The sequence below is a fragment of the Schistocerca nitens genome, chromosome 6, assembly GCF_023898315.1.
Source record: "Schistocerca nitens isolate TAMUIC-IGC-003100 chromosome 6, iqSchNite1.1, whole genome shotgun sequence".
Lineage (NCBI taxonomy): Eukaryota > Metazoa > Arthropoda > Insecta > Orthoptera > Acrididae > Schistocerca > Schistocerca nitens.
The window spans coordinates 288299402-288443580 of NC_064619.1; the positions used below are offsets into that span (position 1 = coordinate 288299402).

General features: G+C 43.2%; 1 protein-coding gene across 1 annotated transcript; it reads right to left on the reverse strand.

Moving 5' to 3' along the window:
* Positions 1-27594: 27594 nt before the first annotated feature.
* LOC126263325 (uncharacterized) lies at positions 27595-59566 on the reverse strand. The gene is made up of 3 exons (XM_049960414.1): positions 59401-59566; positions 33567-34043; positions 27595-27701 (listed from the first exon to the last, which is right to left on the reverse strand). The coding sequence occupies exons 1-3, from the start codon at positions 59564-59566 to the stop codon at positions 27595-27597; spliced, it is 750 nt and encodes a 249-aa protein (XP_049816371.1).
* Positions 59567-144179: the final 84613 nt, after the last annotated feature.

Here is a 144179-nt window from a genome sequence, read left to right on the forward strand (position 1 = left end):
TATTCTGGATTATTTCTGGGTTAAGCCAGTGCTCGGAAATGCGTAATACTGAGATATCATTAAGTTCATGTGTTAATAGAACGTTAATTTCGATCTTATTACGCATGGATTGCACATTATGGTGATAAATTTTTAGTTCGGGCCTATTCACGATTTGGTAATTGGGAATCATATTTACAGCATCAGCAATCTGGGGGATTGGGGAATTGGATATATGGAGAGAAGATTTTCTTTATGTTGCACATCTTTATTGAGCAAGTACACATTGAAATCTTGCATTCATTGTGTTCTGTGCATTGGTTGTTTTGAAAAAAATGATTAGTTTGAATTTTGTTTGTTTGTGGTAGTGCATTAGAAGATGATACTGTGTTAAGAAGTGGTATGGCAGAAATGAAACAAACAGGGTTAGAAACATTTTTATAGTAATCTTGAAAAGGAAGGATGAGAAAGGCAGTAATTTCAAGAGGTAAACATCAACTACAGTGAAATGTTCCTTTGTATCTTCCTCTGGGGTGCCATAGCTGTAACAGCCAATACATTGCCTTCAACGGGCCACCTGCAACTTCCACTGAGAATCACCACAAAGATAAAAAAGGGTAATAATCAACAAAAGCAAAACGAGGATAATGGAATGTAGTCGAATTAAGTCGGGTGATGCTGCGGGAATTAGATTAGGAAATGAGACACTTAAAGTAGTAAAGAAGTTTTGCTATTTGGGGAGCAAAATTACTGATGATGGTCGAAGTAGAGAAGATATAAAATGTAGACTGGCAATGGCAAGGAAAGCGTTTCTGAAAAAGAGAAATTTGTTAACATAGAGTATAGATTTAAGTGTCAGGAAGTCGTTTCTGAAAGTATTTGTATGGAGTGTAGCCTTGTATGGAAGTGAAACGTGGACGATAAATAGTTTGGACAAGAAGAGAGTAGAAGCTTTCGAAATGTGGTGCTACAGAAGAATGCTGAAGATTAGATGGGTAGATCACATAACTAATGAGGAGGTACTGAATAGAATTGGGGAGAAGAGAAGTTTGTGGCACAACTTGACAAGAAGAAGGGTAGGACATGTTCTGAGGCATCAAGGGATCACAAATTTAGCATTGGAGGGCAGTGTAGAGGGTAAAAATCGTAGAGGGAGACCATGAGATGAATACACTAAGCAGATTCAGAAGGATGTAGGTTGCAGTAGGTACTGAGAGACAAAGAACCTTGCACAGGATAGAGTAGCATGGAGAGCTGCATCAAACCAGTCTCAGGACTGAAGACCACAACAAGAACAAAAACAATAGTTAAATGTCAGTAGGTCAAAATTCACACAAAAATATTGCATTTCAAGTTTCTGCAGAAACAAATGCACTTTGTTGTCACCAATCAGACCTTAGAAACTCCTTTCCACTATCTGATACAAAACCTTTTCTCAGCAATCACATACAGACATTGTGGCAAGACTCTCTAGCACAGAATTCCTGAAATCTTTTTGTACTGGAAGAATAACTTAGACAATTATTTTGAATGATTAATTTCTGACAGTGTCCATGACAGAGAGCCCATGACATGCCTCCTGAGGATGACAAGTGGCTTGCTTCTGAGTGTTCTGCAAGTTGTTATTTTCATTGTATGCGGGTAGTTTGATGGCCAACCCAACCATCTTCTTCAGATGCTACGAGTTTTGCTGTTATGTGCAATCACTGCAAACTCAGTTATAAATAGTTGCGGGGCCAATAATAGATGACAGTTTGGCTGGTGTCCAGGCAGGGACTGAAAGTATGAAATGTGTACAAAATGGAAACAACAGCTCGGCAGAACACCTGCAAGCAAACTATTAATAACTCATGCTGAGAAAATCTGAGAGATCAGATCCATCCTGAAGATGTTAAACTGTTCAGACCCTTCAGCAAATCGGCTTAAAGAGCAGAAGGCAAGGATTGTCACTGATCATTCTATCTTCCCAATAAGAGCACTCCTGCGGAAAGTGCTGCTTCCTAAAAGCACTTTGCAAGGTTGTTTCCGATGGGAGCTATAAAACATTGATCATCACTAGAAAGTAACTCACCTTTGATGTAGCCTAGAGGCTCCGGCCATAACACACTTCATGTTGACTAGAGGAAAACCAAACCATTAGCTCCAGGCAGGACAAAGTTGAGGAAAACCAACCCATTAGATCCAGGCAGGACAAAGTCCCGTTCCACCAAATACAGGTTTTTGCATCCCTAACAGTTAATAAGATGATTTCTCTTATGTGACTGAGCATGATATCTTGTAACAGTTCACAGAAAACCTCAGAAACAATGTTGTTGACATCTTGGGTTGTCGGGTGTTCTGCCGGATATCAGCGTCATACTTGCATGATATTTCGGTCACGTAGCTCGTAACCTTCATCAGGTGCGACCTGAGACTGCTCCTCAAGTGGACCTGGTCCAGTATTTATGCCTATGGCCTTCCCCCTCCACCAACGGCTGCAGGCGCTTCCTCTGTGGTCCGCGCCCATTCCCTGCGACCTGCTGGAGCGCTGCTGCTCCGTTTTCGGTCCGCTGCGGTTCTAGGTGTTCCCTCTGCGGTCCGCGCCCACCAAACCCGCTCCTGAGGGTTTCATCTACTGTCTGGGGTACCAAGCGTTCCCCTTGCGGTCCGCGCCCGCTCACCACGACCTGTTGGAGCTTTGCCGCTCCGTTTTTCGTCCGCTGCGGCTCTGGATGTTCCCTCTGCGGTCCGCGCCCACCAGTCCCACTTCTGGGTGTTCCATCTTCGGTCTGGTGCGCCTGGCAGTCCGTCAGGGGCTCGTTTTCTATCTCCATGTCTCTGGTTCTTCTGTTTGTGTAGTGTTGCAGCTGGCCCCGTTGCTCCTTTAACAATTCCAGAGCCGGATCCCATGCTCTGCTTAGTTGGTACCCTGTGTCACGGTTCATAAGATCGTCAGCCATTTTAATTTCTATAGATTCTCTTATAACACTGTCCCAAAATCTGGGTGTTTGTGCTAGAATCTTGGTATCCTCATACTTCATGGCATGATCTAGTTCTAGACAGTGTTCAGCAATGGCTGACTTAGTCACCTGTCTTAATCTAGTGTGCCTCTGATGTTCTTTGCACCTCATCTCCACAGTTCTTGTCGTCTGGCCAATGTCGGACATGCCACATTGACAAGGTATATTGTAAATCCCTGGTTTTCATAATCCCAGGTCGTCTTTGACACTCCCCAGCAGTCCCCCGATCTTGTTGGATGGACAGAAAACACACTTGATATTGTGTTTACGGAGGATCCTACTGATTCTGGCAGAAATAGAGCCAGCATAGGGCAGATATGCCACCTTCTTGGCTTCATCTTGGTCTTCTTCAGGAACCTGTGCAATAGTGGCTGGTTGGAGTGCCCTCTCAATTTGTCTGTCCGTGTATCCATTCTTGGAGAAAACTGTTTTGAGATGTTCTATCTCTATAGGTAGATTCTCTTGGTCTGACAGGGCCCGTGCTCTGTGGACCAAAGTCTTCAGAACCCCATTCTTCTGTGGAGGGTGGTGACAGCTGCTGGCCTGCAGATATAAATCAGTGTGTGTTGGTTTTCGGTACACACTGTGGCCAATTGATCCATCTGCTTTCCTCTGGACTAGTACATCCAGAAATGGCAGCTGGCCATTCTTCTCCAGTTCCATGGTGAACTCGATATTAGGGTGGCATGAGTTAAGATGTTCGAGAAACTCATTGAGCCTGTCCATCCCATGTGGCCAGATCACGAAGGTGTCATCCACATACCTAAAGAAGCATGTGGGTTTAAATGTGGCTGTCTCCAATGCCCTCTCCTCAAAACTCTCCATAAACATGTTGGCAAGCACAGGGGACAGTGGGCTGCCCATGGCTACACCTTCAGTTTGCTCGTAATATTGGTTTCTGTACAGGAAATACGTGGATGTCAGTGTATGACTGAACAGGTCCAACAGAGCACCGTCAAATTTCTCTGCAATCAGTTCTAGTGAGTCCTTCAGTGGGACCCTGGTGAACAGCGATACCACATCAAAACTAACCATGATGTCCGAATCTGTGATGTGCAGTTGCTTGAGGCGTTGCAGGAAATCTTCTGAGTTGCGGATGTGGTGAATACATTTCCCCACATATGGAGACAGGAGACCTTTCAAGTACTTGGCTGTTGTGTACGTAGGTGCCCCAATATTACTGACAATTGGACGTAGGGGCACGCCCTCCTTGTGTATTTTAGGCAGACCATACAGTCTAGGTGGCACTGGCGCTTTTTCCCGTAGTTGTCTGATGATCTTATCCGGCATCCCTGTTTCCTTCAAGAGAGCACTAGTCTTCTTGGCCAACTTGTCCGTGGGGTCACACTCCAGAATTCTGTATGCAGGGTCCTCCAGAAGTTGGCGTACTTTCTCATCATAATCCACCTGCTGCAAGATGACAGTGGAGTTCCCTTTGTCTGCTGGCAGTACCACAATGCTGTTGTCTTCCCGGAGTTTCTTGAGTGCAAGCCTCTCCTCGGTTGTGATGTTCTTCCCCAAAACCAACCAACCAACCTACTCCGAATTTTTCTTTTGTTTCCTTTACTGCTCGCTCAATATACAAATTGAATAATATCGGGGAGAGGCAAAAACCCTGTCTCACTCCTTTCCCAACCACTGCTTCCCTTTCATGCCCCTCAACTCTTATAACTGCCATCTGGTTCCTGTACAAATTGTAAATAGCCTTTCGCTCCCTGTATTTTACCCCTGCCACATTCAGAATTTGAAAGAGAGTATTCCAGTTAACGTTGTCAAAAGCTTTCTCTAAGTCTACAAATGCTAGAAACGTAGGTTTGCCTTTTCTTAATCTTTCTTCTAAGATAAGTCGTAAGATTAGTATTGCCTCACGTGTTCCAACATTTCTACGGAATCCAAACTGATCTTCCCCGAGGTCCACTCGTCTGTAAAGAATTCGCGTTAGTATTTTGCAGCTGTGACTTATTAAACTGATAGTTCGGTAATTTTCACATCTGTCAACACCTGCTTTCTTTGGGATTGGAATTATTATATTCTTCTTGAAGTCTGAGGGTATTTCGCCTGTCTCATACATCTTTCTCACCAGATGGTAGAGTTTTGTCATGACTGGCTCTCCCAAGGCCATCAGTAGTTCTAATGGAATGTTGTCTACTCCCGGGGCCTTGTTTTGACTCAGGTCTTTCAGTGCTCTGTCAAACTCTTCACGCAGTATCTTATCTCCCATTTCATCTTCATCTACATCCTCTTCCATTTCCATAATATTGTCCTCGAGTACATCGCCCTTGTATAAACCCCCTATATACTCCTTCCACCTTTCTGCCTTCCCTTCTTTGCTTAGAACTGGGTTGCCATCTGAGTTCTTGATATTCATACAAGTGGTTCTCTTCTCTCCAAAGGTCTCTTTAATTTTCCTGTAGGCAGTATCTATCTTACCCCTAGTGAGACAAGCCTCTACATCCTTACATTTGTCCTCTAGCCATCCCTGCTTAGCCACTTTGCACTTCCTGTCGATCTAATTTCTGAGACGTTTGTATTCCTTTTTGCCTGCTTCATTTACTGCAGTTTTATATTTTCTCCTTTCATCAATTAAATTCAATATTTCTTCTGTTACCCAAGGGTTTCTACTAGCCCTCGTCTCTTTACCTGTTTGATCCTCTGCTGCCTTCACTATTACATCCCTCAAAGCTACCCATTCATCTTCAACTGTATTTCTTTCCCGCATTCCTGTCAATTGTTCCCTTATGCTCTCACTGAAACTCTGTACAACCTCTGGTTCTTTCAGTTTATCCAGGTCCCATCTCCTTAAATTCCCACCTTTTTGCAGTTTCTTCAGTTTTAATCTACAGTTAATAACCAATAAATTGTGGTCAGAGTCCACATCTGCCCCTGGAAACGTCTTACAATTTAAAACGTGGTTCCTAAATCTCTGTCTTACCATTATATAATCTATCTGAAACCTGTCAGTATCTCCAGGGTTCTTCCATGTATACAGCCTTCCTTCATGATTCTTGAACCAAGTGTTGGCTATGATTAAGTTATGCTCTGCGCAAAATTCTACCAGGCGGCTTCCTCTTTCATTTCTTCCCCCCAATCCATATTCACCTACTATGTTTCCTTATCTCCCTTTTCCTGCTGACGAATTCCAGTCACCCATGACCATTAAATTTTCGTCTCCCTTCACTACCTGAATAATTTCTTTTATCTCGTCATACATACTTGTACTACTGTAGTAGGCATGGGCTTTGTGTCTATCTTGGCCCCAATAATGCGTTCACTATGCTGTTTGTAGTAGCTTACCCGTACTCCTATTTTTTTTTTTTTTCATTATTAAACCTACTCCTGCATTACCCTTATTTGATTTTGTATTTATAACCCTGTAATCACCTGGCAAAAAGTCTTGTTCCTCCTGCCACCGAACTTCACTAATTCCCACTATATCTAACTTTAACCTATCCATTTCCCTTTTTAAATTTTCTAACCTACCTGCCCGATTAAGGGATCTGACATTTCACGCTCCGATCCGTAGAACGCCAGCTTTCTTTCTCCTGATAACGACGTCCTCTTGAGTAGTCCCCGCCCGGAGATCCGAATGGGGGACTATTTTACCTCCAGAATATTTTACCTAAGAGGACGCCATCATCATTTAATCATACAGTAAAGCTGCATGCCCTTGGGGAAAAATTACGGCTGTAGTTTCCCCTTGCTTTCAGCCGTTCGCAGTACCAGCACAGCAAGGCCGTTTTGGTTAATGTTACAAGGCCAGATCAGTCAATCATCCAGAATGTTGCCCCTGCAACTACTGAAAAGGCTGCTGCCCCCGTTCAGGAACCAAGCGTTTGTCTGGCCTCTCAGCAGATACCCCTCCGTTGAGGTTGCACCTACGGTACGGCCATCTGTATCGCTGAGGCACGCAAGCCTCCCCACCAACGGCAAGGTCCATGGTTCATGGGGGGTCAGAAACAATATGTCAATAAAATATGATAACTCCCCATGCAAACCAGCTTTAACAACAAGGTCTGGTCCAACATTTACACTAATGGCTTTACAAGCAGAGCTAGTTGTTTTCTTGTACAGAGTCTGACATCACAGTTCCAGGATGATCAAAGTCAACTTCCCTATGCTAAGTACAATTTCACGTACAGTATTTGGAAAACAAAAATGAGGGAAAATGCACTGAAATTAGCGAAGAAACCAAGAGAGGACGAATTATTATACAAGGGGCATTCAATAATTAATGCAACAGTTTTTTTTCCTTCTGAAAGCAGGCTGGTTTTGTTCAGGATTCCAATACAATATTATTCCCCTCTCTTTTGGTAGCAAAACCCCATTTTTCATTGTAATCTCTGTTCACTGCAGTCGCCTTACACCACCTTACTATGAGGGCCTGTATGCCCATATGGTACCATTCCATTGGTTGCTATTGGAGCCAATGTCTTGCTGCATCGATAACTGCCCCATTAACCACACACTGCTTCCCGTGGAGTTTATCTTTCAGTGGGACAAACAGATGAAAGTTGGAAGGTGCAGGGTCCAGGCTGTAGTCAGATGCAGAAGAACAGTCCAATGAAGTTTTGTGAGCTCCTCTCAGATGCACAGACTTGTCAGACATTCGGCTGAGCAGTTAGGTGTTTGACTGTGCTCTGTAGTTCACCTCGAATGAAAGTGTCCACATGTTCCAACAGTAGAGAAAAAACAGCTGTGTGAGATCGGTCAGCAACTGGGAGATTGGACGGGTTTTCACGACCTTGTTACAGTGATGATAGATGCCTTGCTCAATGACTCACCATGCATTTGCTCACTGGTAGTTCTCCATAGATATTCTGCAAGCACCTATGAATATCTATGATGTTCTGATTCTCTGCCAGAAGAAACTCAATGACAGCTCTTGGCTTGGAATGCACCTCCATTACAGATGTTGTTTTGAAGGCTATGTACAGCACTGCCATGTATCAGAACTTCATGAAACTGTTGGGGCTGAAGTAGGAATATTCCACAATGTCCCACAGCAAATTTTACCTTTTTTCAACTGAAATTTGCCAAGAAAATGTGTTGATGTGTTGTAATACTTACTGACTGGCCTCAGTGCAATGTGTTCTGCCTGTTTTAGACTAAATAACAGCAGATGGGCAGTATTATTTTTTATATAAAAAAAAGAAAAAGAAACTTTTGTTCAGTCATAGAGTAAAAGGAGAAAAGAACTTGTTCTCCCATGAATGATATTTGGGCAGCCAGTGGTAGCGGATAGATAAATTTATTTGCTGGTGAAACTTCTGGGCTCCATGGTCATGGTCTATGCAACTTTATTGTTCCTGATGTTTCATCCAGAGCTGTGTCAGACGTCCTCAGAGGTGCTTCAGGTACCACTGAGTAGCTGTCAAATGGTTGCATAATACTCAACTTTATAAAACATATTCTTTGTACTGAGAAACAAACTAACATTTTCTGTTGATATTGGCTGTATGAGTACCATAAAATCTTTAAAACTACAAAATGAAAACACTGGTAATTACGATAAAAATCATGATAATTAAAGAGGATTCTTGTGTTATTAGTGTACCGAATCATTCATCTGTGGAACCGTTTCTGTTTTGCTGAAATGTGTGAAATTGTAGCCATTGTATAAGGAAAAGGATAAAGAAATGCTGCTGAACTTTCAACCAGTTTAACTTTTTCCAGCATACCCAACATTTTTAGAAATATTAATACCGAGTGTCTTCTTGACCATATGACTGCAACTAATGTATGTTTAAAGTCATAATTCGAATTTCTAAATGTTTCTAATATTGAGAAGGCTATTTACTCAACAATGAGAATGTATTTAATTCGTTATACAATAAATTCCAGACTAGAGATATATTCTGCAACATCTCAAGTGCATCCTTAGCCCTCTTTTCAAACAGCTAAAAAATATTTACATGAAACATTGGAGACAGTATTGAAAGTTGGTCATAAAATGAATGTAATAATCCATCCTATCCCTGCACAATATCTAAATTCAAAAGTTGAAGCAACAAATTATAATTATGATACAGACAATCAGTGGACTAGGAAATAGTTAACACATAGGAATATGAAATACTGGCCTTTTTAGCATGAATGTATTAAAAATCCCAAGTGTTAATATTAAGTCTCAGTAAACTACTGACAGAGGGATGAGAAAGGAAAAGCAGAAGGCACAGGAAAGAAAATAATTATGACATTAAAAACTACAATTTGTTAGTGGCATTCAAAGAAAAAGGCAGAAGATATAAAAAAATAAAATAATCAAAACAGTACAAGTGTAATTGGCTAATGGTTCAAATCAACAGCAAAGAAGAAATTCGAGGAATTATCACTGATCTGGGCTGTACAAACAACTCAGGAGAAAGATGATTTCATGATGGCCATCAGTGCTGCTGTGAACCTGTTATATTTTAAAATAAAGTTGTATCAGCAACTGCAGAACCTTATACTGCTGCAGGATCTGCAACCTCAATGGCAATAACTCCAGCATCAGCACTAAGCACTCTGACAGCAGAAGAAACTTCAACAGGATCTGCAATGACCTTTCTAGAATAAGCAGTAATCTCTTCAACAATTGCAACTATTTCAGTATTAGCACCAATCACCCGAGCAGAAGAAGCAAGTTCAGCATGCCCCATTAGAAGGAACATGAAGTGGCCAAGTCATCTGAAGGATTTCAGACAAGGTATTCTGATAGCCACAAGTAAAAAAGAAAATCAAATATAACATAGAAAATAAACTGAAACTAATTTTGATTTCCAAATATTTCATAAGAATGTTCAATATGCTTCAAAAATCATACGATACAGAAGCGTTAACTGCTGCTGGAGTCACAAAGATCTTCATAACGACTGTGCATGGACTAACAGAAAATGAAACAAAGGTGTGCAATGTACAGAGTTATAATATAGTGCCATATTTTTGCAGAACTGGACATAGAAGAGGTAGGGGAGTGTTGTACATGGATAGTAGTGTAAACGAATGTGTTCAATGGGCAACCAACTAGAGAGAAAGGTGTTTAGAAGCTGCATAGTGATCAAAACAAATTTTCAGGTGGGCAGATGACTAGTGTTAGGGATAAAAGCTATGGGATAAAAAATTTCCTAACAGAATGTAAAGTACTTCCTGACAAAGTCTTTACAGAAATCCCATACCTAATAATACCTGGAAACCTAAATATAAAAACATTAAAACAGAGCAGTTGCACAAAATGTTTTCATGATGCTGTAAATACATATAATAGGCAGCTGCTTGTAAGTAGCCCAACAACAAGCACTGAATCACCAGACTCAAGAATGGTTCATATTTTTGTGAACATATCTTTAAATAAATTGAAAGTACAAAAACTTAAAACAGTCATTTCAAATCACCATGGTCATTTAATTGCCCTTCAAAGAAAGAAAACTTAAACTCGAAATGTAGTTTTATAGCAAAGGCTGACAAATGGTGAAAATCTCTTTATATTCCAAATGTTACTCAGATCAGATGATACGAAAGCCATATATAACAATGATGGGGAAGAGAGGTGGAAAACTTTCATTTCAGTTTTAAGTCACCACGTAAGCATAGCTTGTTCAGAGGTCTGCAGAAAGATAAACATAAGACATAATAAGAAATGAATCACCACAGACAGCATGAAGACTACAGAAAAGATTTAGAAGATTTGAATAAAAGATATTGGAAATGTAACAGTGAAGTGGATAGTTAAATATATATGCATAATAAGAAAGTATATATTGTAGCAGGATGATAAGGCAAGCAGTACCTAGATATATAAAATCAAACTGGAACCTCATAAAATATTTATGAGACAGTCTGGTAACATAAATGCAAACAGGAATGAATCAAATAAGTTAGAAAAACTTCTCAAGGGAAAACTTCTCAAGGGAATGAACTGACCGACATCTGTGAGGTGTGTCCCACTTTAAATCATTATTATGTAAACATACTTTAAAAACTAACAAAACAAAGTGAAGCATTGGTTAAAAAAAGTACTGTTTCATCAGAAATAATAAAATGTCCATTCCTTTTTTTTCAATAGATGAAACAGGAGTTACAAATGTACTCATGTCACTGAAAAACAAAAACATGGAGGACAGAGATGAAATACTTGAAAAGTGATGAAATACTGCTCAATGTATCTAGCAAAGCATCATCTTGTAAGCTTGATAATGGAGGTCTGTTTCCAATATGTCTGAAGAAGAGTAAGTTGTGTCAGTTTATAAAGGTGGCAAAAAGGGAGATAGCGGAAACTATAGACCTAAACTATTAAACTTACTTAATCAAAAATTGTAGAAATATTTATTACAAACATAGTTATAGAATTCACCGGTAAACAAACCAATACCCTAGATGAAACAGAGCACAAATTTAGGAAAAGAAAATCTACCAAAACAGCCATAGCAAGCTTCGTGACACACACAGCGTTAGAAGAACAGAAAATTTTTTATAGTGTATTCCTGGATCTCTGAAAAACCTTTGACTGTATATGCAACACAACACTGTTACATATACTGGGTTATCAGAAACAACCTGAAAAGCTTGTAAGGGTGTTGCAGGGGAGGTTATGCTGAGAAATAATTGCTACAAAAATTGAACATTGAACTATTTTCATGTTCTTTAGCATTGAAGTTAGCAAGTCAGGTCATTGTGTGTGCAAATTCAAGCAACCTATGAGAGGCAGTCCCACCAAATGTGTCCTTCATTTGGTTTCCTTAAACTGAATAAACTCAGCATTTGCTCATCTAGCTTAAATTTATCACTTCTGAAAAAGGCACATTTTAACTGGTAATGAGAATTTGAACTGTGGTAACTCATGGACCCACACGTCTGTTTATTGCACATTTTAGTGTGTGCAAGTGCTTGAATTTGTGAGTGTGACGACCCAATTGGTTAACTTCAATGCTAAATAACTCAGAAATGATGCAACAGATTGAATATTTTTCTTAACATTAATTTTCAGCGCAACCTCCTCTATAACACCCTTACAAGCTTTTCTGACCACTGTGAAAGTGAAGAATTAAGATACAAGGTAAACAGTTTGGAGAGTAGCAAAAAAGCAAAACGTATTATTTAGCTCCGCTAAAGCTCCTCATAAAGTAGTTAAAAGTAAATCTAAATCATGGAATTGAAGTATATCTACATACATATTTTTAATAAATACTACATCAATGCTTTTCTATAAAAGAATAAATTTCTAAATCTTATTCCAGTGCCAAATACAAGAGAAGAAACATTCATTTTCATTTGCGGTAATTTCTGGGAGCTTCGAAAGAAGCTTTTAGTGAAAGCAGAAAGAATTAGACCTACTGTACTGTTCTACCTCCAGTGAAAATATACTATCTATGAAACTGTGGAAAGAATGAATTTTTTTTGTTTGTTTTTAAGTTTAATACTTGAACTTCCTAATTCTACAATTTACAGATTATTTCCTTCTGTCATAAGAAGTGAGACATAAATACAAAAAATATAATTTAATTTTATAGTAATGTTTTAAATAAAAGACAGCATTGAAGGTAAATCAAATGCCCTATCTTTTCCTTGTTAAATTTGAACACTGGAAAATCCAGGATGGAATATAACAATACTGTGAAAAGGAAAGTTGCCACTCACCATATAGAGGAGGTGGTGAGTCACAGATAGGCACAACAAACAGGCTGTCACAAATACAGCTTTCAGCCAGTAAGGCCTTCGTCAAAATTAGACGACAAAACACATGCATACACACTCATGCAGACGCAACTCACACATATATGACTGCAGTCTCAGTCATCTGAGGCCACACTGCAAGCAGCAGCACCAGTGCATGGCGGGAGTGGCGACTGAGTGCTGGTAGGAGGAGGCTGGGGCAGGGAGGGGGAGGGATAAAATGGGTGACAGACAGTGACGTGCTGTTGGGGAGCATGCAGGGACGTTAGATGGAGAGGTGAGAAAGGGGGGGGGGGCTAGTGCAAAAGGAGATAAGTAAAAAGACTAGGTGCAATGGAGAAATGAGAGTGCCAGAATGGGAACAGAGAAGGGGCTGGATGGAAGAAGACAATGACTAACAAAAGTTGAGGCCAGGAGGTTTATAGGAACATAGGATATATTGTAGTGAATGTTCCTACCTGTACAATCCAGAAAAGCTGGTGTTGGTGGGAAGGATCCATATTGCACAGACTGTGAAGCATTCATTGAAATGAAGGATGTCCTGTTTGGCAGCATGCTCAGCACCAGGGTGGTCCACTTGTTTCAGGGTCAAAATTTGTCGGTGACCATTCATGTGGACAGACAGCTTGGTCGTTGTCATGCCCACATAGAATGCAGCACAGTGGTTGCAGCTAAGCTTGTAGATCACATGACTGGTTTCACAGGTACCCCTGCCTTTGGTGGGATAGGTGATGTCAGTGACTGAACTGGAGTAGATGGTGGTGAGAGGATGTATAGGATAGATCTTGCATCTAGGTCTGTTACAGAGGTATGAGTCATGAGGTAAGGGTTTGGGAGCTTGGGTTGTGTAGGGATGGATGAATATATTGTGTAGGTTGGGTGGATAGTGGAATACCACTGCGGGAGGTGTGGGAAGGATAGTGGGCAGGACATTTCTCTTTTAAGGACATGACAAGAGATAGTCAAAACCTTGGCGGAGAATATAATTCAGTTTCTCCAGTCCTGGGTGGTACTGAGTTACAAGGGAAATGCTCCTCTTTGACCAGACGGTGGGACTTTGTGAGGTGGTGGGAAACTGAAAAGATAAGGCTCGGGAAATTTGTTTACGTACAAGGTTGGGAGGATAATTATGGTTCGTGATGGCTTCAGTGGGACCCTTGATATATTTTGAGAGGGGCCATTCGTCACAACAGATGCAATGACCACAGGTGGCTAGGCGGTATGGAAGGGACTTCTTTGTACTGAACGGGTGGCAGCTGTCGAAGTGGAGGTATAGTTGGTGGTTAGTAGGTTTGATATGAACGGAGATACTGATGTGGCCATCTTTGAGGTGGATGTCAACATCTTGGAAGGAGGCTTGTTGGGTTTAGTATGACCAGGTGAAGCAAATGGGGGAGAAGTTGTTCAGGTTTTGGAGGAATGTGGATAGGGTGTCCTCACCTTCGATCCAAATCGATGTTAGTGTAAAGAGAGGTTGCATCAATAGTGGCAAGCAGGGCACCATGTGGTAAAAGGACAGGAACTGTGGAGAGTCAGTGGAGGAAATGGTTGTTATCTTTTATATAGGAGGGTAGGTTCTGGCTAATAGATTGAAGGTGTTGGTCTATGATAGCAGAGATTCTCTCAGTGGGGGCACAATATCCGGCCACAATAGGGTGTCCTTGGTGATTGTGTTTATGGCCTTTAGGAAGCATGTAGAAGGTAGGAGCACAGGGATGGTTGGGGTGAGCAGAGAGTTGGACTCCAGTGAGCGTTTCTGGGATGGGCCTACAAATTTGAGGAGTGACTGGAGGTGCTACTGGATTTCAGGAATGGGGTCACTGTGGCAAGGATTGTAGGTGGATGTATCTGACAGTGGTGGAGTCCTTCTGCCAGGTAATCCTTGCACTTCAAAACAATAGTGGTGGAGCCTTTATCTGCGGGTAGGATTATAAGGTTGGGATCAGTTTTTAGATGGTGGACTGTGGTTCTTTCTGTGGATGTAAGATTAGTTTGCAGGTTGAGGGATTTGGAGAATGTTGGTGAGGCAAGGTTCGAGTTTAAGAAATTCTGAAAAGTTAACAGGGGGTGATCTGATGGCAGTGGGGATGGATCATGGTTGCGTGGAGGAGTGAACTGAATTAGGCAAGGTCCAACATTGGTCTTTGGTTTAGTCTGATTGGTAAGGTTGGTTGCGAAAAAGTATTTTCCCTGTAGGGATCGGGAGAAGAGGAGGAGGTCTTTAGCAAGTCCTGCTTGATTGCATTTGGCAGTGGGGCAAAGGTGAGGCTTTTGAAAGGACTGCTATTTCTGTGGGGCTAAGGCTTCTGGAGGAAAGGTTTATGACTGTGTTTCATGTCAGTTTAGGTTCTGGATTCTGTGTGGTGGTGGGAGGCAGTTTTGGAGGATGGAGTAAATGTAGTATATCTACAAGACAGGGTTTGTCAGCTATGGACATGGAGGAGGTTCGGAGGCTGTTGCAGAGGGGGTGGACAGTGGTACTTCAAGGCAGAAGTGGGAAGCGAACATTTTGGAGAGCATTTTGAGGTGGCGTTGTGCATGTTGCTCTAATTCCTGGAGGGCAAGAGTTTCAATGTGTGTTATGGTTCCAGGAATTTGGGATTGCATGGCAGTAGAATTTTGTGGATGGAGAGAAGGCACTGCAAGGAGGTTTGGGCTTGGTTGATATGGTTTTTGCAGAACTATGTTGGTGAGGGCCAAGGATTGGCAGAATCTGAACAGGTGGAGTTCATTGTGGAAGGAGTGGTGGCAGTCGGAAATAGGTACAGATGGAAGGAGCAAGGATCCATGGTGGTGGAAAAAAGCGAAAAATTACATAAATAACGTAAAATTACATTAAAAAATCGCAAAAATACACCCAAGTATGTGTGAAAAATCACGAGAGGGATGAAACAAAGGCCAAAGTTGGAGACAATATGAAATCTGTGGGAGTTGATGAATGTGAAAGGTGAAAACTCACTAAAATTGGCAAGAAGTCACAAGATCAAATAGAAGATATAAATAATATATAAATATATATTTTATTGTGGGTAGCAGGTCTGAGGGTAGATAAGTATGAAGAAGGGGGATGGCAGATGTAACTGGACGAGGTGGAATTAGTGGCTGCAAACTGGGATTGAACAGAGAAAGAGTGGGGGGTGAGAAGGGGTTCATGGGATAAGATACAAAATCATGTGGCACCGGAATGGTGGGGGAAAATACATGTGAAAATACGTGAGAGTGATGCAGGGTGAGGGATCAATTAGAAGGTATGGATTGTGATATCAGTGGGACTGATGTGAGACATAAGATCTGCACCAACAATCAGTGTGGTCTTGTAGCCATCTGTTGTGTGTGGCCAAGATGGTTGATACAGTGTGGCTCATAAGCAGAGCATGCAATGTGGTTTGTAAGACGACAAGAGAAAGACAGGAGAGAAGAGTAAGAAGGATGGACATTGAGTATAGTGATGCATTTGAAAATAGTAACAAAGGAAAACAGCACCGGGTTAGGACCGAAGAAAAGCCGTCAGGCAAAAATCAAACAATGGAATATCAAGGATGGAATGTAACAGTATTGTGAGAAGGGAAGTTTCCACTCACCATATAGAGGAGATACCGAGTTAGGCACAAAAAACACTGTGACAAATATATCTTTTGGCCAGTAAGGCCTTCATCAGAATTAGACGACAAACACACACTCACGCTAACGCAACTCACACACATGTGACAGCAATATCAAGCATCTGAGGCCACACTGCAAGTAGCAGCACCAGTGCATGACAGGAGTGGCAACTGAGTGCGGGTAGGAGGATGCTGGAGTGGGGAGGGGTAGGGATAATAGGGGTGACAGACGGTGACGTGCTGTTGGGGAGCATGCAGGGACGAGGTGAAAAGAGGGTAGGGCAGCTGTATGCAGTCAGGAGGTTAGACAGAGATGGTGGGACTTTTTGGGGAAAGCAGAAAAGGGGAGAAGTAAAAAGACTAGGTACGATGGAGGAATGAGAGCCAAGTAGTGCTGGAATGGGAACAGAAAAGAGGTTGGAGTGGAGAGTAGAATGACTAACAAAGGTTAAGGCCAGGAGGGCTATGGGAACATAGGATATATCACAGGGAAAGTTCCCACCTGCACAATTCAGAAAAACTGGTGTTGGTGGGAAGGATCCATATTGCACAGGCTGTGAAGCAGTCACTGAAATGAAGGATGTCATGTTTGGCAGCATGCTCAGCACCAGGGTGGTCCACTTGTTTCAGGGTCACAATTTGTCGGTGGCCATTCATGTGGACAGACAGCTTGGTCGTTGTCATGCCCGCATAGAATGCAGCACAGTGGTTGCAGCTTAGCTTGTAGATCACATGACTGGTTTCACAGTTAGCCCTGCATTTGATGGGATAGGTCGTGTTTGTGACTGGACTGGACTAGGTGGTGGTGAGAGGATGTGTAGAATAGGTCTTGCATCTTGGTCTATTGCAGATGTATGAGCCATGAGGTAAGGGGTTGGGAGCATAGGTTGTGTGGGGATGGACAAGTATATTGTGTAGATTCAGTGGATGGTGGAATACCACTGTGGAAGGTGTGGGAAGGATAGTGGGCAGGACATTTCTCATTTCAGGGCACGACAAGAGATAGTTGAAACCCTGGCGGAGGATATAATTCAGTTGCTCCAGTCCTGGGTGGTGCTGAGGTATGAGGGGAATGCTCCTCTTTGGCTGGATGGTGGGACTTGTGAGGTGGTGGGAGACTGGAAAGATAAGGCACAAGAAATTTGTTTACATACAAGGTTGAGAGGATAATTATGGTTTGTGCTTCAGTGAGAACCTGGGTATATTTTGAGAGGGACCACTTGTCACTGCAGGTGCAATGAGCATGGGTGCCTAGAATCCTAAACCCCTCACCTTTTCTGCTATTGTCCCCCCCCCCTCCTTCCCCACCTCTCTGCTGCCCTCCATCTAATCCCATGACTGCTCATATTTGCCCTACCCTCTCCCCTCCTTATCCCTGTGCTCTACACAACAGCATGTCACTGTCCACCACCCCTACCCTACTATTCATCCCCCTCCCTGCCCCAGCCTCCTCCTACCCCCACCCAGTCACCACTCCCATTATGTCTGGTGCTACTGCTCGGCGTGTGGCCTCAGATGCCTGAGACTGCAGTCATGTGTGTGTGAGAGTTGCATTTGCATGAGGGTGTATGTGTGTGTTTGTCGTCTAATTTTGACAAAGGCCTTACTGGCCAAAATCTATGTTTGTCGCAAACTTTTATTTTATTTATTTGTGCCTGTCTATGAAAATTAACAGATACTTCTCATGATATCAAAACTGTCCACCAGAGTAATCAGGGTCATCTTCTGGTTCTTCTTTGCATAGAAGCTTTCTTCTCCTTGCTGCCCTTCTTTCCTTGTATTAAATTCAGATACATACTGAGCCATACTTACTCGCAGTTTGTCCAGAAGCTGAAGACCTCTGATGTTGTTAATACCAGGAACAATGCCAAGCATGACCTTTGTTCTACCCACGTGATAATCATTGAATTAAATAACATCACTGACACCCCATTTCAAAACTTTTATTTCAACAAATGCACTATTATCCAAAATTAAAGCAACATCCTGTGTTTAATTCACAATATAATCATACAAACTGTCAACAGACATTGGTACAATCGTGTTCTACACGGAAGATGGCATTTTGGTCAATGGAAAATCACGCCTATGTTGATGTCAGGGCACCTATTGAATGGAGTAGTGTTTATCAGGTAGTCCCACATCCACAATTGCTGTGTACACAGTCACAAATGGTGCTATATGATACAGAGAAGATGCCTACCATACTCTCTGCAGTGAAGCGACATAGGAAGAATGGAAAAAGAACAATTGAAAAATCATATGACCCGATAGCTTAACATAAGTCATTCTGTTGCATCTTGGATGGCGCGAGAGTTAATAAAGATTGAAACTGTACCCCAAAGACTAGGGCAGGGCTGTCCACATTTGACATCGGAAAGAGAGGACCATTATTTGGCCATAAGGGCACAATGGTACCACCTTAGTTCTTCTTAGCAACTGGCATTGGACCTTGCAGCATCCACTGAATGTGTTATATCTAGGCAAACATGAAGGGAAGGCTTCCACAGACTGGTCCTTATTGTTGGAAATCTGCTGCATGGGTGCCTCTGACATGTCTTCACAGAGGGGAACATCTAGAGAGGAGTCATCAACATCCACCTGTACATTCGAAGAGTGCGGCAATGTTCTTTTCACATATGACCCCTGATTTGGTCTGGAGAATGATTCTCGACAGATTTGCATCTGAAGGGATTGTGGAACATGAGTTTGAGACCCAGACATTGTGGAAAGAGACCAAGATCCAGGAGGATCGCTGATGGTGTGGGCAGGGATTATGTTGACCTCTCGAATACCTCTTCATGAAATTGTACGCATGAATCAGAAAGGTTTAACTGCTGTCAGGTACAGTGACGAGGGCTTGGGACTTCATGTACAGTTGTTAAAAGATACTGTGCTCCCAGACTTCATATTAATGGACAATAATGTTCGACCTCATGGAGCATGAGTGGTATTCTGTATTCTTTACATTGTTTCTACTTTGCTGTCACCTGCTTATATTATTTTCTACCAAAATAAACACAAACTTTGCTTTAATTTTGGACACCAGCGTATATTATAGGTGCACAATTCCATCTGAGGTTCTTGAATGACTCATATTGATTCTGGGTACAACCCAGAAGACATTTTCTGAGATGATCAGGATGCCCCAAATCAGTATATGTTGGCTTACTTTCATCATAATAGCCACTATGGTAGAATTTTTATGGTGTTAAGGAACTCCAGTAGCTTCAGCTTTTCTGTATTTGTACCAGGACTGCAGATCATCTGGACAAGCAAAATGAAGAGGATAATCATCAGTCGATGACCAGTGTAAATGTGTTGCCCAACAGCTTGCCTCATTTCCTGTAAATTATTTACATTACTTCTTATTGCTGTATCATAGTATTGCTGAAGTTCATTTACAGTTTTGTCTGATACGTCACCTCTAATGTTGTTACTATCTGACAAAATTTTATCCTTTAGAAAAATGAAATGGTCAGGAGATGCCACCTGGGGTTGTTCAGCTGCCTAGTGCAAGTCTTTTTACTTGATGCCACTTCGGGAACTTTGGTATCAATGATGATGAAATGATGGTGAGAGCAACACAACACCCAATCCCCAAGCAGATAAATTCTCTGACCAGGCCAGGAATCAAACCTGGAACTCCCGCATGGCAGTCAGCCTTGTTGACCACTCAGCTACAGAGGCAGATATATCCTTTAGACTCTGCTTCAGTATCCTTAGATGGGTGCTCTTTTTTTTTTTGACATGATCAATGCATTCTAGTTGTTTAGTTATTGTCCTATTGATGTATAGCATGGATTCTATCGCACTTTTCTAAGTCTTGGAGTCATCATCCTCAATGAATTTGTATAAAATATGCCATGTTCCTTTTGTGATCTGTTAAAAATTTTTGCAGCATCTGCAACTTCCATGCCTCCTCTTGTACCCTAATAATTCTTGTTGCAGACGTGAGCTTTGTCTTCCTCATTAGATGCACAATGGCAACAATGCTTAGTGAGTACTTCATAATCCAAAACTTTGCCCATTGTCCACACCAGTAACAGTAGCAACAGCATTTTTTTATGTGTGACCCCTTCTCTGACAGGTTCCATCAAAAGCAGCTAGGATATCTGGGTTTCTTTCATTTATGTATTTGGCTTCACTGGCAGCAGCTTTCATAGATAAATCTGCTACAGACTGAATGGAGCCTCCTATCACTTCAGTGTATTTGTTTATTTTAGCAGGTGGAGGTGGAAGTTTCATTAGGGCACAAAGTGTTTGACAGCAGTATGTACTTTATCAATTGCTTACAGAGTATGCAAGAGCCTGATATTACTCTCAAATATATTACTACTGCATCTTTAGAGGTCCAAAAAGAGGTCTCATTGTCACAGCTGGTACAAACAATAGCAATGTTTCAGGAGAGTTCAGTAGATTTTGTTATTTTCAAGTCAACAGCATCTCCACAAAGATTACAACACAAACAATTCTTCACACACTCACAAAAAATAGAAAATTCCACTAAAATATATTGTTTGTTAGAAGGTTGTTCATTGCGAGATTCATCTGTAGCTTTGCATTCAAGGCTTCATAACTTTTTTATGCACTAGTACTTTCCATCTGTACAAGAAGACAGATAACAAATTCTGAATGAGCCGCAAATAAAACTAAAGATCTAAAACACAAACTCGCAGATCAAATACTTAACTGTAAACACTGCTGGTACTGAACAAAGAATCAAAGTTTCTACAACAGAAGAATGAAATCCACAGCATTCCAACTCCACTTATCAGTGTATGTCATGTGTTACGCCTGAAGAAAACTCACCACACAAGAAGTTAAATTATAAGAAATTTTCCATCAGATTAGTGTGTGATATGGAAGAGAAATAATGTGGTGGACCTGGATTTGACTACTGGTGACAGCAAAAATTTGAACTGGCACACCTTTCACTGAAATGTCAGATGAAAATATTTTCGCCAAGCTCTGAGCCACATGAGATTTATCATTTATTTATCTGTAAACAGTATAATAAAAGTTTTGTTATTATTTGTATTGAGTGAATCATATTAATAGCAAATACTAACACACGGGAAAGTATATGATAAACAAAAGCAAAATCATTCCAGTAAACAGGGGCCCATGAACAACCCATTTGCAAGGAATAGTGAATATGTGGTTGTGAGTTCCCAATGACTTCAGTATAAAATATTATCCTAGTTAGTTCAGATGTATCTGAAATGTAAACTATTTTATTATGTCGTCAGCTAATTGCTCTCAAATTCCAACTAGGACAATATTTACTACTGTAGTCACTGATGGCTCACAACAACACATCCACAAAAATCTTTCAATTGGATTTTTCATGGGCCCATGGTTACTGGAATATTTTTGCTTCTATTTATCATATACTTTCACCCATGTCAGATTTCACTACAACATATGATACACCCTGTATACAAATTTTGATTTGCTGACTCAAGTACCTGTTTGTGTCATTGGAGCCTTAAACTGGTTCAAAGCACAAGGGTCAATACCCAGTTCGGCAGTGTTTATTCCACGTTTGAATGATATGGCAACATGCAGATTATACATTATTCCATGTAAGTAGTAGCTCAATAAATGATTGAGAAATAAGAACTATGATGGACATAGAAAGGACTAATGAATATTTCAGTAAAAATAAAGTTCATCCTTCATGAAAATACTTGCAAAGAGAACAAAAAATGAAGAGAAACTAGGAGCGCAGTGATAAATGAAGTTTAGAGTAATGAGTTCCTGTGATTGATAATAGGCAGATTTATGACTTGGGAAAATCATATAGAAGAGACCTGTTCAAAAATAATCAGTAGTATATTTATAATGAAGAAACTGTCCTCAAAAGTTGACATAGATACACTATTAAAGATGTACTACAGACCAGTTTATTCACATCTGTCGCACTGTATAATACTCTGAGGTAGGGCAGCAAATGCGCATGTAAATAGATTGCTGCAGTTGCAAAGAAAGCAATCAGATGTATTGAAAAGTTATCAAGTGAGTCCTGTCAAATCAAAATCAAAGAATTTACAGTTTTGACAGTCCCCTCTATGTTTGTATATGAAACTATCGTGTATTTCAAATTAAACTGTACACCAATCCTAAAAGAACTACAGATTTACAGCACAAGAGTCAAAGACAAAGTATGTGACTACAACTGGCTGGTAAAGACCCTTCAAATAAATTTTAATACTAAGGCAATATCCTGAGAAATGTGGTAAATATGATGTTTTGGTGAGAAGTACATGTGCCATTCTTTTATGTTTGATTAACGCTCAAACACTACAACAGAAAGTGAAATTGGGACTCTGTATCTAGTAAATTAAATAAACAATAAAGTTGTGTTTTGTTCTATGTTTTATTTTATTATTTATGCATATATGTGAATACCTTATAACTGATCAATATGTAAGTTGTACATGTACATTGATGTATCCAGTATCTCTGTAAACAATGTACAATTTTTTTATGGTGTGATATCAAGAATATCTTACTGATGCAACAAAATTGTACCAAAATCTGTTCAAAGCACTACATACAGTACGTGCTGCTACTCAGTATATTTATGTCCAAAAGAAATGTGTCTAAGTAACATTCCTCTCTTTCAAACTAATATCTCAGTTTGATATCAGGAATAAAAACAATGTTCATAAATACTTAAGTTCACTCGTTTTGGTCCAGAAAGATGTGAATGATTAAGGAACATGTATTTCTGACAGATTATAAGCAGACATGAAAAGTTTCTTTGCAAATAAAGTACAGTTTACCGGTAGGAAACTTTTCTGACTCCATTTACAAACTTTTTAGCAGAACAAACTCTATAACAATACCTAATAATATGAATTCTGTGTATTATAGGGTATTAGATGTACAACATCTCTGTCTGGCATTGTGTGAGAACCAATATTGGGGGCACAGTCCAATTATCACATACACTTCAGACTCTTCTTCTGACATTGACAAACAACATAAATGAGTAAAGAGAACTATTGGAAAGAAATCCCAGAAAATCATAGTGCCATTAAGCAATTAGGACTGGTATGTGTGACGACTGCGATTCTACCCTGTCACCAAGTATCGACAAAATACCCGAAAAATACCGTGTTAACTAATGCAGTCCAAATCAAGCCGTATCTAAACAGACGTTTCTCCAAATTTTACTTCCCAACACAATATCTGACCGTGCATTTATCCCAGTTTAGCATAGAATAACCATATTAAATAAGATTTAAGGACACTGACAAAAAAAAATTGTCTCTAACATCAATAAACAAAAGAATACCAAAGTTGAGTGATGAACCCACAATTTTACACGACTCTCATTCAAAGTAATCACAACCCGTGTGGTTTGACAGCTACCCACCTTTGAATTACCCACTATAGAATGTCAGCACCAATAGCAAGCGAGCTTCACTGTCATTGGTCGAGGTTTAAGAAATTAATGGCGGGCGCCCTTGTCCAAGTAGCAAAGCATTACAATACTTCTGGTAAATGCTACGGCACACGAATTTAGACACATACCCTCCAAAAGTTAAAAAAAAAAAATACACATGCAGCGGCAGCGGATTTAAAATGTAAAAAAAAAAATAAAATGGAAATAATTAAAAGGGAAATGGCTATTGCTAATGAAAGTCAACAATGTCTACATAGAACACACCAGTTCGTGGGGAACACTTTTATTCTAAAGAAGACAAATGTTACGTGTATGTCAGCCAAAAGGAAATAAAAATTGTTTGCTATAATTTTGAGTCTTTGAGAGGAGAGCGCTGCTTTTAAATCTTATCTTGCGCGTTGTGACGATGGTCGCGATATCGACGGCAGCTGCCTGGTCCTGGCGAAACGCTGAGATCTGCTACCACGGTCGTGTGGTTGCAGCTGATGATTTTTCCTCGTAATCGGGCGGGCGGTGGTATTCATTAAGCTGCAAATCTGATTACAGTGGCGTTTTGCAGGCCACAGGTTGGTCGATGTAATTGTTGTTACAGATGTCCGTATGTGCACAGTATTAATGTTTCTGGCACACTCAATTTAAGTTTACTTATGCCACACACAGTTTATAAAACTTGCCGACGGCGAATTCTATAGAAAGTCAATTCGTATTATGACTGTCGCGATCGCGAAAAACCGTCCTGGGCGGGAATGTACTCACACACAATAGACAGTGCGCATAAGTTCAGAACGACTGTTACTGATTATAGGCGTCCGACAGTTCATCGAAACGCGAATAAATATGTAAGGTCACAGTACTTGAGTGTACGAAAACACAGTCAAAATACAAGTGCAGTTCAATTCACAGACACAGAGCTACAATACCGCCCATTCTCGGTTGCATTGTCATAGTTACTTCGTCTCACGGCACAGTCTCAGTATTTACTTCGTCCAGTTTCTACACTCACTATTATAATATCACGTACTGGTATAAAACAGTCATTCAAAACGTACATCGCTTGCCACTAAACTCAATCTTCACCAGTTCGTAAAAGTCACAAGTCCCACAGTAAAACATGTGTCCGCCTCTCTCGCTATCCAACAACTGCACAAAACCCCTTTGTTGGATCGATTATCGATATTGCTCTCTCTCTTTCTCAATACTCTCGCCCACAGTTTATACAACATCAAAGTAAATTACATATATCTTCACACAACTATTTTCTACCAAACTTATTACAGTAAACGATAAACACAAAAAAATTAAAGCTTTCCACAGTCAATAAACTCTAAACATATTTATCTACTTACAAAAAAGAAATAATTTCTAGTTACATATTACATCTAGAAAACAACTTTTATCTCTATTTTACAGGACAAAAGAAAAAAAATGCGCTCCAACATCAAAGATATATGAACAGACGGGAAAAAAAACAAGATAAATATATATATCTATCGCAAAATAACGATGTCTTCACATATGTCAGCAGGAAACACTCATAGAACCATGCTGGAACTGGCACTACAGCCTTTCAAAGTAATGTATCAGATTTACCTCTGGTATTGGCTCCTGTACCAACATAAAATTGCACTGTCGAGAACCCTACTCATAACAGAAATATATTGGATCTAATGGCAATAAATAGACCTAACCTCTTCAAGGGTGTCCATCAGTGACCATGATGTGGCCATGCCAACAATGATTACCAAAGTACAAAGGACAACTAAAACAAGCAGAAAGGTGTATATGTTCAGTAAACTAGATAAAAAATCAATAGTTTCATATCTAAATCAGGCATTTGAAACTTTCAGCACAGGTCAGGAGCATGTAGAGGAACTCTGACTCTAAAAGAGTAGTTGACCATGCACTGTGTAGATATGTACCCAGTAGAACAGTTCATAACAGGAGGGAACCTCCATGGTATACAGTCACTGTCAAGAAACTTCTAAAGAAACAGAGATTACTGCATGATAGAGGAAAAACAAAGTGTAGGGCTATATATAGAGAGATGTTCAATGAAATGATTTTGCTTGTAAAGAGAGCAATGTATGATGCCTTCAGTGATTACAGTAGCTGAATATTGTCAAATGATATTTGAAAAAATCCAAAGAAATTTTGTGTAGGTGTAAAGGCTGTTAGTAGCACCAAAGCTAGTGTCCAGTCTGTTTAACTCCACTTTCAAATGTTGCTTTTCAAAGGAAAACCCAGGAGAATTGCCCAATTTAATCCTTGTACCACTGAAAAGATGAATAAAATAAGTATTAGTGTCAGTGGTATTGAGAATCAGCTGAAATCTAAAACTGAGCAAAGCTCCAGGCCATAATGGGATCCCTGTCAGGTACTACACTGAATGTGCAGCTGAGTTAGCCCCTCTTCTAACTACAATGTAAGATCCCTCAGAAATAAAAATCGTGCCCAGTTCTTGGAAAAAGGCACAGGTATGATCAGTATCATAAGTATTATCATATGGGGTATCAAGTGAAATTTGTGACTGGATTGAGGCCTTTTTGATAGGGAGGACACAGCATATTATCTTGGATGGAGAGTCGTCATCAGATCTAGAAGTAACTTTGGGTGTGCCCCCTGGGAGTGTATTTGGACCCTTGTTGTTCATGTTGTACATTATTGACCTTGCAAACAATATTAATAGCATAATCAGGCTTTTTGCAGATGATCCAGTTATCTATAATGAAATACTATCTGAAAGAAGCTGCATAAATATTCAGTCAGATCTTGATAAAATTTCCAAGTGGTGTAGAGATTGGTAACTTGCTTTAGATGTTCAGAAATGTAAAAATTTTCTCTTCGCAAAACGGAAAAACATACTATACTACGACCATAATATCAAAGAAAATCAATGTTGGAATTGACAAACTCATACAGATACCTGGCTGTAACACTTTGTGTGGATATGAAATGGAATTATCACAAAGGTTTTGTTATGGGTAAAGCTGGTGCCAGACTTCAGTTTATTAGTAGAATCCCTGGGAAGTGCAATCTGTCTATAAAAGAGATTGCTGCTTACAAATCACTCATGCTACCCATCCTAGAATGTTGCTCAAATGTGTGGGACCTGTACCAGATAGGACTAATAGGGGATATTGAAAGTATACAGAGAAAGGCAGCACGGATGGTCACAGGTTTGTTTAATCCACAGGAGAATGTCCAGAGATACTGATGGAACTGAAATGGTTGGCTCTTGAAGACAGATATAAACTATCCTGAAGAATGCCCATTAAAAATTTTCAAGAGCCGGCTTTAAATGATTACTCTAGGGATCTACTGTAACACCCTGCATATCACTCACACAGAGACTGTGAGGATAACATTAGAATAATTACTGCATGCCCAGAGACATTCAGACAGTTATTCTTCCCATGCCCAATACATGAATGGAACAGGAAGAAACTCTAATAACTGGTACAATGGGATGTACCCTCTGCCATGCACCTGATGGTGGTCTGCAAAGTATAGATGTAGACATAGATGTAGATGGAGTTCTGACAGCTGCCTCATAATGGGCTGGCTGCCAGACACCACCTCTGTAACCACATTGACTCCAGTACTGTGTTTCATGCCTGGCTGATATATGTCAGATCTTAACAGACCCAGGTCCACCTACAGACAGCTGTGTTTGTGTCTGCTTCTACCTGCATCGGTGTTACTTGTACTCTGTCCACCTCATTAAATACTATTAAGTTTCCACTATTATACCAATGTGTTAGTCACATGTTCCAGTATGTTACCCATGTTTACAGGTCGAATTTTACAATAAGTTGATTATTGTGGGTTGCCTGCTACTGTTCTACTGTGTATGTAATTGTTACTGTTAAAATAAAATCTGTTTGTGCACATTGTAATGCACAGAACAGAAACAACAAAAGAGCTGCTGAGTAAGATTGCAGCACAGTTACTAGCTTATTGGTTCACCAGCAGTTGCTAGCTGTAAATCCACCCACAGCCACTGTGCTTCCTTCATTCCAACTAGTGTTGGAGGACTAGGGATCATAAGAGAAGTGACTGCTTTATCAATTCAGGGCTTATCAAGTACATGATCCAGTTATGTATGAGTTTTGAAGAAGTTAACACCACTAACATGTCCAGCAGTATTGTCTCAAATTGAAATCTTCAAGTTTGATAGTTTATAGCATCACAAGAAAAGGTACGCACTGCTGCCAGACTATAATTCTACCAGTTAGCCAAGAAGCCAGGACAGTCATATGGGGCCTGGATAACAGACGTTTGCCCAAGTGCAAGTTTACGTGAGAGAATCTTGAGTGTTAATGGCCCTTCTGAGACTTCTTGATAGGCAACATTATTGTCTATTCCACATCCACCAGATGTTTCCACCAGGAGACTCTGTGATTAGAGAATCGTACATTAGACAAAATGTGATTTATTGCCCAGCCAAAAACTGCAAAGTCCAGATGGAATTCCAGTTCAGTTTTACTAAGTGTACTCTTCAGCATTGACCCCTTGCTTAGTTAGCTTGCATTTATTACAATTCGCCCTGCAGAAAGTCCCAAGCCACAGCAGTCAGGACAGTGATCATGTGTGTTTGGGTTGTTCTTATGTGAATGTGTGTGTTTTCTACTTCAGAAGAAGACCTTTTTGTCAAAAGCTTAAATGTGTAGCAGTTTTTTTTCATTCTGCATGTGTGTAACTCAATGTCTCCTCTATTTGGTGGGTAGCAATCTATCCTTTTCATAATATTGTTGTTATTCCACCCTGGACTTCCCATTGTTTTGTTTTTTGAAAATACACAATATCCTGTAAAGAGGGATGAAGGACAACAGGCAGATTCTATATTCCTAGATTTCTTGAAAGCATTTGACACAGTGCCGCACTGCAGATTGTTAATGAATATCGGAGCATATGGTAGATGTTCCAGACTTGTGAGTAGCTCAAAGACTACGTAAGTCCTGGGCAGTGAGTATTCATCAGGGACAAAGATATCATTATGAGTACCCCAGGGAACTGTTAAAGTGACCCCTCTTGTTCTCTATAAAAGTAACTGATCCGATGGATATGGGTAGCAGCAGTCTGCAACAGTTTGCTGATGAAATTGTAGTGCACACGTAAGTGTCATCTTTCAGTGACTGTCAGAGGTTACAAGGGACTTGCACAGAATTTCCATTTTGTGACATGAATGTCACTTTGCTTTAAATATGGGAAAATATAAGTTAATGGAGATGAATCAGAAAAACAATTCTGTAGTATTCAAATACAGTAGCAATGGTGTGCTCCTTGACACAGTCACAGCTATTAAGTATCTTGGCATAATTGTGAAAACCAATATAAACTAGAACAAGCATGTAAGGTTGGTTGTACAGAAGATGAATGGTTAAAATCAGTTTACTGGGATAATTCTTGGAAAGTGTAATCCATCTATAAAGCAGACCACCTGTGAACACTTGTGTGGTGTTTTCAAAAGTAGCTACTCTGAGTGAAACTTCCTGGCAGATTAAAACTGTGTGCTGGACCAAGACTCAAACTCAGGACCTCTGCCTTTCGCGGGCAACTGCTCTACCATCAGAGCTACCCAAGCACAACTCACGACCCGTCCTCACAGCTTCACTTCTGCCAGTACCTCGCCTCCTACCTTCCAAACATCACAGAAGCTCTCCTGCAATGGATTGTGAGTCATGCTTGGGTAGCTCAGATGGTAGAGCACTTGCCCACTAAAGGCAAAGGGCCCAAGTTCGAGTCTCTGTCTGGCACACAGTTTTAAACTGCCAGGAAGTTTCATGTCACTCCACTGTAGAGTGAAAATTTCATTTTACTCCTTTAGTGTTTTAGACTCCCGTCAGGTCATATTAAAGGAAGACATTGAAGCAATTCAGAGGCCTGCAGCTAGATTTGTTACTGGTAGGCCTATGTTCAGCTACAAGTGAGTATTATGTAAATGTACCATGAACTCAAAAATAGGATCCCATGAAGGGTAGATGTTCTTCTTGTGAAACACTGTTGAGAAAGTTTAGAGAACTGGCATTTGTGACAGAATGATCCTATCACCACCATCATACTTCTTGCATAAAAACAACAAAGACAAGATAAACGAAATCAGAACTCATACAGAAGCACATAGATGTTCATTTTACTCTCACTCCATTTCCATGTGGAGTAGGAGAGCAAACGACTAACAATGGTCCAGAGTACCCTCTGCTATGAATTTAGTATATATTTAGATGTACTGTAGATGCTCTGAGATGGGAGCTCTTTTCAAAAGTACTCCTTGAGTGAAACTTCCTGACAAATTAAAACTGTTTGCCAGACCAAGAGTCATACATCAGGTGCTTTACCACTGGAACATCTACAGTCAGATAATCCACTGCAAAAGCAGCATTTGACCATCATCAGAAAGGCAGGCATTCATACCTGAATTCCTGCAGTAATCACAGTCTTAGCCATGACCGAAGCAAATGTGAGGCATGTACATTCTGCCAAAAGTCTCTGCCTCCATACACCCTCAGCCCAGTGAACATAAACTAATAACTGCTCTCACAGAGGGATATCTGTATGCAATAATTCTTTCTCATGCATTTCAGAGAGAAATCCTAAATGTGATACTATAAACGTAGCCCCTGCTGCACACTTTAGTCATGTAAAATGCAAATTGTGGAATCTACACATTGTCTTATCTCTTGGGTTCCAGCTTAGAACTTCACACGCCAAACTTCCATCCTTTTGTCCAGCTAAATGTCTCACCAAACACCATTTCATTTTCATTATGACCATCATTATATAACTTACCTCATTTTGTTTCCTGATCCATTTGTTTGTTTTTCTGTCTCTCCTAGTTTCCTAGTTCATGACAGGATAGACCCTTCTAGGTGTAAAGTCTTTGTTAGAAAAATTATATTAATAGTAATGATAATAATAATAATAATAATAATAATAATAGCTTTATTCAACATCGAATGGTACACTGTACATGTACAAAGAAACAGTAATGATTAAAGTTATTTGTACAATACACAAGACATATTCTTCTGAATACGTCATTAATTTACAACAAAATTACAATAACATGTTTACTGATTTCTATTCACAGAATTTCACAAAGCATTTGTTGTTCTTCATGTAAGTATGGTACTCTTCTAATGTGTAGAAAGGGTGTTTTACTAAAAAATTCTTAAGCTGATGTTTCAGTTTAATTATAGGAAGAGCCATGACTGCACCAGGCAGTGCATTAGCTAATTTTATATCTGCGTACTGAGGCACCTTTTTGCAAAGTGCTGTTCTGTGGCTGCCAATGTAAAATCTTTCATTATTTCTAGTATTGTACTGGTGGAAATCTGAATAAGTGTTTGGGTGCAGTCTTTTCACAAGCAATATGGCTTTTACAATGTGTATGTTTATAACAGTTAACACCTCTATTTTTGGAAACAAGTTGCGACAAGATTCCCTATATTTTGCTCCACAGATTATCCTCACACCTCTTTTTTGAAGAATGAGTAGCTTATCTAGATTAGCTTTGGTTATTGCCCCCCCCCCCCCCCCCCCAAATTTCAACACCGTAGTTCAAGTGAGAGGAGAAAAGAGCATGGTATGCAGTCTTTAGGACTACAGTGTCTCTGCAGAACTTGCTAATAGTACTGATGGCAAATATATTTTTTGACAACTTAGTTGCTAGGGAGTCAATATGTGTGTCCCATTTCAGGTTGCTTTGGATTGTTATGCCAAGGAATTTTACACTAGACTCTTTCTTTACCAATTTGTTGCCCATGTATAATTTAATTTCATTATTCAAACTACTTTTGTTAAACTCCATCAAACATGTTTTACTGGTGCTTACATTTAAGTGGCTTTCATTAAAAAACTGAACAATTTATTTTGTCACATTATTACACTCGGCCTCTGGTTTATTACATGATTCCTTTTTACACACAATGGACATGTCATTGGCATACAGAACAATTTTGGAATTTATAGTACAGTATTTAATATCATTTACATAGGTCAAGAACAGAAGGGGGCCCAACATCAAGCCCTGGGGCACACCATATTTTGTGCCAGTGATCTCTGATTTGTAGACACCACTTTCCGTTTTAAGTAGAACAAACTGTTTTCTATTGCTCATATAACACTTTATTAGGTCATAAGCAGCGCCTCTAATGCCCATGTTCCATAGCTTGTCTAATAGGATGTCAACATTCGCACAATCAAAGGCTTTTCCCAGGTCTAGGTATACGCATGCCACATGTTCCTCTTCAATTAGTTGAGCAGCTGCAGTGCTAGTTGATTTACCCTTTAGGAATTCATTTTGATTTTTGAACATCAGGTTGTGTTTGTCAAGAAAGTTTATAATCCTGTTGTATAAAATTTTCTCAACTATTTTGGAAAAGACAGGAAGGATTAAGACTGGTGTGTAGTTTTCTACTTTGTTGTTGTCACCTTTCTTAAAAATGGGTGTTACCTGTGCTATTTTTAGTCTGTCTGGAAAGGTGCCTGATTCTATTATATTGTTGACTGCTACAGACAGAGGTACAGAGACATTTTGGCTACAGGCTTTTAAAACATTAATATTTAGGCCATCATGCCCAGCTGATTTAGAGAGTTTTAGAGAGCTAATGATGCCCATTATTTCTGCACAGTTTGTGGGGGCTAGATATATACTATGGTCACACGTATTACCTTTAAAACTGTAGTGCATGTTTTTATGTTTGTCATTTATGGCTTCCCCTACGGAAGAAAACTATTCATTAAAAATATTTACAATTTCCAGTTGGTCTTTTATGAGCATGCCATTGTGGTTAATAGCAAAGTCCATACAGGATTTGTCATTGCAGGTTCTAAAACTGTTTATGACTGCTCAGATGCCAGCAGTTACATTGTGTGAGTTTTGAAGCTTATTTGCAACATAGTTGCTCCTGGTCTGTGTGAGTAAGTTCTTATAGTGTGCTTGATATATTTTGAAGGTTTCCTTTAGCTCAGGAATCTCTCTATTATTCAGCATTGCACTGTGGAGTAGTTTTAATTTTTCCCTCGCTTCAGTGACATTACTATTTACCCAAATATTTTTGTTTATATTTTTTGTTTGTTTCATTTTTGTGATTACAACTGGACATGTGGTATCAAAGCAGTAATAGAAATCGGCAGTAAAGCTATCATACGAAAAACTATTATTTTCAAACCATTTTATTTGTGCTAGCATGTAGTTTAGTCTATTTATGTTGTCATTGTACATTATTCTTTTAGTTACAAACTGTTGCTTTGTGGTGACTTTTGTGGCGGCATTCGTAGTGACAAACAGTTCGCTGTAGAAATGGCTTACGAAGTCACCGCCACACTTTTAATAGCGGGCCGACCGGTCCGCTGGAACAGTGAACAGAAAGATGAAAACCCAACACTCTGATTAAATAAAAGTCGGTACTTATCTTTATTAACGAAGATACAGAAACACAGTAGTGAACTCCGTGTCTGCAGAGATCTGTCTAGTTCGAGTCGGAGCGGCTAGGTCAGGTCAGCGTCGGCTGACGACAAACGACAACTCTGCTGCGATGAACACACAACTGACTAGCAAGTACACAATTAGGTGGCGAGTATACAACTGAGCGGCGAATACAGAACTGTCCTAGCGCTCGCGACTCCAGCGCTTAAGAAACCAGAAGCCAGCGGTGGCGCGCGCAGCCTTGCGGCGATTTCCTGTCTCGCTGGCGCTGCTTATGCGGACGGCGTCCGGACTTTGATGCTGCCAACCTTTTGGCAGCGGGCTCGAGTGGCAGTACTGGCTAGGATACAACACTCCTCCCCCCCCAAAACGCCGCACCGTCGTTGAATAATGACGTGGCGAGCGTCGACGGCGGGGGAGGGGTCTGGCCGCAGGCGTAGCAGAAGAGACCGGGGCGGAGACTGTTGTCGGTGTCAGTCCCCGGTCCGCACCCCAGCATTGGCTGCGCGGGGCCTCGGGAAACACCGACTGAAAACCGAGGTCAGGGTGCACGCCTGTGACCACGGGCGCAGCTTCTGGTACTGGACGCGACGGGGCGTCGGGACCCACGAAGAGAGGCAGCGTCTCCTGACGCTGTGTCGACGGCTGCCGAGTGGGCGCCGGACTAGGTGCTGCGGTGTCAGACTCCTTGGGGGTGCCCAAGGAAAGCGGCTGCAGGACAGGCTGCACAGCCACCGCTTGGGAAGGCGGCCCGGCTGAGAGGTCGACGTCCATCAACTCCGAAGGCGGTGGCGACTGAAGAGAGACCGCAGGCGCTGGAGCAACCACCTGGGGCGCTCCCGGATGAAGCTGCGCGGGAGGCAACAACGGGACGGGCTGTCGGCGTGGTAGCGGCGACGGCTGCTGCTGCTGCCCTGGGGGCGGCAGCGAAGTCGGAAGGCGCGGCTGGAACAAGCCGCGGACCAAATCTGTGGACAAAGAACGAGCGGCAGAATCCGGGCGGCCAGCGCGGCGCAACTGGTTCTGATGCCTCCTGCGCACCCCAGTAGCACCGTGAACAGTATAAAAACCGCGACCCTGGACACTTATCACGATACCACGTTCCCAACGACGGCGACCGCGATAAACTCTGAAAAAAACGGCGTCGTTGCCCTGAAAACGCGTGCGATGCTCAGAAGCGGCGGGTCGATCCGGGGGGTGCAACAACCGTAGTAGGGTGCGATGACGACGGCCGTGGAGAAGCTCCGCAGGCGAAGGGCCGTCGCGTGGCGTGGTCCGGTACGACGACAGGAACGTGATGAGGGCCTGCTGACGAGAGTGCGTAGCACGAAGGCGGTCCATATGATCCTTGAATGTGCGTATAAAACGTTCCGCTGCACCATTCGATTGACGGTGGAACGGCGGAGTAAGAACATGGCGAATGCCATTGGCAGAACAAAAACTTTCAAATTCAGCAGAGGTAAATTGTGGACCATTGTCAGACACTAAAACTTCTGGAAGACCCTCAATACAAAAAATTGAAGTCAACGCCTGTATAGTGTGTGCAGACGTTGTAGACTGCATGGGCACAACAAACGGAAAATTACTAAATGCATCTATCACGATGAGCCAACGAGAATTCCAATATGGACCAGCGAAGTCAATATGTACTCGCTGCCAGGGACCGGCAGGGCGTGCCCACTCAAAATAGCGGTGAGGCGGAGCAGCTTGGTGTTCAGCACACGTCGAACAATCTGTAGACATCTGCGTAATCTGCTTATCAATACCGATCCATGTACAATGACGGCGGGCAAGCTGCTTGGTGCGGACCACTCCCCAATGACCTTGATGCAACAAGTCGAGGACCTTGGATTGGAGCACTTGGGGAACCACTACACGAAGCTGGTCATTCTCGGTGCGTAACAGCAAAACTCCGTGCGAAACGGACAACAGATGACGCTGCGGATAATAGCGACGAACCACAGGATCCGATATGTCCTTTGCCCTGGACGGCCAACCACGTTGAACAAAACGTAATAGTAAACTCAGATGAGGATCCGTAGCTGTCTCACGTGCCACCTGACGATAATCAATCGGAAAATCCCGGAGGGATTGATGCTCATCGGCGTCAATCTGATGGCAAGAGTCGTCAGAGGAATCGAAGACATCATCCGCAGCAATCGGCAATCTAGAAAGCGCGTCAGCGTTTGCATGCTGAGCTGTAGGGCGATGCAGTATCTCATATTGGTATTGTGATAACAAAAGAGCCCAACGTTGGAGTCTCTGAGCTGTCCGCTGAGGAACTGGTTTAGACGGATGAAACAGTGACGTCAGGGGCTTGTGATCTGTTACTAAATAGAATGGTCTACCATAGAGGTAGTGATGGAATTTTGTGACACCGAACACAATAGCCAACGCTTCCTTGTCCAATTGGCTATAATTACACTGAGCTTTGTTTAGCAATTTAGAGGCGAACGCAATAGGACGTTCGGTGTTACCGACTCGGTGAGACAACACAGCACCGAGGCCGAAAGAAGAGGCATCACAAGCTAACACCAGAGGCTTGTTAGGGTCGTAATGGACCAGACAACGATCATTCAATAAAGCCTCTTTAAGCTGCTGAAAGGCTGATTGGCAATCAGCTGACCACACAAACGGAACATTCTTACGGCGGAGACGATGCAACGGTGCAGCAATCTGTGAAGCATTAGGTATAAACCTAATATAATATGTCAATTTGCCAAGAACTGCTTGCAATTCATACAGATTGCGAGGGGCGGGCAAATCACGAATAGCTGCTAAGTGTGACTGGGAGGGATGAATGCCTTGAGCATTAATAACATGTCCCAGATACTCCATCTCCGTAAGGAAAAATGAACATTTATCGATGTTGCAACGTGGGCCTGCCTGAGACAACACTGTAAACAAACACTCCAAATTACGGAAATGTTCAGCAGGCGTCCGACCGGACACAACAATATCGTCTAAATAGTTGCAACACGAGGGCACATTAGCCAGAAGTTGTGACAAAAAACGCTGAAAAACAGCTGGAGCTGACGCACAACCAAAAGGCAAACGCAGAAAACGGAACAACCCCAACGACGTGTTTATGACAAAATACTGTTGTGATTGCTCGTCGAGGGGCAATTGCAAATATGCTTCACGGAGATCAATTTTGGAAAAGAAACGAGCGTCCCCTAACTTATCCATCAGCTCGTCCGGTCTAGGCAAAGGAAAAGAATCAATGACAGTCTGAGGATTGACTGTCGACTTAAAATCAGCACACAAACGTAACTTGCCAGACGGTTTCTTTATAATAACTAAGGGAGAAGCCCACTGGCTCGCTGAAACGGGTTGAATAACACCGTTGTTTTGCCAACGACGAAGTTCATCTGCTACAGGTGCCCGGAGGGCGTGAGGCACTGGACGAGCACGAAAAAATCGAGGCTGAGCATTATCTTTTAACGTAATATGAGCGGCAAAGTTCGCAGCACAACCTAGTTCGTCTTTAAATATGTCACCGTATTGTTTACACAAAGCGGTTATGCTGTCTTGAGGAACAACAACAGAATTAATTTGCAACACATTGTCTTGGATAGACAGGCCAAACAAGTCAAAACAGTCTAATCCGAAAATGTTTACACTGTCTGTAGCGCGGAGCACTGTTTTTGTATTGCCACGGAATGTGGCTGGCACGCTACATACACCTAACACAGGAATTTGTTCTCCACTATAAGTAGCCAAAGAATGTTTTGCCGCTGAAAGTTTAGGGCGGCCGATAGCCACGTACGTAGCACTATTTATGAGAGTCACCGACGCACCAGTGTCTAATTGAAAATTGAAGGTCTTATCCTGGATGCGTAGCGTCACAGTTTATTACACTGTCTCTGGATCGGTGCAGCGGAGGCGGAAGACACAAAATCAGCGCGTTTAGCGCGTGTTCGCTGCTTACGACAACTCGTGGGTTGGGCGGGTGGAACAACAACTCCCGCTTCACTTGCAGTCTGTACAGTACTTTTTACAGCGTTTGAATTACGCTTGAGTCGCATAGCAGAGGGCTGGGTGGGTGGCTTATTGCGAACAAGTTTATTACCCACACGAACCGTGGAAGAGTCTTTAAACACGACCTTCTGGGCGGGATGGCTTTGAAGAACATGAATATCCATGGGCTGGGCAGCACTAGAATCGTTCTTGCGTTTACGCAAACAAACAGTCTGGATGTGTCCTTTCCTTTGACAAAAGTGACAAACCGCGTTTCTTAACGGGCAACGTTCACGAGGATGAGCAAGAACACACTTAGGGCAAGACTTAACTCTATCATTTTGCACACGCGGCTGACGAATGTGTTTAACATGACGCGGCCGGCTAGTGTTTACAGTCTGACTCTGCCGGTGGGGCCGCGGGCGTGACATAACTTGCTTAGCACAGGCAATTTGAGAAATACATGGCTGATCTAACTCACACTCAGCATAGTCAAAAGTATCTTGGGCTTCAATAATGTTCATCACAGTCTCTAATGACGGGTCAGGCAACTTTAAGATAGCAGCACGAATACGAGAATCTGCAATGTTTTGAGTAATAGCGTCTCGTAACATGACATCACTGTAGGAAGCTCCACACACACAATTAAATCGGCACTGACGGGTGAGGCCCCGTAAATCTGTTAACCACTGTTTATTAGATTGATGTGGCAGTTTCTTTAATCTGAAGAACCTGAATCTGGCTGCTGCCACATGAACTCGCGACTCGAAATACTCAGCAAGCTTGTTAACAACAACGTCATAGTCTAAAGCTTCTGGCTTGGATTCCGGGAACAACTTACAAAGTAGTCGATAGACTTCCACGCCTGCAGTGGAAATTAAATAAAGCTGCCGCTCAGTACCCGTGATTTTGTAGACTGTCATGTGCGCCTGCAACTGCGCGAAATATTCTCGCCATTCTTCTCTGGATGCATCAAAAGCGCGGAAAGGCGGTGCTGCCTGTGCTTGTTCCTTTTGTGTTGGAGGATTAGCCGCTTGTTTGGCGATTGCTTCCACCAGACTTTGTATTTGCTGACTCTGTAACAAGATCAACTGTTGTAATTCGGCAGACATAGTGAACACAAATTAAACCAGCCCCCAAAATTTTATCGCTATAATTAGTATAACCAGAAACAAGTTAAACCAGCCCTGCACACGAGTTCGGAAGCCCTCGTCGCCAGTTTTGTGGCGGCGTTCGTAGCGACAAACAGTTCGCTGTAGAAACGGCTTACGAAGTCACCGCCACACTTTTAATAGCGGGCCGACCGGTCCGCTGGAACAGTGAACAGAAAGATGAAAACCCAACACTCTGATTAAATAAAAGTCGGTACTTATCTTTATTAACGAAGATACAAAAACACAGTAGTGAACTCCGTGTCTGCAGAGATCTGTCTAGTTCGAGTCGGAGCGGCTAGGTCAGGTCAGCGTCGGCTGACGACAAACGACAACTCTGCTGCGATGAACACACAACTGACTAGCAAGTACACAATTAGGTGGCGAGTATACAACTGAGCGGCGAATACAGAACTGTCCTAGCGCTCGCGACTCCAGCACTTAAGAAACCAGAAGCCAGCGGTGGCGCGCGCAGCCTTGCGGCGATTTCCTGTCTCGCTGGCGCTGCTTATGCGGACGGCGTCCGGACTTTGATGCTGCCAACCTTTTGGCAGCGGGCTCGGGTGGCAGTACTGGCTAGGATACAACAGTGACAGTGGGGGCCTCATGGAGCTCCAATTTAAGCTGTACCACATGGTGATCTGAGATGGCTAGTTTTAAAACCGATGCACTGTGGGATAGGTGGGTCATGTTTGTTATTATGTTGTCAAGACATGTTTTACTATTGCCAGTTTCTCTAGTGGGTTCCCGAATGAGTGGGGTCAGGTTAAATTCATCACACAGTCAATGTAACTTTTTGGTGCTGACATCATTTGTTAATAAATCTATATATCCCCTGTAACTATAATATTTACATGACCATTTGGCCCAGAAAATGTTGTGTCTATATATACAAGCAAGTCAGAAAGATTTACAAAAAAGGTATCTGTATTTGCTGCAGGTGGCCTGTAAACACCGATAACTGTTATGTTATCTCTAACGCATTTTAGATTTATTGCAGCAAATTCTGAGATTCCTTCCAAGCAGAAGGCACTCACATCAATAACATTAAAATTACTTTCATTTACAGTGAAAATTGCTACACCTCCCCCAGTCTTGTCTTTTCTACTGAAGGCTGTGCAGCATTTCATACACAGTGGTTGACTAATGCTAATCAGAGCTTCATTGTACCAATGTTCAGTTACAACTAATATATCGGGTTTGTCAGTCTGTGAAATTACATCTAGATCATTATGCTTATTTCTAAGGCTACCAAGATTCTGGTGTATGATTTTAAGGCTGAGTTTTACCTGCTGGACCTTAGAGGATAATTTTGGACTAGCAATGAAGCCAATAGGCTTTACAAGTTTCCCTGGCTTGCCAGCGGTGGCTGGTGGTGTGGCAGGTTTTGTTGAGGTGGGTTGTACCACCCCATGGCAATGGACCTCTTTTCATCACTTTGTGAACAATGTCACCTGACTTCCTCAAGAACTTTGCTACTAACAATCTTTTTGCTCTTTTGTTCATGTGCAGACCGTGAGATGTGTGCAGCTCCCTTTCTAGATAGCTGACATCTACTAGAGAAACATTCTGAAATGTACTACATAGAGCTTTAATCCTATCATTTGTTTTATGAACTTCCCGGTTCACGATAGACTGTTTCATAAGATCATGCCTCTGTGGAATGTTGACAACAATTGTTTTAGTGTCATTTAACTTACCCAGTACCATTTTCATATGTCTAATTGCATCATTTGCTTGATTTCTTGCTACATCATTCTAATGAAACACCAACTGCTGTGCAATAAGTGTAAAACAAAGCATAACACTATAAATAGAAAGATGCTGAATGAGAAAACGTGTGATTCTTCTCTAACATTCTGATGACTTAAAGTGTGTGTTTGTGGATCTGGGTTATATCAGCTTATTCCCCCAAACCAACCTTCCACTTCTTTACGAGATGACTTACTTGGAATTTGCAGCCACTCTTCTTTACTGAATAGCTGGCTGCTGGAAAACCTCTTGACTTCTTCTCCGTCGAATAATGCTATGTACATAAATTTTTAGACTCTTCCTACTTATGAAATAAGTAGACATACAAACTTTACTTTTAATTAATTAATGATGTATTTGCCCTCCATACACAAGAAAAATCTCACTTTCCACATGAATATGTAACTTCCTGCAAGTCTCTCATAAAGTCGGACATTAGAAACAAATTGTTACAGTTAAAAGAAAGTTGGCTTGGATACCATGACCTATCTTAAAATGAATAATAAAATGAATCTTGCCTCTAACAAGATTGCGTCAAGAGTCTTCAAGAGTACTTTTTCAACTGTTCTTGTTTTAATAACAATAGTCAATGACACAATAAGCACAGAGCTGCATATAAACTCTATGGTTCTTCCTTACACACATTCTAAAAAATATATGGATTGCCCGACAGGTACTTGTCGGTGCCGTCCGACCGCCATATCTACTTTCTTCCCATGACAGATTTTAAACATGCACACACAAACATGTGACATGCAATAGGTGGGATTCTACTATATCATATCCAGAATATCGTGTGTTCGAGATGGTAGAAAGCTGAGTGGTTCAACAATTTACACAGAAATTCTCAAATCACTACATTTCATCATGTAGCTTTGCAGGAACACATTTAAACAGTATTCACAAACACCAAAATATTCTGCTCATATGTTAAGGGTGTGATCTGCACCATAGTTAATCTCCTGGCGTGCATAGGTTAAGCAGCTATCAAAATGAAGGGTAACAAACTGATGCAGAAACACTGAATTCCATTTTCGAATGTTTCTTTTTATACTCATTGGAGGCTTAGGTTATAGTTTAACAAAAGCACTCCACACATAAGTGTCCATAAAGGGGACACAAAAGGGACATGCCCCCTACTGGAGTCTAGGGTACATTTTTTCTTCACTACGAAATCATCATATTTCTTTTCCGTGGTGGGTTTCTGTATTGTTTCAGATCCATGGCAGACGTAAACCTATGGCACCTTCCGAAAATTCTAAATTTTGTGAGTCTCACAGTAAGCCCTAGCAGATGACCCTGCCCTCACAGTCTCATCTAGATGCACTCCAAAACTACCTGCACCATATTGTTGTTGTTGTGGTCTTCAGTCCTGAGACTAGTTTGATGCAGCTCTCCATGCTACCCTATCCTGTGCAAGCTTCTTCATCTTGTGATCCCTTGATGCCTCAAAACATGTCCTACCAACCGATCCCTTCTTCTAGTCAAGTTGTGCCACAAGCTTCTCTTCTCCCCAATCCTATTCAATACCTCCTCATTAGTTACGTGATCTACCCACCTTATCTTCAGCATTCTTCTGTAGCACCACATTTCGAAAGCTTCTATTCTCTTCTTGTCCAAACTGGTTATCGTCCATGTTTCACTTCCATACATGGCTACACTCCATACAAATACTTTCAGAAACGACTTCCTGACACTTAAATCTATACTCGATGTTAACAAATTTCTCTTCTTCAGAAACGATTTCCTTGCCATTGCCAGTCTACATTTTATATCCTCTCTGCTTCGACCATCATCAGTTATTTTACTCCCTAAATAGCAAAACTCCTTTACTACTTTAAGTGTCTCATTTCCTAATCTAATCCCCTCAGCATCACCCGATTTAATTCGACTACATTCCACTATCCTCGTTTTGCTTTTGTTGATGTTCATCTTATATCCTCCTTTCAAGACACTGTCCATTCCGTTCAACTGCTCTTCCAAGTCCATTGCTGTCTCTGACAGAATTAGAATGTCATCGGCGAACCTCAAAGTTTTTACTTCTTCTCCATGAATTTTAATACCTACTCCGAATTTTTCTTTTGTTTCTTTTACTGCTTGCTCAATATACAGATTGAATAACATCGGGGAGAGGCTACAACCCCGTCTCACTCCTTTCATGCCCCTCGACTCTTATAACTGCCATCTGGTTTCTGTACAAATTGTAAATAGCCTTTCGCTCCCTGTATTTTACCCCTGCCACCTTCATAAATTGAAATTAGGGTATTCCAGTTAACATTGTCAAAAGCTTTCTCTAAGTCTACAAATGCTAGAAACGTAAGTTTGCCTTTTCTAATCTTTCTTCTAAGATACGTCGTAAGGTTAGTATTGCCTCACGTGTTCCAACATTTCTATAGAATCCAAACTGATCTTCCCCGAGGTTCGCTTCTACCAGTTTTTCCATTCGTCTGTAAAGAATTCGCGTTAGTATTTTGCAGCTATGACTTATTAAACTGATAGTTCGGTAATTTTCACATCTGTCAACACCTGCTTTCTTTGGGATTGGAATTATTATATTCTTCTTGAAGTCTGTGGGTATTTCGCCTGTCTCATACATCTTGCTCACCAGATGGTAGATTTTTGTCACGACTGGCTCTCCCAAGGCCATCAGTAGTTCTAATGGAATGTTGTCTACTCCCGGGGCCTTGTTTCGACTCAGGTCTTTCAGTGCTCTGTCAAACTCTTCACGCAGTATCTTATCTCCCATTTCATCTTCATCTACATCCTCTTCCATTTCCATAATATTGTCCTCAAGTACATCGCCCTTGTATAAACCCTCTATATACTCCTTCCACCTTTCTGCCTTCCCTTCTTTGCTTAGAACTGGGTTTCCATCTGAGCTCTTGATATTCATACAAGTGGTTCTCTTCTCTCCAAAGGTCTCTTTAATTTTCCTGTAGGCAGTATCTATCTTAGCCCTAGTGAGACAAGCCTCTACATCCTTACATTTGTCCTCTAGCCACCCCTGCTTAGCCATTTTACACTTCCTGTCGATCTCATTTTTGAGACGTTTTTATTCCTTTTTGCCTGCTTCATTTACTGCATTTTTATATTTTCTCCTTTCATCAATTAAATTCAATATTTCTTCTGTTACCCAAGGATTTCTATTAGCCCTCGTCTTTTTACCTATTTGATCCTCTGCTGCCTTCACTACTTCATCCCTCAGAGCTACCCATTCTTCTTCTACTGTATTTCTTTCCCCCATTCCTGTCAATTGTTCCCTTATGCTCTCCCTGAAACACTCTACAACCTCTGGTTCTTTCAGTTTATCCAGGTCCCATCTCCTTAAATTCCCACCTTTTTGCAGTTTTTTCAGTTTCAATCTGCAGTTCATAACCAATAGATTGTGGTCAGAATCCACATCTGCCCCTGGAAATGTCTAACAATTTGAAACCTGGTTCCTAAATCACTGTCTTACCATTATATAATCTATCTGATACCTTTTAGTATCTCCAGGATTCTTCCAGGTATACAACCTTCTTTTATGATTCTTGAACCAAGTGTTAGCTATGATTAAGTTATGCTCTGTGCAAAATTCTACAAGGCGGCTTCCTCTTTCATTTCTTCCCCCCAATCCATATTCACCTACTATGTTTCCTTATCTCCCTTTTCCTACTGACGAATTCCAGTCACCCATGACTATTAAATTTTCGTCTCCCTTCACTACCTGAATAATTTCTTTTATCTCGTCATACATTTCATCAATTTCTTCATCATCTGCAGAGCTAGTTGGCATATAAACTTGTACTACTGTAGTAGGCATGGGCTTTGTGTCTATCTTGGCCACAATAATCCGTTCACTATGCTGTTTGTAGTAGCTAACCCGCACTCCTATTTTTTTATTCATTATTAAACCTACTCCTGCGTTACCCCTATTTGATTTTGTATTTATAACCCTGTAATCACCTGACCAAAAGTCTTGTTCCTCCTGCCACCGAACTTCACTAATTCCCACTATATCTAACTGTAACCTATCCATTTCCTTTTTTAAATTTTCTAACCTACCTGCCCGATTAAGGGATCTGACATTCCACGCTCCGATCCGTAGAATGCCAGTTTTCTTTCTCCTGATAACGACGTCCTCTTGAGTAGTCCCCGCCCGGAGATCCGAATGGGGGACTATTTTACCTCCGGAATATTTTCCCCAGGAGGACGCCATCATCATATAATCATACAGTAAAGCTGCATGTCCTCGGGAAAATTTACGGCTGTAGTTTCCCCTTGCTTTCAGCCGTTCGCAGTACCAGCACAGCAAGGCCGTTTTGGTTAATGTTACAAGGCCAGATCAGTCAATTATCCAGACTGTTGCCCCTGCAACTACTGAAAAGGCTGCTGCCCCTCTTCAGGAACCACATGTTTGTCTGGCCTCTCAACAGATACCCCTCCGTTGTGGTTGCACCTACGGTACGGCCATCTGTATCGCTGAGGCACGCAAGCCTCCCCACCAACGGCAAGGTCCATGGTTCATGGGGGGGACCTGCACCATAGTGGTTACATACTGACAGGAAAGCCCCCCCTCCCAACATTACTACTGCAGTCTGCCTACAAGTGCTAACATCTGGAATTCCTGTCCATGTGTCAGGCAGGCAAGCTTAGGTGAACAGTCGATGCAGCATCTGCATGAATGATCCTCCTCTGGTTTGTGAACCAGTGCTTTTGTTTTGGACCAATTCTTTTACTGAGGACTCAAGGAATGCTGCACAATAACTGCTTGACGTATCTGGTGAGTCAGCTTCATGCATTGCTTCGGGCAGATAGCTTCCAAGTGCCATAGCTTCCTAAGTAGGAGAAGTTGCAGTCCAGTGCTGTTTTCCCTTTATTTTTTAAGGTATTTTGGAGAGCCACCTTCCAATTTCCAGAGGCTGATAGTTTCACATGCAGAAACATATGTAACTGCCCTGGTCATTGATATGTGCCAGTTCCAAGCTCCAACATGGACTGCCTCATTCAATTACCACACAGTTGTGTACCTTCCTTTGCACATGAAGGCATGTGCCCTCTTTACGTTCATTTGCCATTACACGGAGCCTCCACTAGGGACGAATTTTTAGTGTTTATGTTGACTTTCAATCTTGTGAAAATCTTAGTGAAGTTTTGTTCCTGTGTTGAGATTGATAAACAGAACTTGCACTATGGAATTCACACCTAGATTGTGTACATATCATATATTTTCTTTTTTTTTTGTTATACAGTGTGCAGTAGTTTGTCTGTCTTAGTAAAAAGCTTGTGTTGTCAAAAATGAACGAGATTGTAAACTTAACTTCACCCCTCACTCATTTGCACATGCCCGCTTCTGTGTCCCCCACTGTGCCCCCAACCACATGGTCCAAACTCACCACCCACAAGGCTCAAGTGTCCATGGTACTCCCCCACCTCACCATAACAACCACCATGTGTGCATCAGTATACCTGTATTACCACCCACTGAACCCAGGACCCACTTGATGCTGAACCCATGAGCTGGTTTCATTAATGCTTTGGCAGTGACACTGTCAACTGCAGGCCCTATTCAAATTACTGAGTGGTACCTGTTGTTTTTGTGGTCTTCAGTCCTGAGACTGGTTTGATGCAGCTCTCCATGCTACTCTATCCTGTGCAAGCTTCTTCATCTCCCAGTACCTACTGCAACCTACATCCTTCTGAATCTGCTTAGTGTATTCATCTCTTGGTCTCCCTCTACGATTTTTACCCTCCACGCTGCCATCCAATGCTAAATTTGTGATCCCTTGATGCCTCAAAATATGTCCTACCAACCGATCCCTTCTTCTAGTCAAGTTGTGCCACAAACTTCTCTTCTCCCCAATCCTATTCAATACCTCCTCATTAGTTACGTGATCTACCCACCTTATCTTCAGCATTCTTCTGTAGCACCACATTCCGAAAGCTTCTATTCTCTTCTTGTCCATACTAGTTATCGTCCATGTTTCACTTCCACACATGGCTACACTCCATACAAATACTTTCAGAAACGACTTCCTGACACTTAAATCTATACTCGATGTTAACAAATTTCTCTTCTTCAGAAACGATTTCCTTGCCATTGCCAGTCTACATTTTATATCCTCTCTGCTTCGACCATCATCAGTTATTTTACTCCCTAAATAGCAAAACTCCTTTACTACTTTAAGTGTCTCATTTCCTAATCTAATTCCCTCAGCATCACCCGATTTAATTTGACTACATTCCATTATCCTCGTTTTGCTTTTGTTGATGTTCATCTTATATCCTCTTTTCAAGACACTGTCCATTCCGTTCAACTGCTCTTCCAAGTCCTTTGCAGTCTCTGACAGGATTACAATGTCATCGGCGAACCTCAAAGTTTTTACTTCTTCTCCATGAATTGTAATACCTACTCTGAATTTTTCTTTTGTTTCCTTTACTGCTTGCTCAATATACAAATTGAATAACATCGGGGATAGGCTACAAACCTGTCTCACCTCTTTCCCAACCACTGCTTCCCTTTCATGCCCCTCGACTCTTATAACTGCCATCTGGTTTCTGTACAAATTGTAAATAGCCTTTCGCTCCCTGTATTTTACCCCTGCCACCTTTAGAATGTGAAAGAGAGTATTCCAGTCAACATTGTCAAAAGCTTTCTCTAAGTCTACAAATGCTAGAAACGTAGATTTGCCTTTTCTTAATCTTTCTTCTAAGATAAGTCGTAAGGTTAGTATTGCTTCACGTGTTCCAACATTTCTACGGAATACAAACGGATCTTCCCCGAGGTCCGCTTCTACCAGTTTTTCCATTCGTCTGTAAAGAATTCGCGTTAGTATTTTGCAGCTATGACTTATTAAACTGATAGTTCGGTAATTTTCACATCTGCCAACACCTGCTTTCTTTGGGATTTGAATTATTATATTCTTCTTGTAGTCTGAGAGTATTTCACCTGTCTCATACATCTTGCTCACCAGATGGTAGAGTTTTGTCATGACTGGCTCTCCCAAGGCCGTCAGTAGTTCTAATGGAATGTTGTCTACTCCCGGGGCCTTGTTTCGACTCAGGGCTTTCAGTGCTCTGTCAAACTCTTCACGCAGTATCGTATCTCCCATTTCATCTTCATCTACATCCTCTTCCATTTCCATAACATTGTTCTCAAGTACATCGCCCTTGTATAAACCCTCTATATACTCCTTCCACCTTTCTGCCTTCCCTTCTTTGCTTAGAACTGGGTTTCCATCTGAGCTCTTGATATTCATACAAGTGGTTCTCTTCTCTCCAAAGGTCTCTTTAATTTTCCTGTAGGCAGTATCTATCTTACCCCTAGTGAGACAAGCCTCTACATCCTTACATTTGTCCTCTAGCCATCCCTGCTTAGCCGTTTTGCACTTCCTGTCGATCTCATTTTTGAGACGTTTGTATTCCTTTTTGCGTGCTTCATTTACTGCATTTTTATATTTTCTCCTTTCATCAATTAAATTCAATATTTCTTCTGTTACCCAAGGATTTCTATTAGCCCTCGTCTTTTTACCTACTAGATCGTCTGCTGCTTTCACTACTTCATCCCTCAGAGCTACCCATTCTTCTTCTACTGTATTTCTTTCCCGCATTCCTGTCAATTGTTCCCTTATGCTCTCCCTGAAACTCTCTACAACCTCTCGTTCTTTCAGTTTATCCAGGTCCCATCTCCTTAAATTCCCACCTTTTTGCAGTCACCTGAGCAATAGAAAAAAGTTAAAACTATAAACAATCAAGGATCAAGTTGCTTTCCCAGCAAAACATGAGCGAGATGGCAAACTTAACTTCTGCCCTCACTCATTTGCACCTGCCCACTTCTATGTAGTCCATCCTGCCGCACGTGGTCCAAGGTCACCACCCACAAGGCTAAAGCATTCATGGCTCCCCTTGCAGTCAGTGTGGTTGTTTAACAGTTTCCCAGAACCTCTTCACGCTTGACCACCATAACCACACCTAAACAACTGCCTACCTCATTGACACCAGCTCAGACCTCTCCAAGTCCATGTTCAAATTCCTGCCCTGCTCCATACCCCCCCCCTGCTCCCCCCCCCTGCTCCCCCCCCCTACTCCTGCTTCCTCCTCAGCACTGTTTGTGCAGGCAGAAATTGAGATTACCACTGCTGCAGTAATCCTCCGCCCATCCAAAGGCCTTTGGTCCACCAGAATTCATTTAGCATCTTAGATGGATGGGAGTTGGAGCCCGTGCGGTGACTTTTAGTGGCTCAATGTGCTTTCACCATCCTGCTCTGCTTCTATGCAGCTATAGTGACGAGATCTCCAGCCTCACTATCGGTAGCAAGAAAAAACATGCAAAAGCTTTCCCATAGAACACAATCACATGGGAGGACATTGATAAGACAGCTAATATTAAACCTATTGGCTTTAAGTTACAGCCAGTTGCGAGCTGGGTTGTAGTGAGTTTTGCATACCAATAGTTGCAAAGTAGAATAGAGGCCTCAGGGCCATCAAATTGCTGAAAGGGTGTACATAGTGGATTCGCATGTCGCAAATCACAAGCAAAAGGGGCCCACTGGCCAACCTAGTGTGTTATAAATACGTGACGCAAAGTGACACGTATGACAAAACAGAGGCGTACAGCTGCGTATAAATAGGTGCGGGTTTCTAACGAGATTCATTCACGTGTGGGAGCTCTCCTGAATGGCGGGGCATGTCACACCACCAGCTACACGCTGCAGAAGATGGGGTGCAAGCATTCCAGTCCACGGTGAGTCGCTGGTTCAGCCCTCTGAGGCTGACGCGGGGCCATAGCCAGCCAATGGTGTGCCACTCCATGGCTCGCTACCGGGGCAGTTTTCGTAGCTTCCAACACATGCCGGAGGCATCCTGAGGCAAGGGCCACAGATTTGGACTCCGGATCGTGGGCACTTGTTGTCGCCGCGATCTTAGCCACGCCAACGAGAAGCACGCAGCTGGCCACCTGCGGCTCACACTGAGCAGCACTGAGTCGGCAGGGTCGCAGACCACTGAGTCAACTGCTGGCATCTTGATGACGATGCAACTCCGCTGCCATACATGTCCAACTCACAGCAGTGCTTGCACGGGTCGCTGAGGCAGCCATTCTGTGCCAAGCAGACAGCGAAGTGGTGTCCTCAACATTGTGGGACCCAGTGATGCAGATCAAGAGGTACGGGGCACTGTAGTTGGAAACAATAAATCACTTGGAAAGCTCGGACGAGTCTTAATACCTCTTCCTGCTACATTTGGTTTTGCTGATACTTTTGATGGCAGAAGTTCCCACTACATTTGGTGTCAGAATAGCAGACGTCATCTGCCCAGTACGACGTTTGAGTCCACCACCCACATTACATTCACAAGATGTGATGAGTTTTGACCAGTGTTCTTTTGATGTTGGACGTGTTCTTGCCTTTTTGTATTTTTGAGTATGGCTCACGCCAGGTCATTTTAGACGTTTTGCATAGGCATATTATTTTTTTGTCGTAATAAGTGTTAGTGTATTTGGGGCAGTAAGATTTTTTTTTTCGTGGCATTTAATTACTTTTGCATTGGTTTGAGTATGATGTTACTGCGTATGATGATACTGAGATGTAGGGAGCTGGGTTATTCCTATACTTGAATGTTTTGTTCCGGGACTAACTGGGAACGAAAGCAACACAATGGCAGAGTGAGGGACGCGAGCTATGTCGGAACCAGAAGCGGTACGGATTTTGTTGGAAAAAGTAGCTCAACTGCCGGCCTCTGGTGGCCGAGCGGTTCTAGGCGCTTCAGTCTGGAACCGCGCGACCGCTACGGTCGCAGGTTCGAATCCTGCCTCGGGCATGGATGTGTGTGATGTCCTTAGGTTAGTTAGGTTTAAGTAGTTCTAAGTTCTAGGGGACTGATGACCTGAGATGTTAAGTCCCATAGTGCTCAGAGCCATTTGAACCATTTTTGTAGCTCAACCGACAGAAGACAATACGCAATTTAGAAACGAATTAACATCTAGAAGTGAGCGGGGAACCGCATCTGATCAGTCGTTGTTGCCTAGGGTGCAGGAGATTGACCCGAGTTTGATTGTTTCGTTTTCTGGCAAGGCATCTGAGGATGTGCATTCATTTGTGGAGGACTTGGAGACTTCAGCGATGATGAATGGTTGGTCTGATGAGCAGTTGTTACATATAGCCAAGATTAAATTAACGAGTGATGCGAAAACATATGCAAGGTGTTCTGAGGCCTTAAAGAAGGCAGGACAGTTTAAGCAGTTAAAGGAAGGGCATTTACAAAGGTAGAAAACCAGAATAGTGCTCGGTACTTTAGAGAGAGATTTAGTACAATGTCAAAGAGACAGGGGGAGACGATGGAGAAATTTGTAGACAGGGTAAGGGAAATTAATGAGTATACTTACGAGTTGGCTCAGAGCGATGAAGCGATTAGTGTTCTGTTGCAGGAGGCCGAGCAAAGGGCACTTGATGTATTTTTCAAAGGTGAATATGTCAGGGAAAGTGCGTGAAGGGGCTCCGAAAGATTTGTATTCGGCCATTAAGCTGGTAATTCAATATGAGGAAAAAGACATGGCAACAAGGGTATGCGTGAGACAAACAGTGTTTACAGCAGGTGTGAAATGTTTTAAGTGTGGTTGTACGGTACATGTGCAGAGGCAATGTACCCAGTCACCAAGGAATAAAGGAAGGGGTGGAAATCGGCAGCGAGGAGGATGCAGAAGTGGAGATAGGAGAGGTGGACAAGCGTTAAACGGCAGAGGGGGCCCAAGACCCACCTAAGGGAGCTCCCGTTTAATTTCAATGCTACGAATACGTATGCAGAGGTGGAATGTTCAGTGGTAGGATCCATAGGAACTAAAAAGTTTTAAGATTTTGTTGGAAACAGGGGCGCAAATGTCAGTGGCTACTAGGAATATAATGGGACGAAGGAAGCTAGACCCACCAGTTTTAGCAGCAAATTTGGATGTGCCAGATGACGAAGAGTGGTGTTCGAGACGTAATCGAAGAGATCAACCACTAACTGCCGAAAGAACTGCATTGCATGACAAAATTAAGCATTTGAAAGGAGGAGAAAGAGAGCATATGGAAGAATTACTGTGGGAATTTAAGGATTTGTTTTTTCCACAAGGGTCGTTACCAGCAACTTCATTAGTTGAACATAGGATACCAACAGGGAATGAAACACCTGTTTATCGTAAACCATATAGAATACCGAGGTGTTTGCATCCGATTGTGGAGCATTTCATCGATCAGCAGCTTGCGGGCGGTATTTTAGAGCATAGTAATAGTTGCTGGGGAGTGGGCATTGTCGTTTTGCCTAAAAAATCTATGGATGGAACTAAGAAATACAGGTTCTGTTGTGACTACTGAACCTCCATAATAAGACAGTAACAGACGCATATCCCATTCCAAACATATCGGAGACTTTAGATCACTTAGGACAGTGCCAGTACTTTTCTACCATGGATTTGGCAAGTGGTTATCATCAGTTAGAGGTGGCTCCAGAGGATCGTCCAAAAACTGCTTTCTATACTCCTGGAGGCCATTACCGGTACATTAGAAAGCCATTCCGTTTGAAAAACGCTTCGGCAACGTTTCAGAGGTTGCTAGACAGTGCCTTGAGGGGTTTGAAACCACGGCAGTGTCTGGGCTATCTGGACGACATTATAGTATTTTCAGGTAGTATGGAGCAACGTAGACAGCGGTTAAGGGAAATCTTTATGAGGTTAAGAGCAACTCGTTTGACGTTGAGCCTGGAGAGGTGTCCTTTTGCATTGGAAGAAGTAAAATATTTGGCTCATATTATCAGTAAGGACGGAGTGCGAACAGATCCGAGGTTGGTACAGGCTGTAAGGGATTTTCGGGAACCGAAAACAGTTACGGAGAAGCAGTCATTCATCGGAATCTGCAATTTCTATCGAAAGTTCGTGAAGGGTTTTGCAGATTTGGCACAGCCTTTGACACGCCCGAGGCAGGATTCGAACCTGCGACCGTAGCGGTCTTGCGGTTCCAGACTGCAGCGCCTTTAACCGCACGGCCACTTCGGCCGGCGCAGGAAGCACATGATCACGTGTTATCTGGTCATGGAAGGTGTAGAGCGATGGATAGGAGAGTGGCAGAGAGGTATTGGTGGAGAGGTAGGAAAGTAGATGTGGATCAGTATGTCATGAATTGTATACCATGTGCACAGAGAACAGATTTGAGCCGGAAACAGATACAGCGGAAGCGACATGTCCATTTCCTATGCTGGGAATCGATGTCTTAGGACCTTTCAGGCAAACACCATGGGGGAAAAGATTCGTTCTGACAATAATAGACCATTTTTCGAGGTATGTGGATATGGTGGCTATGACAGATCAATAGGCAGCAATGGTCGCGCAAGTGTTAGTAGGCCGGCCGAAGTGGCCGTGCGGTTAAAGGCGCTGCAGTCTGGAACCGCAAGACCGCTACGGTCGCAGGTTCGAATCCTGCCTCGGGCATGGATGTTTGTGATGTCCTTAGGTTAGTTAGGTTTAACTAGTTCTAAGTTCTAGGGGACTAATGACCTCAGCAGTTGAGTCCCATAGTGCTCAGAGCCATTTGAACCATTTGAACCAAGCGTTAGTAAACAACTGGATTTTGAAGTTTTGATGTACTGGAGACAATAATTACTGATCAAGGGACCCACTTCACGTCGGATTTAATGAAGGAACTGCGTAAATTGTTGAACATAAAGAAGTTGAAGATGAGTGCATTGCATCCACAGGCCAATGGAAGGATAGAACGGGTACACAGAAGAATGTGGAAGAATCTGAATTTTTATGTGGATTCTCATCACCATCCATGGGACGAGTGTTTGAAGCATATTGTATGAGCATACAATGCAAAAGTCCATATAAATACCGGTTTGTCTCCATATGAGGTAGTGTACGGGCGAAAAATGCCGTTACCTTTTGATTTGGTGAGGCTACAGAAAGGAATGACCGGTGAATCTGTACGTCAATTCGCATGGACAGTTCGGGATGTTTGGAAACGGGTACAAAAGCCGAATACAAAGGCTTTGGAAAGGCAGGAAGACGCAGTAAAGTGGAAAGGAAGTTTACTGCGGTATAGAGTGGGGCAATGGGTAATGCTGTCCAGCCCCTATACACAAAAAATAAAAACAAATAAGTTCCTTGCGAGGTATCAAGGGCTGTACAATTTTAAGCTTCAGCTGCCAACTAGAACAATGATAGTACATATTGGGCGGTTACGGCCATTTAAGGGTTGCGGGGATGTGATTCCAGGCGTGTTACAGGAAGGAAAGAGGAAGAAAGAGAGAGTGAAGAAAGGTGCTCGGCACAGAGAAAACCAGGAAGATAGAGTACAGCGTGAAGTACCGTATGCTTTGCGATCCAGAAAGCAGTAGATTATTTGTATTTTTTTTGTTTGTTTTCGTGTCATGTATCATTGGGTTTGCGTAGATTAATTAGGCATTGTATTGTCATATGTTGTATGTGTCTTCGGGTATTGTGAGCCCACTGGGGACAGCAGTCTTTTGAATAGGGAGGAAGGGTGATGGTGATCCCTGTTCTCAGGCCAGTGAAGTGGGGAGCGATGAGCAAGTTTGTTGAAGTGAAAACTAAAGAGGTATTGCTGATCTTGGCAAACAGAAACCAGTACGCCTAGATGGCAAGGGAGGAATTACGAAGCTGCCATAGAGGGAAGGTAACGGTATGTCCAGCCAGGGTGGTAAGTACCAATCCGGACACATGCACGGTGCAGTTATTTTTAGCCGGGGAGAAAGGAATAGACTGTCCAAAGGACATTGTGGAGCCAAAATTAAGCTTACTACGGGTCGGGATGCATTGGATCTTCTCCTCCTACGAGAATTTGGTAGTAGTAGCAAGTTGTTTTGAGCGGGGAGTATTTGCAGAAGCGAAACGTATAGAGCTCGAGGGGAGCAGAATTTTAATCAATGGAACTAAGTGTAACATAATAGGACCAACCTTCCACCTGCCAGCGTCAATTTCAGGAGTCACGCAATTGAATGGTACGCAGCCACAGTTGTATTGGGCAGAAGACACTTAAGTTTTTGCCAAGGCAGAATCTGACCTTGTTAAATCAAACTCTGGAGCCAGGTCTGTTGTGATCCGTAAACCAGTTCATTTTAGAGCAAGAGGGACGCATACCAGCTGTACAGATTGTAAAACATGTCGCTCAGTACAGGAAAAGGCAACGGCAAATAACGATCATTTTGAGCACCTTTGTGCTAAGTGTCATCGCAGCCTTAACTTTGTTATTTGTTATTTTCTTTCTGATCAGGTGGAGAGCTAATTCCAAGAGAGAACCAAGGGTAGTCTAAGACTCAGTGGAGTGGATACCGAAGGAGTGAGACGAGTAGGTAAGGGGTTGATCGAGCAGTGGTCTACCAGTAAGGAATTTTTACGTTTTGTTCCATGTCATGGTTTTAAGGGGCACTAGAGCACATTTAAGTTTTCTAATAGTAAGGAAATATACCATAGGTGCCGACCCAACCAAGTTCGGAGCTAGTTAAGGGTCGATCCAGCGACCGGGTCTTTCCGAAGAGGGGAATAATGAAGCGGCACCATCGTTTAGGATAGGGAAAGTTAGTTTTGTGCAATATTCTGAGCGCAAGTTACAGTCAGGTGCGGGCCAGATTGCAGTGAGTTACGCATACCAACAGTTGTGAAGCAGAATAGAGGCCACGGGGCTGTCAAATTGCTGAAAGAGTATACGTACGGGTTTTGCATGTCGCAAATCACAGGCATAAGGGGCCCACTGGCCAACCTAGCGTGTTATGAGTACCTGACGCGAAGCAGCACGTATGGCAAAACAGAGGCGCACAGCCGTGTATAAATAGGTGTGGGTTTCTAACGAGATTCACGTTCGGGAGGACAACGGTTCAATCCCGCGTCCGGCCATCCTGATTTAGGTTTCCCGTGATTTCCCTAAATCGCTCCAGGCAAATGCCGGGATGGTTCCTTTCAAAGGGCACGGCCGACTTCCTTGCCCGTCCTTCCCTAATCCGATGAGACCGATGACCTCGCTGTCTGGTCTCCTTCCCCAAAACAACCATTTTAACGAGATTTATTCAAGTATGGCAGCTCTCCTGGACAGTGGGGTGTGTCACACCACTAGGTACACACAGTAGCAGATGGGGCGCCAGCATTCCAGTCCACAGTGGGTCACTGGTTCAACCCTTTGAGGCCGACGTGGGGTCCGTAGCAAGCCAGTGGTGGGCCACTCCATGGCTCGCTACCGTGGGCAGTCGTCCTGGCTTCCAACCCACGCCGGGGGCATCCCGAGGCGAGGGCCGCAGATTTGGACTCTGGATCGCGGGCGCTTTTTGTTACCACGGTCTTAGCCATGCAGGCGAGAAGCACGCAGCTGGCCACCTGCATCTCACACTGAGCGGCACTGAGTCGGCAGGGTCAGACCGCTGAGTCAACTGCCGGCATTTTGACGACGACGCAACTCCGCTGCCGTACAAGCCCGACTCACAGAAGTGCGTGCACGGGTCACTGAGGCAGCCATTCTGCGCCAAGCAGACAGCGAAGTGGTGTCCTCAACATTGTGGGACCCAGCGATGCAGATCGAGAGGAACGAGGGCACTGTAGTTGGAAACAATAAATCACTTGGAAAGCTTGGACGAGTCTCAATACAGTGCCTTCTACCTCTTCCGTCTACATTTGGTGTTGCTGATACATTCGGTGGCAGAAGTTCCCACTACACCGTACAAACAGGGCAACATCTCTTAGATAAGGTTCTTCACAGCAGACTGGATGGTGTTTTGCCTACCTGAATGATATTTTGCCTACCTGGACGATATTCTTATCTACTCTTGGGACATGGACAAACACTGTGAGCGCCTCAGGGAGATTTTCACCTGCCTGGAGAGAGGAGGGGTCCTTCTCAACCTTGAAAAATTCGTTTCCTGGGTAACCAAGATTGAATTCTTAGGGCACACCATCTCTGCTTCCTGCTCATGATCTGTGCCTGAGAAAGTCCACACGATCTCTGGATTTCCACACCCCACAATGTACAAAAAGCTTCACAAGTTTCTTGGAATGGTAAATTTTTGTTCGTTGCTTGCTTAAAAACACAGTCTCTGTTACACTGCAAGGACGAACGAAGCCTAACAAACCTGTACCATGGATCCCACTGACGATGGCTAGTTTAGAAAGCTCTAAGCGTGACCTTGCCAATGTGGTCCTTTTGGCTCACACCCATCCCTCTGCCTCACTATCGCCACTGATATGAGTCAGTCTGCGATTGGTGTGGTCCTTCAACAATGCATTATGGACACTTGGTGGCTGCTGGTCTTCTTGTTGGTTAAGTTATCTAGGCCGCAACACAAAAGGGTCACATACAATCAGGAACTACTTGCTATCTATGAGACAGTGAAGTACTTCTGCCCTTTGGTTGAGGACATGCTTTCACCATCTTCACTGGCCACTGTCCTCTTACGGTAAGGCTTCGTCAGGAAGATGCCACTCACATTTCGCCCTGATAATTATGCCAGCAGGAGTATGTGGGTCAGATTTCTATCAATGTATGCCACATAGTTGGCATTGATAACACTGTTGCCAACTGCCTCAGCCACACTTGCATCCTCAGCCGCCACACTGGCACCCTCAGCCCTCCATTAGGTTCCGAAGCCCTCACAAAATTCTTGTCCACAGACTTTGCACTAGTTCAATTGTCAGTATCTGAATTCTGACCTATTCCTCCATCTCCACTTGGTCCCAGGCACAGACTAGCACATTTGGTGTGACATCCTTTTCAACCACATGCACGACTCGAAAGACAGCATTTGCCAGTACCTCCCCCCCCCCCTTCCCCCAGTCCTTCCGCTTTCCCATTTTCTGCAGACCAACTTTCGATGGTCTGTACAACCTGGCTCACCCTGGCATCTGCACTTATGCTCCCCTCATACAGAAACATTTCTTCTGGCCTGATGTCCAACACATCTGTCACACTTGGGCCCATGCTTGTGTCTCATACCAGTGTGGTAAATTAGGCCTTCATGTTCACTTGACTGTTGTCCCATTTTACCCTGTTGAGCACCACTTCTCCCATGTTCACATCGACATTGTTGTCTCCCTGCCATCCTCAGATGGCTGCCCCTATCTTCTCACAATAACCGACCACTTTAAATGCTGGCCAGAAGCTATTCCCACACTGGAAATTTCGGCTGAAACGGTTGCTGTGGCATTGATCAATGTCTGCGTTCTGGGTTTTAGCTGCTCACACACCACATAACAGTGGAGTGCAGGCAACATTTCACTTCCTGTTTATTCAGAACCCTGTTTGAGACTTGCAGAACCCTCATTCATTTTACCATCGGCACCATCCTGCAGCCAATGACATGGTGAAACATTTACATCGTACTTTAAAATCCACCATTACCTGCTATGTCACAAAATGGTCTGCCACCCTGCCACTGGTCCTTTTGGGTTTGCAGGTGGCACACATTGCTGACTTGGTGGCGTCCATCACCGACCTATTATATAGGCAGCCCCTAGCCTGGCAGGTGACTTTACTGAGCCACACCCTCTCCCATCTAGTACCTACTAGGGCATCTCACAGACGGCAGCAATAGTAGCAGCAGCAGCAGCACTCGCTGGTGTTGCATACTATGGCCATTAATTCCATGTGCAATGATACAGTTAAATGATCTGTGCGTTGTATTGCTTTGTGTGCCGAACACCCAGGTGAACCACCCCATTCAATTATAACACAGTTTTGTATCTTCCTTCATGACAGATGGTGTGTTTGATCACCAAATCCTTTCTCTTTGGTGGACATAATTGCCGATTCTTCAGTCAAAGACGCCTCAAAAGCTTCAATGAGGGTGATGTTTTCGCCCCTTGCAAGGACAATCATCTGTATGCGCTCATAACAGAAGCCCTTAATGAATACTACTCTCCCTAAGTTTCCTACTAATGACAAAGGTGCCACCCCGTTCTGATGATGAGGGCATTGCACCGTGGACAGCTTCACGAAACTGCTGTTGAAGTGTATCTACTTTACTGGCCCATTTTGCAATCGATTCCCCTTTTATTGTCTACTAGAAATTTATTACAAGCATACTGATCCAAAGTACAGGGTGATTCAAAAAGAATACCACAACTTTCGGAATTTAAAACTCTGCAACGACAAAAGGCAGAGCTAAGCACTATCTGTCGGCGAATTAAGGGAGCTATAAAGTTTCATTTAGTTGTACATTTGTTCGCTTGAGGCGCTGTTGACTAGGCGTCAGCGTCAGTTGATGCTAAGATGGCGACCGCTCAACAGAAAGCTTTTTGTGTTGTTGAGTACGGCAGAAGTGAATCGACGACAGTTGTTCAGCGTGCATTTCGAACGAAGTATGGTGTTAAACCTCCTGATAGGTGGTGTATTAAACGTTGGTATAAACAGTTTACAGAGAATGGGTGAACGTTTTCTGTGCCATTTCAGCCAATAAAGTTTTTGGTCCCTTTTTCTTCGAAGGTGCTACTGTAACTGGACTACAGTATCTGGAGATGTTAGAGAATTGGCTGTTCCCTCAGCTCGAACAAGAAGCACAACAATTCATATTTCAGCAGGATGGAGCGCCACCACATTGGCACTTATCTGTCCGTAACTACCTGAGCGTCAACTACCCGAGGCGATGGATCGGCCGCCAGGCAGCCCGTGACAGAGCACTTCATCACTGGCCTCCAAGAAGCCCTGATCTTACCCCCTGCGATTTTTTCTTATGGGGGTATGTTAAGGATATGGTGTTTCGGCCACCTCTCCCAGCCACCATTGATGATTTGAAACGAGAAATAACAGCAGCTATCCAAACTGTTACGCCTGATATGCTGCAGAGAGTGTGGAACGAGTTGGAGTATCGGGTTGATATTGCTCGAGTGTCTGGAGGGGGCCATATTGAACATCTCTGAACTTGTTTTTGAGTGAAAAAAAAACCTTTTTAAATACTCTTTGTAATGATGTATAACAGAAGGTTATATTATGCTTCTTTCATTAAATACACATTTTTAAAGTTGTGGTATTCTTTTTGAATCACCCTGTACGCTTACGTGCGTAATTTCCCAACGAAATATTTCTTACTTCTTCCCAGGAGGTAAATAATTCAGTCACGAGTAGTTTACTTCGTGCAGGACCCAGAATACGGGATTTTAAAACATTGGACGGTCAGCTTCACGTACTAATTTAAAAGCTATGTCCACATTATTAATAAATTCATTTAATGCCGACTTTGTACCATAGAAAGTCTGGGGAATAAGTTTGATGGCATCGCTGATACTAATGCTGTATACTACTGCTTCACCATCGGCAACTGCATTGTTAGACGAGGTCATGTCTTACTTTTATCTGCTGACACGTTGTGCAGAGGCGAGACGAGAAAGCATCGCTGCCGAAAGCGGAGCGCTCTGCTGAGGTGAGGTGAGTTAGCCGAGCAGGACGTGGTGTCGCGTTGCCCTCAGCTGTGCTGCGCCGGCCCGTTGCCCGTTGCCGCCTGCCGTCTCGTCGCTGACCGCCGCTGCCGCTGAAACTCACGTCGTCCACGGCCGGGTCGCGCTGTCGCCGCGTGTCGCTGCCCTGGCGGTCCTTTCCGGACCGCACCCGCAGCCGCATCTCGTTGTCGTTCAGCAATTTTCGCGACCCCGCGTTGTCGTGAAGTCGTGTAGACAGGGCTGTCATGGCCGCATCTTCCCTCGTCAGGCGTCCATCTCCGGACCTCTGCGTCTTTCTGCTGCTCTTCGCGATCCGTCTGTTCTCACTGGAGTGCAAGTGCTGCATCTCATATGAGCCTCAAAGTCGTCAGTCCAGTCATGACGTCGGGCTGAGTACGTGCGAAGCCCCTATTTTTCTCTAAAGTCTCTATGGAAATAACCCACACATGGCACTAGAAATTGTTTACGTATGTCGTGTCCTGTCACAGGATGCAGGGAAGACAGGGTGTTTGAGATAAGTATGCAGTTTCCGAACCGTGAGGAGCAAATGCAGAAAGACAAGTTGCCAGTGAAGGCAGGTTGATGACTTAGATCAGCGCCAAACACTGTCGCAGGGCACCTACGAGAGATGCGGAACCTGGGACTCGACGAGATGCTTGCAGCAGGAGACTCATGCAATTCAGGGGTCTGATTAACACTATTTATTTGCGATCACACTAACTATTACACTGAAGGCTATTCCTAAACATTAGAAAAAGCAAAGGAGGCAACTGATCGCACAACAAAAGTCAGTCAGTGTCTGAAGCCAGAGGGGCGGGTGCTAGCAGAGATAGGCAACACTAACAGCACATTACGTATAAACTTGAGAACAGCACTCCAAGTGAGAAAAAGACAAGTCAGAGCTTACCGAGGCTGGCCACGAGCAACACGGAGACGGCGCCCCAGCGGTCTGACTGACAACTCCCTCTGAATACAAAAATATGGGTTTTTGAGGAACGGTGGCGCTGCACCATTTCCCTCTTCCTATAGTCGACCACCAATCCACTGGCACTTAACCAAGCTTCGGCCAATCTGGCGAGTGGCTCTGTATCTCCAGGGCGCCCCTGGTCTCTACCCTACTATCTAGGTAGGGATGCTTCTTGTTTATACACTAACAAACTCCAACTTTGGTATCAAAAGCGTTCAGCTGAAAGCGAAACGTCACTGCCACTCCTGTTATGGCCAGCAACAACAGTGTTTTACGTCACTTGGCCCCCGCCCTCCGTCTCCCTGTAAGTGGGGACTGCTGTAGGAGCACTCTAACCCGTGGAAACCCACTGATGATGCAATTCTCAGGAGCAAGTATCAAGCCTTGTGCCTTTGCTAAGACGTGCCTTTCAGTAGCTATCTTCTACAGCGACGCCTTACAACAGTGTCTATTCGTTGGATAGAGTTACCAGATAATTCTCTGAAGTGAAACTTCTTCCCTGGAACAGCTGCCCAGAACATCTGCAGTTTGCGGGGCTCTAACGTTACTATTTCTCTCCAGTAAGCTTAACGCTACCGCTTTTGCCTTCTCTCTGCATTGCGTCTCTGATTTCCTACCTTTCAGTTCCCTTGATGGCTCGCAACAGCCTTAGGCGTAACAATGTACATGTCATTACGTCTTAAATACATGACACAATTATTGAAACATTTAACAACATATAAAATATCTGACTAAAATGTAGGGAACCAGTGTGGGTAAACGAGGGCCAACTCGCCCCAGAAAGCTATAAACTGAGAGATGAATGGAGAAATCAATGGATGTCCTTCCTTGGTCATAACAAGTGATGTGAAATTTATCTGACCATGCAACCTCTGGGAGCGAATCAACCAAGAATAACGTGGAGCCCCTCAATCATATCAGAACTGACTATTCCATGACCAAAGGAATGTTACAAAATTGGGCAATTACGATGATGATCAATGAGATTATGGAACATTGGAACAAACCCTAGGGCACATTTTGCACGACTGCCCAAAATTACACAATGAGAGAATGTACATTGCGTGTAAACTGAAAAACTTGATTTAAATATCTGGTTTTTATTGCTTAAAAATGCTTCATTTACTATCGTAGTCATATAACATTTCTACAAGCTAACTCTTTTCCCAGTTGCTGAGTGTGCAAAAGACTTGACATCCTTTATACCAGGTGCTTGCCTGCTGATTTTATCACTTGTGAAAATGTCTTGCGGTTTGAACAGGTTATCATCTGTAAGTTTATTAGTTAGCGTTTTCTTGTCTACTAAGAAAATCCTCTTGCTGCCTATTTAGGCAGGCTTTCCTACACAAACTTTTTTATGACTGCTATTTTTTTGTTGTTGTTGAGCGGCTGAAAACAAACGTCTTCTTCACCCGAGAAACAGCGTTGTTGTGTGACTGAAGACATTTATATGATCGCATCTGGAAAGCAAAGATCGCAAACTCATCTTCAATTGGTACAGATTTTATTTTAAACTTTTACTTGCTTTTTCTTTCAGCTTGCTTCTTGCGACATTCAGTTAAAAATATTTCACAAGAAGATGCTTTTATTTTCATATATACCACTATTCTTCTGTCTCATTCTCTTTCTTTTTCTTTAAGGATGTTGTATTTTCTGGCACCTTTCTGCAACTTTTCTCAAAGTTATCTCATACGCTCTGCTGACGTTGTTGTCTTTATTGTCAGAATAAATATGCCAACATTAGTATAAACAATTATGGCATTAGTTATACCAACAAACATAACTTAAAACTGACAAGATGTGTTGAATGATTTGGATTCTAGAAACAACCCAAAAAAACTGTTATAGGTGAGACAGAATTACTTTCAACATATATACATGGTGATTTACGCATTAAACACTACTTTATGGGTCACTAGAAGTTTTTACTGGTGTTCCCCACTCGTAACAAAAATAAACAGAATTAGATAGAGAGTAAACTTTTTCACGTTTTTTGTCATTGGTGGGACATTAAATACGTAGCTCTTTTTGCAAATTAGCTGTATATTTAATATCTTATCTTTCTTTGAAAACTGAAGTTCATAATATAAGGTTCTACTCATTAAACTTAACAACTGGAACAACAATGACTGCAACCTCAATTTAAATAGCTGCCAATAGGCTATATTAGGTAATCTCGTTGTCTTCGATTCTCGTCTACAGAAGTGCCAACTTTGTTTATAACTATCTGTTCTCAAGAAATTTTGAAACTTTGATAATTTTTTAAGGAGAGAAAAATTTAACTTTTTTAGTTTTATAAACCTATGACATAAGTTCAATTACATATAAAATTAAAAAAAAAAAAACGTCTCAGGCTCAGTTTCACATGGAACCACCATCTCATCAAACAAAGCAGACCATGAAGCAAAGTGTTTGAACAACCAGAATACTGCCAAAGTCTGACAGCTATAGCCGGCCGCGGTGGTCTAGCGGTTCTAGGCGCGCAGTCCGGAACCGCAAAACTGCTACGGTCGGAGGTTCGAATCCTGCCTCGGGCATGGATGTGTGTGATGTCCTTAGGTTAGTTAGGTTTAACTAGTTCTAAGTTCTAGGGGACTAATGACCTCAGCAGTTGAGTCCCATAGTACTCAGAGCCATTTGAACCATTTTTTTGACAGCTATAATGACAATCTACATCATTTAGTGTCGTTTTGTGTTTCAGTTTTATATTTCTTTCACTAATTTGAGATTCAACACAGAGTGCCTTTACACAATGTTGTGTATCATGTTTCAAAGGATTTGTGTAAAAAGTTTCATGAATGCTTTAACGTTTAACGTATTCAGATATGACACTATGTCCGTTCTTTCCCACCAAAAATCCCATTAGGCCTATTAGGTTTCCAGCTTACACGATTGAGCAAAACGAAGATTACCCTTCCTCGGCCAGTATGTCATGACGTCTTACTGCGTGGTATAGTCCAGTGTTGTGCATCACAAAATTCTGTTCCATCCACTGATCTAAATTTTATAAGTATATAATATATATAATACAATGCGTTTCTTTTTAACATGAGCCGTAATAATTCATAATCACAACTCAACACCTGAAACGGCAGGCAATTGTCAGTTCTTTTTTATGTTAACAGTGGTTAGCTTACTTTTTCCACATAGTGAACACAAAAGTAAGTACACTCTAGTCACTTGTCTATTGTCAGCATATACATGACCTAGGTAGATAGTGGTTCCAAGATTTTATTTTAGTTTTATTAAAGAGAGACTGATCTACATTCCCAAATGTCTATCTCAGCGCCCAGTGACTAGGTCCCAGACGCACACTGCTAATCTAATAGCTTCCAGTGTCAACTAAAATTTGATTTTTAATGTTATTGACTGAATTTTAAAGTTTAAAATGCTGTCATAATCCACTCCTTAAGAGGTATAATCTTAAGTTAAAGCCTGAACACAGTAAGAACAGTAATGTTGTTAGCAGCTGTGTATAGGTCTTGAGGCAGCGTACCTCACGTAAGCAAATACCCAGACTATATTTATCCTTTACTTGAGAATGAGAGCACTTCAGTGCTTCCAACATACTTTACAAATACTGTAATTTCTAACCTTTCCAAACTTTTTCTCGTTTATGTGCATAAAGTAAAATTTTAACACAAACTCATTTGTAAAGTAATAAGAAGTTTGAAGGCGTTTTATACATGAGAGTTCAGTTCTTTAGAGAGTCGGGGATTTACCGGTTATTCAGTGGGAATGGTACTTAAATTTAAATACTGCAGATGACCATGTAATCAAGTGGTTACCTAATCTTGTTATGTTACACTGACTGAACTCAAAAGTTTTAGTCAACAAATACAGGGTGCGTCAAAAAAATGTATACACACTTTGAACTGTCATAGACAATTTATTTCCCGTTCTACAAGATTAAATATCTGTGAGAAAGTAATGTTATGTTTCTTCAACAGGTGGCAGCAGTGGCAAGGAAGTAACTGCAATACGGCGGACGTGCGTTTGAGCTTTGAAGCACGGAAACAGATAATTAAGTGGTACTGGAAGTTTTAGAATGTAGCTGCGGTTCGAAGACAGTGGAGAAGTGAGAATGGTACAGAACCACCTTCAAGGTTAAAAATTACACGTCTACGAGACAAATTCGAAATTCATGGAACAGTGCATGATGTGCATAAAGGTCGATCCGGGCGACCTCGTACAGCTACAAGTGATGATTCCACAACTGCGGTCTTGGAACTGTTTCAGCGTTCGCATCAAAAATCTTCAAGGCAAGCGGCACGTGAGAGTAATGAAGTGCTAGTAGTGTGCTACGCATTCTGAAGAAATGCAAGTTTCGTGTGTACATTCTAAGGCTGGTGCAACAGCTAAGTGACGACGATCCAGACCGAAGGTTAGAATTTTGTGAATGGGTTCAGGAGATGGTGAGACGTGGACCGGGATTTATGGGTAGCATAATTTGGTCGGATGAAGCCCAATTCAAACTCAATGGAACTGTCAATAGGCACAATTGTGTGTACTGGGCCGAAGAGAATCCTCACATTACAGTTGAAAAGGCTGTGAATTTGCCTGGTATAAATGTGTGGTGTGGTTTGTCTGCAAGGGGACTCATTGGGCCTTTCCGCTTTGAAGGTACTGTTACTGGAGAAACGTACCTAACAATGCTTGGTGACTCCATATTCCTTGCCATTCATGCATTGTACGATAATGATGAGTTTTATTTCCAACAAGATGGCGCCCCACCGCACTATCATAGGGACGTACGAGCATATCTGGATCACAATGTGCCAGGCCAGTGGATAGGACGCAGGGGACCAATCGAGTTTCCTGCACGCTCTCCAGACCTCACGCCGCTGGATTTCTTCTTATGGGGCACAGTAAAAGATGAGGTGTACTAACGTAAACCACGTAAACTGGACACACTTTGGAATGAGATTCAGGCCGTGTGCGCAGAAATCTCATTGGACACTTTGGTACGATGTACGGAATCAGTGGTGACTCGTACTCAGAAATGTATTGATGCTGAAGGCCACCAGTTTGAACATTAATCACATTTGCAAAGTACATTTATTTTTCCAATTGGATTTCAAGCTTTCCATTTCCAGAAATTTAACATTGTAGAACGGGAAATAAATTTTCTATGACGCTTCAAAGTGTGTATACATTTTTTTGGCGCACCCTGTATTAATTTCACATATGGGATTGTGAGCCAAAAATATGAAATTAAATTTACTGTGGCATTCAAAAGTAATAAAGACGCGCTCATATCTTTTCTCTGTGTCTTTACTCAAGCATGCACAAAGCAGGACCACGGAGATTAAGCAAGCGTTATTCTCTGACATTAAAAGCAGTTTTCATAAGTAGGTTGTACCACTGTTAATGAATAATACATATGCATGGGCCCAAATTCGGATTCAGTTGCCCGAAATACAATGAAGTGCCCCACCTATGCAACTTGCGTAATATTATAAACAAATCACATCAAACACGTGAACATCATCTACCAGTATCTAATGCCGCGCGAGCTTCGATTCTCGGCCAATCACAAGAAAGCCCATTTATGATACGCTCACGTGCACGCCGTGTAATGACGATTTGCAAATCCGTTGCTTTCACAGTTACTATTTTACCACGTGGACGATCACAAAATGTGAAATGTGAACTGAGTGAATTTTTTTAAATAGTAGAAAAATTATAGGGAGAGATGCAGACACTACATTGTACTAGAATGTTGGTAATGACATTGTTGCTGTAGATCGACAAATTATAATATTACGACTGTAAGAACATTATGTTTTAAAAAGAAAACAGGTACTACATTACTTTTGAAATTGAGAACCTGATTTTATGCATTTTTCAAAAATTTCCGCTTTGGCTGCACCTGACCTCGTTGCACGATTCCTAGAAGGTGTGATGACAATGAAGCGCGATACTGGTATCTGACGATTTTGCTTTCTAAATAACATCTGCAAACTCGTTACCTATCTGTTGCAAGTAATGATAATAGTTCCACATTGGGAACAATTTGAAATACGTGGCACTGACTTATTTTAAGGTGCGTCCACACGATCCCTTTTTGTGTTCAACTTTGCGCACGCGCATAAATTTCCAACAGCGCAACTACGCATACGCATTTGTTCACGCCTAATTTCCTGGAAATGAAGGCCGTGCGTAAACCGCATTGCTACCCGCCTTCGGAGGGAATCTTTGCGCTTTTCTTGCAGATGACAGGCAGCTCCCTGAGAGTTACGTATTAGCTAAAAAGTCTCCGATCATATTTCTGTAAAGAATAAGATACCGTAAGTTTCGAAGCAGGAAAACTGAGAAGAATAAGCCAAAAATTTATTAAAAGTTTATATGAAAACCGTAGACTAATATTCATGCTATGGCGACTTATAAACACAAGTTAGGAGCGTAACACTGAAAAAAAAGATGTGATGGAGTATCACATAGCTCCTGAACAAACTATTAAAAATAAAAAATGAAGCACACAGACGATGCAAAAAATGTAAAACTGAGTAACACAACTTCCGTTCTAGTGGATTCTGGCGTCTATGAAATTTCCAGATGTGTTGAGTCCGAGGATGTTAATCTTCATGTAATATTTAATGATTAAATACAAATGACGCATTGAAAATAAATTAACCTTCACACAACGACTAAGAACCTTCCGTAAGAATCCCTCAGTTTAAGGAATAATCACTTTTATTTTTATTTATTTTTTCGTGTCCCGTTGAACCAGTATGCAAGAGATCTGCATGGATATAGAACGAGTCATAATTATTCACGAGAATAGTACTTGTAGAAGCTAACACATAATTTTAATATTATATAAGAACAGAATACGCTAATAATTATAAGCCTAGGCATTTTCTACAGTGAAAAGAGGTATAAAACAATCAAATAATAAATTACAATTCTTCCACATTACAAGCTTCAAATTTGATGGAATTTATATGCTTTGTTTTGAAACGAAGAATAAATAATTCAAACGAGTGTATGCGTTGCCAGTTACGAGCTAACAAAATTTTATTGCGAGCCTTATCGCTGCAGTCTCGCAAGCCGAGAATCTATAATCTCGTTGTGACCTCCTGAAATTTGCAAACAAAACGTTGTCATCACTTTATATTTCTCGTGCCTCTGTTGTTTATATATTTCCTTACCTACCAGTCGCATTACTGTTTTCTTTTTTTGTCGCCTTTTCATTACAATAAACGCAACACAAGCTCCGAAACAAAGAAGGGGGTTCATAGCAGATTGCTTGGGCAATGAAGGAAAGTGTGGACACGAGGACGCCCATTCGTGCATGCGTCCCTCCCACAAATTTGTGTGCATGCCCTTTTATTCGTGTACGCCTGCGATTGCGCATGACGGAAGAGGCATCGTGTGGACATACCTTTACGGAGTATATTCGTCTGTACCAAGGAGATTAGTCTGTACAATGTCCTACTCCGTGGCACCTGTGACACAGTTTCATTTCAGTGACTGATACGATACTACTCAAGTCTTATTCACACCAATGTATAGTCCTTCAAATGTTCAAACCTGATATCGTACTCATGCATTGTTTCATCAGTCACCCAACGATTTGCGTTCATTGCACGAGAAAACTTAGTTCATCTTCGCATAAAAGCAGAGTGCACAATTCACAGTTCAGTCAGTATTAACCACTGTTTCTCTGCAGTTCGTTCGATACGGTGCACATATTGATTTGAATGTTTTATCCGTGTATGTATGCACAAAAACTATCACACCAACCATACCGTTACGTCAACAATCTGAATTTTTCCCGTCATCAATTATTAATCTATTGTTCAGTTTCGATAGTCGGAAACAGGTTCTCTTATAGCAAAGAAATATTCAAGTACATTGGAATATTTACGTTCTGGAAGATGTATTATTTGAATGTACTTTCATTTGCTACTAAGTATAATGAATAAGGCAAAATAACGAAGGATAGAAAATATTTATGTAGGCTCCCTATAGCTGTATCTTTACAGGCGGCCATCTTTGCACTGACACTAATTTGTTTTCTGTAATGTAGCAACAACATACCAAAATGTTGGTGTAATGCAGCAACAACATGCCAAAATATTGGTTATCTGTTGAGACGCAAGGAGGTCTCATGTTGTCAAATCGAAAGCACAGCTTGTAGGTACCAGTATTTTACTGCTCTTTTAAGTTTGTCGTCAAAATCGTTTTGCTCACAACCTGTGTTGAATAAGTGGAATGATGGTTGCTAACTACCTACATTCTGCGCTAAATACGATGATGATGATGATGATGATGATCGTATGGTATTGTTGGCCGGGAGGCCCCATGCGGAGAAGTTCGGCCGCCGTATCGCAAGTTCTTTTTAGCTGACATCACTTCGGCGACTTGCTAGCCAACGATGATGATGAAATGATGATGTAATGATGTCATGGTGTTCCCTTGCTTTTTGTCGACAGCAGGTGCTCTTCTTGTTAAAAAAAAAAAAAAAAACAAGAAAAAAAAGAAAAGAACTAGAGCACAATTATGTCGAAATACTATGGGATGTGTAAACTTTCTGAAGATTACCTGGAAACAATGTTCGTTTAATTATGGTAATAGAGGGAAGATTCTCTTTAATTCAGAAGCTTTTTTCCGGCTCTGTAATTATTTTAAGAGCGCACAGAAGTTTCCTCGCCGGTCGTAGTGGTCGCCTCTCCGCTCACACGCGGCCGGTGTCCGGCCCGTATAACGACCTCCGGCGTCAGCAGTGCTGCCCCTGCCGTCAGACTGCCCGCCAGACACGGAACGCCCATCGGAGTCGCATTAGCCGGCTCCGCGCGGCTTGTATTGAGCGCTACGAGTATCAGCAGCACCACGCGATGTCGTGTGTCCGCACGCAGGGCCAGTTAATGGGCTGCAGCAACAGGCGACTGCTCATTCACTGCTGCACTGAGTTCCTGAATCAAACTCGTACGTAACTCGGGAACTAAAAAAATTGATAGCCCCATGTGTGAAAATGGCTCTGAGCACTATGGGACTCAACTGCTGTGGTCATTAGTCCCCTAGAACTTAGAACTACTTAAACCTAACTAACCTAAGGACATCACACACATCCATGCCCGAGGCAGGATTCGAACCTGCGACCGTAGCAGTCGCACGGTTCCGGACTGCGCGCCTAGAACCGCGAGACCACCGCTGCCGGCCCATGTGTGAAGATTAGATGATTAAGCCGAGGGTGGATTGGTTAATTATTCTAAACAAACATAGTGAATAACATCTTTTTTCATTAAAAGAAAAATTAGTGTCTTTAAACATGATATACATACATCATCTTTAGAGGGCGTTAACCTGGGGTTTTTGCCTTCTTCCGAAGACTACAACTCCCAACTATAATCAATCCTGTACAAACCTCCTCATCCTTGCATAACTGCTGCAACCGACATGCTTTTGAACGTTCTTATTGTAGTCAAGCCTTTGTTTGCCTCTACAATTTTTACCCTACACACTTCTCTAAATTACCAACTTATAGTGTGTCTAATTAAGTGATCCCTCCTTTTACTCAAACTGTGCCATAATCTTATTTTCACTCACATTCAGTACGGTACCTCCTCATTAGTCATCCGATGTATGGTTCAAATGGCTCTGAGCACTATGGGACTTAACATCTGAGGTCATCAGTCCCCTACTTAAACCTAACTAACCTAAGGACGCCACACACATCCATGCCCGAGGCAGGATTCGAACCTGCGACCGTAGCGGTCGCGCGGTTCCAGACCGAAGCGCCTAGAACCGCTCGGCCACTCTGGCCGGCATCCGATGTATGCATCTAATCTTTGGTATTATCCTGTATCAGCACATATCAAAAACTTCTTTTGTTATCTTGTCTAAACTGTTTTATAGTACACAGATCACCTCCGTACATGCCAAACAAAATATTTTCAGAAAGGACTTCCTAGCACTTAAATTTATAATACGTGTTAACAAATTCCTCTTTTCCAGAAATTTTTTACTTGCTATTGCGAATCTGAGTCTGCATTTTATATCCTCTCCACTTCAGCCATTGTCAGAAGTTTTGCTGCTCAAATAGTACAATTCATAACTATTCTCATTGTTTGATTTTTTAATCAAATTCCCTCTGCATCACTTGATTTAATTCGACTGCATTCCATTATTTTTGTTGTTGTTCGCCTTTCGGCCTCTTTTCAAGACTCCATCCATTCTGTTCATTTGGACTTTCAAATCCTTTGCTATCTCTGTCAAAATTACTGTCAGTGGCAAACTTTGAACTTTTAATTTCTTCTCCGTGAATATCAAATCCCTTTCAAAACGTCTCCATGGTTTCCTTCACGGCTTGATCTGTTTATAGTGTTGCGGCCAAAGTTTCGAATTTCGCTTTCTTAAGTTTTTGGGTAAGACCGAGGTTACAGTTACCAGAAAAACAGTTTTCAGGTTATGACGTATGAATTTTCACTCACGTATACGCGTGGCCCAGAACATTATTTACATCCTTCCACGAAGCGACAGAGTGAATAACGTTCAGTTTTGAGACTGAATGCCATAACCACTAAGAGCAGTTAAATAGGAAATGTGCCCCAAAACAAAATTCTCATCCTAAGGTTCCATATACAGAGTGTCCCAAAAAACACCGAAAGGCTTTCGTGACAGGTTCCTCTCAAATGCTTACGTTAAGAGCTATGAACACTTGTTAATCTTTGATACTATGAGACAGATCTGTTGCGCTGCAAGGGCTTCACTTTACATATTTTGGGAAGATGTAATATGGATCAAACCAAGAAGAAATGTTCAGTAAACATTGGGTCTAAATTGCGTACTTGTTCATCTTTGCTAGCGTGAAACAAATTTCTGTTGAACAAGTGCTCATAGCTCTTAAATTATGCATTTCAGAGATTTTGCATTTCATAAATTTTTTCTTGTTTTGATGTAAGAAGCCTCTCCTTGAAGCTTGTTTGTGTTGTTTTGGGACATCCTATATATTGGTGTTCCAGATGAGATTTCCGCTTTCAATAACTGTTATATAGCTTTCAAAGCCCTCATACCTGGGGAGGAATGTTTGTGGAAGCAGGACTTTCGTGCAGTGCAGCACAATAAATTTTGATATAATGTTAATAAAAGCTATCAGTATAAATATATGCAGATTGTGAAGTTTATCACTTTGATATCATCATTCTGTAGTAGCACTGGGTCACAGTGGTTAATATGGGTACGCTTCTCAGGGGGAAATGGACAGATAACAAGCTCCAGCATGACACACAAAAAATGGTTCAAATGGCTCTGAGCACTATGGGACTTAACATCTATGGTCATCAGTCCCCTAGAACTTAGAACTACTTAAACCTAACTAACCTAAGGACATCACACAACACCCAGCCATCACGAGGCAGAGAAAATCCCTGACCCCACCGGGAATCGAACCCGGGAACCCGGGCGTAGGAAGCGAGAACGCTACCGCACGACCACGAGATGTGGGCATGATACACAGAGCCGGCCGGTGTCGCCGAGCGGTTCTAGGCGCTACAGTGTGGAACCGCGCGACCGCTACGGTCGCAGGTTGGAATCCTGCCTCGGGCATGGATGTGTGTGATGTCTTTAGGTTAGTTAGGTTTAAGTAGTTCTAAGTTCTAGGGGACTGATGGCCTCAGAAGTTAAGTCCCATAGTTCTCAGAGCCATTTGAACCATGACACACAGGCGGTGGACAAAACTATGGAAACACCAAAAAGAAACACATTTCCGTGCCTAATACTGTATAGGAAAACCGTTGGCATTTAGAACAGCTTCCAAGCGTCTCGGAATAGATAAGTACAGCCCGCATCTCGTGGTCGTGCGGTAGCGTTCTCGCTTCCCACGCCCGGGTTCCCGGGTTCGATTGCCGGCGGGGTCAGGGATTTTCTCTGCCTCGTGATGGCTGGGTGTTGTGTGCTGTCCTTAGGTTAGTTAGGTTTAAGTAGTTCTAAGTTCTAGGGGACTGATGACCATAGATGTTAAGTCCCATAGTGCTCAGAGCCATTTGAACCCATTTTTGATAAGTACAGGTCCTGTATGGTTTTCAGGGGAATCTTATACTATCCTTCCTGCAAAATAGTAGCAGGTTCAGGTAACGATGGTAGATATGAATAGCAATCACGCACCATTCTCTTAAAATTGGACCCAAAGACTCAATAATCTTGAGATCTGGTGATTGTGATAGTCATGGGCATTTGACAAGTCATCCTCGTGTTCACCAAAGCAGTCATGCTTGGTGTGAGCTGTTTGAACTGGGGCCCTGTCGTCTTGGAATGAAGCATCCCATTAGGGAACCATTGTACCATGGTACGGACCTGATCAGCCAAAACGGTCACATAATCCTTAGCAGTAACGCGACCTTGCAGAGTAACCATGGGACCTATAGAATACCGCACAACATGCCTGCCCAAGTTGTCATTGAACCCTGCCATGTTTATCTCTTGGGATGTAAACTCGGCCAGATGTTGCAAACAAATGACTTTCTACCACTGCTCCAAGTCCAGATTTTATGTCTTCGGTACCGCGTTTTCCTGTTATGGATATTTGCATCACTGATGAGTGGTTTTGAAATTCAAGCTCGCCCTGCAGTTCTCAGGTTATGTAGCTCCTTTGTGTTGTTTTGTCGCCTACAGAATTTGCGAGTGTGACATTCAATTCTGCAATGACTTTTACAGCTGTGTATGTGTGTATTGAACTGGGGACCTAGAAGCGACAGAGAGGCTTCGTCCCGCCGTAGCCCTCATTGGTTCAAAACCCTACAACAGGCCACAGCAGTCCACCCACCCCACCGCAGCCCCGCACCGAACCCAGGGTTACTGTGCGGTTCGGCCCCTAGTGGACCCCCCAGGAATGTCTCATTCCAGACGAGTGTAACCCCAATGTTCATGTGGTAGAGCAATTTTGGTGTACGCGTACGTGGAGACAGTGTTTGCAAAGCAATCGCCGACGTAATGTAACTGAGGCAGAATAAGGGGAACCAGTCCGCATTTGCCGAGGTTGATAGAATACCGGCTTAAAATTCATCCACTGGCTCGCCGGCACACCGGACCTCGACACTAATCCGCCGGGCGGATTCGTGCCAGGAAGCAGCACGCCTTCCCGCTCGAGAAGCAGCGCGTTAGACCGCGCGGCTAGCCGGGAGAGCTTTACAGCTGTTATCATCTTATTTTTCGTCAAATTCCTATTCAATGACCATCTATCACGATGTCTCAGCACACACTTTCGTTCATGCTGTGACTCAGCGGATAATATTTTTCAATTTGTCCTTTGTGCAGTATAAATCTTCGATATGTTACCTCTTGGGACACTAATCAATTCGCCTACCTTAGTTACGAAAGCACTCACTACAGGAGCGCCAACAGTTTTCCCACTTCCAAATCACTTGGCTTCGACATAGTGCACTCAACAACTAGGCAGAACGCTCTTCTGACATCGACTGATACTTGCGACGTGCTGAGAACACTGCATAGGTAGCGGCGGTGCTGAAATACAACAGCGCAATATCCAGGCCTGTCTATCATCCGTCCAACCTTTCATTTCTCGCGGTATTTCCGTATTCTTGTCCACCACCTTCACGGTCAGGTAGAAGGACTCCGAGTGTGGGATCAGTCTGCCGAGTCAAGTTGAAACTGAGACCATGTGATGAAAACTATATTAAAAAGCCCTTGTATGAAAATTGGCGGTAACTTGGATGCAGTTAAATCTCCAGAATTAACAGTCATCACATCGAAAACATAAGCTGTCTTTGCTGGAAGCCATAGTCTTACTAGCATTTCGTGTTGCTTATAGCTGGAACAATAATGTCTGAACATAGTATGATGAATAAGAGTGATTTGACGAACATCAGCTGCAACAGCCGAGCGCTGACGAACTGTAGTTTGCACTGACAAAGGTGCCCGCTATAGTCTTCAGCCTGAAGCAGTCTGTCGTCGTGTTAAGTCAGAAGGAGTTTACTGTAGCCATAAGCTTCAGACGACAGGCAGTGTTGTGTGTTGTATTGACAGCTATAGTGAATCTTCTAGTATTAAAAGTGCCTCGGAAATTAATTAGAGTGGCTACGAAATATTTAATATGAGGAAAAACTGTTGTAGTTGTTGTGGTGGTATTCAGTTCTGAGATTGGTTTGATGCAGCTCTCCATGCTACTCTATCCTGTGCAAGCTTCTTCATCTCCCAGTACCTACTGCAACCTACTTCCTTCTGAATCTGCTTAGTGTATTCGTCTCTTGGTCTCCCTCTACGATTTTTACTCTCCACGCTGCCCTCCAGTATTAAACTGGTGATTCCTTGATGCCTCAGAACATGTCCTACCAACCGATCCCTTCTTCTAGTCAAGATGTGCCACAAATTTCTCTTCTTATGTGGTCTATCCATCTAATCTTCAGCATTATTTTGTAGCACCACATTTCGAAAGCTTCTATTCTCTTCTTGTCCAAACTATTTATCATCCATGTTTCACTTCCATACATGGCTACACTCCACACAAATACTTTCAAAAACAACTTCCGGACGTTTAAATCTATACTCTATTTTAACAAATTTCTCTTCTTCAGAAATTCTTCCCTTGCCATTGCCAGTCTACATTTTATATCCTCTCTACTTCGACCACCATCAGTTTTTTTGCTCCCCAAATAGTAAAATTCATTTACTATTTTAAGTGTCTCATTTCCTAATCTAATTCCCTCAGCATCACCTGATTTCACTCGACTACATTCCATTATCCTCGTTTTGCTTTTGTTGATGTTCATCTTATATCCTCCTTTCAAGACACTGTCCACTCCGTTCAACTGCTCTTCGAGATCGTCTGCTGTCTCTAACAGAATTAGAATGTCATCGGCGAACCTCAAAGTTTTTATTTCTTCTCAATGGATTTTAATTCCTACTCCAAATTTTTCTATTGTTTCCTTTACTGCTTGCTCAATATACAGATTCAATAACATTGGGGATAGGCTACAACCCTGTCTCACTCCCTTCCCAACCACCGCTTCCCTTTCATGCCCCTCGACTCTTACAACTGCCATCTGGTTTCTGTACAAACTGTATATAGCCTTTAGCACCCTGTATTTTACCCCTCTCACCTTCAGAATTTGAAAGAGAGCATTCCACTCAACACTGTCAAAAGCTTTCTCTAAGTCTACAAATGATAGAAATGTAGATTTGTTTTTACTTAACCTATCTTCTAAGATAAGTCGTAGGGTCAGTATTGCCTTACGTGTTCCAACATTTCTACGGAATCCAAACTGATCTTCCTTGAGGTCGACTTCTACCAGTTTTTCCATTTGTTTGTAAAGAATTCGTGTTAGTATTTTGCAGCAGTGGTATATTAAACTAATAGTTCAGTAATTTTCACATCTGTCAACACCTGCTTTCTTTGGGATTGGAATTATTATATTCTTCTTGTCGTCTGAGGGTATTTCGCCAGTCTTATATATCTTGTTCGCCAGATGGTAGAGTTCTGTCAGGGCTGGCTCTTCCAAGGCTATCAGTAGTTCTAATATAATGTTGTCTACTCCCGGGTCCTTGTTTCGACTTAGGTCTTTCAGTGCCCTGTCAGACTCTTCATGCAGTATCATATCTCCCATTTCATATTCATCTACATTCTCTTCCATTTCTATAATATTGTCCTCAAGAATATCGCCCTTGTATAGACCCTCTACATACTCCTTCCACCTTTCTGCTTCCCCTTCTTTGCTTAGAACTGGGTTTCCATCTTAGCTCTTGATATTCATACAAATGGTTCTTTTTTCTCCAAAGGTTTCTTTAATTTTTCTATAGGCAGTATATATCTTATGCCTAGTGAGATAAGCCTCTACATCCTTACATTTGTCCTCTAGCCATCCCTAATTATACATTTTGGACTGACTGTTGATCTAATTTTTGAGACGTTTGTATTCCTTTTTGCCTGCATCATTTATTGCATTTTTATGTTTTCTCCTTTCGTCAATTAAATTCAATATTTCTTAAGTTACCCAAGGATTTCTACTAGCCCTCGTCTTTTTACCTACTTGATCCTCTGCTGCCTTCATTATTTCATCTCTCAAAGCAACCCATTCTTCAACTACTGTATTTCTTTCCCCCAGTCTTGTTAATCGTTCCCTAATGCTCCCCCTGAAACTCTGTACAACCTCTGGTTTAGTCAGTTTATCCAGGTCCCATCTCCTTAAATTCCCATCTTTTTGCAGTTTCTTCAGTTTTAATCTACAGTTTATACCCAATAGATTGTGGTCAGAGTCCACATCTGTCCCTGGAAGTGTATTACAATTTAAAACCTGGTTCCGAAATCTCTGTCTTACTAATATATAGTCTATCTGAAACTCTCCAGTATCTCCAGGCCTCTTCCATGTATACAACCTTCTTTCATGATTCTTAAACCAAGTGTTAGCTATGATTAAGTTACGTTGTGTGCAACATTCTACCAGACGGCTTCCTCTTTCATTTCTTACCCCCAATTTCATAATCACCTACTATGTATCTTTCTCTCCCTTTTCATACTCTCGAATTCCAGTCACCAATGACTAATAAATTTTCGTCTCCCTTCACTATCCGAATAATTTCTTTTAACTCATCATACATTTCATCAATCTCATCTGCAGAGCTAGTTGGCATATAAACCTGTACTATTGTGGTAGGCGTGGGTTTAGTGTCTATCTTGGCCACAATAATGCGTTCAGTATGCTGTTTGCATTAGCTTACCCGCACTCCTATTTTTTTATTCATTGTTAAACCTACACCTGCATTACCCCTATTTGATTTTGTATTTATAACCCTGTATTCACCTGACCAAAAGTCTTGTTCCTCCTGCCACCGAACTTCACTAATTCCAACTATATCTAACTTCAACCTAGCCATTTCCCTTTTTAAATTTTCTAACCTACCTACCCGATTAAGGGATCTGACATTCCACGCTCCGATCCGTAGAACGCCATTTTTCTTTCTCCTGATAACGACGTACTCCTGAGTAGTCCCGTCCCGGAGAGCCTAATGGGGGACTATTTTACCTACGGAATATTTTACCCAAGAGGACGCCATCATCATGTAACCATACAGTAAAGCTGCGTGCCCTAGGGAAAAATTACGGATGTAGTTTCCCCTTGCTTTCAGCCGTTCGCAGTACCAGCACAGCAAGGCCCTTTTGGTTAGTGTTGCAAGGCCAGATCTGTCAATCATCCAGACTGTTGCCCCTGCAACTACTGAAAAGGCTGCTGCCCCTCTTCAGGAACCACATGTTTTTCTGGCCTCTCAACAGATACCCCTCCCTACGGGACGGGCATCTGTATCGCTGAGGCACGCAAGCCTCTCCACCAACGGCAAGGTCCATGGTGCATGGGGGGAGGAAAAACTGATTATTATTAAATTTGCTAAGTTTCTCGAACGTGATGTTAGTTGCTCTCGATCGGCAAAATGTCGCTGTGCGATATGTCTTTCATATTACACCAATAAAATGTGATGGCATCCCTTCTTTTAAATTAAAAGACTTGGAATTAATCATTCATGATAGAAACAACAATCTATATTAGCAACCTAGACTTCACTGTTCATACGTCAGAAATGTGGTGCTGCAGAAGAATGCTGAAGATTAGATGGGTAGATCACATATCTAATGAGGAGGTATTGAATAGTATTGGGGAGAAGAGGAGCTTGTGGCACAACTTGACTAGAAGAAGGGATCGGTTGGTAGGACATATTCCGAGACATCGAGGGATCACCAATTTAGTATTGGAGTGCAGCGTGGAGGGTAAAAATCGTAGAGGGAGACCAGGAGATAAATACACTAAGCAGATTCAGAAGGATGTAGGCTGCAGTAGGTACTGGGAGATGAAGAAGCTTGCACAGGATAGAGAAGCATGGAGAGTTGCATCAAACCAGTCTGAGGACTGAAGACCACAACAACAACTACGTCACCTAAGAGGGAGACCAAGAGATGAATTCACTAAGCAAATTCAGAAGGAAGTAGGTTGCAGCAGGTACTTGGAGATGAAGAAGCTTGCACAGGATAGAGTAGCATGGAGAGCTGCATCAAACAAGTCTCTAGACTGAAGACCACCACAACAACAACAACGTCAGCTAACAATCAGCGACGAATGGAGAAGATAACTAATGAGACATCAAGATACCTCATAGGAGACATGAGGTAAACAGAACTCTTATTTTTTCTAAATGAACACACCACCATTTGACGGTATTGTTATTTATTTAGTTACGACCCTAGTTCGGCCTTTTATGCCATTTTCAAGCGATTGAGTTTTTGCCATTAACATATTACGCACATCAAGATCAAAAGTGTCAAAAAATTAAGAAAAATATTTGATCCCCACGAAATGCCAGGTGTAAAATTGTCATCTTGTAAAAAGATCAGTAAATAATAGTGGGAGCACGTCATATTTATATATTTATTAAATTTGATGCGCTCCCACTTTTTACAAGATGATGATTTTATATCTGGCATTTCGAGGGTAGCAAATATTTTTCTTAATTTATGGACAATTTTGAGTTTGATGTTCTGCATAATATATTAATGACATAAACTCAATCACCTGAAATTGGCATAAAAGGCCGAAATCTAGGTCGTAATTAAATAAACAACAATACAGTAAAATGGCGGTGTGGTCATTTAAAAGTTATTGTACGACTGTTGCTCAACATTATCAAAAACTGAGAACTCTTATTGTTTACTCTTGAAGTTCATCCGATGCCCTCCACATGCAACTTCCTTATAGTGTTATCGTGGTTGACGCAGTAATGTTTCGCCACAGGGTTACTACGTGCTATGCTACAAGGTCCTCAGAAAGAAAAGAAGGCTGAGTAGGTAGAAGAAGAGGTATCTGGGACAAGAAAAATGATCTGAAGTAAGAACTATGTGTACGATGTGTTTTAGAGTGTCTGTTTAAATATGATTAATGTGAATTAAATATAGTTTTCATGTAATGCTTTCTATCTGGAACTTCTGGGTTTGTTCACATAAGGTGCAGTTTTCAAAACCTACACAAAATTGAATTAAATTTTAAAATTAACTCCCTGTTGGAAACCAGTTTTGTAATATTTTACATCAATAAATGGACAAAAACCTTTAAAGCGGTTAATGATAGTTTATTTCTAAAATTAAAAAGTTAGAAGTGTGTGAAATATTGCAATTCATCAAAATATCCACGAGTGTACTGCCGGTCTACAGTGTCCAACGGGCACAATATTTCGGCGATCATACATGTCGCCATCATCAGGTGAACTGACGGACTGAGCTCCTGTGAACGTGCCGGCACGGAGATCCGTACACTATGGCTGCTCAGGTGGAACTGGGTTCGGTCGCGGCGGCGGCGGCGGATTTAAATACCCTCCGCCCGCGGCGCGCTCACTCCGCCGTCCGCGCCCCGCGCCACGGTCGCGCGGTGGAACAGATTGCGACGGCGTCTGAGATGACGTCGGTGTGATGGCTCCGTCCGCCGTGGTCGTCACAACTATACATTTGCTCGATTTACTCTAGATTAACCCAATCGCTGGTTCCCAAGCCTTGCTAAGATTATAGCCACAGTCACGATTTATGAGGTCGTCATTGGTGCGAATTTCGATGGCCTCTCTAACAACGCTGACCCCGTATCTCGACGTCTGTACCAGAATCCTCGTGCGTTCATACTCCATAGCGTGATTTTCCGACAAACAATGTTCAGCGACCGCCGACTTGCTCGGATACATCAGTCGAGTGTGCCTCTGGTGTTCACGGCATCGATCCTCGACGGTACGCATCGTCTGACCAATATACGACTTGCCACATTGACACGTAATCTGGTACACGCCGGCCTTCCTCAAACCGAGGTCATCTTTGGCGCTCCCCACCAGTGCACGAGTTTTATTCGGAGGACAAAACACCGTTCCAGTGTTTCTTCAAAATGCGGGCGATCTTTCCCGAGAGTGCGCCTGTATATGGGATAAACGCAGTGCCTACCTCCTCCCTCGTGATTTCATCCATATCCACAGGTTGTGCTGTAGTGGTTGGGCGGAGAGCACGTTGAATCTGCCACTCTGAGTACCCATTTTTTCGAAATACAGTTCTCAGATGTTCCAATTCCTGGGGTAGACTCTCTACGTCAGAGATAGTGCGCGCCCTATGTACTAGAGTTTTAAGTACCCCATTCCTCTGTGAAGGGTGGTGGCAAAAACGTACGGCAGGTCAGACTAATAGGGAGTGGGTTGCAACCTTGCAAGGCCTTACTAGGGATTGTGCTTTTGAGTGTCAATGTGGTCTCCCTTATTCAGATGCTATGGTACGTGATGCAATTACACAGAACGTTTCTGATGTTCGTATAAGGGAACAGATTTTGAAACTAGTCAATCCCTCCCTTCAACAAGTGATGGATATATTGGATCGGCAGGACACACTTGACTTTGCTCAGGAATCATTTGCAACTTCGCCACCCGTGTGTCAGGTTAACCGGCCCGCCGGGCGAGCTGCATGGAACAGTAAACAGTCGTCGCACCCGGCCGCGCCAAAGCCGCCTGGCTCTCAGCCACGTGTCCCGCGCCGGCAAGCAAATGCAGTGAAATCATGCCCGCGGTGGGCTACTAGACATTTGCGTGAGAATTGCCCGTCACGCCAAGCTATTTGCTTTTTCTGTAATAAAAAAGACATGTTCACAGTGTTTGACAGAAAAAGCTCCGCTCGGAAGCTCACAACCATTCCAGGCCCTTTGCTTCGCGCCGAAATCGAACCACGAATACTCAGGCTCGTGAACCTTCGCCCATGGAAATTCATGTAGTTCATACCACTCCGCCCAGTGCCACTCTCTCTAACAGTGACTGTGTTCGTCCCACAAACAGTGTGCGTCGACGTCGCCGGAAATCACGTCAAGTCGCAAGTGATTTTGTACCAGTGTCAGTTCACGTTGCACGAGACAGTCACTCTTGTCGTCAGCAGGACAATAAACTTTTTGTAGATTTGGACATTAACGGCAAAGTGATACCATTCCAGCTCGATACCGGAGCTGCAGTTTCACTGATCAATCACGACACGTAAAAACAGCTGGGCACACCTCCGTTGCGTGCCGCAAATGTTAAGCTCAGTAGCTATTCAGGACAAGCGATCCCTGTGTTAGGACAGTGCAGCCTTCTGGCAACATACAAGAAACAAACAAAACTTGTGTCATTGTACGTCCTTCGTTCTTCTTCTGCAGTGAACTTGTTTGGTTTAAATTTATTTCAGTTGTTTAACTTGTCTATAGTAAATCAGGTCCTATCAGTGAACCAGACTGTGCCTTCAGACAGTGTTTCTCGTCTCTGTGAGTAATTTGCAGACATTTTTGCACCGGGCCTTGGTTGCGCTAAGAACTATAAAGCACATTTGGAACTGAAAGTCAACGCGCAACTGAAATTTTTCAGAGCGCGCAATGTTCCCCACGCATTGCGTGATGAGGTCGCAAAAACACTACACGATTTGGAATCACAAGGTGTCATTGAACGAGTGCAGGCTTCTCTCTGGGCATCACCCTTAGTAATTTTGCAAAAACCTTCCGGAAAATTGAGACTTTTCGTGGACTTCCAGGCAACAGTGAATCCACAACTAGTGACTGCAACTTTTCCTTTACCCCGCCCCGAAGATCTTTTTGACAAACTGTGCCCGGGTAAATATTTTTCGAAGTTGGACCTTGCAGATGCGTACTTGCAAATACGGTGGACAAAGAATCCCAGCGCGTTTTGGTGGTTAACACGCATCTTGGTTTGTATCGATTCAAACGACTGCCATTCGGGTGTGCATCCGCCCCGGCATTGTTTCAGCAATATCTACAAACTGTTTGTGCGTCAGTCCCTACTGCAGCAAACTATCTGGACGATATTGTGATCTCCGGAAAGACGGAAGAAGAACATTTAGCCAATCTCAGAACATTATTTCAGGTCTTGCGACAAAATGGTCTTCGCTTGCGGAAGGACAAATGTGTGTTTTTTGCTCGTGACGTACCTTATCTGGGACATGTACTCAATGCCCAAGGCATACATCCCAGTCCAGAGCACCTCCGTGCCGTACAAAACTTGCCTTCGCCGCGGAATTTGAAGCAGCTACAGAGTGTGCTGGGAAAAATAAATTACTATCATAAATATATCCCACACGCCTCTTCCATTTCAGCTCCGCTTTATCGCTTACGCCGTAAAGGTGTTCCATTCGTCTGGACGACGGAATGCGAACGCGCCTTTCGCCAGTTGAAATCGGCGTTGCTTTCCAATACTTGCCTTACGCCATTCGATCCCCAGAAACCCCTTTTGTTGATGGCGGATGCATCGGATTTCGGGAACGGTGCTGTGCTTGCGCACAAAGATGGATCGCATGATCGCCCTATTGCCTTTGCGTCCAAATTGCTCTCGTCTGCACAAAGAAATTATTCACAGATCGAGAAAGAAGCATTGGCTGTCGTATTTGGTGTTACAAAGTTTCATGATTTATTGTATGGTCGTCACTTTACCATCATCACAGACCACAAACCTTTGACATCGCTTTTTCATCCGACCAAGCCTGTACCTCCACGTACAGCGCAGAAATTCATTCGCTGGTCTATTTTCCTCTCGCAGTACCGCTACGATATCTTGTACCGGTCCACTGCTAAGCACGGAAACGCCGATGCGTTGTCCCGTTTACCTGTTGCTGAGGACAGAGCATTCGATTCCTCCGAACTTGCTTGCATGTTTATTGATTCGGAAACCGATGACGTGGTCGAATCGTTTCCGATTGATTTTCGTCGTGTAGCTACAGCCACAGCTGCTGACCCTGTCCTTGCTACCGTTCTGCGTTTTGTTGCTACGCAATGGCCCTTGTCAAAGTCACGGATCGGGGATCCGTTGGTTCGCCGATTTTTTGCTCACAAGGAGAGACTTTTTGTGCGACGTGGTGTTTTGCTGTTGCGTTTTGATAATGATCAGTCCAGGGTCGTGGTCCCACGTTCGTTACAGTCCTTTGTCTTACAGCTTCTCGACCAAGGACATTGGGGTATAGTGAGAAGGAAACAACTTGCTCGTCAGCACTGTACTTGGTTCGGAATCGATGCTGCGATTACGCATATGTGCTCTTCTTGCATGGCGTGTGCCGAACAACAATCCGCACCACCGCGGAAATTCTTTGCATGGCCAAAAGCCACTTCCCCTTGGCAACGCTTACACATCGATTTTGCTGGTCCATTCTGGAATGCTCGATGGTTGGTTGTGGTAGATTCATTCAGTAATTTTCCTTTTGTTGTCTGGATGTCTTCCATGACGTCATCTGCCACCATCCACGCGTTATCTGCTATCTTTTGTACTGAAGGTCTTCCGCAGACTATTGTTTCCGACAATGGCCCACAATTAATGTCCGCAGAATTTCAGTCATTCTGCAAGGTCAATGGTATTCAACATCTGACATCCGCGCCGTTTTCGCCTCAGTCAAACGGTGCCGCTGAACGATTGGTCCGGACTTTCAAGTCACTGATGTTGAAGTTAAAAGAGTCGCATTCTCGGGAGGACGCGTTATTGCTCTTTTTGTCCTCGTATCGCTCTCAGCCTCGAGATGGTCGCTCGCCGGCTGAGTTGCTCCACGGTCGCCCTCATCGAACCTTGATGTCTTTGCTACATCCGCCGCATCAGGTTCCTGTGCAGCGGCAGACACCTGCTTTTGCTCCAGGAGACGTTGTCTACTATCGCAACTATCGAGGTTCACGGCGTTGGCTCGCAGGGCGCATTCTTCGCTGCCTCGGCCGTGCTATGTATCTGGTTTTGGGGGGCTCTGGTGAGGTGCGTCGGCATCTCAATCAGCTGCGCCTCTGTCGGCGCACGGGATCTGCCGCTCCCCGTCTGCTTTCAGCGACGGTGCCGTCCGGTCAGCGCCCTGGGGACCCATCTACTGGCTCGCCTCAGCCCCGGTGTTACCGACGCTGCCTTCCACTTTGCCCCATGGCGGCGCGCCGCTGCCGCCGCCTGTTCTCCCGCCAGCGACGCCCGCAGTGGACGCTTCGCTGCAGCCGCCGGGCGCCTCCCTGGGTCACGTGCCGCTGTTCGCTTCCCGTGACCAGTTGTCCTCCGACATGGAACTCTTGCCCGATCCGGACCATATGTCGTCTTCGCCCGTCGGGTGCCCCGGCCCGATGCAGGTCGACCCTTCGGCCCCTCCTGTCTCTCTACGGGCGCATACACCGCATGTTGGCGTGCACCCTGGAGTACGTTTTCAGGCGTTTCCTAGCTCCCCGCGGACCGAACGGCAGGGTGCGGGTAGCACAGCCTCCCCTGTTGTTAGGCTCCCCACCTCGTCGCATACATCAACATGGGGTCCTCCCCACGGCAGGCGGAAGCCTTATAACACAACCGTCCGCCGATTTGCAGGGGAGGAATATGGTGTCACCGCCAGACACCACACTTGCTAGGTGGTAGCCTTTAAATCGGCCGCGGTCCGGTAGTATACGTCAGATCCGCGTGTCGCCACTATCAGTGATTGCAGACCGAGCGCCGCCACACGGCAGGTCTAGAGAGACTTCCTAGCACTCGCCCCAGTTGTACAGCCGACTTTGCTAGCGATGGTTCACTGACAAAATACGCTCTCATTTGCCGAGACGATAGTTACCATAGCTTTCAGCTACGCCATTTGCTACGATCTAGCAAAGCGCCATTACCAGTTACTATTGATGCTGTAAAACATGTAACGTCAAGAGTGATGTTTACCAAAGATGGATTAAAGTTAAGTATTCCAGCAGCTACGTTCGTTTTTTGTTAGTCTCATTTCCTTGACCTGTTCCAGATCTCACGCCAGCCTGCGTGAGCTAAAACGCGTGCCTTTCGGCTTCCTCTCATAGTGAGTTGGCTGTCTTGCCAATCCACAACATTTGGCGATGGGGCCAATTCGCGTTCGTAACTATACTGCCGTGATTTACTTATGTAAAGGCTTCGCCACAATCTCCAGATGTACTGTCCGAATTTTATCACTTACAGAATCAGCAGACGCAGGCCTTACTGGATGCCCTTGGACAGCTCGTCGAGGGTCAACGTGCAATGCAAAACGATGCGGCAGCCGCCGCTCCACCGCTCACGCAGCCACAACACGCTGTTGCACCAACTTTTCGTCCTTTTGATGCTGCATGGAAAGCTAGACGGAGTGGTCACGCCAATTTGGATTCCATCTCGCCTGATCTCAGGTATACACCTAGTGAATTCTAGAGAGCGCAATTTAGAACTGAGTTGTTGGGGAACTCGTTGTTTTCAAGAAGTTGCACCTTAGCAGCTTGTATTCTGCGATCTGGAGGAGCAGTGTTTGATAGAACGGGCAATCACAGAATGGAAATTGATCCGACAGAGTCAGCAATGTCCTCATGGCCTCACTGAAGGACATTGTAATGTGAATATGCAGTCACTGTAGAAACGCAGACATTGTAACCATCAACAACATAGATGTACACCTAGATGAGGCCATGAGAACCATTCAATTCTGTGATTACCTGTTTTATCCAGTATTGCTTCTCCAGATCAAAGAATACAAGCTGTCAATGTGCAGCTTCTTAAGAAGATCGAGTTACACAAGAACTCAGTTTTAAATGGCGCTCTCCAGATGACACCAGGTATGTGCCTGAAGTCACGCAAATCACCCTGTGTCGAGCTTCCGGTCAAGACGTTATGTACGTCACCGAGAAGTGGAAAGTGTACTGAAAGGGGCCTTCCTACAGAGAGTGGAACGAGGAAAAACCACCACCCCCCACTTTCATCGGGGACCTCCAGTGCCGGAGCATAGTGCTCTACACTCTAGACCTCCACATCCACGGCCACCCTACGGCGCTAACCTAATACAAAACACAAAAAATGTTGCCCTGTTTGATATTCTCCGTTTCAAAGGCCGAGACTCAACCGCATCTGGAAGGGACAAGGGAGACGAAGCGTCATCTCGAAGAAATGGAATGATTGTGAAAGGGCCGCAGGTGACTATGGCGCTGAGGAGCAAACAACAGAGATTCTGTGTGAAACTGCCCACTACAAGCATTTAAACGTGGTCTGAAAGAGTTGCCCGAAATGAAACCGAATATTTCCGGCTGATTGCCAAATTTAAACAATAGTTTGTAAATACACAGTCAAGTCGCATTAATGTGGCCACCTGTCAAACGCCTGAATAACCACCTTCTGCAGCGCGGACGGGCGAGAATGAGTCAATGAGCTTCTGGAACGTACCGACAGTGATTTGGAACCATGCCGACTCCAGTGCTGTGGCCAGCTGCAGTAGATTTCTTGGTTGATAATCGATAGTGCCAGTAGCTCGATCGAGGTTATCCCACAGATTCTAGATTGGGTTTAAATCCGGGGAGTTTAGTGGCCAGTGGAGCACAGTAAACTCATCTCAGTGCTCTTTGAATCACGCATGTACACTGCGAACTGTGTCATACATTGCAGTTTCCTTCTCATAGAAGCCATCGTGCTGAGGAAAAGAACAAACCACTTGTGGGGGAGGACTTGGTCCACAAGGATACGTGTATACTTGTGCTGATTCACTGAGCCTTTCATAATGACGAGATCACTCAGAGAATGCCACGAAAACATTCCTCAGACCACTACGCTTCTTCATTCGACCTGGACCTTCCAACGCAGGACTGTGCTGGCCAACAGCCATCTGTCCGACGGAGCATAAAACGTGATTCATATAAAATGGCCACCCGTTGCCACTCAGCGAACGTCTGTATCATCATGCAAATTCCTTCCTTCGTCGCCGATGAGGAACAGCCAGCATGGGTACATGAACTAGGCACCTCTTGGAGCGGCCCATTCGCAGCAACATTCGCTGAACAGTCGTTACGGATACACTGTTGGTAGTCCTTTGGTTTATCTGGGTTGTCAATTGCTCACCAGTAGCACGACTATTCGCCCATACACATCTCTGCAGCCGTCGTTCGCCTCTGTCATCTACGGCCCAGGGTCCTCCACAATAGCTTTAGCTCCGGTTTTGTATAGTGTCATATTGCCATGCACAGTATATTTTAACCACAGTCAATGGCGGCTGATACGTAAGAGGACAAGAGCTCGTGGACACCCTAACTTTTGACACCTTCCAGAGTTATTGGTTATTTTTTCTTTGAGTACTGTTAAACGTAATGTAGCTGCGGTAATCTGAAATACACGGCTCTAAATATACGGTGGTATGCTACACTGCTACTCCTCTAGACTCCGTGAAACTTGTCATCAACGTCGCGAGCACACTTTCAGTCGTGTTCGTTTTAAGGAGCTTTTGTTCATGCGCAATTTGCATGACGTATTTGCGTTACGGGCTAAATACGAACGGATTTGATAAACAACGTGCACGGTTCACGGTGTGCACAGCTAGCCCTTACCACTCAACTGCAAGTTTACGTCAGTGCCACCAGGTGGTAGAACACTGCAGCAGACTTCTATCCCCGTTCGCTTATCATAAATCCTGCTAGACTGTAGCACGCTCCTCAGATATGCCAATTAACTCACTATATAGTAAAATTAGATCGGCCATCTATACACATTACAATTATACTGAGAGAAAAACCTGTTTTATAGGGTCATGAATGAGATACAATACATTAAGTTTTGGATTTTATCATACAGTAATTTATTTGAGGCGCTGAGAACCAGAATATCGTGCTCCATTGAGAGACTGTAGGACCACATTGTAAATATGAACATTCAAGAAAAGCTGTCTCAGTGGTTTCTTTGATATTCAGTTAAATGTGGGATCGTTGACGGCGTACTTTTGGCCCTTATGCTTCTCAGAGCTTTTAGTCAAGTGATCATGTTGGAAGACAATACTACATGAATTTAATCATTTTCACAGATGGTAGTTTGTGTTTGGAGTTGGTTCTTTACTGTGATGGAATCTGCTTTCGTGTGTAATGTCAACTTCAACTCTGTTGAATCTACGATTAAGATAAAAGCTGAGGAAATGAATTAAAACTTATGCCACGGCCAGGAATCGAACTCAGGTCTCCTAATTCACTTGGTAGCACTACAGCTAACAACGCTGCACGGACTACTTAACTCCAATGCCATCCCTAACATAAACTTCAATTCACATCTTCAGTTTTTTTCCCCTTCTTAGGTTCTGTTGAGTCTGTTTTAAATGTTAACAGAAAAGAAAATGACCAGGAAAAGTTAGTCGCAAAGGAATTTGGGTCTTCCAGAGCAGATCCATTGATTGAGAAAGTGTCGAATTCAAATAAGAGTGACTATAATCGAACAAAGAAAATGTATATTAAACATAAGTTGTGGTGTGAGTGCAACATGAGAATGTCTGATTTTCAACGCACAGGCTAATTAGTTAACTAATACAGGTATTAGAGATCTTGCACATTTGCCCAAAAAAATAAAAAAGCACAATAATACCAATCGGAGAGTAATAAAAGCTTTTACGTTGTACTTAATTATGTACAAAATTAAAAAATTACCAAAAACCAATTTTTTCTTTTCTTCAGACAAGTTATGCATATAATAATAATAATAATAATTATTATTATTATTACTATTATTATTGTTGGCAGTGGCTGTGGTTGAGTAAATATGTTGACAAGCCTAATTGTTATACAGGAGATGCTATTAATTTCACACTTTCATAGTTATCTGAATCTAAAAATTTGTTAACACCCAGAATGTATGCTCACTAGCCGCCACTTTCCACAGAGGCACATGGACAGTTTACAAACTTAGCATTTCGGATGATTGCGTCCGTGGCCTGAAAGCCAATGATCATCCCAGGCAGCCAGTCAGGCAGCAGAAGCAGCTGGCCGAGACAGACGCAAAAAAAGGGAAGTAACCGATTTTGTGAATTTTATGAGTTCCTGACCAGGACGAGTTGTATAATTTCATCTGTGTGCTTTTGATAGTTTATTTTCTTGAGCTTCTCCGCGTTAATTTAATATCCAATAGACACAGTTCCCCCCTTTTTCGTTTGCATCGGAAAGAAATACGATCTTGTGACATATTACAAGTTCTAAATCAGGAGTGAATTATTTAGTCTTACCTGAGTGCTTCAGTAGTTTGGTTTTTGAATCTTGGGTATTAATCTAATTTATTAGATACATTCTTGCGTTTTCGTCAGGGTCTAGAGTTCCACATCACGTGTCAATAGTTAGTTTGTCTGAGCAGTGTACTTTTCCCACGGTATTCAGTATGGATAGGGGCTGTGATTTTGTGTGCGGATGCAGATGAGTGAGTGACATTTCGCTCTCAGCTCCAGGCTGTGATGTCTTCGGTTACACTGCTTGAAGATGCAATGGCTGGGCATCACTGTTGTGGGCTGGCCATGGGGATCCAACGGACGTCCAGCACGTGCAGCACATCTGGGTCCTCTGATCGGTCCTCACCGATGGCCAGTCAAGTTACTGCTCACTCTGAGGCTGAAACCTCACCTGTGGTCGAATGGGAGGTTGCCTGGGAGCGTGGCAGGCGGCGAAACACTTCCCAGGGGGCTGCACGCAAGCCCTCCGGGTTCCAGATGCTGGCGGCTGACATGGAGGGCTCAGTCAGATGCGGCGTCCTATCGTATTTCAGAGGAAACCTCTTGGCCTGCAAGATCCGGGTAATAATTGAGGGTGGGATTACTGGCAGTTGGGAGCTCCAATGTTAGGCGCGTTATGGGGCCCCTTAGGGACACGGCTGCCAAGAAGGGGAAGAAAGCCAACGTGCTCTCCTTGTGCATACCGGGTGGAGTCATTCCAGACGTGGAACGGCTCCTTTCGGATGCTATAAAGAGTACAGGGTGCAGCCAACTGCTGGTGATGGCTCATGTCGGTACCAATGATGTATGTCGCTTTGGATCAGAAGTGATTTTCTCTGGTTTCGAGCGGCTAACAGAAGTGGTACAGGCCACAAGTCTTGATTGCGAGATGAAAGCAGAGTTCACATAGTGCAGCATAATCGACAGGGACCGAAATTGTGCTAAACTCACTCTTTGAAAATAATTTCGAGCAGTTAGTTCATGAGCCCACGCGAATGGTATACGGTTATGAAAACACACTTGACCTCTTAGTAACAAATAATCCTGAGTTAATAACCAGCGTCAAAACCGATATAGGGATTAGTGAACACAGGGTCGTCGTAGCGAGAATGAATACTGTAATCCCCAAATATTCGAAAAATAACCGAAAAATATACCTGTTAAAAACAGCAGATAAAAATTCACTTGACGCCATCCTGAGAGACAATCTCCACTCCTTCCAAATAAACAATATATGTGTAGACCAGATGTGGCTTGAATTCAAAGAAATAGTATCGGCAGCAATTGAGAAATTTACGCCAAATAATTCAACAAATAACGGAGCTGATCCTCCTTGGTATACAAAACGGGTCAGAACATTGTTGCAGAAACAACGAAAACACCATGCCAAATTTCAACGGATGCAAAATCTCCCAAGACTGGCGATCTTTTACATGAGCTCGAATTTAGCGTGAACTTCAATGCGAGATGCTTGCAATAGTTTCCGCAACGATACTTTGTCCCGAAACCTGGCAGAAAGTCCAAAGGGATTCTGGTCGTATATAAAGTACGCTAGTGGCAAGACACAATCAATGCCTTCTCTGTGCGATAGCAATGGAGATACTATCGTAGACAGTGCTGCCAAAGCAGAGTTAGTAAACACAGCCTTCCGAAATGCCTTCAAAAAAGAAGACGAAGTAAATGTTACAGAATTCGAATCGAGAACAGCTGCCAACATGAGTAACGTAGAAGTAAATATCCTCGGAGTAGTGAAGCAACTTAAATTACTTAATAAAAGCAAATCTTCTGGTCCAGACCGTATACCAATTAGGTTCCTTTCGGAGTTGCTGATGCATAAGCTGCATACTTAACAATTATATACAACCGTTCGCTCAACGAAAGATCCGTATCCAAAAACTGGAAAGTTGCACAGGTCACACCAATATTAAAGAAAGGTAGTAGGAGGTATCCACTAAATTACAGGCCCATATCGTTAACGTCGACATGCAGCAGGATTTTGGAACATATATTGTGTTCGAACACTATGACTTATCTCGAAGAAAAGGGTCAACATGGGTTTAGAAAACATCGTTCCTGTGAATGACAACTAGCTGTTTATTCACATGAAGTGTTGAGTGCTATTGACAAGGGATTTGAGATTGATTCCGTATTTCTGGATTTACGGAAGGCTTTCGACATGGTACCACACAAGCGGCTCGTAGTGAAATTGCGTCTCAGTTATGTGACTGGATTTGTGATTTCCTGTCAGAGAGGTCACAGTTCGTAGTAATTGACGGAAAGTCATCGAGTAAAACAGAAGTGATTTCTGCTGTTCCCCAAGGTAGTGTTATAGGCCCTTTGCTGTTCCTTGTCGATATACACTCCTGGAAATGGAAAAAAGAACACATTGCCACCGGTGTGTCAGACCCACCATACTTGCTCCGGACACTGCGAGAGGGCTGTACAAGCAATGATCACACGCACGGCACAGCGGACACACCAGGAACCGCGGTGTTGGCCGTCGAATGGCGCTAGCTGCGCAGCATTTGTGCACCGCCGCCGTCAGTGTCAGCCAGTTTGCGTGGCATACGGAGCTCCATCGCAGTCTTTAACACTGGTAGCATGCCGCGAAAGCGTGGACGTGAACCGTATGTGCAGTTGACGGACTTTGAGCGAGGGCGTATAGTGGGCATGCGGGAGGCCGGGTGGACGTACCGCCGAATTGCTCAACACGTGGGGCGTGAGGTCTCCACAGTACATCGATGTTGTCGCCAGTGGTCGGCGGAAGGTGCACGTGCCCGTCGACCTGGGACCGGACCGCAGCGACGCACGGATGCACGCCAAGACCGTAGGATCCTACGCAGTGCCGTAGGGGACCACACCGCCACTTCCCAGCAAATTAGGGACACTGTTGCTCCTGGGGTATCGGCGAGGACCATTCGCAACCGTCTCCATGAAGCTGGGCTACGGTCCCGCACACCGTTAGGCCGTCTTCCGCTCACGCCCCAACATCGTGCAGCCCGCCTCCAGTGGTGTCGCGACAGGCGTGAATGGAGGGACGAATGGAGACGTGTCGTCTTCAGCGATGAGAGTCGCTTCTGCCTTGGTGCCAATGATGGTCGTATGCGTGTTTGGCGCCGTGCAGGTGAGCGCCACAATCAGGACTGCATACGACCGAGGCACACAGGGCCAACACCCGGCATCATGGTGTGGGGAGCGATCTCCTACACTGGCCGTACACCACTGGTGATCGTCGAGGGGACACTGAATAGTGCACGGTACATCCAAACCGTCATCGAACCCATCGTTCTACCATTCCTAGACCGGCAAGGGAACTTGCTGATCCAACAGGACAATGCACGTCCGCATGTATCCCGTGCCACCCAACGTGCTCTAGAAGGTGTAAGTCAACTACCCTGGCCAGCAAGATCTCCGGATCTGTCCCCCATTGAGCATGTTTGGGACTGGATGAAGCGTCGTCTCACGCGGTCTGCACGTCCAGCACGAACGCTGGTCCAACTGAGGCGCCAGGTGGAAATGGCATGGCAAGCCGTTCCACAGGACTACATCCAGCATCTCTACGATCGTCTCCATGGGAGAATAGCAGCCTGCATTGGTGCGAAAGGTGGATATACACTGTACTAGTGCCGACATTGTGCATGCTCTGTTGCCTGTGTCTATGTGCCTGTGGTTCTGTCAGTGTGATCATGTGATGTATCTGACCCCAGGAATGTGTCAATAAAGTTTCCCCTTCCTGGGACAATGAATTCACGGTGTTCTTATTTCAATTTCCAGGAGTGTAAACGATTTGGGAGACAATATGAGTAGCCGTCTTTGGTTGTTTGCAGATGACGCTGTCGTTTATCGACTGATGAAGTCATTAGAAGATCAAAACGATTTAGAAAAGATATCTGAATGATGCGAAAATTGGCAGTTGATCCTAAGTAAAGAAAAGTGTCAGGTCATCCACATGAGTGCTAAAAGGAATCCGTTAAAATTCGGTCACACAATAACAAATATAAAGGCCGTAAATTCAACTAAATACCTAGTAATTACAATTACGAACAACTTTAATTGGAAGGAACACATAGAAAATGTTGTGGGGAAGGCTAACCAAAGACTGTGTTTTATTGGCAAGACACTTAGAAAATGTAACAGACCTACTAAGGAGACTACCTACACTACGCTTGTCCATCCTCCTTACCAGATAGGACTGACGGAGTACATCGAAAAAGTTCAAAGAAAGGCAGCACGTTTTGTATTATCGCGAAATAATGGGAGAGAGTGTCACAGAAATGATACAGGATTAGGGCTGGACATAATTAAGAGAAAGGCGTTTTTCGTTGCGACGGAACGTACTCACAAAATTCCAATCACCAACTTTCTCTTCCGAATGCGAAAATATTTTGTTGACGCCGTGAAAGGTGGCTACACTGAGCCACAGCGCCAGAGATCGCGCTAGTGAGTATTGTTCCGCCGCCTCCACTGGCACTGATTATTGAGATGTCGTAGTGGGCAGTGCTTGGGGTGAGCTCGTGGTAGTCAGTGCTGAGATGTCGTAATGAGGAGTGTTTGTTGAGATGAGCTAGTAGGCAGTGCTTGCTGAGATGTGATACTGAAAAGTTCTTGTTGAGATGTGATAGTAGCGAGTCGGTGTGGAGAGATTGTAATGTCTAGAGTGCTTTTCATCAATATAAATTAAGGTAACAAACTACTTTTCTTTTCTTTCTCATTATTTCAATGTCCTGAATAATGCGTCATTACAGGTTCAGTCAACAAAGCATCTGGCTTGTGTTCTTGTATTAGAGTGTAATTCTGGTTTTCTTGAGTAATTATGGTATTTCTATTTTCTTTAATTAATTCAGTATAAATGATATTTAAAATTTCTTGTGTTGTTGAAGAAGAACCGTGCCAGATGCGTACGTTGAGTCATACTTCCACACACAGAACAGTTACACTTGTGCTTTGGTTTCGTAGGTTTTATAGTTGCTGGGGACTTAATTAATTAATTGTGTTAATGAAAATTTCCATTTCATTCTGTGTTGTTGTTCTATGCAGTCAGATTGCGTAATAATACTAGTCAGGGCCAACCGTTACGAGACTTCGTAATCGGACAAACTACTAAATAAAAAAAATTAAAATTATTTGCATTCTTTTTTAATTAAGCCCCCATGCAACCGACCTACATAAGGAGGAACGATCACCATGATAAAATAAGGGAAATGAGAGCTCGTACGGAAAGATATAGGTGTTCATTCTTTCCGCGCGCTATACGAGATTGGAATAATAGAGAATTGTGAAGGTGGTTCGATGAAGCCTATGCGAGGCACTTAAAAATGATTATGTAGATGTAGATGTAGATATAGATCGGCGACAGTTCTGTCAAAGCAGAGTTACTAAACACAGCCCTTCGAAATTCCTTCACCAAAGAAGACGAAGTAAATATTCCGGAATTCGAAACAAGAACAGCTGCCAACATGAGTAACGTAGAAGTAGATATTCTCGGAATAGTGAAGCAAGAGTAGTGAAGCAACTGAAATCACTTAATAAAAGCAATTCTTGCGGTTTAGACTGTATACCAGCTAGGTTCCTTTCAGAGTATGCTGATACAATAGCTCCATACTGAACAATCATATACAACCATTCGCTCGACGAAAGATCCGTACCCAAAGACTGGAAAGTTGCACAGGTCACATCAATATTCAAGAAACGTAGCAGGAATAATCCACTTAATTACAGGCCCATGTCATTAAAATCGATATGCAGCAGGATTTGGGAACATACATTGTGTTCGAACATTATGAATTACCTCGAAGAAAACGGTCTATTCGCTACGGTCGCAGGTTCGAATCCTGCCTCGGGCATGGGTGTGTGTGATGTCCTTAGGTTAGTTGGGTTTAAGTAGTTCTAAGTTCTAGGGGACTGATGACCTCAGTTGTTAAGTTCCATAGTGCTCAGAGCCATTTGAACCTTTTTGAAAACGGTCTATTGACACACAGTCAACATGGGTTTAGAAAACATCGTTCCTGTGAAACACATCTAGCTCTTTGTTCACATGAAGTGTTGGGTGTTATTCACAAGGGATTTCAGATCGATTCCGTATTTCTGGATTTCTGGAAGTCTTTTGACGCTGTACCACACAAGCTGCTTGTAGTGAAATTGCGTAGATATGGAATATCGTCTGAGTTATGCGACTGGATTTGTGATTTCTTGTCAGAGACGTCACAGTTCTTAGTAATTGACGAAGAGTCATCGAGTAAAACGGAAGTGATTTCTGGCATTCCCCAAGATAGTGTTATAAGTCCTTTGCTGTTCCTCATCTATATAAACGATTTAGAGCCAATATGAGCAGCCGTCTTAGGATGTTTGCAGATGATACTGTCGTTTATCGACTAGTAAAGTCATCAGAAGATCAAAAGAATTGCTAAACGATTTAGAAAAGATACGTGTACGGTGCGAAAATTGACATATTGACCCTGAATAACGATAAGTGTGAGGTCATCCGCATGAGTGCTAAAAGAAATCCGTTAAACTTCAGTTACACGATAAATCGGTGAAATCTAAGGGCCGTAAATTCAGCTAATTACCTAGGAATTACAATAACGAACAACTTAAATTGGAAGGAACGCTTGTGCGCCTTCTTTTAGAATACTGCTGTGCGGTGTGGGATCCTTACCAGACAGGATTGATGAAGTACATCGAGAAAGTTCAAAGAAGGGCAGCACGTTTTGTATTAGCGAGAAATAGGGGAGAGAGTGACAATGAAATGATACGGGATTTGGGGTGGACGTCAATAAAAGAAAGGCGTTTTTCGTTGCGGCGCATATCTTACACCAAATTTCAATCACCAACCATCTCCTCCGAATGCGATAATATTTTGTTGACGCCGACCTACATAGTGAGAAACGATCACTATAATACGAGGGTCGGTCAATAAGTAATGCTCCAATTTTTTTTTCTCAGAGTATATTTATTGTTAAGAGTCAGAATTTTGCGGAAATATACATCAACATGTTTGTCCGTGTCCTATTTTTCTACGTAGTCTCCATCACGTTTTATGGCCGTACCCCAACGTTGTGGAAGAGCATGTATTCCCTGCTGGTGAAAGCTCTTTCCTGTAGGCGTAGCCATGTTTACACTGCATGACCGACGCTCTGTCATCTTCAAAGTGTGTTCCCCGTAAAGAATCTTTAAGCAGCTCAAAGAGATGAAAGTCCAAGGGTGTCAGGTCTGGAGTGAAGGGTGGATGTGGCGATGATGTCCAACCCAATGTGGCGATGTGTTCCCGGGTTCTCAGACTTGTGTGTGCATTATCGTGTTGGAACAAGATTTCTTCTGGATTCATGTCCGATCGAACACGTGGGAAACGGTTCTTGAGTTTATTCATAATCTTCACATGGGCCTCTGAATTGATGGTTGACCGTTTTGGCATCACATCCACTATAATGACTCCATCACAATTCCAGAAGACTGTCGCCATGACTTTTCCGGCAGAGGGGGTTGTCTTGAGTTTCTTCGTTTGTGGTGAATGAGGACGATGCCACGCCATATACTTCCTTTTTGTTTCCAGCGCAAAGTGGTTCATCCAGCTTTCGTCCCCCGTAACGATCTGTGACAGAAAGGCCTCTCCGTCGGTCTCAAAACGCTGCAACATTTCAGATGAAAGGACCTTTCTTTGATTCTTGTGGTCCGCTGTGAGCATTCGTGGAACCCATCGTGAGTACATCTTTGAATATCCGAGAGTCTCGATCATTGCAGAAGCAATTCCAATGTTGACCGACAACTATAGAGTCAGTTGTCGAGCTGTGATGTGCCTGTAGGCACGAATAATGGCATCCGCACGATTCAGCAGTGGCTGTGAAAGGACATCTCGAGCGTGGCTGATCATGGAGCTCTGTTTCTGCATTTCCTGAGGCTGTAACTGTCTTTACCCATGGCCCAGCTTTACTCGTCTCAACTGCAGCATCGCCATACTCTGCACACAAACGTTTATGGATGTCCACCACGGTTTTTTTCTGCACACAAAAATTCAGTAACAGCACGCTGCTTGTAACCTGAGCCGTATATAGACGCCATTTTGACTCTGTACTACGGCTCTGCCATCCGCCGGAATGGTTCGAAACTTCACCGCTACACAGAACAAACATCAAATGTGGAGCACCAACGAGGTCGTTTGTTTATGTATATTAATCGCATTAAAAAAAAGTGGGGCATTACTTATTGAACGACCCTCGTAAAATAATGGAAATCAGAGCTCGCACTGAAAGATATAGGTGTTTGTTGCCTCGGGCATGGATGTGTGTGATGTCCTTAGATTAGGTAGGTTTAAGTATTTCTAAGTTCTAGGGGACTGATGACCTCTGATGTTAAGTCCCATAGTGCTCAGAGCCATTTTTTTTAAATTAAACTTTGACCAGCACTTATGTTTATCAATATTGCTCGCACATTGTCACGTTGCCAATATTTATTAAACAGTAATGTGTATGGCTCCACGTTTCATTTAAAAAAGCCCCTGGCTGTCATAATTTCAATGCTTCATGTAGTATGCTTGCACGTTCCATCGCCTTCTCTGTCAGCACATTTTTTCTCAGTGTGACTAAATTTACTGTTGGCGGTAGTAATCTGGTGGGCCTGCCCGCGAAAATACACTTTTCTGCATAAATTAAGTAAGACACAGATAGCGTAATATAACATTTTAACAAATCAATGTCGATGACATACCGTATTTTAGCGGTGTTTTGTATTTGACAGGCAACGAATGTTGGCATAAAAGATTCCGAGCTTTTCCGCTCTAATGTTTTAATCATATGTCACCTGTAGACGTGGCTTTAACGTCACGAAACCTGTAAGGGTACCGCAATAAAGGACAAAAATACAACAAAAGCGATTATTAATAACCAAGATCAATAGGAATGAATGGAAGTACGAGACCATGTTACTAGAGGTCTTCCAGTCGAGCACAGAGAACTCTACGTCACGGGGTGTGACGTCAGCGTGATCATAGCACCAAACGGGGCTGGCCTCCCAACATGAGGCAGTTGAAGGAACAGAAAGATACAGTTGGAGTCCATCAGCGAGTAGTTACGCTGTATTGCGATGGTATTCTGCTTTAGAACATGGCCGGAGGCAACATATGGGGACGATTAGTAAGGAAACTGGAAGAAGGACGAAGTGTTTCGAGGGAAGTCCGAGAGTTTGGTATTGCTCACAGCATTCTTACGCGGCATGGCTAGCGTTGCAAATCACAGGCACTGCTGCCCGAAGGAGAGGAGGTGACCGACCACGGTAACTACAGCAGCAGCTGACCACTATATCGAGCATCGGGCAAGAAGGAAGCCACGTCAAAAAGCTGGTGCAGTTGCAATCACATTTAACAGGAGTGCAAAGCACACTATTTCATGCTCCACAGTGACATGCCGACTCCTAAGGGTTGGTATCTTTGACTGACGATCAATACGTTGTGTTTCATTTACACCGCACAACGGCGGCACCGTCCGCAATGCTGCCAAGAGCACAAGATTTGAACAACAAGCAGTGCTGTCGCATGTTCTTCTCGAATGAATGCAGATTTAGTCCGAGTAGTGATTCGTCACGTACATTCATGTGGGGAGTGGGGGCAACAGATAAGCCACCCAGGAACGTTGTCGAACATGATCGTTTCAGTGGTCCCGTTGTTACGTATGGAGAGGTACACTCAGCGGTCAACGTAATTGTGACACTGTACCCCTTCCCCGTGGGCGTCTTTTCAGTGGTGAATCCGGTCCTGACGTCATTTCTATGTATGACAGTGCGCGACCGCACCGAACAGCGCACATGGAGGAGCCCTCGGAACGAGAGGATATTCGTTGAACGGCCTGCCCTGCCCATTTGCGCTACTTAAATCCCATCGTGTGTGTGTGAGATACGTCGGGGATAAGTATTATAACACGTTCACATCTACCGACGACCAGCCAGCAGTTGTCATCTGTGCTGATGGAGGAATGAGAGGCCCTGCCACAGGAACTCCTTACCAGCCTTGTGTACAGGAGGGGATCACACACCCTAATAAGAATCATGCCCCACCTTTTTAATGTACAGGGGACCGCCATCAATCGCGATGACTTCAGTGTAATTATTGTCTTTGAATAAAAGAGTCATTGCTGTTCGTTTCATTGCATATTTCTTTCAGTTATCTTTTGTAACATACTGCAACGGTGCGTTCTGCGTATGGTCCTAGTTTTATCGAACTATGTTAGTTGCCAGTGACACATAATGTGAAAGTTACTTTCGTTCTCATGTTTTGCACACCACTGTAGTGGTAGTAGTAGTACTAGTAGTAGCGGTGGCAGTAATAATAATAATAATAACAATAATAATTATTATTGTTACTATTACATGTGTATTGAGGTACCGTAGTGTGGTGCGATTGCTCTCTCTCTCTCTCTCTCTCTCACTCACTCACACACACACTGTTCATCAGACACTTAACATGTCAGGGCGCAAACTATGATGAATAACAGCGTGGAGCAATTCAAGTGGAGCGAACCGATGACTGGCTGTGGAGTTCTGTGACTGAAAATGCGCGTTAGGGAGGAACAGGACAATAGAGTCGTGGCAGGTGGGCAGCGCAGCGCGCACAGAATGAGGTAATTACTGCGCGCGAACACAACCCTCGGGAGAGGGCTTGGGATTGAACTCAGACCGATTGGTAGTTGCGACACACAAGCGATAACGAATGTGACAGACAGCCGCCGCCAGTACCCATGAAAGCCGTTGGTGCGGAAACAACAGGTACCCCTTTTTTTAATCAAGTCATTCCGTTTTAGGCTATCAGAATATTATTTATTGCGATTGAAATTTCGGCACATGGTCATTGTCAAGCATCCTGAAAGTAATCAATCACAAAACAAAATACACGGGGTTACAAAACTGACAAACATCTAAATGAAAATTCAAAGCGACACGAGATTTTGACGTGTTAATGGATGTTGTTTTTATTATCATGTCTGCTGTTCGCCATTATATCGTCAGCTATTTAAGATGTGTTCGCATGGTATATGAAAGAGCAGGTAGATTTATACCACTACACGTATTTGATTTTACATTGCTGGGAGCAGTGTTCCAGCATCGCAGAACTGAACGCTGGTGAGTGGGCCACAACATATCACATAACTAGCAATGAATTTTCTTTCTTCATCATTTGTTAACTGTGTAATCACGTGAATTGTATTTGGTGACTGATTTCTTTCAGAATGCTTGACGATGACGGCCTGTCAGAATGGCAGCTGCAATAAATAATATTTTTACAGCTTAAAACAAAATAACTTCATTCTAAAATTTCACGAAGGCTGTGGATCAAATATTCAGCAAAATTCTACAACATGTACCGTTTGAGAATGGCTGCGTGTAAGAAAAACAGCTCGTTGTTCACAAAGAACTGTCAGATTTAGCAATAGATGAGTGCTGTCACTTGAAACACTTACAGAAACAAATACCAGCTATATAGCCTGTCTGCAGTGAAGTCCACATGTAACATCTTTCCTGTAGTCTGTGGGAGGCTACTAACAGCCCTCTCCGAAAGACGTTAACTTGCAGACCTTCTTGATTTCCGATTTTGTATTATATATGAGTAATATCTCATGGTTCACGTGAGGATTTTATTGATACAGAAGAAGTAGAGAACTCTACGTCCTCAGTTAAGTTGATAAACAACGGTATCGCAGGCAAAATAAAACTGGTCCGGAAAATATTTATTAGACTGTCGCTGAACTGACACCAGTTAATGAACAAGAGGATTGTCCATTACATAATATGCTGGAAAACACGATTTCGATTATCAATCGGTTACCGTCACATGTTTCTGCGCGTGCGTCCCCCGAATTTTTTGTCCCGAGTCCTCCCTGTGTCATTACATTTGAATGAATGAGAGGAACACACGTGCTTAGTGACCAGTTGAATGAAACACAAAATACTGCTCATCATAAAACAGCGCGTGTTCATTATCGACCGTAACTTGTGCGAACTGTTTGCGCAACAGTTGAATAGTGGAATTGTTTTGGCGAAGCCTCTAGCAAAATTTGCAATGCAAAACACAGTAGCAATCTGTCGTGAAACAGGCTCTTTAGCGAATGAAAATCGCAATAAGTGACAGTCCGACGTCTGTCTCGTTGGAAATATTTACTGACCTGCTCTTATATTGGGGACCCTGTAGAAATATAAAGTTATGACTAGAGGCTAACTGCACATTTATGAAAATGTCAAATGACCATAACGTAAGTAGAATCAGCACACATATCTTCTCGTTTTCTCTGGCGTCGCTTCTTGCAGGATTTGAAAAATCGGTACGCTTCCTACAGCGTGCGCTATCAATATGTTCCAAAACGACGCACATAAAAACGGGATTTTTTCCGGAACTAATACCTGGGTTTCTATCGGTGATAGGTAGGGTCAAATGTTTTAGGCATACCCAACAGAAGGGTCGTCCAGCTTAGGTAAACGGATAAAATCGGTTTTGCATTAGGCGTGGTCTACGGTGCGCCATGGGGCCGTTCTGGAGGAACCACGTAAGTCACAGGTGGTTCCTGAAGAAACCCACAAAAACCATTTTCACCATTTTTTCACTGTCAGCAGCGGATGACTAAGTAACTAGCACCAGAAAATTGCTCAAATTTTAACGCTATTTTTTCTAGGCATTTATCTGAAAGTGCCATCTTCCCGTTCCGAAAAATCTTTACACGTTATCGAGAAACACCCCAAAAATATGTTGTTTGGTACCAAAACCGAGCCGCGGATTCCAAGACGGTCAGGGGCAGGAAACAGCTGTAATTATTCCTTATATAATCCTAAGAGTCTGATCTCGAACAGTCTCGAAAATTATCTTGATATCTTTGTCCTTTTCCGAGATACAAAGCTTCAAAGTTACCTTACTTGGAAACGTCAAATCCGGTGTGACGCGGGAACTTAGTTTATAAAGTGGCGTAGCACGGAGAAATGTGCTGTAAAGAGCCTCCGTTATAATCGGAAGGATTCCGGGAACCCCATGTTGTACTACTGAAGAACATGAAAAATTTTTTGCTCGTAAAATCCGGAGATGTAAAATTAGTTTTGCACTACTTCAGTTTCACATAAGTAAATTATAAAAATTTTACAGACCCCTTGAAGTTCTGTTCATATGAGTAACATGCCCTGCTGTAGCACGAAAATAAGGAAACCAGTGGGAAAAGGCGAATATGCTCCTGTTAAACTAAAAACCTCTTACTGAAAAATGGGATACCAGTTGCCTCGCTCTACCTTCCTCAGCACCTTTAAAAATATTTCCCGTGAGAACATATTCACGCTCCAGTTAACATGGAACTCAACCGTCACTCCCATAAGCTCCTCTAACAATAGCTCGCTCGAAAACCGTTAGCCCACCACTGTAAGTCGCTTGTATGCATCCACTCCCACCCGATCATTCCCATTCACTCATTCAGCCCAACTTAGTGCCATTATCTTTTTGTGCCCCTCTAACTGTCACTGTCTCCTGCTTCGCAGCCACAGTCTCCTTCATTCTATTCTGTCTGTTCTACTACTACTGTCTCGTCTCCCTGCCACAGTTTCCCCGGCCCCTCCCGCCGGAGGTTCGAGTCCTCCCTCGGGCATGGGTGTATGTGTTGTTCTTAGCATAGGTTAGTTTAAGTTAGTTTAAGTAGTGCGTAAATCTAGGGACCGATGACCTAAGCAGTTTGGTTCCTTAGGAATTCACACACATTTGAGCTGTTTCCCTCCAGCTTTCTCTTTCTGCTACTGTCTCATCCGTTCCCTCTGCTACTGTCTCTTCTCACTGTCACTCTCTTCCTCATTGTCAATGTCACAGACTGTCTCTCATTATCACTCGCTCTCACCTGCTACCAGTTTTCCCCTGTCTTTATCAAATGGTTCAAATGGCTCTGAGCACTATGGGACCTAGCTTCTGAGGTCATCAGTCCCCTAGAACTTAAAACTACTTAAACCTAACTAACCTGGACATCACACAACACCCAGTCATCACGAGGCAGAGAAAATCCCTGACCCCGCCGGGAATCGAACCCGGGAACCCGGGCGCTGGAAGCCAGAACGCTACCTCACGACCTTGTCTTTATCCCTCTCCCACTGTCACTGTCTCCTTCACTCCTTAAACAGGAGCACATTCTTCTGTTTTGTGCTCCGATATGTTTTTCGCTGACTGCATTCTTTTCCCTGCAACACTAGGGCACGTCATTCATATCAAAAGCGCTTTAAGAGTCGGTAAAATTTTGATAGCTTACTTGTGTGAAATTGAAAAGCGCGAAACTAATTTTACGCCTCAGACTGTCTTTTAAGTACACAATAATTTTGCATGTACTTCAGTTCTACAACATGGCGTCCCCAGAACCCTTCTGATGTTAACGGAGACTCTTCATAGCATATTTCCGTCCTACGCCACTTCATATACTGCGTTTTTGCCTCATACAGGAGTTTACGTGAGTATTACACGCGTACAATTAGGATAACTTTGAACGTCTGTATCTCGCGAACGGATAAAGCTACCACGAAAATTTTCAAGGTTTTTATCGATGTCGGAATATGAGGAATATATCTTGACAATTTCAGCCGTTTTCTGTGCGTAGCCGTCTTCGAGTCCGCTGCTCGGTTTTGGTACCCACAAATCATGGTTTTGGGGTATTTATCGACAACGGATAAAGATTTGCGGAAACGGGAAGGTGGCACTTCTAGATAAATGTCTAGAGAATATACTATTAAAATTTGAGCAATTTTTACGGTTAGTTTTTTTAGATGCGCTTTGCTGAGAGCGAATAAAGGGCGAAAAACGCTTTCTTTTTCAGTAACGCCCATGAACTAAATTGGACCTCCATAAGGTCGTTAAGGCGCATCATGGACCACATATAACGCAAAAAGAACCGTCTGATTTGCTCCATTTTCCCAAGCTGGAGGAACTGTGTAATATTCCAAAGTTGACACTTTCTGTAGGAGAGTTACAGCAAGACGATCCCTCTGTTGGGAATACAAATGATCCGTATCTCAAGGGCTATCCTAAACACTTGACCCCGCCTTTCTATCACCAATGGAGCACGGCGCATGAGCGCCAGGAAAAGCCCGTTTTTAAGTTCGACGTTTTGGAAAATATCCGTAGTGCATGAAAGTCCTAAATCAACGAAGGAAAAGTATATACAATAAATATAGTACCTTACATCCACCCGAAGAAAATAAAACGTTAAGAAATCCAGCTTTCAGGACACAATCGTGCATTGAATGTGATATAATTTTAATACCAACCCTGCACACAATGCAAGTACTAATTGGCTTATAGTATAGCGCGAGAGCCAGAAGGAAAGCTCAATATGCATAAGATGGCGGCAAAAAAAGATGCTAACCACACATACAGCGATTGAAGAACGTAATCTGTTTACTTTTATTAAATAAAATAGACTAAATTACCTTAATCAGCAATGAAGCAACGATGCGAAACGTGTCCGTAGAAATACACTTTATAAATAAGAAATACAACTACGAAGAAAACCATCAGAGAATATCACAAACTGTCAAAGATAAACTAAAGACCAATGAGATGACACTACAACAATGTGTAATTTTGAAAATAATTACTGATTTGTAGACGTGTGCATCATCTCGTGGCTAAAAATAATGACCAGAAATTTATATCTACTTGAAAGTATTAGCCTAATGCTATTAAGTAACGTTACATGATGAAAACAGTGAAAAGAATACTATTCATAGAATAATTCAATAATCCCTATACGACATCGAAAAATGGATAGAAGCTTCTTCATTTTATGTTTCAGTGTCACACAATTCACCTCGCCTGGGATACGCTTTTGCTGGCAGCAATTACATTTATGTCCGTTCTTCAAACAGAGCATTTAAAATGCATAAAAGAGGATGTTAAAAATTAACGATAGCTAAAATATTTATATTTCAAAAGTTTTAATTAAAAATGAGCGAATATATGCATGTTTTAAAATTTTTATAAACGTATGTGGTTGATTTCTTGATTTAATGGAGTATAGACGCAATGTTTTTTACGGATTACATGAAACACTAATGTTTTGAAGTGATTTTCTGTTTTTGTAGATGCTGAAAGTATGATGATTTGTTATGGAAGTGACCTTTAGCAGGCCTCTCACAGGGAGGAATAGGAATAGGTGTGTGATTTTCTAAGCTTTAGTGTGAAGTGAGGGGAGGTGCAGAGAGTGTGCGAATGTGATGTATGATTGTAGGTAATGTGGATCTTACGTGAAGGATTGCTTGAGAGAGCTAATGGGTCGAATAAAACTCTTGGAAATCGGAGGAGAACAGAGGAGCCCTAACGCCGACAGAAGAAAGATTCCTCTATGAAACTTAATGACAGGTTAAGACCATGTGCCAGACCGGGACTCGAACCTCGAACCACGCCTTTGCGGGCAATACACTTACTGACTTAGTCACCCAGGTACGTCTCCATTTCCCCCCTACTCCTTCCCCCACAGCTTTACTTCCTCCCCTACGTTCAATACTTCACAGAATTCTCCTGCTTTTCTATTGGGACATGCTCTCTTATATACGGGGTGGTTATATTTAAACTTTCACTACTTGAGCTGTTGTAGGCGGAAAACTACGGAAAGGGTACCCAACTTTATAGCTGTGATGATCAGACTGTGCGATGCTGGGCAAGGTGAGAAGGGCTTCACTCGTAAACCTGTCTATCAAAACATTAGCAATAGCGCTACTGCTCATCGCGAGTATCAACGCATTAAAAGTATACGCAGAGGCGCACTTTCTGCATCGGTGTTGAAGAAAATTATTCGGGATTTCAGATTAACTGAATATTTGATAATTGCTCCTGGGAGAGGCCGTCGGCCAATTGCACCCCAAATTGTTGAAGAAGTTACTGTTGCCATGGCTGAGAATGCTGGGCGCAATGTGCCATTTTCACGCAGTGCACGAGCTGTGTCACGACAGCTGAATACTCTACGGTCCACCTGAGATGTTTCGGGCAGCAGTAGAGTAACCTCCAGTGGGGTTCCAGGCTCTCCTGGATGCAGATGGGCGTCACAGTGAACAATACCTGTGACCTGAAACGAAAACATGGTACGCAATTAACAAACGTTATCCTCTCACGTAGAAATGAAAACTTATTTTTACAGTAATCTATTCGTTATTTCTCTTCCGCAAGACCTTACAAATGTTTCCAAACAGTTCCATTGTTCTATTATCACTCGTTTATTGTGAGTGCCCTCTCACGTAGCGAAAGTTTAATCATAACCACCTCGTACTTTGTTAGTCTCTCAAGGTCGGCAAAATAACTTCTATGATTATATAAATTTCAGTGTCCAGTTGCATTAGCAAATTTACGTTACCTAGGTTTCGGCTATAATAATGTAGCCTTCTTCAGAAATGTCACAATATAAAATTAAAATTAAAACATGCCAGATATTGGCTTTGTCAAACTTAAAATGTTGGTGCTACAGTACATAGTCATAAGACTGCGTCACTTCTACTGATGTTTTGCCGATAGGCCACACCAACGGGCCAGGAAGGTGGGCCGCGGGCGCTGAGTCGTAACTCAGTGAGTTATGACTCAGCGCTCGCGGCCCACCTGTCTGGGTCATTACAAATGTTGCGATTATGTTACAAATAAGTCCACTGCGGTTGTAATTACGGAAGCGAGAATGTATGTCACTAGAAACAGAAGCGACATCCGTCACCTAAACGTGTGACTTCGGATCCAGAAGTTGCAATCTTATTGAAATCAACAGCAGTCCTTCAGTGACGTTAAGGTGCCAACGGCACAAGCTACTCTGCTGGACTCACGGCAAACAGGCAGCTCCCCTTTCTCTTTCTCCTCTCTCAATCACGGAGTACCCGCTTCCCCTCCGTGTTGATTATCAGATCTCCTCTGCATCGCGACGGGGCCTAACTTTTAGTGTCCCCTCAACCGCCGCCAGAGCGCCCCGACACCCGTGTACCACGACTTAGTGGACAAACTATGTACTAGGGGGGAGAATCGATAACCAGAGATCCGCAACGTCTCGGTATTATTTGGAGAGAATCATATAACTCTGAAGGAATTGTTCGAGATATTTGCTAATGATAGGATGGGTCTTCGGGGCTGTGGAGAATGATACAGAAATGCAGTTGCGGTAGCCGCACCTACACCCGTATGCAGAGCAACCGCAATACACCCGCGTCTCACGGATAGCCTAGAAGCAGGCGTCGTCCTTTTTCTGCACAGACGTCTTCAAGTCAGATTCCAGTACCCCATCGTTTCAGCTCTTATCACCGATCCTGGTATGCTGCCGCGCCTTTTCCAACGTGCCCCACCGTCCCTACAGCTACGCACACTTATAAGCTGTTCCAACGCTACTTCAACCGACTCCCTCTCCCAAACATTGGAATAAACCCCGATATCTATCCGTCTTACCAAATGTAGCCCTTCGTCACCTATTCCACTCCGCATCAGGGCTCCTCCCTTCCTCTTCCCTCTCCATCTTTCCTCATCCTTTATCCTCTGGATACCACGGCTCTACACAACCACTAGACACCTAAATTTCAATCTTCCCGTTATCCACCTCAACACCTACTCTCGTCTCGATGGATACAACCCAGCGAACCTTCATATCTTTACCCACGCCCTTCATGTCTAGACAACATATGTCCCTTTCCCAACCCCCTTCTTCCTAGCGCAGTTTCTTCAGACTTTTAGTGAAAGTGTAGTGATGTTTTTTTAAAAGAACACCACCATTTCTGCAATCAGTTTTAAAGATATATTTTATCTGTATCTTTTAATCCACCAATTTTAACTTAAACAATACGGAAAATAACCAGTTGTAATGATTATGGAAGAGTAAAAAAATTATATTTTTACAGATTTTAAAATCATCTTCAAAATTTTAACCTTACACTCTATTAAAATAAAAAACTAAGCACTACAAAGGAATTAACGGAATGGGACGGAAATCGGTAGACGTGATGTGCATGTCAGACAAACAAATGATTACAATTTCAGAAAAATTGTATAATTTATTCAAGAGAAAGAGTTTTAGAAATTGAGTAAATCAATAACGGGTTGGTCCATCTGTGACCTTTCTGAAATCAGTTTTTCGGTTTGGTATTGATTGATAGAGATGTTAGATATCTTCCCGAGGGATATCATACCAAATTCAATACAACTGCCCCTTAGATTGTCAAAATCACGAGATTGTTCGTGGGTGCTGTCCACAATGCTACGAACGTTCTCAGTTAGAATGAGAACCGGTAACCTTGCTGGCCAAGGGGGTTTGGCAAGCACGAAGAGAAGTAGTAGAAACTTTCGCCGTGTGCGAGCTGATATTATCTTGCTGAAATGCTAAAATGTAAGCCCAAAGTGGACAACAAAACGGTGCGTAGAATATCACCGACGTACCGCTGTGCTGTAAAGGTGCCGCGGTTGACGTCTAAAGGGATCCTGCCAAGAAAAGAAATGGCACGATAGACTATCACTCTTGGATATAGGGCCGTATGGCTGGTGACATTCGGTTGGTATCCCAGGGCACCTCTAGACACGACTTTGGCCTGGAATCTCATTGAATGGAGTAGAATTGTTTCCACTTTGAAATGAGGCCCAAATTACCTACCAGCGAAAATTCGAGCAAACGTTCATTGTGTTAATTTTAGAATGTCTCGTTTTCGATCCGCTCACACATTTGACTGAAAAAATGGAACTAAAGGTAGAAGTCTGTGAGGCAGGTAATGAAAGCTTTTTTTCACAAAAGATAACGCCAGGTTTTTAGTGTGAAACATTAGCAGAGAAAAACAGCGAGAAAAGAGGCACAAGGATGTAGAACGTACTGGTATAAAAATATGTTAAAATTATAGGGGTGAATAAACTACGAAAAATAGAGGTGGCAAATGGAACGCACCAATAGGACTTCTTTAAAATTTCCTATCCAGATGAATGACCACGTTAGTGGCACTTGAATTATGAACTGACGAAGCCTGCTTCTCAGTCGAAAGGGAATTTTACGTCCTGGAATCTCGCTGGTTATTTCGTATTCAGAAGCGAGCAGAGTTCTTCCAAAGCAAACAAGCGCCGATAAGCAAACTGAAATGAATCCGTGGGCTGATGCCTTCACTCTGCAGCCAAAGGAAAAATTTCCCTTTCGTAATTTAACCTTTGGGATAAGTTAGGTCGGCTCAAAAAATTACCGCTTCTTTTCACGTGGTAAGTTTCGGGTCACTGCAAGCTAACGCGTCGTGTATCCAAAGATCATTTCCAAAGATTATTGGCGTCCTCCGCACTGCTGATCTATAGCAACGATCACCTTTGAACTTCAGAGCACTGTACAAGCTGGCACTTGTGGCAATAAATGGAGCAGTCAATAAAGAATAGATAACGTCGTTATTCTATGTTCTCATTCTGATAGCAGACTTGCAGAATGACGACAATTTCATAAAAATAATACGAACTCAAAGTTGCAAGTGCACTAGCGAAAACATTAAGAAAATCATTATGAACAGACAAGCTCATAATTTACCCCTGTCAAACATAGGATGACATATTTTATAAAGTACGACATTTTAATTGCGAAGAGAGACCCATCACCGCTAATTCAATCGCATTTATATTTTTCTACTGCTTCTTTCAAACTTATCTAGTGGTTATCTTTAGAACGTTGTGCATACATAAAGGAAAGTAAAGCAAGTGAGGGTTTAACATTGCTTCGACGACTAATTCATTAGATACGGGTAGGATAAGTATGAGGCGAATATCGGCAGTGTACTTTTCAAATGAATCATCCCGGCAGAGGATGTATCTACGTTGGTGATTCTGCCATTTGAAACACACATCTCACATGAGACCAAGTGGTTACTCGTAAGTATACGCAGTTTCTACTAAAATTAAACTTTGAACTAATGATTGTCCGTCCGCTGAGTATCAGAGGTTGCTGGTGTCAGAATTAGATTCTTTATTACCTAGTGAACTTCCCACTGCAGATTTTTTAGTTGAAGTATTAGTGCAATATAGAATAAGCAAATATTGAAAAAACAATAAGAAAAGCTTCAAATGAGGCATCAGAAAAGAAAACGAAATATTACCGAAGTCGTGGATTACAAATGTGGTCGACAGAAATTGCGCAAGCAATAAAAGAAAAACAAAGAGCATACAAAAAACCTACTATGGAAAATAAACAGATCTATAAACAGAAAAGCGTAGCACGAAAGGAATATGAAGGGTGCCCACCAGAAAGCCTGGGAGAGATACTTTATTAATATAAAAAATGATATTCGTTGCCATCAGCAGACAGCATCTGAATCTTTGAAAACATTAACTAAAACAGAAAACGATAAAATTCATATGAATAGTATTACGCAAGATAAGTGGATTAAATACTATAAAAACCCATGGCATGATGCTAGGACGGAAGAGAAGAAAGTAAAAGATCTAGACATACAAGTAAACAACCTAGTTGACATAACAATAAAAGAACTGTCAGCAGGTCCGAAAACCACAAAAAATCGGAAAGTAACAGCTTTAGACCGAATTAATACAGAACTTATCAGATATGGAGGATTGTCGCTACACAGGAAACGGATACATCTGTTTAACATGTGCTAAAAGCAAAAACATGTACTACGAGATTCAAAGAAAGCAAAAATAATATTGATACATAAGAAAGGAGAAAAAAATATATGTGAAAACTAGAGAGGGTTAAGCCTACTTGACACAGTATATAATTTTAGGCAAGAATTTCAGACATTAGGTTAAAAACAACAGCAATCTGGAGCATGACAGATATAGACAGGTACTATCAACGACTGATGCAATTTTTATTTTATTTTGTGACAGCTTATTGAAAAGCAGAGAGAGTTTAAGAAAGAGACACAATATTTTAAGTTAAGTTTAATAGATTTGGAAGTATCTGTGGAAAAATTAACAGAACTTCAAAGAATGAGGTACAAAAGGAAACACATAGAAATTTTATAAAATAGACTCATTGCCAACCATATTATATGGAACTGAATAGGAGATACTGAATAAAAGACAAGAGAAACAAATGCAGGGAGTAAAAGTAAGATTTCTTAGGGATGTAAAATATGAAATGAAGATATTCGGAAGGAGCTGAAAATTTGGAGTGGAAGAAAAACTGTATGAAAACAAAAGAGAAATAGAATAAACAGCTACAAAGAAAGGATCCAGAGAGACATCCAAGTCAGACAAATAACTTTAATCCAAACGAGCAAATAGAACCTGGCAGACCAATAAAAAGATGGGAACCGTAGCGTGGCACGATTGGCCTGGTTCGGAAACTGCAGAAGAAGAAGATGATGATGACGATGTTAGCATAATCATACCCTTCAGTCACCGGGAAATGTGTGTTTAATACATCTGAAGATCTTCTGAGGATTTTTTTACTATCAAAAACAGTCTTGATCACAATTTATTTATTACGGTGACCAGTTTCGACCACTACTGTGGTCATTTTCAGACCATTGAGTAAGGACCTCCGTCTGCTGGAGAAATCTGAGGATGCCCCGTGTCGATGGTGGTTACAGTGGGATACTGAATCGTACCGTTACTTCATCTGTCGCCATATTGAACTTTTCTGTGTTGCGCGTTGCTATTGTTTTGGGACATTCGGCAGTGCTAGCATGTGCTCGGCAATTTGGACCACACAAGAAGGAACTGATATCTAATAGGAATAACAAAACTCCGAGGATCGTGAAACAAAAGCAGATTGATTCGTTTTGATCCTACACACAATTTCCCTTCTCCCAATGTCATCAGCCACTACAGTGTCATTTTATTAATGGGACTCACTTTCACGAAGGGGACTGCTAACAGCTGGGATTGTTATTTGTGTCGTGTTAATTTTAGTCAAAAGTTTGAGCGAAGCAAAACGAAGACTTCCCAGAAATTACGCAATGGATTTTTGATCGAATTTTTATGTTTAAACGAAGTATGGGAAATAGACAAATAGGATATTAAAAATGGTTTATTTGCTTCGAAAGTAATATGATAATCAAAAACAACTTAATGAATCATTTGAGGGATAATTGAGATATTTCAAGAAGAGTTGCTTTCTCTATATCTACATACCTTTATAAGTATTTAAATATATTATACCTCTCGCTTTCTGAACAAAACTTGAAAATAAAAAAAGAAATTGGTAAAAACAGCAAATGTTTTGTGCAATGATTTGTCTAACAATAAGGAATGAAATAGATTAGAAGAATATTTGGCGCTACTTTCGTGCTCGAATTCGAGTACAGTAAATAACGTGTGACTGAGAATTTAAGGTTCAGTGTTTAACTGAACATCTCAGAATTTTAGGGTACTAGATGGTACTTGTCTGGTGGACTATGTGAGCCGTGCAGTCTGCTGTTGTGTGACGTTGACATTCTTGTCATTCATGCCCACAAGCGTAAAAAATTCCAACAATTTTTCAGTCTCAGAAAGTTTCAAAAAGAGAATCCCGATAATATTAGGAAAGAAAATGCTTTCGGAACAAGAAATAATGTCTCTCTTACAAGTGCTATGACATCATAGTTCTTGCCCTCTCACATTTCTAGATAAAAAATATTAGAATACAATTTGAACCGAAAACCAGAGAGCATTTCCAATCGAAACGCAGATTCTACTTATTGCTTCGTCTACGACTCGGAAGTATGAGCTTTCCAGCTGCGGATTTTGAATATTTAAATACTTGATTTCGCTTTGCAACGTCAACCATGTTTTTGCTTATGTGTTCGTAGTGAAATTTTCGTTTCAGCAAATATTTGCCTAGTGAATATTGTTCACAATACTCAAAATTGCTGTGTGGCTAAGACATATTTCTCTGATCTGCAGCAATAGATGTGAAAAAGCTTTAACAATTTTAGAGCCTTAAAAATGGTTCACTGGAGAACTTTACAGACACTAGACAAAGGGATGCTTGTGGTGGAAGAAACAATGCATCTCTTTCCAGTGCTGTTGACAACATTGTTCTTGACCATTAACGTTTGTCAGTGGAACAAGATTATTCTGTAACATCGAGTAAAATTGGAACCTTTGATAAGACAGCAGTTGGAACTCGGTGGTCTTCTTGCGCCGCTAACGCACGATCGGTTATTGATTTTCATAGCAATAGCAACTCCATCGCTGTAATGTTCAATCTATTGACTTGACAAAGCTGTAGTATCTCAAGGTCACACAACAGCAGACTGTACGGCCTACGTAATTCACCAGAAAAATATTCTCTAGTACTCTTTGAAATTCTGAGGTTCTAAGATAAACAAAGAACCTGAAATTATTAATCGGCACGTCATTTGCTGTATATGATTTCGAGTATCATTCAGGGACGCCCCAAATGATTCATCAATTTTATTTCTTACCTTTCTATAAATCATTTCGCAAAAATTTTGATCGTTTTTTTTCAAATTTTTATTTTGTTAGCAAAAATTTACTGCAGTGCTTTTCTGCCGACTATTCCTACGAGGGTGTGGGAAACGTACTCTTGGAAGAGTTTTTCCTTGTTTCCTACGATTTTCTCCAATTCTTCGGTGCTCTTGGGAGCATTTGAATTAAATTTGTCACTTGACGCCGTGTGTGTGTATGTGTGTTTGTATGGCGCTTTGTTAATTCCTTGTGCATTTGATAAAAATTTTCCGCAGTTGGACAGTTCCATGGGATTAGTACTTCGAATACACAAAAACAATTATTTATTTTATGATTGATGAAGAGGCAGTTAGTACGATAGGAGCTTCAATCATTAAATACGGATTTTTTTCATTCCAGCACAAAAACCAACTTAAGGTGTGCCTTAGTTTCCATTTGCCCAAACTTACTTATCTAATAAAACCCAATTCAGCATTCATCCGCGAAGTCACCCTTGCACTAAGTGCACTTACAATAATGGCATTTCATAAAATTTAGATGTCTGATCTCGTTAACAGAGAAAAAAACGTGCTTCATAAGCGGTAACAACGGAGGATAGTGTATGTTCGTGTGGTCTACCTCATGTGACAGAAGTTTCACTTCAAAATGAACTAACGGTAGTGAAAAATCATCTAGATAAACTGCAAATTCGATATGATTTGTAACTATTGCATTTTTTTACATAAAAACACAATTTTCACAACTTTCTTGTTACTGAATCGCAGCATCAGTACAGCGATAGGCAAAGCGACAATTACTCCTTAGCAGTCTAAATTTCCAGCCATATGATGACATTGTCCACGTCTATCACTAACGTTCCACAGGAATGACGGCTCCCAACGGCGAGACGATGCTCTAGAAAGCAACAAATGAAGTGATAGTGCGATTCAGCTTTGTGATGTTACCAACATCGAAGTCATGCAACCTTACAATGGTCGTCATTTGTGTTAAGGACAGGTAAAAGGCACGATTGCAGCAATATTTCTAACAAAAGACTTGTTCTGAAAAGTTTACAAGACGTGCCAAATTCGTACACGGCGATCTCTGAAAGTTAAGGACAGATAGCCGTTAGTAGTTAAATAGAATTTGCGTTCACTTGAGAATATTCAGGTAGGAAGAGGTGAGAGGAGTACATAAAACGAGAGAAGGGTCAACGTAGAGACATTCACCGAACTACTGAAAGAAGTGCAGCCTTTTTCGTATGCTACACGTTAGGCCATTTATCAGTGTTTGAATGTTTACTTACTTTAACCTGTTGCTTCTTGTAACAGAACTGATATGCACCATCGCACAGACTGGAGTCGCAACCATTGTCCGTAGACCACGTGTTAGATGAAAAGACTTTGAGTAATCTGATCTTCCGTGTCCCAACAGTGGCAGGTCCACGTCTATCACTAACGTTCCACAGGAATGACGGCTCCCAACGGCGAGACGATGCTGTAGAAAGCAACAAATGAAATAGTGCGATTCAGCTTTGTGATGTTACCAACAGGTCCGAACTCTGTTGCAGAGGCAACGGAAAAAGCATGCGAAGTTCAGAAGAACGCGAAATCCCGAATATAGGCTAAAATTTACAGACGCGCGAAATTTGGCACGGAATTCAATGAGAGATGCCTTTAATAGGTTCCACAACGAAACATTGTCTCGAAATTTGGTAGAAAATCCGAAGAAATTCTGGTCGTATGTAAAGTACACAAGCGGCAAGACGCAGTCAATACCTTCGCTGTGCAGTGCCGATGGTGCTGTGCCGCTAAAGCGGAGTTATTGAACGCAGTTTTCCGAAATTCCTTCACCAGGGAAGATGAATGGAATATTCCAAAATTTGAAACCGAACAGCTGCTAGCATGAGTTTCTTAGAAGTAGATACCTTATGGGTTGCGAAGCAACTCAAATCGCTTGATACGGGCAAGTCTTCAGGTCCAGATTGTATACCGATTAGGTTCCTTTCAGATTACGCTGATACAATAACTCCCTACTTAGCACTCATATACAACCGCTCGCTCACCGATGGATCTGTACCTACAGATTGGAAAATTGCGCAGGTCGCACCAGTGTTTAAGAAGGGTAGTAGGAGTAATCCATCTAACTACAGACCTATATCATTGACGTCGGTTTGCAGTAGGGTTTTGGAGCATATACTGCATTCAAACATTATGCATCACCTCGAAGGGAACGATATATTGATACGTAATCAGCATGGTTTCAGAAAACATCGTTCTTGTGCAACGCAGCTAGCTCTTTATTCGCACGAAGCAATGGCCGCTATCGACAGGGTATCTATCTCAAGTTGATTCCGTATTTCTAGATTTCCGGAAAGCTTTTGAGACCGTTCCTCACAAGCGACTTCTAATCAAGCTGCGGGCCTATGGGGTATCGTCTCAGTTGTGCGACTGGATTCGTGATTTCCTGTCAGGAAGGTCGCAGTTCGTAGTAACAGACGGCAAATCATCGAGTAAAACTGAAGTGATATCAGGTGTTCCCCAGGGAAGCGTCCTGGGACCTCTGCTGTTCCTGATCTATATAAATGACCTGGGTGACAATCTGAGCAGTTCTCTTAGGTTGTTCGCAGATGATGCTGTAATTTACCGTCTAGTAAGGTCATCCGAAGACCAGTATCAGTTGCAAAGCGATTTATAAAAGATTGCTGTATGGTGTGGCAGGTGGCAGTTGACGCTAAATAACGAAAAGTGTGAGGTGATCCCCATGAGTTCCAAAAGAAATCCGTTGGAATTCGATTACTCGATAAATAGTACAATTCTCAAGGCTGTCAATTCAACTAAGTACCTGGGTGTTAAAATTACGAACAACTTCAGTTGGAAAGACCACATAGATAATATTGTGGGGAAGGCGAGCCAAAGGTTGCGTTTCATTGGCAGGACACTTAGAAGATGCCACAAGTCCACTAAAGAGACAGCTTACACTACACTCGTTCGTCCTCTGTTAGAATATTGCTGCGCGGTGTGGGATCCTTACCAGGTGGGATTGACGGAGGACATCGAACGGGTGCAAAAAAGGGCAGCTCGTTTTGTATTATCACGTAGTAGTGGAGAGAGTGTGGCAGATATGATACGCGAATTGGGATGGAAGTCATTACAGCAAAGACGTTTTTCGTCGCGGCGAGATCTATTTACGAAATTTCAGTCACCAACTTTCTCTTCCGAAAGCGAAAATATTTTGTTGAGCCCAACCTACATAGGTAGGAATGATCATCAAAATAAAATAAGAGAAATCAGAGCTCGAACAGAAAGGTTTAGGTGTTCGTTTTTCCCGCGCGCTGTTTGGGAGTGGAATGGTAAGGAGATAGTATGATTGTGGTTCGACGAACCCTCTGCCAAGCACTTAAATGTGAATTGCAGAGTAGTCATGTAGATGTAGGTAACTTGGACAAGACAGCAAGACATGCGAGCTAGACTGCCCACGTCGGAGGTACGTGTCCTCCCTCGGATATGTGTGTGTGTGTGTGTGTTTGTGTGTGTTGTTCTTAGAATAAGTTAGTTAAAGTAGTGTGTAAGTCTAGGGACCGATGACCTCAGCAGTTTGGTCCCCTAGAAATTCGAACACATTTGAACATTTAGACCGGCCACATGTTTTATAGTAAAGGATACATGGACAATGTAAGTTTGTATTTATTATTCTTTGTTTTTGACAGTTCTCCATACAAAATGTTTTGATCTTTGCACCTCGTATAAAAGTACAAAGGTTAACATTAAGATCACTAGCGACAGAGCTGTAGATGGGTTGGACGAGATGACGATGTGAGAGAGGAGATTGCTCGTGCTCTTGTTAACAAAAAGCAGAAAATTTTTCGTCCCGGCTTTCACCCGAAATAAACCGCCTGAGCCCGCCCAGCTACCACCGCGGTCTCACGCTGCGCTTTCCGAGCGGAAAGGCGTGTCGGTCCCCGGCACGAATCCGCCCGGCGTACTAGTGTCAAGGTCCGGTGTGCCGGCCAGCCTGTGGATGGTTTTTAAGGCTGTTTTCCATCTTCCTCGGCGAATGGGAGCTGGTTCCCCTTATTCCGCCTCAGTTACACTGTGTCGGCGATTGCTGCGCAAACACCGTTTCCACGTACGCATACACCATAATTGCTCCACCACGCAAACATTTGGGGTTACTCTCGTCTGGTATGAGACGTTCCCTGGGGGAGTCCACTGGGGGACGAACTGCACAATAACCCTGAGTTCGGTGAGGGGCGGAGGTGGAGTGGGTGGACTGCTGTGACCTGTTGTGGGATTGTGAACCACTGAGGACTACGGCGGGACGAAGCTTCTCCGTCGTTTCTAGGTTCCCGGTTTAATACACACCACCTGACAAAAAAGTGAAACACAAGGATGTCTGGTAGGTTGTCTATGTAACATACTATAGGTACAAACCATCGACGGGTATATAAATGACTAGAGCTGCAATTCTTTGTGAGAAGTAGAACAGCCGCCAGAGTATATTAGTGTGGCTCTTGTATAGTGTAGTATTGTTACCAAGGCTGGTGGGATGTATAAGGAACGTGAACAACGTCAGATGGTAAGTGACCGTTTTGGAGGAGACGGGTATGCCGCGTAAGGGTATGAGGAAGCATTTTCAGCACCAGACAGACTTTTGAAAAAGGCCTCGTTGTGGGTCTCCTATTGGCCAGCTGGCCGTATCATGGAGTATCCAGATCTGCGGGACGTTCAGATGAGACAGTGGCCCGATTTTGGACTGCTTATCGACAAGGTTCCGTTCGACCACGTGTGACAGCTACAAGGGAGGCTCGCCGTATTGTGCACCGAGAACGACGTAACCACTTCACATCTGCGCCTAGCGTCTGAGAATAAGCAACAGACTCCCTGAAATATTGTGTAGCATCCCACACCAATGTTCGAAGACTAGCTGCGGCCGGCGTAGGAAATTAACGACCTATGCGTTAGTTAAAGAAGACACATGGTTTCATTTGGAACGTTGCCGTGACTAGGAAGCACGGAAAACTGATGAATGGTGTCATACTGTCGTGTTCAACAATCTACCTTGGCATCTGTATGAGTTCTGTGCAATTCACACTTAAGTTCCTGGCAGAGTGTTCATCGAAACAACTTGAGACTATTTCTCTAACATTCTGCTCTCGGACAGAGCGCGGGGAAACGATCTCTTAAATCTATCCATACGAGTTTCGATTTCTCTTGTTTTAATATGATGTAGCTTGGTGTCAACAAAATATTTTCGCATTCGGAAGAGAAAGTTGGTGACTCAAATTTCGTGAAAGGTGTAAAAGGCCACATTTGATACCAGTGCAAACGGGCCGTGTTAACAGACTCCAGTGCCCGTCAGGGGGTTCGAACGTGGGTTCTCCGCTGCGTGCGAGGAAGGGGATGGTGGGGATGTGTCCACCGATGGCTCCTGATGAAAGGATAACAACATTTATTGCTCATCTGAAATACATTGGTTGTGGGCCTCCTGGGCGAGGTTAATTTCTGCTAGTAATATTCTAGGCGGCGGCGAAGGCGCCAGCAGACACTCGCCCGGGCGCCCCGCTGCTGTATTTGTAGCTGCGCTGGCGTAACTCGAATCTGCTGCCTCGACAGCGGCTCTCCAGCCTTCCTCGGTCGTACTGTGGCGGCTGGAACCACGTGCCACGGACCTCCATTGCGATCGCGGCTCGGGGTGGGGTGGGATGGAGGGGGGCATTGGGGCAGTGGGACGGGTCAGTGCCTCGTCTCAGCGACTATCTCAAATGGCGGCTGTCTGGCGTCGGTGGGCCAGTGTCATGGCGACAGTGCATTACTACAGCGCACCACAAGCGATGACTCCAATGACAGGCGGCTGCCTGTTGACGGCGTCAGATAATATGTACCGCGACGGCGTACTCTGGAGACTTCTAGGCCACGATCTGCATTACGACGGTGCATTACGATGACTGCGATGGTAGTGACGACTTCTAACTGGTGGCGGCGTAAAGTGACACAGGCTCTCCGTCACTCCAACTTCTCAATACGGTCCTTAAATACGGCTTCCTGCCGCTGATGTCTGTGGTTCTTCTTCCCCAGCAGATCGGTGGAATATTCTGGGTTGCTCGACTGGCATAACTGACTCGATGACCGCCCTCGATGATGACACCCTGCCGTGAGCGCGCTGCTTCTTGTCACGGCCTCTGGTGGCCGGTGAAACAACGTTCTCCTTCGTGTCGTTTAATTCGGCGCACCGCCGACCCAATAACGCCACACTATCGTAGCACTGAAGTAACAGAATGTAACACACTTACGACTTCTGTCACCAAATATTTCTTCACATTTTAACTAATTTCATTACTATTAAACTCCTACCTTTGACTAACTTAATCTTCCAATCATTCGACCCTCTACAAAAGATCTTGCCGCAACGAAAAACGCATCTGTTTTAATGACTGTCACCCCAAATTGAGTATCACATTTTTGAAATTCTCTCCTGTATTTCGCGACGGTACTAATCGATCAGTTTTCTTTGAATTTTCTGTATCCTCCGTCAGTACTATCTATAAAGGATCCCATACCGGGCAGCAATACCTAAGAAGTGGGTGGATTGGTGTAGTGCGTCTTTACTTGATCTGTTGCATCTACTACGTGTTCTGCCAATAAAACGCAGTCTTCGGTTCGCCTTTCCCACAACATGATCGGTGTGATGGTTACAATTTAAATTGTTCGTAATGCCTAGGTATTTGACAGCCTTAAGACTACAGTGATTTATCGTGTAACGGAAACTTCACGGAGTTCTTTTAGTACTCATGTCGATGACGTCACAGTTTTCATTATTTAGAGTCAAATGACACTTTTCGCACCACACAGATGCCTTGCCTAAATCATTTTGCAATTGGTTTTCATCTGCTGATGAAAAGGACAGCATCATCTGCTGAGAGTGTCTCCTAAAGCGTTTATATACTGGTAGATCAGGAACAGTAGAGGTCCTTTGACACTGCTTTGGGGTCCGCCAGGTATAGCTTCAGCTTTACTCGAGGACTTTCTGTCAGTTACTACGAACTGTGACCCTTCAGACATAAACTCATGGCCCCAGGCGCACAACTGAGACGAAATTCCAGAGGCTCACAATACAATTAGAATCGGATGGTGAGGATCGGTAGCAAAAACCTTCTGGAAATCTAGAAATGCGGAATCAATTTGAGATCCCCTCTAGAAAGCACTCATTAATTCGTGTGAATAAAGAGCTAGCTGTGTTTCACAACAACGGTATTTCGTGAATCCGTGCTGAATATGTGGCAAAAGATCATTTTTTCCCCATGATAACCGATGATGTTTGAAAGTATACGTTCCAAACGCTTTCTGCAAAAGAATCGCGGTTTTGCGCTGACGCGGATGCCGAATGGACCGCTCAGGACAGGCATCACGTTCTCTTCACCGATGAGTGTCGTTTATCTCTTCAACGAGACAATCGTTGGAGACGTGATTGGACGCAACCTGGTCAGGCTGAATGCCTTAGACACACTGTCCAGCGAGTGCAGCAGGGTGGAGGTTCGCTGCTGTTTTGGGGTGGCATTATGTGGGGCCGACGCACGCCGCTAGTGTTCTCCAGACATGAATCCTATCGTAAATGGCTGGGATAGATTGAAAAGGACTGTTTATGGACGACGTGACCCACCAACCACTCTGAAGGATCTACGCCGAATTGTCGTTGGGGAGTGGGACAACCTGGACCAATAGTGCCTTGATGAACTTCTGGATGGTACGCCACGGCGAATACAGGCATGCATCGATGCAAGAGGACTTGCTACTGGGTATTAGAGGTACTGGTTTGTACAGCAATCTGGACCACCACCTCTGAAGGTCTCGCTGTATGGTGATACAACATGCAATGTGTGGTTTTCATGTGCAATAAAAAGGGCAGAAATGATGTTTATGTTGATCTCTATTCCAATTTTCTGTACAGGTTCCGGAACTCTTGGAACCGAGGTGATGCAAAACTTTATTTGATGTGCGTATTAGTGAGCTCATACTGCAAAGATGTTTGTACGGTTCATTTGACTGGATTTCGTAATCACCGAAACGGCACCAGATACCCTCTCAACCAAAGTTTCGTTTCTTTCTCCCATTTGGGATGCTTCACCTCTTTTCAGGCAGTGAGAATTGGGAAAGCCGCCTGTAATCCTGATGTCACTCGGCAGACAGGGATTTGAAGGCTGCATCTGCAGAATGAGGTGTCTTATGAGCCACATCAGCTTACTCGGAATAGTATAAAAAGCTGGTTTTGGAGGCGATGGAAAAGCCTGTAAGTAGCCGAAGCTAAATTTGTTTGACACATGGAATATTTTTTGCACTGTGGCACACCAATGCGCTCTGCTGATGTTCTGTAAGTATTTTAAGTAGTTGCTTCGTTGTCGACGTTGTAACTGCGGGAAACTAAGAGCGTTATCTCACACGGAATGCACGTAGTTCCTAGATATGTGAATGAATATGTAAGTATTAGTTCAAAAAATAAATAAAGGCTCTTGTGAAGACGGCCAATGTACTTGCCCCCTTCACAAGACGAAGGAAGCATCCTTGGTGGAATGAAGACTGTACAATGCAATAGCCCAAAGACAGACACTCTGGGAGAAGTGGAATTGTAAGAAAACGAAGTTAAATTGTGAGAACGTTTTGGAACAAAAAAGGCTAACAGCTAAGATAATTGGAGGACCCAAACGGACCTTCACACAAAACCAACTAACTCAAATCGAAGAGAACTTTGCTAAGAATAACTCCAGAGATTTCTATAGAACCTTCAAGCAGACACTTACAAAATTCCATCCACCAAGCCTCCACTTCAGAGACTCACAGGGCAACCTGGTTTTTAACAAGGACAACTGCCACCTCTTAGCTCAGTACTTTAAAAACATACTCACCTGTTCTCCACCCAGTGAAGACTTCAACTACAAACAAACTACACCAAACCCGGACTCACTGCCTCCTTCATTGGAAGAAGTTCGACAAATCATTCAACTTCTCAAAAATAATAAGGCAGCTGGAGGGGATTCTATATTTGCTAAACTTTGGAAATTTGCTGGAAGTAATGTCGTGGGCAAGCTCACCGAAATCATCTTGAACATCTGGGAAACAGAGAAATTACAACCTGATTGGAACACGGCTCTGATTCATCCCCTTCACAAAAAGGGAGATGTTATTGATCTGAACAACTACCGTGGAATTTTTCTTGTCCCGGTAACATTCAAGGTGCTCTCCAAAGCATTATTAACAAGGGCAGAAAATCAACTGGACATTCAACTAGGAGAATGTTAGGGAGGCTTCAGATCCTGTGCTGAATAGATCCTCAACCTTAAAAGAGTACTGGAACACTCCAAGATGAGAAAACGCAGAGTGGTTGTCAACTTTGTTGATTTCAAGAAGCCCTACACTGTGCTGATAGAGAAACGCTTAACAAAATACTCCAGGAATTAGGACTAGACAACAAAACCCGCACACTCATTCTAGAAAAATTGACAAACACCCATTCGAAGGTCAGCTTCGAGATAAAAACTGGAGTGAGACATGGGGATGGACTCACCCCTTTTCAACTGTGTCCTCGAAAAGGTTGTGAGACAATGGCGCAAAGAAGTGACCAATTTGGGTGTCTACCTGGGCTGTAAGAACGAAGGACTGATTGTAGATTGCCTCGCTTTTGCATACGACATGGTACTGATTACTGATTCTCTTGAAATGGCAAAAATTCAGGTAAACTGCCTCAGAAAACAGGTAACCAAAGTGGGTCTTCAAGTGTCGCTGGAGAAAACAGAGTTCTTCACCAACATCAAAGAAGCTAACAAAGAGATGTTACTAGACCAGGGAAAGATCAAAAGGGCTGAGAAATTTAAGTATCTCGGCGAATGGATTGAACCCAACTTATCACAAAAAGTCACTATTCATGAGAGTCAACAAGCTGGAACTAGCTTATCGACTCACTATGAACACCTACAACAAGAAATGCCTGAAACTTAAGCACTGCACATCAGTCATACGACCAGAAACCCTGTATGCCATGGAATGTCTTTCTATGAACCGGAGAGGTCTGATGGAGAAGTTGGAAGTCAGAGAGAGGAGAATTCTCAGGAAGAACCGAAGCCCGGTAGAAGAAGTTGGGGAATTCAGAAGGTGGCAAAACTCGTAGCTCTACGAACATATCGAGAAAAAAGAAGGGTAGCTTTCTATAGCCTTGTTGCAAGATTGCCTCCAAACAGATCGACCAACCGTCTGTTCACCTTATGGCTAAACAAGAAGGTTCGCACCACTTGGCTGACAGAAACCGAGAAGGACATTAAAGAACAGGGAATAACTGATCTTCAGAACAGACAGTCTGCGAGACGCACCCTGAAGGAAGTCCGAGGATTTCAGGAAAAGCCCTGAAGAAAAGGTACCCTCTGGACAGAGGATGCGACAGTACTGGGCAAAGATCAAAGCCCAACAGTTGAACAAACTTGGTACAAAGTAGGCCCATTCGAAACAAGAAGAAATAAAAGTATCAACCCACAAATACCAGTTCGCTCGCGTGCATGTAGCGGTAAATTATACCCTTCACAGCCAGTCGTAACTGCAGTGGTGCAGAACATGGTGCAGAACACCACTGTCCTCCGTCGCTGGGACAAGCGCAAAAAGGTCTTGGTGGCAGTCGCATTTGCCATCTGCGACAGGATGGCGGGGCAGAATTCAGCCATGTGCGGTAACTGCACGTCTCTCCAGCTGTGAGCACGTAACAAAAAGCTGCAGGTTAATTAAAAGTGTTAATAAGCCTGTCAGACCACCCTCGCAGTGGGAACCGTACTCATATTACTCGAACATAGAACGACTGGAAGTCCCTGTGCAAATTAACCAGCCCAAGAAGATATGTCTGTGGTCGTAAGAGAACAGAGAGAGATGCTCTAAGGCAGTGTCTAGACGACACGTTCAGACAAAAACCATGCCGTTGTGAGAGCTCTAACCACTCGAAATTCTACTTGGCTGAGGGAAGTGTTTGTAAGTAACTTCTCCTCTGAAAAGATTTAAAATCTTATGAGAAATTGTTTGAAGTTTAGAATGTGAATTTCTTCGATTGTGTACCAACAAATTTTTTCAGTCATTCGAGTCAAGAAAATCTGTCACTGTACGTGATTATATACCGCCTGACAAAAACAGTGAAGCATCCGGAATATATGTTAGGATATCGATGTAACTTGGGACACGCACATCCCATTGGCAGGTATGTTAACGATTAGAACTATAATTCTTCGTCTTAGGTAAAACGACCACCAGTGTACATTAGTATTGTTCTGGTTTACTACTGTTACCAGGGGTGAACAACGTCAGATATTGAGTGATCACTGTGAAGGGCACGGAGATGCCGCATATTCACTTGAAACAGCGTTATCAGCACCTGACGGAGTTTGGAGGGGGCATCATTGACGGTTTCAATTCGACCAGCTGGTAAGGTCGTACAATATCAAGATCTGTGGGACATTCGGAAGTGCCGGCGATACAATGTTGGACTCCATGTGAACGTGAGGACAGGCAGATTCATCGTCAAGGTCCCAGTCGACCGGCCGCAATCGATAGGACGACCGCTTAAATCCTCGCCCGGCCATCCAGGTTTAGGTTTTCCACGCTTACCATAAATCGCTCCGAACAAATGTTGGGACAGTTCTTCTGAAAAGGGAACGGCCGATTTCCTTCCCCATCCTTTCGTAATCCGAACTTGTGCCACTTCTCTAATGATCTCCCTGTCGATGGGATGTTATACTCTAATCTTAATTCCCTTTTTAATTAAGTCACAGCAGTAACGGCTAATAAAGAATCATACAGTAATACAGAAAAAGAAGATAAAGCGCACTCACAGTTGATCTTCTGCCTTGCGGATTAACGACGAGATTCGTTGGGCTGAACGACATGGATATGGTTTTCAGGTGGTTTCCCACATCCAGTTAGGTAAATTCCGGATGGTACCCTAGTCTCGCTTCAGTTGCATCATTCGCAAACATTTCGGAAATTTTTCACACCTTCACATGAATAACAATACACGCAGATAGTTTGAGTAGGCCTACATATATTCCGCCCCGGAGGGTAGCGACGTGTCGATAGGAAGGGCATCCAGCCACACCCTAAATTAACCATACCAAATCTGTTACGAACCGTGCCACTTTGCGCCAGTGCAGGGAAAAGACGCAAGAAAAAGAATAAACGAAGTATATATCTACGGAAATAGATACAAAAAGCTATTGTGCTATTGTAACTATGTCTAATGGGCTGCTCAATTCTTTGCGGGGGCGGGGGAGGGGGGGATGGTTGGGAAGAGGTAATCAAGGATGGAAGATCGGTATTTAACGTTCCATCGGCTACGAGGTCATTAAGGGAGTGGCCGTGCACTTCTCAGAGGAACCATTTCACCGTTCTCCTCTAGAGATGTAGATAATCAACGGAAAACACTGATCTGGATCGCCGGATGAGAAATTGTACTCTAGTGCGGTAACCACAGCAATGACTCTCAGCTCTTGAAGTCGTTATCATATCCACAGACATCGAATGAACTAAGAGACTGTAGCGGCTCAACGCAGTCCATACAAAATTTAACAGAGATGTTCATTAATCTCAAGTGGAAATCTGGAAGAAAGGTGACATTCTCTTGGAAATCTATCGCACAAGCTTAGAGAAGCAGTATTCAATAAAGACTGTGAAAAAATTCTACTTCTTTCATCGTATAATTCGATTAGAGATGAGCCGTCGTGTACACCCTCGGTCCAAATGATTTCGGGACTGGATTACGATAGGCGTTCAATAGGTAATGCGACACATTTTTTTCTGAAGCGGGTTGGTTTTATTCAGGGTCCCAATACACCACATTATCTTCCACTCTTTTAATTACAAAACCATGGCGGATGAGGAAGAGTAGGTCAGTGAAGATTTTTGAGCTCCTATCGGTGCGTAGACTTGTGTGAGTGTTTGTGTTTTCATTTTTGTGGTGACGAACAAGCTGAAGTCGTTTCTTCAGTTTCCTGGGGGTAGAGCAGCTGTGTGCGGTCGGCCGGTAAGCGGGAAATCGGACATGTTTTGGTGACGTTGTTGCGATGAAGACAGACGCCTCGCCCAACTACTCATCGTGCTTTTGTTCACTGCTAGGTCTCCGTAGACATTCTGCAACGGTCTATGAATATCTGCGATGCTCTGGTTTTCCGCCAAAAGAAACCCAATGACAGCTCTATGCTTGGAAGGCACCTCCTTTACAGACGCCATTTTGGAGACTACGTATAGAGCCACGACATATCGGAAGATCATGAAACTACAGTGGCTGAGGCGAGAAAATTCCACGATATCCCACAACAAATTTCACATTTCTTACAATCAATACTGGCCGAGAATAAAATGTGTTGCAGCACTTATTGAACGCCCCTCGTAATAAAAATTAGAAGAAACTTGACGAAATAAATCTCGGGTGAACAGCCTGGTATGAGTGTGCATAGGACACAATATTTCGGCAATCGACCACGTTGCCATCAAAAATGGCTCTGAGCACTATGGGACTTAACATCTGAGGTCATAAGTCCCCTAGAACTTAGAACTACTTAAACCTAACTAACCTAAGGACATCACACACATCCATGCCCGAGGCAGGGTTCGAACCTGCGTCCGTAGCGGTTGCGCGGTTCCAGACTGAAGCGCCTAGAACCGCTCGGCCACAACAGACGGCACGTTGCCATCATCAGATGCGCTGATGTAGTGACCGGCGGTGGGCCGGCGTCAGGTATATATAAGACAACCCCCTCCTCCCTCAGGCGCTTCCTATGAGTCGGTGCGGTCCGCGGCCCGCGAGCGGTCCAGGTACAGCGTCCGTTCTCCAGCCGTCTGAGTGCTGCGTCCTAGGTCTTTTGTTCAGGAGGGTCTGCCGGCACCGCTCTCGTTGTTCTTCCCTCCTCCCCCGAAGTCGGTACACTCTGGGAAATACCCTCTTTCTTCTTAATCTGGATGATCGCGGGTTCCCACGCCTTGCTAAGGATGTAACCGCTGTCACGATTTAGTCGTGGCTCCCTTACTCTGATCTCTATGGCTTCTTTGATGAAACAGTCCCAGTATTTGGAAGTCTGTGTCAGGACTTTGGTTTGGTCATAATCCACGCTGTGGAGTTCCGACAGGCAATGCTCAGCGATTGCCGACTTACTGGGCTGTTGCAGTCTAGTGTGCCGTTGATGTTCTCGGCATCGGTCCTCAATGGTACGAATGGTCTGAACTATGTATACACTCCCGCATTGGCAACGTATCTGATAAACCCCTGATTTACGTAGACCAAGGTTGTCCTTGACACTACCAAGAAGGCTCCTTGTTTTGCTTGGAGGACGGAAGATGGTTTTCACTTGGTGTTTACGTAAAAGGAGTCCAATTTTTTCGGATGAGGCCCCACAAAACGGAATAATAGCCAAGGCCGCCTCCTCCTGAGGTTCATCCTCATTTCTGCAGGTGTGGGATGTAGAGCCTTCCGAATTTGCCCTTCCTTGTAACCGTTCCTCCGAAACACGGTCTTCAGATGGTCCAATTCTTGTTGGAGACTGTCCCTGTTGGCGATAGTGTGAGCTCTGTGTACAAGAGTTTTGAGCACGCCCTTCTTTTGTGGCCGGCCGCGGTGGTCTAGCGGTTCTAGGCGCGCAGTCCGGAACCGCGCGACTGCTACGGTCGCAGGTTCGAATCCTGCCTCGGGCATGGATGTGTGTGATGTCCTTAGGTTAGTTAGGTTTAAGTAGTTCTAAGTTCTAGCGGACTGATGACCAGAGTGCTCAGAGCCGTTTGAACCATTTGAACCTTCTTTTGTGTCGGGTGGTGGCAGCTACCCGCATGTAGGTACAAATCGGTGTGCGTCTTCTTCCTATACACGCTGTGGCCCAAAGTGCCGTCAGCTCATCTTCTAATCAAAACATCTAGGAAAGGGAGCAACCCATCCGTTTCGATCTCCATGGTGAAGTTAATATTCTCGTGCCTGGAGTTGAGATATGTGAGGAAGTCTGCCAGTTTATCTCTTCCATGTGGCCAGATAACGAAGGTATCATCCACATATCTAAAGAAACAAGTGAGTTTTAGATGCGCTGATTCAAGAGCTCAAAAATGGCTCTGAGCACTATGGGACTTAACATCTATGGTCATCAGTCCCCTAGAACTTGTATCTGCTTAAACCTAACCAACCTAAGGACATCACACAACACCCAGTCATTTCAAGAGCTTCCTCCCCGAAATGTTCCATGTACATACTTGCGACAACGGGTGAGAGTGGACTCCCCATGGCTACTCCTTCTTTCTGCTCGTAGTATTCACCGTCAAATAAGAAGTAAGTTTATGTTAGAACATGTCTGAAAAGGTTGGTGGTCTCTTCGTCAAATTTCTGGCTGATGAGTTCCAAGGATTCTTGTAACGGAACTTTAGTGAATAGAGATACCACGTCGAAGCTCACAAGTATGTCAGGTTCCTTAAGCGTAAGGTTGTTGATGCGTCCCAGGAAATCCACGGAGTTACGGATATGGTGTGTACATCTCCCTGTGTAAGGGCTAAGCAGTTGTTTGAGGTGTTTGGCGAGAAGGTACGTTGGGGCACCAATATTGCTGACAATGGGACGTAACGGAATCGATTCCTTGTGCACCTTCGGCAGTCCGTAAAGTCTAGGAGGAACAGCAGCCCTCGGGCGTAGCTCCTTGGTAATCTCGTCAGGGAAGCCGGAATTCTTGAGAAGCGCCAGAGTCTTCCTCTCGACCCTCTTGGTAGGATCGGTGTCAATATTGCGGTATGCGCTGTCACCAAGTAGGCCCCGCATCTTCTCAGCATAATCCTGTCGGGATAGGATCACTGTTGCGTTGCCCTTGTCTGCAGGTAATATTACTATGTCTGGATCTTCTCTTAGCTCCCGTATGGCGGCCCTCTCTCTGTAGGAAACGTTCGGTTTCATCAGCTTTGTTTTGGTTAGAGCTCTGCAGGTTTCGCGACGAACTTCTTCAGCAGCTTCAGGTGGAAGTCGAGCAGCTGTTTGTTCCACTGTGCTAATGATGTCAGCAATGGGTACATCTTTAGGAGTCGGAGCGAAATTCAATACTTTCTTATGAACCGAAATAGCGTCATCATCCAGTTCCTTGTTAGAGAGATTGATGATGGTCTTCCCGCTGCCATCAGAAGGTTGTTTCTCCGATGTACGTTCAAACTTGGATGCCTGTCGTTCGGCTGACTCCCTCTGGGTTGAGTCCGGTGTGACCCATATGACACCATCAAGAAACTTGTGATAATGGTTTTAATGCTTTAGGTGTTCTCCACGATCTACCCCACTTGAGTCAACGTACAGGATGTTCATGTAACCACGTAACGATGAAACTGTCAGAAAAGTCCTTCTTTTGGATGTTGTGAAACTCGCGCGCCGGATTGTCTTTAATGTCAGTTATGTCGTCAGAGCGTTGACCCTTCGTGTAAATTTCTTTGTTATTTTGTGGTAGGTTCGTATTGATAACACTAAGTCCCGTCAACCATAATGATTTCCTCAGAAAAAATTTTACTCGTTATTTGTTTCAATCAAGCCTTGGCAGGCATTCACGCGTCTTGTTTTTGATCAGAAGTCAAGATATGCAGTACAAACTTAGCATACACTTTTATTTTCTTCAAAACATTCTGGAGAACACTTATTTAGAGATATTGCTTCATTGCTATTTGTGATACAACACGTTGACACATTAAGGCCTCATGACCACTGCTTGCTCACAACTGACTGGTCGAATGCATATGCCTTGCTTACAATTGTTAATTCAAGCTGCCACCGTAGTTAACTGATCTGACGTCGCTTACACGAAAGGAATAAAATCAGTCTCGAACTTTTTGGACGGTTGGTGTACATCACTAGCACAAGCAATCCAGTATCTAGCAAGATTCTCGCAGGTCTTACATCTGTGATCTTATTACTACTGAGTTTTAGTACGATTTTGATTATGCTCCTGCAGTTCTTGTCGCACGACTGTCCATCGTAATCGCTCACAGTTCTCAGAATGCCAGAAATTAAATGGAATTCCTTGAGAACCACCTCTGCAATCAATCAGAAGGACGATTTCCTCGGAATTTTTCAAACAGAGTTTTGTTCGTGCTGTCGCCTTTCATTCCTGCGTCGATCACAATGCTCATTTTTAGTTTCCCAGGCAATTTTTTATGATATAAACAGCTCCTGCGAAGTTCGAATACTTCAGTTACATTTCGTCCGTTTCTTATTTATTTAATGTGGAGTTCTAGTCCCTTATAACAGATCCTGTATGGGTGGTAATTTCTCCAATACCATTTCATTCTCCAATTATTTGATGTTCCGTTTCATTCTGGGAAAAAATGTTATTGGTGCTTTCTGCCTGTTTTGTTCCAACATTCCTCGATTTGCAGTCTTTGGATTTGGACAGCCACAGGCAAATCCGTCACTGTAATTTATTCTTCTCAAATAGCTCGTTTGTTGACCATGATGTATCTGGTAATGCACCATTCCCCGTTGTAGGCTGCGTGTACGAGACTAATTTTACATGATTTTCGTGTTTACTGCTTGAATTGGGACTTTCTTTTTATATATCGTAGCAAACCTAGACGACAGTTCTGCGGTCTTACCTTACGGGGAGGTCGAGAAGCATCTACGATATGTAAATATTATTACATCAGTTTCACTAAAACACTTTAATAACAAATACTTATCTTTACAAGTCATCCATGTCAGTATGTGAGATGCTAATACATAACGAAATCTCACTACCAATGATGACTGCTCTTTACACTGATTAATAGTACTGCAATTGCCGCAAACTCTTAGACTTCTTCTACTGAATAACTGTTCTACACGGAAATGATCTCAGCCCGACAAGACAGTCAAATGTAATTTAACTCTGAACTTCTAACGACAGCGGCTCGCTGCTGGTTCTGAACTACGATGAGTCTTCTATTAGAGTGGGGAGAGCGGCGCTGTGAGCTGACGTGAGTAGACTTCCACCATACGGAACTTTCCGAGGAGATGTCTACGCCGACGTCTCTCATTCGTGGCTGGTACCGTCGTAAGGTACCAACTTTACCATGGGACCTCACCGTAGGACCCCAGCTCACTCTTAGTAAGCAAATGATTTGTTGGGTGTAAATTGAAGGGGATCACTCTGTCAGATGCAGCGGGACATGACGCGAAATCAGCGGCGACGAACGAAAATGTGTACGGGACAAGGATTAGAACCCGGGTTCTCCTGCTTACTAGTCAGGTGCGTCAATCACTGCGCCATCCGCGACTCAGCGTTATCTTAACTGCGCGGACTATCTCTGGGCGCCTCACGGCCAATCCACACTCCATGTTCGCTACTCTGAGATTTCCACAGGAGATAGGATTTATTTGTGCATCCGCACTGAAGAAGGTGGATCCATTGCCCAGCTAGGCATATCAGTTATGAATGCGTGGTGTCCTTTCTTTCGGACATGGCCGAAAGAACAGACAGCACACATTCATATAATATATGATCTGCTACAAGGTACAAATCTTGGTTCAGTTTCCAGCCCATACAGTTTATCCACGTGGTTGGAGTCTGTAGCCATCGATAGAGTAGGATCGAATATTTCCTTTACGTGGGTCTTGGTGCACGAATTCCTTGGCATCTAGTAGAACTAGTTACTCTCATATTGCCTGTACTCCTATCTTCGGAGCCATCCGTCCAGCTAGGCCACTGGACTGAACTTTCACTCATGAAGTACCCCACCAGATAAGAACAGATCGATCATGTTTGTTAGTAAAGGAGGCAAGATCAGTACAGATGTATACCATAAACGAATGGACATATTTGTTTCTAGCTGAAATATTTTAAAAATGCGTTTTCAAAATGATGGCTCACGCCACCTGTGAATATTATGGTACGACAGAGGCAAGGGAGCTGCTTGGAAAAGACCAAAACATGAATGAGTATAACGTCTGTAAAGGCTACTGCCATCGCTAGTGGTATGACGTAATCAATCGTAGCCCTTACGGATCGCTGATTTTCTGGAACATTTCTCGCTGTTTCGTTCAACAATACGCAAGCTCTCTCGTTAGCTCTGCTTTATGCGAGGCGTGGGCAGACTTGTCCAAGTAATTAAAAAAATGAGTAGTTAGGAGATGTCGATAAATCGTGAGCTTGGAAGATATTCGTACGCATGAAATCAGTGGACAAATCAGTATTGTCATTCTTAGCCAGTAGCATTATTTGGCGGGTTATATATTTGTTTAAATAATTATTGAGGCCGCTGTGAACCGTTATAACGTCCAGCTTAATTTGGAAAAGCAATGCAACAATGGCAAACAGAGTAAAAGGGAACTTTAATAAACAATAGTATGTTCTGTTATCATTTAAAAGAAACATTTTACCGCTTGAATTTGATGAAGTTTAATGTTCACAAAGTAAAGAGAGAAGCTTTTAGATTTAGGCAACTCAGTCAGATTTTTCAACGAAGCGAGTTCTCTCTATTAACCATCCCTTTATAATGCACGATCACCGAGAAAAATGTCTCTTACAATTAAAAACAAAATAGTTCGGGAGAGAGGTTACACATTCTGTCAAAGACTAGCCGATTGGAGACGGAGTAAAGCTTGGAAAGGACAAGAATTAGGAAATAAATAGACTGTGTCCTCTCTAAAGGAATCATTCCAGCCTTCACATTAAACGGTTTAGGAAAAGCACTGAAAATCTGAACCCGATGCATCTGAATACAACTCCTTCAGAATGGTAACTCAAAGTACTGAGCACTACAATACCTTTCTCAACTGTTGTTTGGAAGCACAACATACTGGGAGCGGGCAGATCAATAGGTATCCGCTGACACAGGCTAGATGCACCATCATACTCAGAAGTATCCGAACATGTGAACCGCGTTCGGTCTGATCTTCATGCAGTTGACACACGCAGGTTCTCTAATATCTTTTCACTACGAAAAATGGCCACCCCCAATAACCACCAGAAATCACTGCTGTGCTTAGCAGTTGGTCCAGATTAAATTATACCATGGTACTGCAAATGTCAGTAATACCTGAGACAACTAATATCTGTAACTCTGTCACATATATATTCAGCAATCCTTACTCAAAACTATTTTTTTTTTTGTAAATAAGAGATTTTGCAAAAATATGTGGACTTCCTAAGTTCTACGATAATTCGAAGAATTCTTGCTCTCTACAAGATTTTCCAAGTAGCTATTAACCATCGTTCATATGATTCACGCAGAACTGGAAGGCACTGGCGACTGTATTTTATGAACTACAACGCAGAAACTTCACGGTCGATTCTTTTTGCAGTTCTTCAGTGGGAGGTGTGCTGACGCCGTGCTGAAGTGTGTGGAGTGGCTGGCCGCCCGCCGGCAGGCAGCCACTTGTTGCCGTGTCTCGCGTGCTGGCGGGCCGCCAGTTTGGCAGCCGCCGTATTGAGTGTTCGCCGTGATACATGTGCCTCTCCAACGGGAGCTCTCGGCCGTGGAGGTAAGAGCAGCCCCGTGAGCTCTGCCGTTATCCACGCTCCTATATCCACTGTCCTTCTTCAATTACAGCGCAGCCAGAAGGACTTTTGTCAGCTTCCTGTTATACTTTAAAATTGTAAATGTGAGGGAAAAAAATGAAAAAGCTCAACAAATGTTCATTTCTTCCTTTCTTATCTGCAATAATACGGTTTGTGCTTATTTATATTCATATACTTGTCTTGTGCCTCCTTTATGACTAGCCGTGCGTCCTACACTACTGGCCATTAAAATTGCTACACCACGAAGATGACGTGCTACAGACGCGAAATTTAACCGACAGGAAAGATATGCTGTGATATGCAAATCATTAGCTTTTCAGAGCATTCACACAAGGTTGCCGCCGGTGGCGACACCTACAACGTGCTGACATGACGAAAGTTTCCAACCGATTTCTCATACACAAACAGCAGTTGAGCGGCGTTGTCTGGTGAAACGTTGTAGTGATGCCTCGTGTAAGGAGGAGAAATGCGTACCATCATGTTTCCGACTTTGATAAAGGTCGCATTGTAGCCTATCGCCATTGCGGTTTGTCGTATCGCGACATTGCTGCTCGCGTTGGTCGAGATCCAATGACTGTTAGCAGAATATGGAATCGGTGGGTTCAGGAGGGTAATACGGAACGCCGTGCTGCATCCCAACGGCCTCGTATCACTAGCAGTCGAGATGACAGGCATCTTATCCGCATGGCTGTAACGGATCGTGCAGCCATGTCTCGATCCCTGAGTCAACATATGGGGACGTTTGCAAGACAACAACCATTTGCACGAACGGTTCGACGACGTTTGCAGCAGCATGGACTATCGGCTCGGAAACCATGGCTGCGGTTACCCTTTACGCTGCATCACAGACAGGAGCGCCAGCCGTCGTGTACTCAACGACGAACCAGGGTGCACGAATGGCAAAACGCATTTTTTCGGATGAATCCAGGTTCTATTTACAGCATCATGATGGTCGCATCCGTGTTTGGTGACATCGTGGTGAACGCCCATTGGAAGCGTGTATTCGTCATCGCCATACTGGCGTATCACCCGGCGGGATGGTATGGGGTGCCATTGGTTATACGTCTCGGTCACCTCTTGTTCGCATTGACGGCACTTTGAACAGTGGACGTTACATTTCAGATGTGTTACGACCCGTGGCTCTACCCTTCATGCGATCCCTACGAAACCCTACATTTCAGCAGGATAATGCACGACCGCATGTTGCAGGTCCTGTACGGTTCTTTCTGGATACAGAAAATGTTCGACTGCTGCCCTGGCCAACACATTCTCCAGATCTCTCACCAATTGAAAACGTCTGGTCAATGGTGGCCGAGCAACTGGCTCGTCACAATACGCCAGTCACTAGTCTTGATGAACTGTGGTATCGTTTTGAAGCTGCATGGGCAGCTGTACCTGTACACGCCATCCAAGCTCTGTTTGACTCTATGCCCAGGCGTATCAAGGCCGTTATTACGGCCAGAGGTGGTTGTTCTGGGTACTGATTTCTCAGGATCTATGCACCCAAATTGCGTGAAAATGTAATCACATGTCAGTTCTAGTATAATACACTCCTGGAAATGGAAAAAAGAACACATTGACACTGGTGTGTCAGACCCACCATACTTGCTCCGGACACTGCGAGAGGGCTGTACAAGCAATGACCACACGCACGGCACAGCGGACACACCAGGACCCGCGGTGTTGGCCGTCGAATGGCGCTAGCTGCGCAGCATTTGTGCACCGCCGCCGTCAGTGTCAGCCAGTTTGCCGTGGCATACGGAGCTCCATCGCAGTCTTTTAACACTGGTAGCATGCCGCGACAGCGTGGACGTGAACCGTATGTGCAGTTGACGGACTTTGAGCGAGGGCGTATAGTGGGCACGCGGGAGGCCGGGTGGACGTACCGCCGAATTGCTCAACACGTGGGGCGTGAGGTCTCCACAGTACATCGATGTTGTCGCCAGTGATCGGCGGAAGGTGCACGTGCCCGTCGACCTGGGACCGGACCGCAGCGACGCACGGATGCACGCCAAGACCGTAGGATCCTACGCAGTGCCGTAGGGGACCGCACCGCCACTTCCCAGCAAATTAGGGACACTGTTGCTCCTGGGGTATCGGCGAGGACCATTCGCAACCGTCTCCATGAAGCTGGGCTACGGTCCCGCACACCGTTAGGCCGTCTTCCGCTCACGCCCCAACATCGTGCAGCCCGCCTCCAGTGGTGTCGCGACAGGCGTGAATGGAGGGACGAATGGAGACGTGTCGTCTTCAGCGATGAGAGTCGCTTCTGCCTTGGTGCCAATGATGGTCGTATGCGTGTTTGGCGCCGTGCAGGTGAGCGCCACAAGCAGGGCTGCATACGACCGAGGCACACAGGGCCAACACCCGGCATCATGGTGTGGGGAGCGATCTCCTACACTGGCCGTACACCACTGGTGATCGTCGAGGGGACACTGAATAGTGCACGGTACATCCAAACCGTCATCGAACCCATCGTTCTACCATTCCTAGACCGGCAAGGGAACTTGCTGTTCCAACAGGACAATGCACGTCCGCATGTATCCCGTGCCACCCAACGTGCTCTAGAAGGTGTAAGTCAACTACCCTGGCCAGCAAGATCTCCGGATCTGTCCCCCATTGAGCATGTTTGGGACTGGATGAAGCGTCGTCTCACGCGGTCTGCACGTCCAGCACGAACGCTGGTCCAACTGAGGCGCCAGGTGGAAATGGCATGGCAAGCCGTTCCACAGGACTACATCCAGCATCTCTACGGTCGTCTCCATGGGAGGATAGCAGCCTGCATTGCTGCGAAAGGTGGATATACACTGTACTAGTGCCGACATTGTGCATGCTCTGTTGCCTGTGTCTATGTGCCTGTGGTTCTGTCAGTGTGATCATGTGATGTATCTGACCCCAGGAATGTGTCAATAAAGTTTCCCCTTCCTGGGACAATGAATTCACGGTGTTCTTATTTCAATTTCCAGGAGTGTATATTTGTCCAATGAATACCCGTTTATCATCTGCATTTCTTGTTGGTGTAGCAATTTTAATGGCCAGTAGAGTATGTAACAACACACCGTTTCGCATTTCCCAGTCAACTGAAAAAGTACCCCAACGACCTGTCCTGTCTCTGCTGTACAAAATCGACGACCCAAAACCACCCCATCTTGTATACCTGCTCCAATACGCTGAGGATACCGTCTTTTTCGCCACTCAACTTACGCTTCAATCATCACAACGAGCCTTTTAACTTCACCTCAACAATTTCATCTTCTGATGTAACCAATGGTACGTCTACTTAATCACACAAAATTTAACTCAGTCGTAGAAAATAGCACCCGAGCTTTCCTTCCCCGAGATGTTTACCTCAATCTTCACAGCTACCCATTCATCCTAACCAAACACTGAAATATTTTGGACTAACACTCGATCTGAAACGAAACAGGAATCGCCACGTACTAACAATCCAGAAGAAAGCCCACAATAAATTAAAACTACTATCAGGTGGTACAGGGACCAAACCCAAACCAGCGGCTGATTAGCGAAAAGGATAGACACACAACCATGGATTCAACAATTTTTTAAGACATAATTTCTGCTCTCCTTGGGACAAAATAACATTTAGGCAGTTAATATTTTTCATTTATCAAAAAACATTAACAGTAGTTTCTACTATCGTCAATAGACTAAAATATAGATTTATTTGAGGAAAAAACGCTCAGTTACTCTCAAATGTAACCCATTAAGCATAGATACCGTTATGAAGAGCAGTCACGATTTCCTTTTTAACAAAACAAGTAAAATATGTCATATAAATTTTCAATTAAGATACCTATGCTGACCAATAATGTTCAAACTAACATTTTAATTAAAAACAACCCTCCACAGGAAATTTAAAAATCACAATATTTAAAACAATACGTAAGGACTTCAATCTCATGAATATTATCAACATTCAGTCCGTCATAGCTGCTTTTTACTAGAAATAACTCCGAGCTTTGCTCTATCATATGAACATGTTGGCATATATTACTCTCGGTTACTAACCAACAAGAAATCAAGTTCATAGACACGTCCCTTGTACACACCAACAGGATTATTTACGTGCTTACAGGGTGACATTTATAAAATCGTTGTAACTTCTGAACGGTTTGCGTTAGGAAGTTCAAACCGCACTAGAAGGCCGCGGGGAATGATGGAAAATAGAACGCGCAGTATGATTTGGTTTAAAGACGAAGCACACTTTCATTTGGATTGGGTGGTCAGTAAGCAAAGTTGGCACATTTGGGGGAATGAGGGTCCGCATTTCGCGATCGAGAAGTCTCTTCACCGTCAATGGGTGACTGTGTGGTGCCCAATTCCGGTCATGGAATATTCGATGCGATATTCCTTGATGGCACGGATATTTTGGAAGATAATTTCATCCGCATTATCCAAAGTGACCCTGATTTCGACAAAACTTGGTTCATGCAATGCGGCGCTCGACCAATCGAAGCAGGACAGTGATGTCGTGGAGGAGCACTTTGGGAACCGCATTCTGGCTATGAGGTACCCAGAAGCCATATTCTCCTGATCTGAACACACGCGACTTATTTTTGTGGGTCTACATTAAAGTCAAGGTGTACAGCAATAACTCCAAAACCATTGATGAGCTCAAAACAGTCACCGAGACTTCCGACACTTCAACGGGTCATGCAGAATTCCGCTATTTGTCTGCGCTACATCATCGCCAATGATGGCAGCCATATCGAACGTGTCATAAGCTGAATCTGAATATCTGTAGTGACGTTTACATGTTGAACATAGTGTGTGCACGCCGTAGTTTGAAACTAATTTACGTTTTTCTTTCATAGAGTTTTTAATTGTGACTATGTAAGTGTAGAGTTTCCCTGAAACCAAAGTATTGTAGAAATAGCTCAAGATAATCGGTTTATACACAGCCTCTAGGTACCTTTCGCAGTAAATGTTGACGTGCTATAAATGCTATAACGTGTGACTGTTGTATCTCTTCCAGCCAGAAGAACTTGAACTCCGTAACACAGTCACTTCTGAAACAGAAGCGTTTCCTGTAAACAACTGCCATGTCGTCACTTTGGAGCGCGTTCTCTGTACTGTCCTACTGCCCGGCCGTAACCCGTTTGCAGCAAGAATTGTCACTCTGTTCTCTCTCCAACACTACCGAACAGGGGCAACTCATACACCACTGCTCAACCACAGCAGTAGAAACAGACGACCATACAATTCGACTGCCCAGAAGTAAGCCACTCCCTTCTACTCAGCGGAGATGCGCCTCTTACCGTCACATGACCTTTTAATCTCTCTCCTCCAGCCATAATATCGCATAATGGTGTCAAACCTTGGCGCACTATGCTAATGTTGCATGTACAGTCGTGATCAAAAGTATCCGAAAGACTTAAATTGCATTTCACCTGAATCGCATGCATCCCACATAACGCAGCTGTCTAGCAGGTCCTCTAATTCCTCCTTGGTACAGTCGTTTGACTATTGAAACTGGTTCCAACAAGTCACCACTAGAAAACACTACTCTGTATCGCAATAACTCTAGATGTAAAGTAATACTACGATACTACAAATATCAGGGAACACCTTATCACAGGTAAGGCTGTCCTTAAGGCTTGTAAGCTCACATTTCTTACAATAAATGACATACCTGAAATGTTACCACTCTCATTATTACGTCAGATAGGTAATGCACGTAGTAAGTTCGTCGTATTCGTGATTTCCTCTTCAAAGTAACATACCGTATGTACTATTTAACACAAAATGACATTAAAAATTTAAGTTATTCACGAGCAGCTAGTTGAGAATATGTACGAACTTCAAATGACACGACGAACCGTCTCATTCTGCATATGGATTCAAACCCAGGTCATGCAGACTAAGCAAAGATTTCGTGACTGACGGAAACTAACAGCCATTCCTGATTAGGCATACAGAGAGTGATATACCTCGATTTTAGACAGTATCAATTAGCAAATGCCAACTTTAAATTACATAACGCAAACATTTTTAACTGATCCGAATTCCTACCCAGCACCTATTGTCCATGTTAACGAACTATGAGAGATGTTAAATATTGCTTCTTAACAAGTAACTTATTTGAAATGCCGTGAGGTAAAGCTTTGTGTTGGACAGGGATTCTAACCCAGGACCTAATCGGATAGATATCGAAGCACAATCAACTGTGACTTATCGCATTTTCTCGGCAGTAGCTAGATGTTTTAACTGAAATCACGAGACGAAACATTAATTTGTTCCTTCCCAGGACTCCAACCCGGCACCTATCGCTGTTATATTCAAGAGAAAACGAACGTTAAATATGGGTTTGTTGCACCAGCTGCGACATGTGAGCATGTTTGAACTAGAAATAATATGACGAAGAATTCAGTGCTGACTGGGAATAGAGCCCCCACACATATCGTTGTTGACTACACGCAAAGAGACGTCAACTACCGAATTTTTCTCCACCAACAGCTAGGAATAACATCTTGAACTTAAGGTGATCTCGCAAATAGTTCTGTTTTTCACTGGGAGTAAAAAACGTCAAATATCGTTAGAGTCGACAACGAATGAAAATACATTAAAAATGAAAATTATTATCCACCAGCAGATATGTGTTCTCATGCTAGATCTTGATAATACATAATGAAATCTTTAGTGCCGGGCCAGGATTCGAACCCATTCACGCGCAATATGTGGAGATGTTGAGGAATCTGCAGTTTTGAACAAACAACAAATTGTAGCCGAGCTTTGTTGTCACGAAGGTAACAAATTCCGTGTTAAGGGCGGTCTGAGTTGCATTCCCAGTTCAGAACCAATTTTTATCGACATACAGAAGCTCAGATAAAAGATGGAATAAGTGTCCTGTGAGCCTACACAGCGTTTGTTTCGTCACTAGAAATAAATAACTAGTATAAGAAAGGTTAGTGGTGATAGAGATTTTACATGTCGCCACTCCAGACTTTATTGTGGCCCAACCTAACGTTTACTTGGTAGAGAAGGAATATCATTTGCCCGCATCCCGTGGTCGTGCGGTAGCGTTCTCGCTTCCCACGCCCGGGTTCCCGGGTTCGATTCCCGGCGGGGTCAGGGATTTTCTCTGCCTCGTGATGGCTGGATGTTGTGTGATGTCCTTAGGTTAGTTAGGTTTAAGTAGTTCTAAGTTCTAGGGGACTGATGACCATAGATGTTAAGTCCCATAGTGCTCAGAGCCATTTGAACTATTTTTTTGAATATCATTTTTAATGTGAATTTCAGACCACAATGCCATTATATCTTCTACACTTGGCGTAGCCAGAAGAGAATGGAATCTGTCTCTCCCTATCTAAAATCACTGACCGAAGTTGGAATCGGACCAAGACCATATATAAACCTCTCATCTGCCCAACAGACCACCAAACACTCTGCTCAGTGGCTCATTTTTCTGTCATAACGCCGTTGTGCCACACTGGCTGAGAATTCTGACACACAGGCTCCCTGTATCAATTTGCAGCATGTTCAGTAAATTCATTTACTTGGTTGACCGAATCGCCATGAACTAGCTGCCTCGGCTACCCAGTGCATACATTAAACTTTATTTTGTAATCACCAAAATAAAATCACGTAACTGCCACCAACCCAGAACTGCCAACAGTGTAGGATGCAGAAATTTAAATAGGAAGTGTTCCTTTCCACTTGAGCTACTCTATTGCGCTATCTGTTTGTTGAAAACGTCGTGCAGTGCAAAAGAAAAGGTATAACTGTTTGTCTCTCATAAGTATTGACCTGGCCATATGCATTATCCCACAGCGCTGTGGAATGCAGAAGTTCTGGAGGAGTTGTTCTTGACTTCTGGAGGTGCTATCGCTCTGTGTTGGCTATTAGCGTAATGGTAAGTATCGTGCGCGGCATGTAAGATGTCGCGAGTTCGAGTACATTAACTGCTATATTTTTTATACGCAATTCTGCTGTCTCCTAAAGTTATCAATCTCATGGAACTTGTAACATAATTCCCTACACTTCTCAACCCAAAATAGTCGTATGTGAAAAAAGGACTAACTTCTGCGACATTCTGTTCATTTCAGGTTTAACAGACAGCCAGACAGTAGATAAATCTCGAAACTTTTGTATTATGTATGGGTAGAGCGCATCGTGCCAAAATACGTCGGAAAAGTATTTTCTACATTAGCTGTCGTCTGGTAGTGGCATTTCATTCTTCTTCAAACCTTGTTTGAGAGCTTTAACTCAGAACAGTTTTCTACATGCATGTAATCAATAAACTGCATGTGCATTTTCAGACTGTTATAGATAACATCAGAGAATTCGCATATATCGTTGATGATTAATTTCTCTCTCAAGTTTACTATTGTTTTAACAACATTAAAGGAAACCTTACGAAAATTGTGAACTGTATTATAAAAAATGAAATAAAGCTACCCACAGTAACCTTACGTCGAAAGTCTGTTTTAATAAAACTGAGTATCAGTACACAAGTGTGCCTCTATCGACACGAATTGGTAAAATACTACTCAATTAGATTTTGATTGGGTTTGTGTTTAATTGGTATGCTGTGTCATACTCAAGATGTATGCAAATATGGCAATTCATAAATAAAGTTATGTATTCCGAGAAACCCAAAATTTGCTTGTCAGCAGCGGAAAGAGGCGTCACCTGTTATGCACCATTGCACTATGAGCCGAAAGTATTTTCTTGCGATTTCCTTATCGATGTTTGATCTGACTGTCTGTAGCTCTTTCATAGAAGGGATAAAAACGCTACACTCAGTGAGACTGTAACTGTGAACCATAACAGATGCTGTTTCACAGGTCAGCACGTTACCACACAGCTGGCGAAGAAGTATGTGTCTTTGCCTCCTCATACGAGACTAATAGTGGCTAGAACTCGTAAACCGCTATTTGAAGGACGAGATTAGTTGCGATTTCCACGTGCAACGACTTTCCTGGGCTAAAAACCGTAAATTTACAATCTTTTGTTACACCTCAAGCGATAACAACTCAGATTATTCAATGGAAATAACAGGTAAAATCAAGTGAACTTTGAGGCTTAATTCCGTGCACACCAGGAAGTAAGTCGTCGATCACAGAGTTGCCAAACATACATTGCCTTGTTGCCAAATCTCAGTTACAATACCAGCAGGGAGAAGACGAACCGATGTGATCTTACAGCGGGCTGGGAAGTGACCACAGCTGGTGTCTCCAAGTCGCGGCTGCAACGGCTTGGAATACGTAATGCGTCTGATTCGCATTTCTATAACTAGGTTTAGGGACTGGAGCGTAGTTACTAATAATACTCAGAACTGACTGCAAACTATGCATCATAAATCAGTAACTCTAATAGTTTTTTATATTTCTTTTGTAAGTGTACTCAAAACTAAGAAATTCATTCACAGACGTTTTCGTGCCTCACCGATAGTCGAGCACAACAAACAAATAAAAATAAAAAAAAGAATGCGCGCGCGCGCGCGCGCGCGCGTGTGTGTGTGTGTGTGTGTGTGTGTGTGTGTGAGACAGAGAGGGAGAGATAAAAATCAAAAAGCATGAGAGAGGGAGAGAGAGCAAAAAATTGTAAAGAAATTGTATCATGGTATGTAAAGAAATCTTTCATTAAAATGACATGTTCCACATCATTACGAAATATCGTGTTCATGATCTATGAAACAAGAATTAATCTAATGTAAGCTAATCTAATCATATCATATTGATGACTAGCCATGAAGAGTCATGAATTACCGAAGTTTTTGCCAATACCAGTACCGAAATGTAAACTTGAAAATAAAAGACGACAGTTTTCGTAATAAACCCGGACTTCTGTCAAGACTCTTTCGTCCCTGTTAATTAACCACGAAAGATGTCTGATATACCTCTATTCTGAAGTAACAAAGTGTGCATGCATTTAAAGGTGAAGTGCATGATGTGAAGTTCTGTGACAGAGATACGAACCCATCACGGTTCCTTCGCTGTCTACGGAATCCTTTTCAGCAATTACTCGTAGAATACATTAAATTAAAGTAGTTGATGAAGACGTTACTTGATAACAAAAACGCGGTGCCATTCTTCATTTACTTGCGCCTAGAAATGGCTATGGGGTTATGCCAAACCCAAAGGCAAGGGATCTTACTGCCTTCCGATATACGTCGCTGTCAGTTCTTCCATAT

Coding starts and splice junctions, on each gene's coding strand:
- LOC126263325 (XM_049960414.1), bottom strand. CDS start 59,566: ATGACAGCCCTGTCTACACGACTTCACGACAACGCGGGGTCGCGAAAA. Junction 34,044..59,400: donor GAGTTTCAGCGGCAGCGGCG/GTCAGCGACGAG, acceptor CTTTGTCCACAG/ATTTGGTCCGCGGCTTGTTC. Junction 27,702..33,566: donor CCCGCGCAGCCAATGCTGGG/GTGCGGACCGGG, acceptor TTGATAAAGCAG/TCACTTCTCTTATGATCCCT.